The 122958-nt window shown below is 41.4% G+C and overlaps 2 protein-coding genes across 3 annotated transcripts; both read right to left on the bottom strand.

Annotated features, from left to right (window-relative positions):
- Positions 1-19145: 19145 nt before the first annotated feature.
- On the bottom strand, positions 19146-86976 carry CEP192 (centrosomal protein 192). The gene is made up of 43 exons (XM_054381601.1): positions 86810-86976; positions 85487-85609; positions 83785-83939; positions 82331-82377; positions 80763-80895; positions 77523-77674; positions 72964-73101; positions 72430-72538; positions 71910-72047; positions 70263-70327; positions 69996-70181; positions 69589-69712; positions 68076-68206; positions 66386-67295; positions 66158-66275; positions 63525-63696; positions 61795-62683; positions 60330-60478; positions 58511-58726; positions 56863-56988; positions 55328-55471; positions 55054-55117; positions 54257-54396; positions 53552-53644; positions 52616-52731; positions 50405-50584; positions 48900-48990; positions 47669-47845; positions 46501-46761; positions 46183-46295; positions 43361-43470; positions 41692-41833; positions 40714-40886; positions 39546-39669; positions 36191-36296; positions 33955-34165; positions 32621-32700; positions 31560-31655; positions 29552-29671; positions 24445-24566; positions 23252-23375; positions 22734-22792; positions 19146-19290 (listed from the first exon to the last, which is right to left on the bottom strand). Exons 1-43 carry the CDS (start codon positions 86974-86976, stop codon positions 19146-19148), a joined length of 7239 nt encoding a protein of 2412 aa, XP_054237576.1.
- A 4483-nt stretch (positions 86977-91459) lies between these two features.
- SEH1L (SEH1 like nucleoporin) lies at positions 91460-105121 on the bottom strand. Of its 2 annotated transcripts, none has more exons than XM_054381523.1 (9): positions 105011-105121; positions 103048-103098; positions 101767-101913; positions 100122-100333; positions 98733-98831; positions 97403-97543; positions 96583-96740; positions 95501-95651; positions 91460-91918 (listed from the first exon to the last, which is right to left on the bottom strand). In XM_054381523.1, exons 1-9 carry the CDS (start codon positions 105119-105121, stop codon positions 91729-91731), a joined length of 1260 nt encoding a protein of 419 aa, XP_054237498.1. In that variant the 3' UTR covers positions 91460-91728. The 2 variants fall into 2 exon arrangements, with proteins under 2 accessions (XP_054237498.1, XP_054237499.1); XM_054381524.1 differs by lacking the exon at positions 91460-91918 and adding an exon at positions 93612-93653.
- Between the last annotated feature and the right edge of the window lie 17837 nt (positions 105122-122958).

The raw sequence follows: 122958 nt of genomic DNA on the forward strand, positions 1-122958 counted from the left end.
ATGTGTGTCACTTAGCTATTCCCCTAAGTATGAGAAAGAAAGCAAAGGCAGCACAGGGCTATGCTGACATCGAGATGCCATTCAAAAAGTATCCAGACCCAACAATGTCTCAGCCTCATAATAAGCCTTTTACGATCAGTTGGCTGCCAGTTGCTTTGCAAAATTCTGTCTCAAAGGGATTAAAGATGTCTTTTAGGCAGGAACATTCAGCTGCACCTTCAGGAACACAGGTTTAGTTTAATGGTTGCCGTTGATGTTTTCTGCTTTGTGGTCTTCTTTATGTTTTGCAAAGCCTGCCTGGAGCTTTTTTTCCAGTGGCAAACTTTTGATTAGAATTGGTTAGATCTGTAAGTCACAGCAAGGCAAATTTCAGAAAGAAAACAGGATTATTATAGTTTATTTTCTTTTCTTTTAGAAGAAAACATTGTGGTCATAGAATATCACCAACCCTGCATGTGTTCAAACATTGTTTGGATGTGGTGCTTGGGGATATGGTTTAGGGGTGAACTTTGTAGAGCAGGGTTATCGGTTGGACTTGGTGATCCTGAGGGTCTTTTCCAACCTGCATGTTTCTGTGATTCTGTGATATAGAAGAAAACATTGCGGTCACACAACAGATTTCCTTCTTGTAATAGATGCTTAAAACATTTTTTTTAAGCTAGTGACTGTCTTCCATGTCACTCTTCCTTCCAGCATTCTGAACAAAGTGAATAAAAGATGATCAGGTACAATAGCTGCAGAAAACAAAACTCCTGTCCTTCAGATGCATCCCAGGCAGAAGATTGTTTCAGCAACTTCAGGTTTACTCATGAACTGACACAAGTACTTTAGTAGTTTCTGAAACAAACATCAGCAGGGTGAGCTCGAAGGCAAGCATGTGACCCTGCAGTGCTTTGAGAGTTTCAATTTATCAAGACTGACAATCCACAGCAGCTTGATGCTGAAGCATCAGCACTGATCTGGATACAACGATGATTCATTAAACAGGAGCATGTTCTGGAAGTCCCACTACGAAGCCTCCAGTCCTTGTGATGATAAACTGTTCTCAGGGATTAAAAGCAGAGCTTTGAGAATGGGGAGTTAGAAGGACAGACCTGTACCCTAATCACTACAGAAGGCAAGATCAAGTGAAACACTATCTGCATCACAGGTACTTCTACTTGTCTGAGTTGGATGTAGTGATACACATCAGTATTGCCTTTGTCCAGTTCAGTTGTATTTCATCTAAAAGATTGGGTTTGCCTTTGTTTCACAGTTTGTGTCAGACACACCCGACTCCACAGGCATGGCTGCTAATCTGCTTTTCCCAACATGACTCCTTGCACTTTGGAAGTGGGTAAAAACGTATCTCCATCTTCAGACAATAAGATCCATTTCAGGAATCATATACTAGTCTGACCAGTTAGATCTTAGGCCTATCATAGTAAACAGAAAATGGACCTCATCCTGCCTCTGGATAACCGAGTAGGGCAAATTCTTGCCAACAACCACCAAAATTTGCCTATGTTAGATATGGAGCACCTCTCTTATGAATACAGGCTGAGAGGGTTGGGGTTGTTCAGCCTGGAGAACAGAAGGCTCAAGGGAAACCTTGTGGCCTCTCAGTACTTAAAGGAACCTACAAGAAAGATGAGGACAGAATTTTTAGGCAGGGCCTGTTGTGACAGGTGAGGGCTGATGGATTTAAACTAAAAGAGGACAGAGTCAGAGTAGATACAAAGAGGGCATTTTTTTACAGCAAGGGTGTTGAAATGTTGACACAGATTGCCCAGAGAGGTGGTAGAACCCCACCCCTGATGACGTTTTAGGTCAGGTTGGATGGAGCACTGAGCAGCCTGATTTAGTTGAAGATGTCCCTGGCTCACTGAGGGAGTGGGTTGGACTGGATGACCACTAAAGTTTCCTTCCAGCCCAAACTATTCTATGATTCTATATGAGTTTTTCTGATTCTCCGTATCCTGAGATCTACATTACCTGCAGTAATGCCACTCTGCAGAGGCAGCTCATGCATCTAGAAAGACAAATGCTTTAGCACATGGACCTGTGCTGGCTTTGTTGGTTTAGGTGGGGCTTACTCTGCACTGCCTACAGAGCTGTTGGAAACTGCTGCTCATAAAAAGTGCATCTCGCCACAGGCTGCTTCCCCCTCTCTTTTAGAGGCAGCACACCTTTTTCACAGCCCTGGCCAAATGACAGGAGGCTTTTTTTTTCTTGGATATTTGTTCTAGTGTGTCAAAGTGACTAAAAGCCTATTTTGTCTAGGTCAAAAACGGACCAACCTCTGACCAGCAAATATTGGTGATACAGAGGTGCACCTCTTCATGCCTGAATATCAACATGAGGGTCTTCTGCATGAGAAGAATCTGACTAAGCAAGCAGTGTGGGCTCTATCAATTGAAAGTGCAACCTATGAAGCTCGCATTGGCATGCAATTCCCACATTACTAAATTAACAACAACAACAACAAAAATCTTAGGACAACCTTCATGTTGTCATTTCAGTAGGTACAAACTGGATTACCGAGGAAGCAGGTTCTCAAGAACTGCAGTGCACTCCAGGACATTAAGAGACCACAAAGTCTCTGCTGCAGCTGTTCCCCCTTTTGCTGCAATCAAGGGACAAGAGCATCTGGATTTCAAACCAGTCTCATGAAGTTCAGCAAAAATGGCACCTGTGGGTGGGATGGTCTGCAGTCAAGTTGACAAGGGAATCTGCATACTTAGCATCTCTCTTCCAATCTGACTGGCCTGCTTTACACTCTAGCACCTGACCCAGAGAAGAGAAGGCTCTGGGAAGACCTTACAGCTACATTTCAATATCTGAAGGACGACTGGGGAAGGGCTATTTAGAAGGGCTTGTAGCAATAGGACGAGGGGCAATGGTTTGAAACTGGAGCAGGGTAGATTTAGGTTGGGCATCAGGAGGAAGTTCTTTATAATGAGAGTGGTGAAATACCGGAACAGACTGCCTATGAATGGTTAAGGTCCCATCTCTGGAGACATTCAAGATCAGACTTGATGTGGCCCTGGGCAGCCTGACCTAGGTGGAGGTGTCCCTCCTGACTGCAGGGATGTTGGGCAAGATGACCTCTGAGGGTACCTTCCAACCCAATGCAATCTGTGAACCTGTGAATCTGTAAATACTGACACCTTGCTCCTAGTCACATGCCTACAGGAGAAGACAGATCAGCAGTATGAGTAGCTCCTGACTGTGGAAATGCTAGAAGCAGCTTTCCAGGGCAAGGGGTGTCTTGAAGACCCCCACCCCTGCAGCAGCTATGCTTGCTTCCACACAAGTTTTAGAATAACTAATGTGTCTTAACTCCTCCAGCTCAGAAGAGGTTACAACCTCCAGCTGCCTGTCATCACCCTTCTGCTAGAGATTATCTGCTGGAGGGGCTCTTATTACAAATGTTCCACAATCTGTTGCCTTCAAAGTCAACTAAGTTAACTTACAAAAAAAAAGTCTTTCTAACCTAACTCATTTTAACAGACAAGTCAGAAATTGACAAGGCACACAAGTGAAAAGATGGTGACAAGCAGCCTGAGGGATAGTTACCTCTTCCACAAGCATAGCAAGATGCCAGCAATAACTTCTGTCCATGATTTGCTAAATTACAAGTTTGTCTGTCATTTTCTATTTGTTGCTAGAATCAAGAAAACTATATTAGTATATTACTCACCTGTGCAGCTAAAGCTTGGAGGTGATAGAAAGCAGCCCTGTGGAAAAGGACTTGGGAGTTCTGGTGGACGAGAAGCTGGACATGAGCCAATGGTGTGTGCTTGCAGCCCGGAAGGCCAATGGTGTCCTGGGCTGCATCAAAAGCAGCATGGCCAGCAGATGCAGCGAGGTGATCCTGCCACTTTACTCTGCTCTAGTGAAACCTCACCTGGAGTATTTTATCCAGCTTTGGAGCCCTCAACACAAGGACATGGACCTGACAGAGCAGGTCCAGAGGAGGGCCATGAAAACGACCAGGGGGTCAGAGCAGCTTTGCTTTGAGGACAGGCTGAGGGAACTGTGGTTGTTCAGCCTGGAGAAGAGAAGGCTTCAGGGAGGCCTAATAACAGCCTTTTAGTACCTGAAGGGGGATACAAGGCAGCTGCAGAGGGACTGTTTCCAAAAGCCTGTGGTGATTGGTTGAGGGGCAATGGCTTCAAACTTCTGTCTTTTAATTGTTTTTAGTTCCTTAATTCTTGTGATATTTATCCAATTTTCAGCTGTTGTCAACAACTAAGTGCATTAAAAGTTTCCTTTCTTCTTTTTGACTCTCAAGAGAGAAAGCTGAGGGCCTGGTGTGAGGTTTAAAAATTTAAAACTAAACCCACTAGAAGTTAATGCTGTTAGTCCATTTCCTCCATGGTTTTTCAAATCAAATATGCCACATTAAGAAGACTTTTTTGACTTGTCATTACAATCAAGTAATAAAAACAAATAGGAGTTTAATTATATCATAGAATTATACTCAGCTAATCATAGAATGGTTTAGGTTGGGCTGGAAGAAACATCTAGTTCCAAACCCCTTGCCATAGGCAGGGACACCTCCAGACTGCTACAAACCCCATACAACCTGGCTTTGAACACTTTGAGGCTTGGAGCCTCCACAGCTTCTCCAGGCAAGTCCTCACCACCCTTGTGGGGAAGAATTTCTTCCTAATGCCTAATCTAAATCCAGCTTCTTCCAGTTTGAAGCCATTGCCCCTCATCCTGTCACTCTGTGCTTTGTAAAAAGTCCCTCTCCAGCTGTCCTGTAGCCCCCTTCAAATAGTGGAAGGCTGCTATAAGGTTTCCCCGGAGCCTTCATAACACCACCATATATATTTATATAATCTATACCTGTAAAATTTCTATACCTGAGATTGCACCATGCCATGGAAGAAGCCCTTCTGTTCCTAATGCGCAAATCCTGTTTACCCTATAGAAGAAACCATAAAATATGCAAGGGAAGCCTTCAAAAGGTGAGAGAGTCTGATAGGTTCCATCTGTTTAAATCATTAGAAAACAAAAACTAACACTTCACTACAATTTCATTTTGTCAGGTCATCTCCAGATTCCATTAAAATTACTTGTCTCTAATACTCAGCAAAACAATTGAGAAAGCAAAGTGTGTTTGTTCAAGAGAAGCTTAGACCAGGACAAGAAGATCCAAATATTCTCGAATTTTGGAAAGGCTACTCCACACTGTTGTCTTTATTTACAGCTGTGAGGAGCTACATTAATATCCAAGTGAGGAGGACATTTTAACACATCACCTTTGCACCCAGTGTTTCCCACTGAGAAAATAAACCAAGAAAATACTGCAGTACCAAACGCTGCAATGAAAATTGCAAAATAAGAAACAATGTATTAAAGCTTCTGAAACCTTCTAAAAGCTTCATATCTCCTCAGAGAATCAACAGGATGACACACCCTGATTTAGGGACTCACAGAATTGTTTGGGTTGGAAAAGGCCTCTAAGATTGAGTCAAACCATCAACCTAACACCACCATGGCTATTAAACTACATGAAAGGGAGAAAAATTTTCCTGCTTTTTGAATCTTACACAAGCCAGTGGGTTAAATTAGGAGCCTTCATTGCTTTGGCACTCCCTCCCTCTCAGTGGAGGCCCAGGTCTCCCAACACTGATAGCATCCACAGGAACAAACAGAAGGTCTGAGCCGATTTTCACACAATTGCTGAAAACCTGTAAAATGAAGGTGAAGAACATCTGAGCAGATTATTGAAAAAGAAAAAAAAAAAGTCTGCAATGAGGACACAAGCTCGCTTTTTCTGAAAGCATAAACCCCACTTGCCTGGCTATCATCCTTTGCTATGAACAAACTTTCAAAGCCAGTTTCTCTCTAGTACTTGTGAGTCATTTTCGATCATCGCGTCTTTGGCGGCTTGAAGCATTTTGAAAGTGGAAAGCAAACAAAATTGCTTTTAATGCACTCATAAGAGGGTACTTCAGGTTTTTTAAAAGCCATTTTTTCCTCTATCTTTTAGCTGCTAGGAGGCTTTAAATGGGACCCCTGTAGGGTTTTGTCTGTAAACCATACGGGAGAATAAAAGCTTGGAAAACTTGCAGAGATTCTGAAGCAGGTTCACACAGCTTCATTGAAACTGTGTGTGGTTTTGAAGCTCACCAGGGCTCTACTCACCAGGAACCATTTAAAAATTGCCAACTTACTGGGGAAAAAAAAAATATTTAAAACTCAAAGGATTATGATGAAAATGTGAAGTCTTGTAGGCTTCCAGACTGAAAGAAATAAAATACTCATCTCTAAATAGGGAGGAATGTGGTTCATCCTCTAAAGGTGTTTGGGTATTGTCTCTTTGAAAACACATAGATGGTTTTCACCACAAACAGCCTGAAAAAGGATCAGAGTAGCCTGAGTAAACACAGCCTGAATTAACTTGCAGCAAATTTGTTCACCTGTATCCAGAGAATTAGAACTGATCTATTTATTACACCACACAATGGCTCGATCATCCTAAAGGCACTCGCAGGGCTGTTGCAATGCAAGTGTGTCAACTCTTTCCCTGTCTTTGAAGGTGACTCTTCTCAACCCATTTCAGCAAGAAAAGAAGGCTTGGAAATTCACCACTGCCATCCATAAATACCATAAGAAATGGCAGAGTAGTTTATACAAAGAACCAGCCAAAACAGAGTTTCTGACTAATACATTATCTTGCCACTGACAATTTCGCATTCAAAGGTTTAGCAGAACTTGGTGCTATGGAAGAAAATGGGAAAATATTGATTTGGATGTTAAGGTAGACATGAAAACTTTATCATATAATTGTCAGGGTAGGAAGGGACCTCAAGGATCATCTAGTTCCAACCCCCCTGCCATAGGCAGGGACACCTCACACTAAATCAGGTTGCTCACAGCCACATCCAGCCTGGCCTTCCAGGGATAGGGCTTGTACCACCTCCCTGGGCGACCTGTTCCAGTGTCTCACCACCCTCACGGTGACAACCCACTTCTAATTTTGTTCCATTTCCCCTAGTCCTATCACCACCTGACATCCCAAGAAGTCCCTCATCAGCTTTCTTGTAGGCCCCCTTAAACTATTGGAAGGCCACAATAAGGTTTCCTCAGAGCATAATGGGATTTAGTATGGCATTTGTGGTACATCACAGTCACCATCAAAGCCTGTGAGAGTTCCGTGACGAAAGATTGCCAGAGTTTCACTTCAGTCAACACTGGAATTCTAGTAAGCTACTAAGAAGTTAATGGGCAGAAAGGAAACTGTTTTTTTCGTGTTTTCTGATGGCAAGGGTACAATGGATGGACTATGTTTGATCTTACTTAAATTTCTTGTGGGACTGATTTTGCCGGTAGTAGTTGCTTTTAGCTCCCATATTCAACACTTACAAATGTTATACGCATGGATAATGAAGAGTACTCAGCAGTACTCCTGGTTTCAGATTAACCATTTGCTATGTCAGCAGCTCTGCAGTAGCAAGGAATTGATGTAGCTGCTCACTGGGATTATAAAGAACAAGGGGTTGGTCACAGAAACTTCTTTTGCCATAATCCCAGCCAGCCATTGAATTACTTCCTAACTGAGCAAGGTCTCTGTAACATCTCTTCTGTTCATACACAAGACTTCAAAAGTTGATGTTTTTTTTTCCTAGTATCCTACTTGGCTAGGAATCCACTGGCCCCAATGAAGTGACCCAAATCTGCAATACCTGAGTAGCAAAGGTCAGTTTCTTAAGTCCTCACTGAGGTTTTAAAGAGCTCCTAGACATAAAGAAAAAGGTTCAGACTATGAGGAAGAGATGAAAACGTTTATCCCAGCTTATCTGGACTGGAGAGGTCAGGGAACTTGACCTCAAACCTACTGGCAGAAAGCAGGATACAATGACCAGGTGCTTCACAGAAGTTATTGACAAAGAAAACACTGTTGTGAGGCACGGGGAAGAGGCACGGGGAAGAGGCACGGGGAAGAGGCACGGGGAAGAGGCACGGGGAAGAGGCACGGGGAAGAGGCACGGGGAAGAGGCACGGGGAAGAGGCACGGGGAACAGGCACGGGGAAGAGGCACGGGGAAGAGGCACGGGGAACCCTTCCTGTATCCTATGAGGAAGGGGAAATTCTAAAGCATGGCTTTGCACAAGTGCAATGTAAACAGATACTCAAGTAGTCTAAGTGTTAAAGAAAAATAAAAAAAAGGAAAAAAAGAGGAGGGGGGGAGGTATCATTGAAAGTGTAACTCGAAGAAAGTAAAGTCTGGAAGAGCATGGCCCATGGCTGGCAGCTCGGTATTTCTTTTCCATCACTTGCACCAGTTTGAAGAAAATCCCTGCAAAGAAGCTTTCATAAGATGGCATTTTTGTGATTCAGTATAGCACCAATATTCCTTTTGAGTTTTATAACTGTTCCTAGAACATTCTTGGCAATGAATTTAAACTTTTTGAAAGAGGTTGCATTTCACTGTAAATGGTTATCTGGTATTCACAACACAAAATAAGCATTTGAATATTTATTGTGAGCACACTGCATTTTAGGGAGAACACACAAAGATTCTTACCACAATTATCTTGTTCCAGCTTTCATATATTAGCTGTCACCTCTTTAGTGGATCTTGTGAGAAAGGAAAGTTTCTTTCTTTAACTCTCTTTTCCTCTCTTTTCCCCCTGAACGCAATTACCACCTCATTCAGAGCCCTTTGTGTCCACCTAATCTCTCTGATTATGTCTCTGACACCACCACAATACGACATGACTGACATACCTGACAGCTGTGACTGGTGACAGAATACTCACAATGAAAACCAGCTCTATGCAGGATGAGTGTTACCTACCGCCAGCCTCACAGAACAAACATGGGAGGAAGGTAAAAAAGGGGTGGGGGCATTTCACCACTAGCCTAACCCCTACCGGTTTTTCCTCCTTTTAGAGCCAAACAGCACTGACAAGCAGAGCCTCTTTGTACATACCTACCTAATGAACCAATTGTTGGATGAACACAAAAGAACACCCATTAGTATTTTAATTTTGAATTTATGGGGGAGAAAACACATGTTTGGAGACCTGACTTACAAGTGGAACTTGATGGATCATTTTGTCTCTCTCCAGCCCTTTTATACTTCTCTGGGTCGTAACTCCCAGCTGGTGCTCAACTGTCAGATTTAGGCAGACGGCAAGAGATGAGAGCTTGTGAGGAAAGCTATACCTGGAAATGTCATTCCCAGACAGCAAACTGCCACTGGAATCGAGCACAAACTGTTGCAGAATTCCTTATTTTGAAGCCATAAAGACATGATGGAGTATTACAAATAATTGGCTGACACAAGAGCAGTAATGAATACATTAATTAAGAGGAATATTAAAGTAGAAGACTTTACAAAGTGTCCTTAAACATTTCAGCTTTAAGTGGCATTTCTACACTAAACCCTCCACCTTGTCAGCAGTGACTACTTTTCCCCTCCCACCATTCATAAAAGGTTGTGAATTTGGGGTAAAGGGATTAAGGAGATATTTCTAAATGTACTGTACATTTAGAACAAAAAGTTTGGTTGCTCCTGAGCAGCTTCAGAAATTGCACAATCCCAGAATCGGAGAGAATGGGGCAGAAATCAAACTCATACTTTCAAACTGTAAGGTCCAGAGCCAAAATATGCCTCTCAGCATTCAGGGATGATCAGATAATATTTACAGAAAATTAAACTAGGTGCTTTATATCTGATTTAACATCTAAAAACTGCTCTTTTAAGTTTCCTCAGACAATCATACAGTAAAAATAAAAATGGAAGCTTGACCTTGCCTAAGCACAGCCTTCAAGGGAGCTGGGTCTATTTAGCCTGGAGAAGAGGAGACTGAGGGGTGACCTCATTCATATTGATAAAGTTTGTGAAGGGTGAGTGTCAAGAGAATGGAACCAGGCTCTTCTCAGTAATGTCCAATGGTAGGACAAGGGTGCAAGCTGGAGCACAGGATCACAGGATGCTTAGGAAGAAGTTTTACACCATGAGGGTGGTGAGACACTGGAACAGGTTGCCCAGGGAGGTGGTAGAAGCCCCATCCCTGGAGGTTTTTAAGGCCAGGCTGGATGTGGCTCTGAGCAACCTGATCTAGTGTGAGGTGTCCCTGCCCATGGCAGGGGGGTTGGAACTGGATGATCCTTGAGGTCCCTTCCAACCCTGACAATTCTATGATTCTATGATAGAGGTTGGAAGAGACCTCCGAAGGTCATAGAGTCCAACCCCCCTGCCAGAGTAGGACCATAGAATCTAGCACAGGTCGCACAGGAACACATCCAGATGGGTCTTGAAAGTCTCCGGAGAAGGAGACTCCACAACCTCCCTGGGCAGCCTGTTCCAGTGCTCTGTGACCCTCACAGTGAAGAAGTTCCTCCTCTACCATGTCATGATCATTGTCACCAAGGATGTTCCCAACCTTAATGACCCCAACCAGTCCTTCTTTATTAGTTCACACAAGGTCCAGCAGTGTACCTCTCCTTGTTGGCTCCTCCACTACCTGCATCAAGAAGTTATCGACACACTGCAAGAGCCTCTTGGACTGGCTGTGTGGGTTTGCCAGCAAATGTCAGGGTGATTGAAGTCACCCATGAGTACCAAGGAGTGTGTACTAGAAGCTACCTCCAGTTGACAGTAGAAGGCCTCATCAGTATCTTCTGCTTGATTTGATGGTCTACAGTAGACCCCCTCAACAGTTTCATCTCCCTTTCCACATCTCTTAATTCTTACCCAACCTGTTCTACCTCCCCACCCCGGGTGGAACTCAACGCATTCCAGTTGCTCTCGCATGTAGAGACCAACACCACTGCCTCATCTTGTTGGTCTATCTTTCCTGAAAAGTACACAGCCCTCCATGACAACACCCCAATTGTGGAAGCTGTCCCACCATGTTTCAGTGATTCCAATTATCTCACAGTCATGCAGCCTAACACAGATCTCCAACACCTCCTGCTTATTCCCCATGCTCAATGCATAAGCATTTCAGAGAGGAAGTTAATCCATTAGTTTTCAGTCCTACTGTCCAACCACTCCTGGCCATCTCCATGGCCACCAACCTACCAGTGAGCCCTGCATGTCCTGATGTTTCCTTGTTGGCTCTTGCATCTTCCCCAACATATGGCTCATTATCCCCTACCTCCCCTGAAGTAGCAGTGGAGCTGGCACACCACCTCTCAAGTATCCCAGGCTTGTTTCCTGTGAGCCTGGTTTCTCCCCTTCCCCCCTTCAAATCTAGTTTAAATCTTGATTAACGAGCCCAGCTGACCCCTGTGATATAAACCTTCTCCCCCTTTGAGAGAGATGCACCCTATCTGCTGCCAGCAGATCTGACATCATGTGAGGTGACCCTTGGTGAAAAAATCCAAAGTCCTATTGGAGGCACCAGGCTCAAAACCAAGAATTGATCTGGTGAGGAGTCCTCAGTCTTTCTGTGTTGGTCCCTACAATTGGGAGGATAGAAGACAACACCACCTGTGCTCCCACTCCCTTGACCAGTTGACCCAAGGCCCTAAAGTCTCTTGACAGCCCTCAGCTTCCTTTTTTCAAGGTCAGGATTATCATTACCTATCTGGAAATTTAATAATGGGGAATAATTTATGGGCTGTACCAGGGTAGGAAGCATTCTTACCACATCCTTAACCTGGGGAGACAGCAGACTTCCTTTTGAAGTAAGTCAGGTCTGCACGCTGGGCCTTCTGTTCCCATCAGAAGGGAGTCACCTACAATGACTTTTTTTTTTTGATAGAAGATGTTTGTATGCTAGGCCTTGGCTTCCTTAGCCTTGGGAATACGAATACTTCCAAGACAGATGGTTCCACATAAACACAAAGAACAACATTTCACTGTGAGGGTGAGAGAACCCTGGAACAGGCTGCCCAGAGAGGTTGTGCAGTCTCCTTCTCCGGAGACTTTCAAAACCCATCTGGATGTGTTTCTGTGTAGGCTGCCCTAAGAGACCCTGTTTTGGCAAGGAAGGTTGGACTAGATGGATGTGAGGGCAATCTGGCTGCGACATCTGTCGCCCCATTGATCGCCAGGGTAGGTTCTGCTGATCTGGCTGGCTAAGCAGGTCTCCCCTTCCTCCCTCACTGCTCCATGTGTGTCCCTCCCAAAGCTGCGCACTCAAAGAGGACGACCTACCGCAATAGAGAAGGCACTGCTCATCAGTCAAGGATATATGGTAGCTGCACTCCCCTCCTTGAACCTCCAAACAAGATCAAGGTCTGCTTGTATGAGAACGCAGGGTAGCCAAGCTTCCAAGACTGCAGACATCCAAGTGAGGCACTGCATGGGGCAGTCTGCCACTGTTAAAACAAACAAACAAACCAACCCAAAACAAAACAAAAAAAAAAAAAACTTTCAGGGAGACTTGGACAGAGAAGAACCTAGTTCTGTTCAACAAGGATAAGTGCAGAGTCCTGCATCTGGGAAGGAATAATGAACTGCACCAGTACAGGTTAGGAGGTGATCTGCTGGAGAGCAGCCCTGTGGAGAAGGACCTGGGAGTCTTGGTTGACAAGTTATCCATGGGACAGCAATGTGCCCTCGTGGCCAAAAGGCGAATGAGATCCTGGGGGTACATTAAGAGGAGTGTGTCCAGCAGATCAAGAGAAGTTCTTCTCCCCCTCTACTCTGCCCTGGTGAGACCTCACCTGGAATATTGCATCCAATTTTGGGCTCCCCAGTTCAGGAGGAACACTGTGGCAGGTTGAACATTCCCCCCCAGCATTAAATTTACCAGACCAGCTCATTGGAAGCAAATGAAAGCTGTGTTTACAAGCAAAACTACCATCTACAATGAAATGCAATGACTATGTATGAATATACAATATTTACAATACTTACAGGTGTTTACAATTAATAAACAACACAAAGAAGCCCCTGGCCAAAGACCAGGGGAGCTGCAACAGCTTCTCCCTAACTGTTCAAAAGGGACAAGGAAAGGAGCAGAAAAAGTTGCTGCTAGACTTAACCAAAACAGTGCAGCCAAGGTCAAGCAGAAGCAAGTTAGTATCTCCCTGCCTGAGGAAGCAAGAAGAGAGAGAGATTGTTTTGGGATCCAAATCTTACGGTAGATCTCCTTCCAATGGGATTGCTTAGAATTATCATTATCTTCCTTATTATATCCAATAGTGATTTATTTACATTGTACTACTTTCTGTTCAAGATCTGTGAAAAATTTTAAAGGCATAGTCTAAAACAACCATAGATAGAGATCTGCTGGCAAAAGTCCAACAGAGAACTAGCAGGATGATTAAGGGACTGGAGCACTGCCTGATGAGGAGAGGCTGAGAGACCTGGGGCTGTTTAGTCTGGAGAAGAGAACACAGAGGATTTAATAAATGCTTATAAATATCTGAAGGCTGGGTGTCAAGAGGGAGGGGACAGGCTCTTCCTGGTTGCATCCTGTGACAGAACAAGGGGTAATGGATATAAACTATGGCACAGAGGTTCCACCTCAACATAAGGAGGAACTTCACTGTGAGGGTCACAGAGCACTGGAACAGGCTACCCAGGGAGGTTTGTGGAGTCTCCTTCTCTGGAGACTTTCAAGACCTATCTGGATGTGTTCCTGTGCAACCTGTGCTAAATTCTACGGTCCCACTCTGGCAGGGGGTTGGACTCAATGATCTCCAGAGGTCTCTTCCAACCCCTAGCATCCTGTGATCTCTAGAGGTCACTTCCAACCTCTACCAGTCTATGATTCTACGCTACACAATGAAAGCAGTAAGACTTGAACTTCTCTTTTTTTTTTTTTGGGGGGGGAAGGGGGGAATGCTGGGGAATGATAACCATGAATAAAAGTTGGGATATTCAATGACAAGTGATGTTATGTCAAATACCCAGGACTTTTGTCCCCATCATGCCTTTTCTCATTTCTAAAGATGCTATAATATAGAGAGCTAAGACACTCCACATATAGAAGAAACACTCCTTGCTAACTGCATAGTGCATCCTGCTACCTCTGTCACCCCCACAACTCTTAGGAGCAAAAATACATCAGCATTCCTCCTGACAGCCGTTCCTGCCACACAAATGCCCCACAGCCTTTAACACAACTTCAAAGAGCCACCACTGCCCTGAGCCACTTACTTCATACACCAAAAAAAAAAAAACAAACCCACCAAAACCAAACAACCCTCACAAAATTCTCTTTACCATTTTAACGTTTTACATGGTCAAAATAAAACTTTCTAGACAGTCAGGCATGGATATGCACCTTCACTAAGTTTTCTGAACACTAATTAGTTTCAGATGCCAGGGCAACAACCTGCAAACCACACTGAAGTGTGTGTACAGAATGTATTATAACTCCATTTGTAGGCAATGAGGTGAAAACTTCACAAAGCTGTTGAATAATTATGATTACTAATATTCCAATTAGGCTGAGCAGGTACAAAGACACCCTCAGCATTAGACACCTCAGGAATTCTAAAAAATAATCCATTTCTGAATCTCTTAATATAGTTAAAGAGTCACTGGGGGATTTTTTGTTGTTGTTTGTGAGGTTCTTGGTTTGTTTTTTGTTGATGTTGAGTATTTTGGTTGTTGGCTTGAGTTGTTTTGTGGTTTTTTGTTTGTTTGTTTGTTTTTTTGGGGTTTTGTGTGTGTGTGTGTGGTTTTTGTTTGGGTTTTGTTGTGTTTTAAGCTTGCCTGATTGGGATGTTTGAGATTGGATGTCAGGAACAAGTTGGTGTTAACATGGCCAAACAACCAAGGCTACAGGGTTCTCCCTTGATCTGGCCCCATCCCCACAGATAAGGAAAAGACCTGCAGGCAGATGGCAAGGGTGAATAAACCCCCTCACTGGTGTCCCTATAGCTTTTATATTCCTCCCTTAGCCGAGTGACATCCTAATATACATAGTTCTGTCTGACTGCAGTGGTTTGGCCCCGGCCTAGGGGCCAGATGCCCACCAAAGCCGCTCTATCACTCCCTTCTTAAATGAACAGGGGAGAGGGGGAAATACAACAAAATCCAGTAATAAGATAGAAGCAACTTCATAACAATAATAAACAAAGGCAATAGACTGCCCAGAAGCGAAAGAAGAGAAAGAGAGATGTTAGTCTCTGCTTCCCATCAGCAGGGCCATGGTCAGTCTCAGGAAGCAGGGCTCTCTAAGCTTGGTGGTTCCTCAGGAGGACAGACACCATGGACGAATCCCTCACTTCCTTCTTTCACTCCATTCTTTGATCTGAGCTGCTGTCATATGGCATGGAATATCCCTTTGGATAGTTTGGGTCAGCTGTTGCCTCCCAAGATCTGCTCACCCCTCAGCATAGTCTTGGGGCAGGGAAACACTGAAAAGACACAGCTTGGATATTTATTCAACAGCGGTCAAAACACTGCCTTTAACTACTGCTGCAAAACAGCACTAAAAAGATGCTGTGAGGAGAATTAACTCCAGCTCAGCCAAACCAAATACACTGATGTAAAAATTAAATATAACACAATAATCCATTTTTACTGATCCTAACATACTAATCTCTCAAGACTATTTCAGCTAAGGGAAGGTACTGAGTCCAATTGTTGCAACCCTTAGCCATATATTCTAATGTTGTTTGTTTTTTTTTCAAAATTCTCCCAACTAAAGCCACCAAAACTTTTCAGTCCTCCATAAATTTTGTTAAACCACATCAAAAAACACATATAAAACAAAAAAATTAAAAACATAACATACTTTAACAACTCTTTTTCGTGGCATCATACCTGCACTCCCCCTTCTTTTGTTTTCATAACAAAAAACTAAGTGTCTTTTGTGCTATAATCCATTTTAACCATCCCTTTAACCATCTGAAATTATTATTTAACTATAACATTCTGGTGAGTAACATATAAACCCATCTGAACATGCTCCCTAATCTCACAGCAATTAAGCAATCGTGATATTACTCAGTCCTAATTCAGATGTTTTCTAGTGTCGTCCTCATGCAATCAGCCTCAGATCAATGCCATCCATTTCAATTCAGCATGGCAGTCACTGTGATCAGTCTCAGTGGTCAGCTGAGTGCAGTTGGCCTTCATTTGGCTGTGGTGTTTTTAGTGGAGTGTTGCCCATGTGTTGATTCCTGTGTTGTCAGCTGAGATGCGTGCAGAGTTGTAGATCTCCCTAGCTCGTGACATGGATTGACATTTTCTTGATGGTATCGCTAAAAACCTGTAGGTGACAAAACATACACCCCTTTCCTACACTAACAAATCCATTTGCCTTTTCCTAGGCTAAACCTGTGTGTGATGTATCAAAAAAAAATTTTTGTGTGTTTTTTTAATAATCCTTACCTTAAAACACTACCACAAATACAAAAAAACACCAAAAAACATTTTAGAGTATCCCTATATCAAAGTCTAAACTTATGCTAATACCAAAAGTCCATAAAATACTTAACCTGCTAAAATTAAATCACTAAATTCATTTTTTTAAAAGAAACTAAAAAAGATGTTACATTAGAGCACACTTTTAAAATGCCAGCAAACAAAAATGGTTTGAGCCAGAGAAACTTAACCTATGAACTTGCAGAATAATTTATTCTATTTAAAATTACTAGTATTTATATCTTCTTCTTATGATTACTAATTATACTATGATAATTACCATATGCTTATCACATTTTATTATAATTGCTTATAATATTCTATTCTAATTATTGCATACTTATCAGTACTCATTATTTATTCTCCCTACTGTTAAAACTTAATTATTACAGACATGAAAAAAAGAACTGTCCAAAATCCATCATAATCAAAACCAATGCTAAACTCATTATCTATACCAGGTTTACTCCTACAAAATGTTAAAATATCTTCTTTGTTACCTAACTGATCTCTTAAAAGGGACTTGGATCCTGCTGGTTCCAATTCCCACAGGACCCCATCTCTGGAGGTACTCAAGGTGAGGCTCGACAGGGCTCTGGGCAGCCTGATCTAATTAGGGATGCCCCTGCTTACTGCAGAAGGGGTTGGACTAGATGACCTTTGGAGGTCCCTTCCAACCCACACCATTCTATGATTCCTAGTCTAAGACAAAGGATTGCATCCAACAACAGGAGAAAATGGAAGAAAGTGTCAAAACTGTCAACAACCAAAGGAGAGAAGAATTATACCCAAAGCTAATTATGATTCTTTTATCAAAAGTGATTTAAACTCTTCAAGCAAACATGCAGATTTTGAGAACTGGCCAGAATTGTTCTATTTTTCTGCATCCTTAAAAACGTAAATGCAGAGATCAGGGCTCCTTCACAGTAAGCACTGGACAACTCAAAGATCATCTTGACTACTACTACTAAATCATCTTGACTTACTACCTAGATAAAGCAACCACTTGTTTTATGGACTAGGAATGGAAGCAGTTTGAAGTGAATTCCTCAAACTATTGAAGCCCCACTGATGTTTTCACTTTGCAAGTAAAGATACATTGGCTATGCTCCAGCTTTTGCACCTTCATCACCAGGGAAAAACTTCATCCAGAACAGGTTGATCAGCTATCAGACTTGGGTTGACCTTGAGGCAGCAATGTGCCCTTGTGGCCAAGAAGGCCAGTGGCATCCTGGGGTGTAGCAGAAGGGGTGTGGTCAGCAGGTCGAGAGAGGTTCTCTTCCCCCTCTGCCCCGCTGAGGCCACATGTGGAATATTGTGTCCAGTTTGGGGCCCCTCAGTTCAGGAAGGGCCTCAAGAGACCTGCTTAGGAGAATCGAGCACAGAGCCACAAAGATGCTGAAGGGAGTCGAACATCTCCTTCATGAGGAAAGGCTGAGGGAGGTGGGTCTCTAGCTAGGAGAAGAGCAGACTGAGAGGTAATGTCATTCATGTTTAAATGTGTAGAGTGAGTGTCAGGAGGATGCGGCCAGGCTCTTCTCAGTAATGTCCAATGATAGGACAAGGGGCAATAAGCACAAGCTGGAGCAGAGGTTGTTCCACAGGAAAATAAGGAAAAACTTCTTCACTATGAACACTGGAATAGGCTGCCCAGAAACGCTGTGGAGTCTCCTTCTCTGGAGACACTCAAAACCCGCCTGGATGCATTCCTGTGTGGCCTACTCTAGGTGCCTTCCAACCCCTAATATTCCATGATCTGTGATGTCTAGTTTAATATCTTTTAGTAAATCTTCCTTCCTGTTTTTAGATGGCTGAGAAATGAGATGTTACCAAAAAAACAGCAGGTTTTGTTTACTTCAACATAATCCTGGTGGCAGATAGCAAAGGCACTGCACTAGGTACTTCAGTGTTCTCCTGCCAGTTTTTCCAAACTTCAGTTGTTTGAAACTGCTGTAAAACAATCTCCTATTGAAGGGAATTTCACTCACACTTCTTCAAACCTGAAGAAAATATACATAAGCTATGACAGAACTATGCTGTCAGAAAGCTACATTTCTAGCTTTCTGGAAACAGTGTCAAAAGGATTCCAGAAGGTGAATAGATAAAGAACAATCCATAAATGGATAGATGGGAATCTACCTCCCAACCCTAAATCCACTGACTGCAGATGCCAAGGATATGCAAGAGAAGTGAACCAAAAGCAGTAGTCGTCAGGCTTATGTCATTTCTCAAACCAACATCTTCTCACAGCTGTTAGAGACAGAAGAGGGGGTGAGATGAATCACTCTGGGAGCTGAAGGCAGTATTGCTCATTTACACTGTTCTCATGTTACTAGAGTTAAAAACGGTGTTTGTGCTGGACACTGAACTGTGTGAAAAGTTAGGGGTTGATGTGGTCCCAGCTTCAGCAGATGGAAACAAATCAGCTTCTGTGTACTCCAGTCCCCCCCATGCTCTCCGAAGTGCCCCTCTGAAAACAGATCTTGTCCAGGAGCAGACAGCTAATATCTTAGCTACATCTAATCAACTGTTAACACATGGATTTTATTTCTGGATTTACAACGCTTACAACAAAATATATCAGTATGTAGCTAGTCCCAATAAATGCAGAAGTAGAAAAACCTCCCATTTCACCAAAAGTGCAGAAACGTGAATTAAAACATGGTAACTTTAAAACATACAAAGTTATTTCTCAGTGTTTTTACTATGAAAACAGATCTGTAAAACAAATACCATCATTCATCTTACAGAAGACCTTCCATCAAAGCAGCAGCACAGGGCAAAACAATCAGGACATCAGGATAGAAACATAGTTCAAATCCTTGAATTTAAAGGAATAAACTGTGAAGAATTATAAAAACTATTTTAAAAAGTTTGCAATAGCTCTACCATACAGTCGAATAGTAATTGAGGCACCCTTGGTCAACAGCACAAGAAAGAGGCCTGTAAATTCTCCTTCTTCCTTGGGCTTGAACTGGACTGGCACGTGGATGTAATGATGGGATCTGTAAAAAGACAGTTAATGTGCATATTCATTGTTAATAAACAAGTAAAGCCTACAGAGTGAGAAATTCTCTCTAGTTTTGATTTTCACCAGAGTAGCATTTTGGCTGTGCAGTAGACCATCATGTTTATTTTTGCAGATTTGATTATAAAGTCATAGAACGGGTTGGTTTGGAAGTGACCTTAATGATCATCTAGTTCCAAAACCCCTGCCATGCACAGCAACACCTCCTACTAGACCAGGTTGTTCAACCTGGCTTTTAACACTTACAAAGAGGGAGCCTCCACAACTTCCTTGGGGCAACCAGTTCCAGTGCCTTACCACCCTCAAGGGGAAGAATTTCTTCCTAGTATCCAATCTAAAACTGAACTTGCAGTTTGAAGCCATTACCCCTCCATCCTATCACCCCATGGCTTCGTAAAAAGTTCCTCTCCAGCTGTCCTGTAGGCTCCCTTCAGCTACTGGAAGGTAGCTATAAAGTCTCCCCAAAGTCATCTCTCCCCCAGGGCTGAACAACCCCATCTCTCTCAGCCTGTTTTCATAGGAAAGAGGCTTCAGCCAGCCTTCTGATCATCACTGTGGCTCTCCTCTGGACTTGCTCTAACAGTTCCATGTCCTTCTTGTGTGGTGATTCTTCTGATGGACTCTGATGATAAAAATCACTCCTTCCTACTGATTACACAAAGTACTACAATACTGCTGCTAGTTTACGCAGGAAAGTTTGGTCTCTTGGCAGTGCACAAATCCTATTTAGAGCAAAGTTATAACTTTTTCCTTTCACGAATCACGTGACAAGTACCCTAAAATTTCCAACTCCCTGAAATTCCACCAATCTCAAGCTAGTAAAAAATAATTTTGATTACTTGTAACTGCCTGCACATCAAGAGAAATGATGCTGAATTACTAAGGATGGGTAATACCGACTTGCAAACAGTCTTGTAAAGGTTTTACATGACACCTTTTTAGGTGATATAATGCCTCTTCCATTCAACTGCATAGAAACATACCCAGTGTACTGGGTGGCTGCCTTAGCTGTCAAGAGCCTGGAATGAACATTCTAAAAAGCATAAGCTATACAAGCAACAAGCTGGAAAAACTGATTGGCAGCATATTGGATTTCCATAGCATCCGACAGAAATATCCAGCAGTAACAGACAAGTAACAGTAAAAGGCATATATTGGAATGAGGAAAAATGAACAGCACTGTTCCGCCTTACTAAGAAAGGCAGACAGATTTGTTTTCTTGCCTTGCAGCTTCAGTTTTCTCCCCTTAATAGTATTTAAGTCTTATCCAATGTCCTCTAGAATCTGCTTATTTTCATATTCCTTTCCTCTACACTAATCCTACCTCTTTGAATCCGTCTGTGCTCTTAACCTTCTCCTACATTTGGAAATCAAAACATTGCCCCTTGTAAGCTTGATCTCATCCTGGGTGCTAAAACAGTCACCCTAGCAAATATACTTTGTATTATTTTCTTCACAAACAGATCCTGATCAGTCAAGTAACTTAGGAGGACATACTTTCAGAATAAAGAGTAGCATCTTTTTAATTGGGGTAATAGAAACCCAAAGGACTAATTATGCTGTGCTGAACCACAAATCAGCAATACAGTAAAGGAGCACAGCCAGATCAGAGTTTCAATCTATCATATTTGTATCAGAAACCTGGCATGCTCTGTCTCTTTTCCCCATCTATAACATATGGAATGAAGATATTTACTCAGCTTTACTTTTTAAAATCCATTTTCTAAGCGAAGAACATGGGTATGACTATTTAATCTGTAACAGATGCATTATATAAAAAAAAATTCCAGTAAGAATAGTCTGAAGCAGCATACAACCAGGCCACCTGAGGATTTACAAAAAACAAAGGCTAAATTCAGTAGGAAGTGAAGAGAGATGCACAACTCTATCATCTCCAAAATAATATATCCAAGCTACTTTACACATCCTAGCACTTACACAAAAAGAACAATATAACCAAGCTCAAACTGAACAGGAAGCTATGGATCTCTCTTTTTAAGAGGTGGGCTCTCAAATACTGATTTCCAGAATAGGTACTGTATCACCTGTGATGCACTGGCAGAACAGAGCTTCTTAGCACATGTTTAAGTGTTTCTTAGCACATGGCAGCCAACCTGGACGTGTTCCTGTGTGGCCTTCCCTAGGTGATCCTGCTTTGGCAGAGGGGCTGGACCTAATGATCTCTGGAGGTCCCTTCCAACCCCTAACATTCTGTGATTGTGTGAATTCCATTTGACCTCCAAATGGAGGTGCTCACTTGGTTGGCACTACACACATTATCCTTCTTCCCTAAAAGAAGAATTAGTCAGCAGCTCTCCTGAAGACAGGCTGTCCTGCTCTGGCAGGGGTTTGGACTTGATGATCTTCGAAGGTTCCTTCCAACCCCTAACGTCCCATGATCCTATGAGAGAGTTGGGGTTGCTCAGCCTGAATAACAGAAGGCTCCAGCCTTATTGGAAGGGGGGCCTACAAGAAAGCTGGAGAGGGACTTTTTACAAAGGCAGGTAGTGATAGGACAATGGGTAATGGATTCAAACTGAAAGAGGGTAGATATTAGCAAGAAATTCTTCCCCATGAAAGTGGTAAGGCACTGAAACAGGGTGCCCAGATAGGTTGTCAATGCCTCCTCCTTGAACTGTGCAAGGCTGGACTGGATAAGGGCTTTCAGCAACCTGGTCTAGTGGAAGGTGTCCCTGCCCATGGTAGGGGATTTGGAATTTGATGATCTTTAAGGTCCCTTCCTACCCAAACCACTCTTAACATGTCAGGAAGACAGCCCCACTGTTGCAGATGAGCATGAGAGGTGCTACACTTCTTGAAGAGATGATTAATAGGACTACCAAATACTTGTAATGAACTCCAAAGATGACTAGGTTTATTTTCAGTGATTGTTATCACCAACTTAAATTCCTTTTAGGCAGGTAACATGCTGAAAAGCTTGGTGTGACCAGGCCATTCCACTGGCTGCTCAAATCTTGCATTTGCAGAGAATCTTTGATGCAGCTCTGCAGGTTTGTCAAATTAGAAACATGATGAAGGCAATTTGTTTGGTGTCTTTTGTAGAAGGTATAAATGGAAGGAATGACTTGATTGTGCACAGCATGCCAAATGGTTAAATGAAGCATTAGGCTTAGCATTAAAAGCAGCAGCACTGTTAGGAACAATTTGCAGGCAAGAAATTGGCAGATGCAGAAATAACTGTGTGGGCTTATTCTGCTTCTAACCAAGATTATAGAGTACAGCTTAGGAAAAAAAACACCCCAAAACTCCACAAAAGAAAAACCCCCAAACATATAACTAGACAGCCAGAAAGTTGGAAATTTGTCTCAATTTTAACACTGTACATAGAGAGAAAATACTTCTCTTGAATTATTGAATTTTTTTTTGTTAGGAGAGAATGTTAGCATAGGCATCACTCACCTTAGAGTGTATTTCAAGTGCTTGATGTAGAAAGGCTCTCTGGGACATATAAATTTCAGCTGCAATTGAATACAAAATGCTTAAAAGTGCACTATATCTAAGCTTAGCATATGCTATTTATGACATGCTTAAGATAAATCAGGTGACTTAAAATACAGCTTTGCAAAGAGCCAGTGTTCAAAAATAAAGCACACCCACACCTGTGCGTAGTAAGATAAAATTCACATCTCAATATTTGAATAAAGTTTAAGAAATCAAATAAATCAGGATAAGAAGAAATCTATGCAAACTATAATCTGTAATTTTTTTTTTCTTCAGTTGCAAATATATTATACATATACTCAGTGATTCAGTCAGACCATATAATACTGACTTTTGAATCTAACAAACAGACTAAACTAATCACTACTTCAGTCTTCTGTCAAGAGAAAATAAAACAAACAAAACAACAAACAGTATAGTTCATCTGCTGGAAGGACTTCTGAAGAATTGCTTAAAATAAAGCCTGTCAAACTTACCAGATGTGTTGCAAAGGAATGATTCCTCAGGTTCACTTTCAAGGTGCATGATTTCCCAACTCTTGTTTCAGGAAAAACGTAGACCTTTTTGGGGGCATAGACTCCTCGAAATAACTCATTCTGTCTGATTTGAAAAAGGGATTTAAGAGATCATGATTTCCTACTTATATGATCTCAACATACGGATTGCATACAACATTTTATTCCCCTACCATATTCACATCATCCCAGAGTGAAAGAACTGGAAATGAACTTAAGACTGAAGAACAGCAAGGTCAAGACATGCAAGCATAGTGGTCTGCTCAGAAGTGACTTGACAGGTCTATGGTCTATACTCCAAAAGGGGAGTATGCAAAAGGTTTTACTACTGATCGTAGTTGATTTACAATAAAAAAATCATGGTTAGGCAACTTGGAAACCCAGCTCACAAGAAAAAGGATGGGAACAGGTGACCAAACACTACAAAGGCACTAAAAGATACGGCAAGTCTGGACTTTGTAGCTGTTTACTTGTTAACAAGTAGAATCATAGGACAGTTCAGGTCAGAAGAAACTTTGGGAGGTCTCCAGCTCAATTTTATGTTCCAGTTTGGGTCAGCTGTGAGGTCTAACCAGGCTGCACAGGGCTCTGCCCAGTCAGATCCTGAAAACCTTCAAGGTCACAGACTGCACAACCTCTCTGCACAGCCTGTTCCACCACACAGCTGTCCTAGGGATAAAAAAAAAGTGTTTGATTGTGGAGTTGGGTCGTTCCCCACCATCACCCAATTGCAGACTCTCAGTTCAAGCTTTGTCCTAGTTTAAGACAGCCTACTCTCACAAGCAAGCCCCCCACAAAATTGGGAGGTAAAGTGACCCAATAAGTCTTACGGTCAAGATAAGGAGTTTAATGGAAATAACTAATGGACAATTACCTTCGCTATTGTGCAGGAAAGCAGAGCAAAAGCAGAAGCAGCAGCAGAAATCAGTGATAAAAGAGTCACCCCACACCAAAGCTCACAGCCAACAGAAGACCAAGACCCCAAACCGGAAGCAGCAACTAGAACAGGAAGCCTCCCACATTACAATCTGAACTACAAGTCCCATGACACTTGACTCCAGCCAGCACTTTCATTTTGAAGCTGGCATGGCAGCAGCATGATATGGAACACACCTGCAGACTCAACTGGCTAAACCCATGAGATCAGTACGTACCCAGCTTCGAAACTGTGTGCTTCGGAGTAAACCTTTGTTTCTGCTGCAGCTGGAAGCTCTGGCCGAAGGGTGACACTTGCAGAAGCTTCCAGAGTTGTAGCTTCAATTTCTTCTTCAAAGCCCTGTTGGCAAAAGAGAAACCTTTAAAGAAGTTTACATTCAAAAGCATTTAAGTATTCAAGCATGCAAGTCCCAATCCAAGACTTTTCATTTAAAGTGTAATGTTTGAGGAACAGCAGAGTCTGGATCACTGAGACAGAAGCAATGATTTTGGAGGAATGCTTTAGCAGGCTTTCGTGTCTTGTGAATGCTTTATTTGTTACAAGCCAGTTCACAACAAATTAGCAGCACAGGTGCGATCTCAAGAAGGATTGTAGCAACAAAGATTTTACTAAAAGCCAAAACAAACCCCAATTCCTCTGCAGATCTTCTGCCCATATGCCTGGAGAACAGCAAAGTTGGTTAAAAAAGCACTCAGGAAGAAGGCAGGTGTAGATCATCATTGGAGCTTCAGTTCTCACCACAGCAAAAAGCTTCGTAATAATTCTGAATAAGAGTTGGAATCTGATAATGCCTTATATCCTCATTGTCACATTCAGAAATTAGGACAAAATATTTATCATCCTCAGGACCCCCATTCTGTGTACTCCAACACAACGAGATCAGATCACCCTAAGGGACTACTTCAAAAACCAAAATCATTTAGGCTGGAAGAGACCTCCAAGATTGAGTCCAACCACTAAACTAATACTACCAAGCCTGCTGTTAAACCATGTCACTCACCACCACACCTACACATCTTTTAAATCCCTCTGAGAAAGGTGACTCCACTTCCCTAAGCAGCCTGTTCCAGGGCTTGCCAGCCCTTTCAGCAAAGAAATTTTGCCTAATATCCAACCTAAACCTCCCATGGAACAACCTGAGACTGTTTCCTCTTGTCCTATCACTTGTCACCTGGGAGAACAGACCAACACCCATCTCACTACAACCTCCTTTCAGGTAGTTGTAGAGAGCAAGGTCTTGCCTCAGCCTCCTTTTCTCCAGACTAAACAACCTCAGTTCCCTCAGCTGCTCCTTTTAAGACCTGTTCTTCAGACCCTTCCCCAGCTTCATTGCTCTTCTCTGGACATGTCTCCAGTACCTCAGTATCCCTCTTGCAGTAAGCCAAAAACTGAACACAGTACTCAAGGTGTGGCCTCCTCAATACTGAGTACAGGCAGACAACCACCTCTCCAGTCCTGCTGGTCACACTGTTTGTGATACAGGCCAGGACGCTGTTGGCCTTCCTGGCCGCACCACTGGCTCACGTTCAGCCAGCTGTTGATCAACACCCCCAGGCTGTTCTCTGTTGGGCAGCTTTCCAGCCAATTTTCCCCAAGCCCGGAACACTGCACTGCTGTTGTGACCCAAGTGCAGGACCCTAGCACTAGGCCTTTTTGAACCTCATACCACTGGCCTCGTCCCACTGTTGCAGCCTGTCCAGGTCCCTCTGTAGAGCCTTCCGACCCTCAAGCAGATGAGCACTCACGCTCAGGTTGGTGTTATCCGAAAACTCAGTGAAGGTGCCCTCAATCCCCTCATCCCAATACTGAGCCCCTGGGGAACACCTCTTGTGACAGGCCAACAACTGGATTTAACTTCATTTACTACAAATCTTTGAGCTTGGCCAGTCAGCCAGTTTTGGGGTGGCATGGGGTTTTTTGGGGGAATGGAAGGTTGGGGGGGGTTTGTTTAGGGGTTTTGGTTTTTTGGGGTTTGGTTGGTTGGTTTTCTTTTTCATTCCCTTTTTTTTTTTTCTCCCACACAGCAAAGTGTGCACCTGTTCAAGCCATGACCAGCCAGTTTCTCCAGGAAGATGCTATAGGAGAGTGCATCAAAGGCTTTACTGAAGTCCAAAAGGCCACATCCACAGCCTTCTCCTCATCCACTAAGCCTTATCTTCGCCAAGAGCCAATTTGAAATTCTGCATTGTTTAACGAATTTAGCCATATGCTGTCAATACCCTTGGGGTCACAACATCTTGAACATAGTTAAAGAACCTCCCACACTTAGGGTTGTACAACATTATCTCAGTCTTTGAAAGGGTGCTGACGTTTTAGACAAGCAGTTGATTCCCTTACACAAGGAAGATTAGAAAAATAGATTCATCTTCAATAGAGCTGCTATGACAAATTTGTCTTTTAGACATTCACTCCTTCTATTGAAAGAGCTGCTAATCAGTGTCAGAAACAGCAGCAGCCAAAAAAAATTAAATTTTAATTTTGAAGACTATTTTTTCAGCTGCAAATAAGCCACGAACCACAGCCACGAACCATACATCAAGACAAGAAAGGATTTGTACAAGTGTCTTGTTTCAAGAACTTTTCATTCTCCAAGTAGTGAAAAATGATGGGTGTCATGCCTCAGTGCTATCACTTATCAATTAGGCAGGTTTACTGCGTGAGGATAAGGAAAACAATGCCTTAGGTTGGAACCAATCTTCAAAAGCTGAAGTCCAACCCTGCTGCGGTCGGCAGGGACATCTGCAACTAGATCAGGATGCTCAGAGCCCCATCCAACCTGGTCTGGAATGTTTCCAGGGATGGAGCTTCTACCACCCCTCTGGGCAACCTGAGCCAGGGTTTCATCACCATCACTGTTAAAATAGGTCTTCCTTCTATCTAGCCTGAATTTCCCCTCTTTCAGTTTCAAAGCATCACCCCTTGTTCTGTCACAACAGGCCCTGCTAAAAAGTCTGTCCACATATTTTCTATAGACCCTTTCAAGTACAATAAGGTCTCCCTGGAGCCTTCTATTTTCCTGGCTGAATCCTCTCAGCCTCCTCTTAGGAGAGGCGCTCCAGCCTTCTGATAATCTGGCCTCCTTTGGACCTACTCCTACAGGTTCATGTCCTTATTGTGCTGAAGGCACAAGACTTCTATTTCAGGAGCAAGGAAGACTTCTGTTACAGTTACAGTTGAGTGCTGCTGTTCCAAAGCCACCTCAGGAGCACAGAAATTTTAGTTTTAAAACTACAATTATTTTGCTCTGAGTTAAAAAAAGAGATTTTTCTTCCTCTCATTTCTGGAATAGCCAAAGAAGATGGAAGCTTAGTACTGCTGATAATAATAATGAAATCGGGACTCTCAGCAGAAAGTTGTGTGTTATGTATTAAGAAATTCAGCTCAGTTTGCTGCAAAATGAAATATTAACAAGTTACCTAATTACATGGTTTATGTACTTTAGCTGGGTAAACTACAAAAATCGTATGCAATTAACATTTGTAACAGTTTCAGACAATAGTAGGGGTTTCTATATGAAGTCCTCAACTTTCTGCATGCTAAAAGAGCAATCAGACCTAAGGTGCTGCCCCATCCTTCTGGCAAACTCTTGCTAGTTCCCTGTTTCACCCCAAAGGACCAATAATCAGATGGAAATCCCAATTCAAGACTTCTGTGCACAACAGTGATACTCATTCGGAGCTCAGTGAGCTCAGAGCCACTTCTGGTAACAGCCTAATAAGTGATCCTCAGGAAAAGCAAACAACAACTTTAAATGGCCAGTATTGTGAACCTGGGGCTGCCAAATATATGGACAATCCTTCCTTTCCTGGTCTCTGGGACCAGTTTTGGAGACCTGATCTTCTGAGCTCCTGACTGTGATTTCCAGTGGTGGAGACTGCAAACACACACAGAGTATAATCAAAAAAAAAATCACAGTTAATCAGTTTTTCAGGGAAAAAAAAATAAAAGGAAGTGGTAACTACCACAGATTTCCCCAGCTTCACCCTGTTTAGTTCTTTCCTGAGCTCTTCCAAATTTTTCACTGATTCTGAAGTAGTGCTATAAATAAATATCAGGCAGTCACTCTGACAGACAGTCTTCCCACTTCTTTCAAAAGTCACATTAAACAGAGCTGTAGCCCTCTGCTTCTGCAAAACTTGCAGGATCAAGTCCTTTTCAAAAAGTTGAAGTAACATCATCTAACCTCTTGATCCCTGCAGCATAATGGATTAGAACTGACCTGGCTTGACTAAAAGCGGATTTGATTTGAAACTTGTCAATCTCAGTAAAGGTTCTGTGTTGACCTCTCTTTCAAACATGTACAGTTCCTTACTTAGCTGACAACTGACTTCCCTTTCAATTCTTTTTGAAGAAGATTTTTGACACATTTCATGTATTCTACACAATTTTCCCCATAAGCACAAAGAGGTGTTGGAAAGATCCAATTGTTAACAGCTTTAAAAAATATCAAGAACAACAAATCTACGGAAGTAGTTCAAAAACACTAATACCAAATTGTGCTGCTTAAAGGTTTACACAGCTGATCACCAGGCACTTTTTCAGAAAAGGATTCTCAAAAATTCTAGATTTCTGACAAAGAATTAATCTTATCTCAATCTCAGCTATCTTGAAACAGACAAATGACACAGCAGCTTTCCTCATTTTAAGGAAAATTATCTTCAAATTAGGTGAAAGCTAAATAAAAACCCAAACACCACATTATTTGTTAATGTTAGTTAGCTACTTGTTAACTAACAAATTAGTCCTCATTCTTCAAGCCAAAACTAGAAGTTATTTAACAAGATCCCTTTGCAACACAATTAACTAGTGGGAAGAACAAGAAGCCTACAAAATAAAAAGTAAGGTACCTGATAAGAAGGGTAAGGTTCCTAGTACTGGAACAAGCTCAGTAGTTTAAAGAAAAACCCCAAATTTTTATCTGGGCTTCTTAGCAAAAATCAAGTCAAACTCTCTGGAGATGACAGCAAAGCAAACAGAGCAATACTGAACGCACAAAGCTCTTCACATTCAGCTAAATATTAGAAATAATTCTTCCTAACTGCAATAGATTCTCTGTAGGTTTATATGGATGGTGAGGTTGGGATTTAAAGCAAGTGCACAGAAAACCAGTGGAGTCGTCTTCTTTGGAGAGATTCAAAGCAACCTCAACATGATTCTGTGCAACTTACTCTAGGCAATCCTGCTTTAGCAAGGGGCTGGACAAGATCTCCAGAGGTTCCTTCCAACCACCATCACGCTTTGATATTGTGAGTACTGTAGAGCAAAAGTAAGATATTGCCAAAAATGTGTGCTCAGGACAGCATTTATAAAATTTATATACTCACTATTCCAGAAAAAAGAAGTTTTATTGTGTGTCTGTAACAAGGTGTTTCAACTGGGTGGCACTCAAAGTTCCAGAACTCGACGCATTCCCCTTGATCTTTAGGTGAAAAGATTACAGCAACCTACAGGAGAAAAACATTGCAGAAGCTTATTAAATCTATAATAATAATCTAGTAATAATCTATACATCCTCACCTACACAAAGCTGCAGCTAAGCCAGCACAAAATTTAACACACTAGAGAACACATCCACACACAGGTGATCTTGTACAAAACAACACAGCTTGTCCTCTTTACCCCGTAAGAGAAAAAAATTCTGATGAGAAGAGTTGTGCAAGAAAACTCAAACAAAATTTCAGCTAATCTGTTTTAAGTGAAGCCAGCGAGTGCTTGCACAACTATTTCTATCAGTAAAATGAGGCAGAAGGGGACCAGGAAGGGGAAATATGCACAGCTGAAAGACAGTGATACCTTCCTTCATCTGTCAGCTAAGGTGTGAACAACTGCACTCCTCCGGCTCCAAGTCTGCAGCACACCAAGTACAACTACTAGAAGGCTTGAAATTTAAACCAACTTGCAGAATGTGCATTTGATCATCCTTAAAGGTCAGCAATGTAATGAAAGCTCTCTGTATAGCACCAGGCCAGGTTAACCCAAGAACAAATCTGCATTGTTTTCAGAGGTGAGGATGGAGGAAAGGAGAGCAGCAGAAAAATCACTACAATGACATCTAATTAGCCAAATGATATCAGACCCACTGCAAAAACCAGCAAATCATGACAGCACTGTACCTTATCAGCTCCAGCCAACAGCCTGACATGTCAATAATGCAAATGTTATTCAAATATGTCTGAAGTAGGGTTGCTAAAGCAAAGATAATTGTTTAAACTCAAATAAGGGTTTTCAAGATAAAACTGGAAAACTGGGCAAGAGTCAGGTTTTTATAAATAGATTACAAATTGCAGCATTATACAGTCATAATAATCCATAATGACTAAAAAAATAACTGATCATGAACAAATAGACCTGAAGTAGCATTGAGGGACAACAGTCCCACAGCAACTCATTCAGTATGTCCCTGGATGTGCTTTATAACTGTGGTTGTGAAACCCTCTAGTGGCCAGGAGATTCAATTGTAAATCAAATAAATCCAGCTTCAGGAACAGATAAATGGTTCTTCAACAAGTATGATAAGACTGCTAAGGAAACAAAAGCAGTTGTTCACACTGGTTTCGTAAGAACCAAATAGTATTTGCAATTTTTTTGTGGATTTTTACAAAACATTTATAACCAATTTTATGTTCTAGAATATATTATCTTTAATAAAAAAAAAAAAACCTACCCAAAGCCATCACATCAAAGTCATCTATACACTCCACAGAATCATAGAATAGCTTGGGTTGGAAAGGACCTCCAAAAGTCATCTAGTGCAATCCCCTCTGCAGTCAGCAGGGACATCCTACACTAGATCAGGTTGTTCAGAGCCTTGTTGAGCCTAACCTTCAGTAGCTCCAGGGATGGCACCTCAACTGCATTACTGAGCAACCTGTTCTAGGGTTCCACCACCCTCATGGTGAAGACTTGGTTACATCCAATCTAAATCTACTCTTCTCTAGTTTGAAACCATTGCTCTTCACCCTATCACTAAAGGCTTTTGTAAACAGTTCCTCTCCAGTCTTTTTGCAGGCCTCCTTCAGATACTGGAAGGCCAGAAGGCTCCCTGGAACCTTCTCTTCTCCAGACCAAACAAGCCTAGCTCCTTCAGCCTGTCCTCATAAAAGAAGTATTCTAGCTTACTCCACTGAATTACTAACAGCTGTTTTAAGTACACACTGATTACCTGATACAACCCAGAATCCAATTCTGGAAGGCAAATATTTTATCATTATCAGACAAAAACATGACTGGCTTCAAAAACTCAACTGTTCTTTCAGAGAATTTCTCACATAAGATTCTATTTACAACAGAAACACGCTAACACGCTCGAAACAGTCATAAACATCGCTTTACCGTCTCTTCTCTGTGAGCTTCAAGAATACCAGATACAGGGGAACATGTGAAAACGGAGGAAGTAGCCCTACGGAAACCACCACTTCTGTCCACATCCTGCAAATGAAGTTATAAGTCTGATTCAAAAGGGGGAAAAACAAAAAAAAACACAAACAAATAAACAAACAAATGAAAAACTCCACAAAAATAACCACCCCCCACCTTTGCAAAGGGCTGAAGAAAATACAACCAAATCAAGCTGCTTTCAAATAAGCAAATACTGACTTCCTAAAAGAACTACTGCAACATCTAGGCAGTCACTATGACTACTAACTTCCAGTTTAGAAGTGGTGTGCTGGCTGGAAGATGGTATGCTCAGTCTTCTGGGCTACAACTGAGAGTGCTACATGACCATTTTTATCATTTTACTACAACATACTTTGATAATTCTAGCAAAATCAAAGTGATCATCACAGCATTCCAGCCTATCAAAACAATAGGGAAGCACTTAGAAATATCAATGGTGGAGCTGCAATAATTGGTCTGGTAACTTAGATTACCTACAGAAGTACCATGCATAGCACAAATCCACTTGCATGAATCTCCAAACAAGGCAAGCGGAGCATTCTGGAGCCAAAAGGGACATCTATCCTTCATAAAGTTACCATCCCTGGAGATATATAAAAGGTACGTAGATGTGATACTCAGGGACATGGTTTAGTGGTGACCTGGCAGTGCTGGGTTACCAGTTGGACTTGATGATCTTGATGGTATCTTCCAACTATGATTCTAGAATCATTTTGTGTAATTTGGATGATGATATTGGGTGAGCACAAGCAAACTCTGTAAACCAATAAGTGAACAAGAATTCATCTCACAGTGCACTGACTGATTCACAGCCAGGGAGCACATGGAAGATTTGAAAAAGAATAACATGTCCCTGATGTGGAAAGATGCAAGAAAAGAAACTTCATAACCAAGCTGATGCTGAGATATATATCCTTTGAGAGAATGGAGGGAGAGAGACCAGAAAAAAAGCCCAGGAAATTTGCATGAAACTACCAAGGTAAGCATTCACTCACTCTGACATAGGGTGGTGTAAGCAATGACAAACTCCACTTCACATCTTTATCCCCTTTGTTCACCATTTCCAGTAAAGTCCCTAGAAGGGAAATATCAGACAAGTATATTAAGTATCTTTATTCAGATTCACAGACTGCATCAGGTTGGAAGGGGCCCTCAAAGGTCATCTTGTTCAACCCCCCTGCAGTCAGCAGGGAGACCTTCAACTAGATCAGGTACCCAGGGCCACATCAAATCTGACTTTGAATTTCTCCAGGGATGGGGCCTCAACCACATCCCTGGGCAACCTGTTCTAGTATTTTAACACACATTTTAAAGAGCTTCCTCCTAATGTCCAACCTAAATGTACCCTTCCCCTAGTCCTATTGCTACAAGCCCTTCTAAACAGTCCTTCCCCAGCCTTCGTGAAAGCCTCCTTCAGATATTAAAATGTAGCTATAAGGTCTCCCCAGAGCCTTCTCCCCTCCAGGCTGAACAGCCCCAACTCTTTCAGCCTGTCCTCATAAGAGAAGTGCTTCAGCCCTCTGATCAAAATCCTTACTACCTAGAAAAGAAAGCTTAGCACTACTATTAAAAAAATAAAATCTGGTATCTGGATAAGAGAATGACAGTTTCCTACAGTAATTCAAAGAACTTGAAGCATTACTGGAATTAAATGTAAAGGATTTGAGTCTCCACTATCAATAGTGTCCTCCTTGATCACTAAAGTACCAGACAAGGATAGCTCATAGCTGACATTCCTATCATCTTAAGGAAGAACATTTATTTCTTTGCTTCACACAGATTTATCTCACATCTTCGGGACACAAACAGATGAGGAGAATAGGTTTACTGCAGAAGTATACTGACCAAAAAGAGCTTTAGTAAAATGCAGTATGCTCATAACACCCTTTGCCCAGACACAATATTGTCACATTCATCATAGCTGCTTACAAGAAGGCAACTTACCTATCTGTATGCAGAGCTATCTATGGGAAAAAGTATAGAGATGCTGAAATGGGGCAGAAAAGAAGGGGGAAATAAAACAGGAAAAGGAGAGGGGGGGGAAGAGGAAGAGGAGGAAGGCAGGGGAAAAAGGAGGAGGAAGAGGAAAAGGAAAAGAAGGGGAAAGGGAATTAAATAGAAGTAGAAAAACTTATGAAAGGAGTTCCATCACAAGGAGTTACATTTCAATGCAAAGTCAGGAGAGGGAACCTGTTCAATCACACTTATCAGACTAAAAGAACAAAACCCAAGTCAAGGCATCAAACTCCCAAACAGGCAATATAGGACACAACACCTCTAAACACAAGGCACAACAGATGTTGCATTTATTAAGTTCAGCAAATGTTACCTGATCTGAGGCCAGGTTTTGTCCTAGGAAAAGAAACAGTTGTGTTCTTTATCTGTACTTCCATTTGTGGGTGCACGAGCACTGAGACAGGCTTTGCCACACAAGCAGCAGAGCTCGCAGACTGTAGACCAAATAACTCCCAGCTTCTAAATGGAGAGTCTGTTCCAGGCACACTCCCTGCAACTGCCTCACGAATCTGCACTTTGACAGACTTTGGCACAATTTGGAGAAAAGGAAAGATGTAAATAGCAAACATGGACATATTAACAAATCAAATGATTTATCTGTTTCCCTGAGCTGGAAGGGCTTACGATGTTCATAGTTACATTTTAACAGAGAAAGGGTCTCAAATTACTAGGTCTTCTCTAACTTCAGATCAAAATTCAAAGATTCTTGGGACAAATTTAATTTAGGAGAACAGGAAAATTTACTATTCAAATGGTTTAATTCAATAGGAAAAATAATTTAAACAAGTTAAATTTAATTGGCAACTCCTACAATATTCTCTGCTCAGAGAACAGGAACAGGACTGCCTTGCTCAGAAGATGTGTTCACTTCTGCTACATCATCACTACTTCCAAAAACTTCTGTTAATGCTAGGAAAAATCACAGAACCACTTCGGTTGGAAAAGACAGTTGGATTTGATCTCAACAATTATCTAACACTACCAAATCCAGTGCTAAACCATGTCCCTCAGCACCACATCCCTGCATCTTTTAAATACCTCCCTGCTAGGGAGGCTATTCCAGTGTTTGAGAATCCTTTCAGTGAAGAAGTTTCTTCTAATACCCAATCTAAATCTCCCCCAGTGCAACTTGAAGCCATTTCCTCTTTTTCTATCACTTGTTCAAGGAGTTGCAGAGAGCAAGGTGGTCTCCCCTCAGCCTCCTTTTCTTCAGACTAAACAACCTCAGTTTCCTCAGCTTCCTCATAAGACTTGTTCTTCAGACTCTTCACCATCTTTCTTACCCTTCTCAGTCTTAGCATGCTTTTTCCTTGATTGGATAGGTACCAAAGAAATGGTACCTATCATTATTGACTACCACATCCCTTACAGTTTGATTGGGTTTGCTACATTCTCCACTTCTGTCCTAGTAGGTTCCTTCTCAAATCCTTTTCTCATACTGTACAGCATGACACAGTTAATTACGTGGAGTTTCCATTTCCTTCTTAACTCTTTTCCGCAACTGCCCTGTTTGGTGTATTTTTTAAGACAGTTTCCAACTCTGTTCCATAACCTCCCCTTTCCCCATCAAAAAGGAAAACAGATATGTTGGTTTATCCTTTCAGTGTCTTCTATTTCTCTTTCCATGCATTGTTACAAGTAACTCAAAATATATACTGGCTGTAAAACCAAAAATCCAGGCATTTATTTCTTTGAGGAATCATAGAATGGTCTGGGTTGGAAGGAACCTCAAAGGTCATCTAGTCCAACCCCCTCTGCAGTCATCAGGGGCATCCTCAACTAGATCAGGTTGCCCAGAGCCCTGTCAAGCCTCACCTTGAATATCTCCAGGGATAGCAGGGAGCCCTTCTGCTTTTACACTGATAAAAGAAGAAACTGCGGGCTTCATACATTTTATTTCTATCCCTTCATTTAACCAGGGAAAAGGATTGGATTAAAATGAACAAAGAGCAAGAACCTGTTCTAGATGTTCTTCATCACAGATGTGTCAGCCAGAGCTTAATTTTACCCTAACAGACCTCAAAAGGAGTGCTGGTGACTTGTCCAATAACCTCCTTCAACTTCTAAAATGTTATATAGATTCCTTTTATATATGGATGTGTACATGTGTATATATTTAGCTTTTCTAGAAATGATGCATAAGGCAGTGGTGGATAAACAACATTCACTTTGATGGCAGTTCAGTCTAAATGTTCACACCACAGTATTTCTTTTCATTTTTTTTCTTAAAAGAGAACTTCAGAAATGGAAGAGAGTCATGGAAGTTGACAGAAATGTTATGTCACACCTAAAAGGTTTTAGCAACATTACTAGACCTTGAGCACTGGAACAGACTGCCCAGGGAAATGGTTGAATCATCATCCCTGGAGATATTTAAAAAGATGTGTAGATGTGGCACTTAAGGACATGATTCAGCAGCATGAGTGGTAGTGTTGGGTAAATGGTTTGACCTGAGAACGTTAAAGGTCTTATCCAACCTAAACTATTCTATAACTTTCTCCATCAAAGAAAATACAGTTGCAATCTCAGCTCTCAAGTAAGCTATGTACCTTTTGTCCATTACCACAACGGATGAAGATTAAGCCACTCCAAGGAATTAATGAAGACTTTGTGGCAAGTGATGGATTAGGACTGACCAAAATTTGTGTACTGCTCCTAAAAAAAAAAAAAAAAAAAAGAGAAAAAAATAGTATGATAATCATATTAGAATGAGAATCTAGAACAGATCTCACTAACTCCCCTCCCAAAAAGGATGTATTTTTAAGACAGCAAGTAAGTGATGATACTCTAGAGAGTTAAAGTTTTCGGCTATCCAATGCATTATGAAGAACACCCTTTATAAACTTGGCATTGATGGCTGTATAAGGGGTCATAGGAAAAGAGTAAATCTCATCTGTTAACATGTCAGGCCATGTAAAGCAGACAACTGTGTGCTGCTGAAAATAAGTCAGTGCGGGAATGGGCCTCTGTTCACACAAAGCATGATGCACAAGCTGCATTTCAAGAATCTTTTTAACTAGTTCTGCTTCAGGAAGAGGCAGCTTGCTTTCCTTCCTCCCATGCAGACTGATGTTGGAAAAAAAGAAAAGCCTTCCGATGTTATCAATGCTTCTATGATTCTTTAGAGCAGGGGACACTGAAGAGTCTAAACTCAAGTGAAACAGTTATGGCATCACACAGTAACTTGACCAGTGAGAAGACACATACTGATTTACAGCATTCCATATTCTATTCCAGAGACATTTCAGTGAAAGAAGGGAGAAAATAAACACTTCAGTGATTTTTATACTCATTTTAAAAAGACTGCAGTAAATAAAGGTCCTTGGTTGTATGCTAGCAAAAGCACTCAAGCTGATTCTTCAGCTGTAGCTTAAGATGTCATTAGCACAGTATCTGGCATTTGCAAAGTTCACTGTAGGAACCAGATCAGTCCCCAGAGGAAAGTCAGTTCCAAGATCATTGTCACAATATGGCCATATCTACCAACTTCAGCTATTGGATTCCATATTTCAAAGCCATTAATATCAGGATACTGATATTTCCTTAAAGAACCGTGGCGGGCTTTTTCAATGTTTTCACAATCTTCTCCCTCATGATTCTCTCTCTCAGGTACAAACTGTACATAAGAGCACAAAACCATTCTGCTCTTTGAGCCTCCAGCATGTCTTTGATGTCTACTGAAAACTTCTCATGCAAACCCATCTTGCATGGGTCACAAAACATGTGTCCCTCAGATTCCTATTCAGCCGAAAGACACTAACTCTCAGTACTTTCACTGCCACGGAAAGGAACAGAGCCCAGGGAAGAAACACCTTCCAAAGGTAGTTCTTGCAGCCTTTGGAGATTCCAGCAGCTCTTGTTACAACAGTATTATTCTTTCTACAGCACTCACAGAATGCTTTAGGTTGGAAGGAACCTGTAAAGGTCATTAGTCCAATGCCCCTGTTCTGAGCACAGACATCTACAACTCGATCAGGTTGCTCAGAGCTCCATCTAATCTGACCTGGAATGTTTCTAGGGATTGTGCCTCTACCACCTCGCTGGGCAACCTGGGCCAGTGTTTCACCACCCTCAGTGTAAAAAAATTCCTCCCTTGCCAATACTCATAATATTGAGGCACAGCAACATGACAGAGGCTAATTTCAGTTAATTTCCACAAGAAAAATCTCACTACAAAATTCTGTGGGGACACATGGATTCAACTACTAGACCTTCAGGCAAGTTAGAAGTTGCCCTTAGCTCATTCCATATAACCAAAGGGGTTTAGTCAAGGTGAATCAGGGGGTGGTCTGCTTGTTCTAGCATAGCAGAGTCAGTCCTTGATCTTAGAACCTTCTTTGACCATCACTGTGAGATTAAGCCTTCTCATTTTCTGGCTTAAATCAGTTCAAGAATTCAGTTGGCTCCAGCCATCACAGTGCATAGCACAAAAGATTCTGTCTGGCTCCTGTCCTGACAGGATGACCAATCCTGGCACTGCAGGGAGATGGTCATGAAAAGTAGGAAACTGGGCAGGCACACCTTGCTGGACTTAGTTGAGCTGTTCTCACAGGTCTGTTTCCTACTTGCAGGCCTCTGTTCTTGATCCAGCCTACTAAATTGGGCCCAACATGTGATGTTTCAGCTCATTCTTTCCAAGTGAAAAGGGAATGAATTTTAAAATCAGGCAGTGCAAGAATATTCCTTGCAGAAGGCCAACAGTTCCCTCTTTTTAATTAATCATTCCACAGTCTTGAGTCAGAAAGTAAGGTGTCCTTACTTTCACAGCCACTGCGAAGTCATTCATTGTTATCTTTTCTTGAAACCATGATTCTGGGCACTGACTGAATCTGCAAAGAATGGCAGATTTCCCAGTCCTTTCAGAGAACCCTCTTTATTTTGTTCTCACTGTGAGCAAAGTTCTCCAGCAGTACATCCAAGACTTTACATCTGGATGAGTATGAAAGAAAGTGTTACATGTCACATCTTGCACAATGATTCTGATCTGGAAAGGAAGTACCTGTTTGGGCAAACACCTACAAATTGAAAGTAACTACTTAAAACCGAATTTTTTTGTGGAACATGAGACTTCATTTTTTTTAGAAAATGAGAACAGTTTAATAACAAGGTCTTAAAAACCTTTCTGAACTGACCATAAAAATATCATAAATTTAGAAGTGAGAAGTGGTCAGAACTTTCAAGCATTGCATTGTGACAGGCTTTGCTGACACCCCTGAGAAGTCTCACACCCACATACAGTGACATTTTATTACTACTGTCCCAAAATACTGCTAATTAAGCCACAGGTGATCTGACACTGGCTTGTCATTCTTTTTGTACCTACAGACATTAAGAAGCCAAAGGTTGAATGGCTAAAACCAGTTTTGTCAGAATACAAACAAACCCCACAAACAAACTCTAATGTATATCACCACATTTGCAAAAGGAAAGACTAAGTCTCCAGAAGAGAAGCATTCTATAAAAACTGTAATTTGGGGGTTGGAGGAAATGTTTTTTGTCTTAAATTCACAGATAAATTTTCAACAAAAAAAAACACAGGGAAAAGAGATTTTCAAAGCTGCAGCTTCGTTGACTGTGCAGCTCCTGGAAAATTATGCAACAATAATAGTATTTCCAGGCACAGAAAACTCCTGGCCTCAAAGTGACTTCGTAGGTGACAGAACATTTCCAGCATACAGAACTATTAAAGGATAAGGTCCTAAAATATGAACGCTAGATTTGCATGTGAGCTGACAAAAAGACTGTACCTTAGAACTAACTATTTTAGTAATTTAAACCAAATTAAGTTTCTAAAAACTAACTACAACTCCTAAATTAACTAAAATCCTAAACTAGCTACAGACAAATTCACCCCAAACCTCAGCACACTTTCACATGTGAAGGAACCTGTGAGGAGAAACTTACTCTGGTTCAACAACTCCGTGCTGTGGGGTTACAGTAAGACAGTGAACTGGCCACGTAAGCTCAAACGCCAGCGTCCTGTTAGAGTTGTTGACAATTTGTACATGTCCAGTATCTGTTGTTCCACCTATAAGATTAAAAAAAAAGCTATAATAAGACAACATGTACAAAAATTCACAGGAGTGCCCAAGATTCATCAATTAAAATAAAGCCTTTACTGCTCTATTTTTACTTTTACAATGCTTTAAAATCTTCGTAGGTATGCAGTGCATATAATGTGTACACACAGAGCACACTAGCTCTGACAGTTTACCCAAACTCACTGCCCTGGTTTGAGCTAGAACAGAGCTAGTTCTGGTCACTACTCTACTTCTCAGCTCAGTCTCTGCTCAGTGAGGACACTTTCTGAAGTTCAGGGCACATTTGCACATCCAGTGGCTGCTTCCAGTAGTAAGAGCACTGATGGGAAGAGTTACTGCCAAAGGCTGGACTGCAGGCTAAAGTCACTGCTAAATCTTGTGCTTTGCATTGGAATGCAGTACATAATAGCTATCACCTGCAGGGAGGAGCAGACAGTTCAGGTGACTCTAAATTGACTAACAAGGGTTTCTATCCCTTGAATGTCATATTCAGTATAAAGCTGAGGGATCACCAGGGTCAGGCCTCCTCTTAAATGGCTGGAGTCCAAGGAGGACTCTGTCTGTTCTGTCTTCAGCCCTAACCAATGTTCCTGAATCCAGCTCCTGAGTCAGATTCTTGTCTGCCACTGAGTCCAGTCTGGGACTTCCCCAGTGCCTGCACACAGCACTAGTGGTAACAATGACATCATTGCCATCAGGGGGTTGTCTTCCACCTACTAGTATCTGGTTTACTTCACTGTTATTTTCATTACAGTTGATTTGTTTTTCTTTTCCCACACACCGGTGTCTCTCCTTTTTTCCCTTTCTCTTCCCTTTGGGAAGGAAGAAGAGTTCATAGAGAGCATCTATTAACTTAGTGACCAGCCCAGTCCTAGCCCTTGACAACCATGTTCAAACCAAGTTTATTGTTCAGATGTAAAGCTACTGTGGCAGCCAAGCCACACCTACAAACACAAAGTAAGTACATAGTACACAGTTCAGTTACTTTAATACCAGTGTGGGTGTATTAATTATCTTCAAAATACACTTACTAATAGAAGGAGATGTCAAAGTCAAGCACTCAGGTTCAACAGTCCAAGGCTGTTGAGCGTCTGACTTATTCTGAACCATTTCATCAGTTTTCATAGGTAGTGGAAGAATCTGAGGTCCTTTAACAGGAAGAATGCCCAGACTTGCACTGATACGTTTGACAGAGTTCTCAAAACTGAAAATAAGATTGCATTAAACATCAGTAATTTTTATTACTACTTTTGAGTAATTCTAATAGCCTACTCTGATTATTTCTTACAATTTAATACTGAAATATAAAATTCTTCACATAGGTGTTCAATTTAATTCAATTCTGCATTATTAAGAAAAAAAAATAGTTCAGAAGCTAAATCATGAGCTAGCATTTTTACAGGATCATTGAATCATTTTGGTTGGAACAGACTTTTAAAGGTCACTTCCAACATAAAACTCCCTATGATTCCACAATTTCAAAGACCAGGTCTCAACCAGTTCCCCAAAGAAATCCTCACAGTAACGGACCACTTCAATTGAGGGCATAGTGAGTTTGGGAGTAACCTCAGCACATACTGCCATAAGGTCTGGACAAGGGAAAAGCCACAAAACCTTTATTATATATCTCTATTTCCATCCCAGACATGAAAATTTCATTGCAAGGGATGAAATGGTTACAGTCCTATGAGGACTACAAAAACAGATGCTCTTTGGGAGTGCCTATGAAAAAAAAAAAAACAGTCTTTTCAGATGAATAGGAGGTTGCAGATAAAAGTTAATGGTGTCAGTTAAGGGAAGCGTTTAGAAGCTATCAAAAGAGTTGAAACTGCCTATATAGAGAAAAATAGTGACAAAACACACCTAGATATTAATTGGAGCCAGTCTTATTAGAGAGGCAGCTCTCACACTTGTGAAGAAAATCAATTTTCGCCACTGACACTGAAGTTTTCAATGAAAGGAGATGCACTTCAGTTAGACATGATTCCACAGCCCTCTAACTACATTACCTGTCCACCTCCACGGGACATCCAGCAGGCCGCCGAAGCAATTCCAGTTCAGGCAAGCAATATCCCCACACAAGAAGGGAGATGGTGCGCATGTTCGTGTAGAAAAGACGGGCGTGGTTTGCATTCCGGGGAATATCACACACTGAAAATTAGAGTAACAGAGCAATTCTAGTAAGAAAAAAAAAAAATCTGCAATACTGAGAAATTACACAGAGATTTAGGATAGAGACCTAGTCAATAAACTCTTGGCTAAGATATCCCAGACCTATCAAAACATTACCTAATGCAAGTTCAGTTATCAGGCATAAACCTGTGTTAATGAGGTGTAATGTACAGATTTAAATCAACATCAATGTCTACTTGCTAACTATAAAATAGCTATTTTTCACCTTTATACAAGTGTTATGCACTAAGCTGATTCTACACCAAATTAAAGTTAAGTTCTATCCTCCTTACCCTGACAAACAAGACTAAAATCTTCCCAAGGCTTGGCAGAAAGATTCGACTTCAGAGAAGTTTTTTGCATATAAATTTATTCAACATTTCATTCATTATACCTGCATACATCCAAAAAGTCAAGAATGTCACAGAACCATTTAAAAAGAATGAAAAAAGTCTCATAAAAATGATTAACAAGTCAAAGTCTTCTCCTTGGCTTTGTGCCATTTCATGTTGAATAGACAGAATGAAGGCTTTTACTTCCTAATTCTCTACCTCCTCCCCACCAGCAGTGCAGAGGGACAGGGAATGGGAGTTGTGGTCAGTTCATCACATGCTTCTGTCACTCCTTCCTCAGGGGAAGGACTCTTCACGCTCTTCCCCAGCTTCAGTGTGAAGTGCCTCCAACAGGAGATGGTCCTCCATGGACTTCTGTGTCATGAGTCTTTCCCGTGGGCTGCAGTTCTTCACAAACCACTCCAGTGTGGGTCCCTTCTGTGGTGTACAGTCCTTCAGGAACAGACTGCTCCAGCACAGGTCCTCAGCAGGGTCATGAGTCCTGTCAACAAACCTGCTCTAGCATGGGCTCCTCTCTCCACAGGAGTACAGAACTTTCTGGGAGTCTGCCACAGAGCAGGCTCTCCACAGGGCCACAGCCTCCTTTAGGCATCAGCCAGTTCCAGTGTGGAGTCTTCCACAGGCTGCAGTCAAATAGCTGCTCCACCATTAACTGCCAGGGGCTGCAGGGGACAGCCTGCCTCACCAGAGCCTTCACCACAGCCTTCAAGGGAATCTCTGCTCCAGTAGCTAGAGCACTTCCTCCTCCTTCACTTGGGTGTCTGCAGAGTTGTCTCACATTCGCACTCCTCTATCCCACCTACTGTTGTGCATAAACATTTTCCCCTTCTTCAGTATGTTATCCCAGAGGATCTACTGCCACTGCTGATGGGCTTGGCCTTGGCCAGCAGCAGTTCTCTCTTGGAGGCAGCTGACACTGGCTCTATCAGACATGGGGGAAGCTTCCAGCAGCTTCTCACAAAACCCACTGCTGTAGCTCCCCCTCAATCCTACCAAACCTTGCCACTGTATCTGCCCAAATTGAGAATTTTGGCTTCTACGGTGACCAAAACAGAAACAGTGGGAAAAAAAACTAGGGTTCAAGTCTAAAGATATATTTTGCAAAACAAAAAACAACTAGCGGGGTTTTCTTTTAATCAGTCATAAGGCTTACCTTCTGTCACAAGTTGCTCCCCTTGAAATTCTCCATCAAATGCAATGTTTCTCAATATGCTATCTTCTGAAATTATGTAGGTTTCTATCTCAGATTCACAATTTCTAGATCTGTTGGAGAGAAGAAACAGGAGTCATTACATTACCAGAAAGTATTGGAAACAACAATTCGAGAAGACTGATAAAGTTGCTAAGAATCCAGCAGAATTTTTACTTGATGTTTTCTCAGATACTCCAAGCTCAAAGCAGTGAGCATTCCTTTAAACCTCAAGTCTTGTCCTGATCCTGAAATTCTTAGAGCAATACTTGATCTCTTGCTGCACAGTGAAAGAAACCACTGAAACAACGGCTCCTGGACACTTGTTTTGCCAAGATACTGTTCTCTGCTGTCAGTCACACCTACCTAGGCTTCTGGAAAGTACCTCAAGCATGTGAGTGATGTCTCAGTCACCACAGGAAGCAGGAGAATGCTATTTTGGTCACAAGTGAAAACCTTTTGAGGAGAAAAAATTGACTAGTCAATGGCAGTGGCAGCAGGTACCAGCCAACAGCAGGAACATGAAGCCAAGGAGCGTGACTGCGAACAAGACAAAAAAAGACTGGGAGGCATCAAGATATAAATAGTCCTGGGAAAAATGGGAAGCTACAGGTCAGTCAGAAGAAACCTGGTATTCAGATAGGGTCAGAGCTGTGGAATTGGAAAGAACACCTCAGCACTACTGATTTTCAGGTCTAAGCTACTTACCAGGCTGCTGACTGATTATATTTTTTGAGACAAGAACTTGAGCCACAAGTAGGCAGACTAACTCAACAGATCAAAGATTGGCCTTAGGTATTTTTGCCCTTTGAGAAGGATTCAATAACAGTGAATATAGTCACAGACAAAAGAGTTCCTACAAAAATCAGTAACAAGGATTTTAAATATACAGAAAATAAGCCCTATTTCCTATCAACAAGGTCACAAATGCAGCTATTCCATAAGCTCTTTATTAAAAGTCAAACAGCTAAATTCAGCTATGTTTAATATCTTGATTTAGATTAAAATAAATTGAATCATTGAATAGTTAAGACTGGAAAAGACCTTTAATATCATCAAGGCCAACAAATACAAGGACTTTCACAAAGTTTCAGGCAATGAACTTGAAAAGCAATAGTGAAATACAGCCATTGTGAAATTTAGCACATCATCAACACATTAACGTTCTGCCTATTCTTAACATTTTGCATTATAACAGAACACATCCAGTTGGAAGAGACCTCCAAGATCAACCAGTCCAACCCTCAACCAAGCACTGAAGGGTCAACACTAAACCATGTCCCTAAGTACTGGGTCCACATGGCACTTAAATACTTCCAGGTATGGTGAATACACCACTGCCCTGGGCAAACCACTCCAGAGTTTGAGAACCCTCTCTGTGAAGAAATACTTCTTAATAACCTCCCCTGGCACAGCTTGTATCCATTTCCTCTAGTCCTGTCGCTTAACACCAAGTGGAAGAGGCTGCCCCCTCCTTGTTACAACCTCCCTGCAGGTAGTTGTAGAGAGCAATGAGGTCTCCCCTTAGCCTCCTCTTTTCCAGACTGAACAACCCCAGCACCTCCTAGGCTATGTGCTCCAGGACCTTCATGAGCCTCATTACCCTTCTATGGACACGCTTCAGCACCTCAATGTCCTTCCTGTAGTGAGGGGCCCAGAACTGAACACAACACTCAAGGTGTGGCCTCACCAGTGCTCAGTACAAGGAGACAATCACCTCCCTGTGCCTGCTAGCCACAGTGTTTCCAATACAAGCCAGGATGTCATTGGCTTTCTTGGCTGCCTGGGCACACTGCTGACTCATATTCAGTCAACTGTCAGCCAGTATCCCCAGGTTCCTCTCTGAGTCACAGCTTTTCAACCACACATCCCCAAGTCTGTAGCTTGCCATGGGGTTCTCAAGACCCATGTGGAAGGCCTAGTACTTGGCCTTACTGAGTTTCATACAATTAGCCTTGGCCCATCGATCTAACCTGTCCAGATCCCAGCAGGTCAACACAGCCACCCAGCTTGGTGTCATCTGCAAGTTTACTGAGGGTGCCCTCAATACCCTCATTCAGACTGTTAATAATCACTACAGACAGCGCAAGTCAAAAGTGACACCCATGTCATTAAAAGCAGAGTATGTCATTTTGGTGCCCTTGAGTTATGCAAATTGCAATGAAGGGTATCACAGCCTCATAAGCTCAGTGAGATTATGTTCTTCATCCTTCCCCAGAGAAGTTACTTCTCTCACATACACATTAAACAGCATCTTTGTCAATAGAATTCAGCAAACCAAAATCACAGAATCATGCAATGGTGGCAGTTGAAAGGCACCTCTGGAGATCAACTTGTCTAACCTCCCTACTAAAGATAGAAGTCTCGTTCAAAATTTGACATTACTGAATTTCAGTACTACACTTTTCATGAGCCTTTTCTTGACAAATTAAAGCTATGTATGTAAGGAAAAGAGAAATACCATAAAAGAATGCAAGTCTCATATGATACAAAAAAGCAAAACTCTTCCTCCGAACCCAACACGCTCAAATTCAAGGATGTAAAAAGAAAATAAAACCCTCCATCAGGATCGTTGCTTCAGCATGAAAACACAACAAAAAAGCAACCCAAAACCCCAAACAACCTACCATGTGTAAGACTTACTAGGTCTCACCATATCAATGCCTTTTGAACTCTTCCTGCTCTTTCTAAAAGCAGGTTAAAACCTTACTCGTGGTACCACCCACCTCTGGCTTTAACTCTTTATTTAACCTCTGTTTCTGTGACAACAGCAAAGGACTTCTTACCTACAATACTGCTGCCTAGAAACTTCATCTCCCCAAAAAAACCACACTGCTGCTAACAACATGGTTGATTTTTGGAAGTTCATTTCCATTGGATTCCATGTTATGGTAATCACCTGGCAAAATAAACAGGGAACACAGAAAAATATCTTGTTACAGCCAATGTTTAGAGCAAGACAACCAATTACTGCAATGCAAGTGAAAGAGGATTAAACACAAGTTAAATGAGAACAAAGAATAAAGAATTTGTCAGACATTCTCATTGACCACATTTTTTTTTAAGTTAAAAAGCATTTGCTCAGAATCAGGTATTATACTTACTTCATGTGTTCCTTCTTTTACCACGAACTTCTCTGGAGATACCATCAATACCTGAGGATCTATAACTCCTCCTGCCCCTAGGTTTTCAAGGCACACTGCTTTAACATAAGCAGCCCGAGAACCTGTGTTTCTTATGTGCAAAGTAGCTCTCTTTGATGTTGAAGGTGGTAATACCTTCAGTTCTATCAAGTAGTTACCAGGCAGTTTCTTAACATTTTCTAAAATTAAATTGCTTGTTCCTCCATATCCAGATAATGGTATCTGAAGGGGAAAAACATTGTTACCAAAAACATCCAGTACCTTGAAAAAAAAAAAAAACAAACCACAACTTTTTCCCAAAAAATTTCTATATAACTATGGTAAACTAAATAAAAGACTTACAGAAAGACAACTGAAAATTATTAAAATGTGAACTGAAAAGACTTCACAAGAAATAGAAAAGCTTAACTTTATTCAGCCTGTTTCAAGTTGTACTGAAAATGAAGTTAAGACAAATTCAGATTAACAACGCCTTAGGTTGGAAGGGACCTTTAAAGGTCATCTAATCCAACACCCCTACACTAAGGAGGGACATCTTCAACTAGATCAGGTTGCTCAGAGCCCCATTCAACCTGACCTGGAATATTTCCAGGGATGGGGCTTCTCCCACCTCTCTGGGCAACTTGTGGCAGCACTTTACCACCATCAGTGCAAAAAACTTCTTCCTCCTATGTAGTCTACATCTCCCCTCTTCTGAAGTCATCACCCCTTGTCTTGTCATAACAGGCCCTGCTGAGAAAATTGCCTCTGTCTTTATCATAGGCCCCCTTTAAGTACTGAAAAGCTACAATAAAGTTTCCCTGGACCCTTCTCTTCTCCAGGCTGAACAATCTCAACTCTCTCAGCCTCTCATTGTAGGAGAGGTGCTCTAGCCTTTAAATCTTGAGCTACTTCGAAAATAGTACATTAAAATCTTCCTTCACTAGGGGAGAAAAAGTGCATGCAAAACTGAGGCTAATGTTCAAACTGTAAAATCCAGTGCCCAAACAACCTTTAAACAAATATACAGATCTTCATAGTGTACATCTTGAAGGTTCAGCTTTTCTATAGAAACAGCTTTTCAGTGCTAGAAGTTAAACAATTATGAAAAAAAAAATATTCAAATTAGAAGTCAGGCTGGGCCTCTTACAGTAAACTTAATTCCTGGCTGTGACCGAATCCCCAACTGTTTGATTTCTAGCTTGGCAAAGCAGCAAGTTGCCCGAGTAGGTCTAAACATCAAATATATGTCAGCATCTTCTTTGGGACGAATTTTGAGTTCCCAATTAATAGTTGAGCGCTCTTCGGATCCAAATATACTCTGCAGCTATAAAAACAGACATCAGAAGTGATTGACTACAATAGGAGAACACAAAGCACTAAGATTTACTTCACCAGGAACCCCAAGTTAACTTCTTCAAAACCTGGATAAACTCAACAGTTAACAGTGATCATATATTTAAAGTTGCAATGCTTAATATGCAGCAAAACCTAGCAAGCTCAAGATAGTTCATATTCCCACAATGATCCCCTCAGTTTACAGAAAAACAGAATGGTAGGGGTTGGAAGGGACCTCTGAAGTTCATCTAATCCCCCCCCATGTCAAAGCAATTTCTCCTAGATGAGGTTGCAGAGGAATGTGTCCAGACATCCACAAAGACCCCCACAACCTCTCTAGGCAGTCTGTTCCAGTGATCCATCACCCTCAAAGAAGTTTCTCCTTGAATTCAAGTGAAGACTCCTGTGTTCTAGTTTGTACCTGATGCTTCTTGTCCCATCACTGAAGAAAGCACACATGATACTTGTCATGCCAGGGGCTATTGCTGCTGCTCCTATAATTTTTGCATGAATTTAGGTTCCATCCTAGACCAGTCTTTCGCCTTCAATCCATAATATGATAAGACTGAACCTAAATACTACAGCAATTTTCCCTCAGTTTAAAATTTTAGATATCAAATCAGAACATTTGACAGAGACAAAAAAGTGGACTAAGTAACAAAGAAACTCCCTAGCTATGGTAATTCCTAAAGGCTAATTCCAGTTTTCCATGTCTCCCTCCTTCACACTGCCAGAGTTCCTTGGAGTGAGGTGTGAAATCCCCCCTGCAGGTAGGGCTACTCCACCCAGTATTGACTGTCTGCTGCTACAGCAGCTTATGTACTTGTAAAGTAAGCCCAAATTTTCTGCAGCACTCCTTTGTTTCAGCCCTTCTTCAGGTTTCCAGGGTAACTTAAACTCTGCTGCCACGTCCATCTTGACAATCTGAGAGCAAATACTCACTGACATTTATGAAGGAACAACACTTCAGGGCAAAGACATTTTTATTATAAACATATCCTGATTACTGCCATAAACACTAAAGAAATTTTGATGACAATTACCTGAAAGCAGTCTTGATCCCGGCCTCTTATCAAGAGCCTTAAATGCTGGGTCACAGATGGAGAGTCATTTCTTAAAGTTAACTTCCGCTGGCTAGAAAATACGGAGTTTGGTTACATTTTACAGCAAAATGTAAGTTAACTGCATATACTTATTCATGGAAACCATAGAAATAGGACAGCCATGATTTAATGTCACCTCTTGGAAGAACAGAATGTTAATTAGAAAGTAATTTTTGTATTCTCAAACTTCCACAAATTACAATACCATTACATACAGAGCAAAATTGCAAAAATAGCTTTTCTGAAGTTCAAATACTGTACTTAACAGCTTGAATTTTTAAAGCAAGCAGTAGCTGAGTCCCTTAAAACTACAAGTCTGAGACACAGTTTTAATTAGATTATTCAGTGCCACTTAATGATGCAGAAAGTTTTGAGTAGTATGATTCATTTGAACAATTGTAAGGAACTAAAATAAACTCTTCCTTTCCATGTACTTTTCAACATGGTAGTACCACACAGGACACTGGCCATTTGGCAAAATCAGGTTGACCAAAAAGCCATTTTTTTCCTCTCTAATACATCCTTGATCAGCCTTACGGTATTTCAGGTCCTTCATCCATAGAGGAAGGAAACCTTCTCAACAAGAAGTGTGAGTGCCTTTGTCATTTTAACAGGTCAAAAAACAATCAAAGAAGGATAGAGTCATAGAATCACTCAGGTTGGAAGAGACCTTTAAGATTAACTCCAATCACTGACCTAGCGCCTTGCATATGACAAGCCCTAAAATTGGTAAAAACAAAGAAAGAGGAAGGATCATAGTGTTAGAAAGCCTCTCTCCCTTTTTCAGTGGCAGACACTGTTTTGTACTTTGTCAGAACAGCAACTCTAAAACTAATTTCAGCTTCCCAAAACCAATGGTGCATAAAAAAATATTTTTCAGGAGGAACAGAAAGCAGAAGGGTAGCAGTAGGGAAGAGGAAATTCCCAAACACAAACCAGCCCAAATGACTATGTTAGAAATACGCTGCCTTAGCAAAATGGAGAAACAGGAATATAGCTATCAGAAACCATTCTTGGATACGAACACAGATCACTTTAAACAGAGAATGCTATCAGATTCCTCGAAAGTTCACTATCAAAACAAGTCTGGATTAGTCCCTGCAGCAATACTTACTAAAAGTCCAGAGATCTGCAAAACCTGCTGCCTTAACACACAAAAGTACATCTAGACAATTATACACAATTTCACTAAATCATAGAATTGTTTCAGTTGGAAAAGACCTTTAAGATCATCAGGTCCAACCGTTACTTACCTCTACCAAATCTGGTGCCAAACCATGTCCCTCACCACTCCCCTCTTTGCTACTTTTAAACACTTCTGGGGATAGGGATTCATTTATCATGCGTGGATTATTAATCTGAAGTTCTACTTCAAGTAAGTGCAATACATAGCACTTAAGGTGATATTCCAGATCAACAGCTGCCCAGCCTATGCTTATACTTACACTGATGCTCCAAGGGGTACTCCTCCCCAGGCAACGAACTGCTTGTTGGAGAGAATGGGTGGGATGTTCAAGGAGTCACCAACAGCTTCAGGAGCACGTCTGTTTCCCTCAGACACCACCTCACCTTTCAACACCACTTCATACTGAGGTCCAGAGGGCAGCACAAGAACTTCCAAAGAACTTGCAAAATAAAGAAAAAATCCCACCACAGAACAAGATTAGCTGCTGGAAAGAAAACGTAAGTGAAAAAAAATATAAATAACCCTTCTTAAACTAACTCAAGGGGAAAATACAAATACTGTATGATGAAGGCAAGTGTTAAGCATAGCAAAATTTCAATCCTTTGGGCTGCGAAGACATATGCCACATGTACCCCAAGCAGTCCTCTGAAGTATTTCATCTGGAAATGGTTCAGACAACTATTTCAGAGACTAAATCTAAACAAACTGTCTCTTAGCCATGGTAATTTGTGGTTATTCTGACAGACTAATCCTGGAGAGAAACAAAAAGTTTGGTTGTCTCTGTACACATTAACTGGTGTGAGATACTCAGAAGCATCAAAATTAAACTCTGTCCTGTTAACAACAGCAGAGTTCTAAGCCATGAATTCAAGGCTTTTTTCACAGGTTCACAGATTGCATTGGGTTGAAAGGGGCCCTTAAAGGTCATCTTGTCCAACCCCCCTGCTGTCAGCAGGGACAGCTCCAACTGGATCAGGCTGCCCAGGGCCCCACCAAATATGACTTTGAATGTCTCCAGGAATGAGGCCTCAGCCATGTCCCCGGGCAACCTGTTCCAGTGTTTCATCACTCTCATTGTAAAAAACTTTGTCCTAATGTCCAACTTAAATCTACCCTGCTCCAGTTTCAAACTATTGCCCCTCCTCCTATCCTACAAGCCCTTCTAAGCAGTCCTTCCCCAACCTTCCTGTAGGCAGGAATATTAATATTGAAATGTAGCTATTAGGTCTCCCCAGAGCCTTCTCTTCTCCAGGCTGAACAGCCCAAATTCTTTCAGCCTGTCTTTATGGAAGAGGTGTTCCAGCTCTCCCATCATCTTTGTGGCCCTCCTCTGGACCTGCATCAGCAGGTCTCTGTCCCTCTTATGCTCAAAGCCCCCAGAGCTGGACACAGTATTCCAGGTGAGGTCTCAACAGAGCAGAGTAGAATGGCAGAATCATCTCTCTTCTTCTGCTGGCCACAGTTCTTTTGATGCAGCCCAGGATGCAATCTGCCTTCTGGGATGCAAGTACTCATAGTTGGCTCCACTTCTGCAGCCTCCCTTCACCTTATTTCCCAAGACTGCTGTGAGAAAGGACTCATGAACCCAGACAAGCAATCAGCCACCTGCATCTTCTTCAGGCACATAAATGAAAGCATTTGGAACACAGATTCAAATAATGAATCAAAGAAATGTGCTAACACTGCATAGGAACACTGGACCTAACTAGAAAAGAAAGTAAAAGAAACTAGAAACCAACACCAAAAAACCCACCAAAACCAACAAAAGAGAAAACAGCAAAAAGAAAGTGCTGCCTCACTAAGGGAGACGGAAGCCAACACAGAAATAAAAGGCTAAAGTATATAGGAAAGGAACTGGACACTGGAAATATCTAACCAACAACACAGGAAATGAGAGGAAAAAAACACAAAAAATAGAAAAAAAGGCAGAAGGCAATTAGGCTGAAGCATTTTTTTAATAGCACAGACCCACTTGGAACCAGGACTGAAACTCAAGAATCTCCAGAGGAATTCAAGGACAGCTAGAGTGCCTACTGACAGAGCCCTGCATCCCATCAGCAGGGCACACAAATGCTTTTGATCCTGATCTGTGCTTGAGTGTTTTTATATGGAAAAACAGCAATAACTTTTCCCTTTTCTTAACAGGATGAAGAAGAGGGAAGCAACTGAAGTGGCTGCTGAAAATCAGAGTTTTAAAGCCTTGATGTACTTTAGAAAAATTATTTATTTACAATAAACAAGCCTCAGGACATCTGTTGTCTGTGAAGGGAAATACTAGCTACTCCCTAAAGCTATATACAGCAAGAGGTAGATAATGTACAGAACAGGCTACCTCCAGCAAAAAAGTCTACTTTGTAATGAATGAGGACTCCCATGAAAGCAAGCAAAAGTTCCCCTTGGGGGTCAAATTTTGATTTTTTCATGAGCTTAAGGTCAAAAGTAGCTCTCAGCATAAAATCAGTTCTGTTACCTTTCTGTAGTCCTGACATTATTTGGAACAAACAGGACAATCAATTCTTGCTCTTCTCCAGGAATAAGGAAAAGAATCTCAGGTAGAACACTAAAACAAGTGTCCTTATCTGATATCTGGAAGAAGGCAAGGGCAAAAGGGAAGGTTGGTTACATATTTTAAGGGAGTATTACAAGATGCAATACAATTTGTGTATCTGCTGTACACAGAGTTCAGACAATTCAAATACACCTGGCACCTTCACAACTTTCCCATAATCCTGCACTAATTAAACTCCTCTAGAGTTGGACAGTCTATTGCAAATACCTCTAACAGAAGCTTCTTAAGACATCAACTGCACCTAGGATGGTAAATGGGCCACAAAAGTTTAAGAACTGAAAGCAAGTACAACATGGCAAAGGTAAAATACTAGTGAAGCAGTATCCCTAGTCTCAATGGTGGTACAAACTGGTATCAGTTACTATCCAGTATCATCACATTGAAGTGGCATTTGTGATTGTAGGCATACATCTTATTTCCATGGCCTCTGCTTCAAGAGATTTAGGGGTGATAACCCTCCATTATTGCTTTTTAAAAACGCAAAAGGTTCCACTGCTTCTTCTGCAGACTTTGAAATGCTAGATTCAAGTGTGTCTAGTTCCCTTTCAGTCTGGAACACACTTTCCATGCATTCTCAAGAAAGTTCAAGAGACGATAGATCTGAAAAGAGCTCAGCTCATACTTAGGGTGGCAAAATGTTCACTGAAAATGTAGCTTTGTCACAAAATAAAGATGTTTCCCAGCAATAATATTCCACTTGGCTTTGTACTCCACTGCTCCACTCTACTTCTATGTATTTGTTACACTCTCATAAAAACCTGTTTATTAAAATCTCGTTTCAATATAACAGTAACAGCACAAACCTCAGGATTTCAAGAGAGAGAGAAGCCAACCTACCTTAGTTTTCAAATGTACACCAATGTTTCCAGCATTTTTCAAGGGCAGCCGCTGTTTGGCTGTAGAACCCACCCTAGCAGACAAATGCATTGTCTGGAACAAGAGGAGAAGAGTCTATGTATGCATGCATGAATAAAAATATACTGAATAAAGACAAGCGTTACAAAACTACCAGCCTAAGAGACACAAACCATTATAAGGAATCTTATCATAGAATGATTTAGGATGCAATAGACCTTTAAAGGTCATCTCATCCAACACCTCACTGCAGCCAGCAGGACATCTTCAACTAGATCAGGTTGCACAGAGCCCCATCCACCTCATCTGAAATGATTCCAGGGATGGGGCTTCTACCAATTCTCTGGGCAACATAAGCCAGTGTTTCACCACCCTCACTGTAAAAACAGTCTTCTTTCTATCTAGTCTAAATTTCCCTTTACTAGTTCAAAACCATCATCCCTTGTCCTGTTCCAACAGATTCTGCCAAAAAAGATTGTCCCCATCTTTCTTATCAGCCCCTAAGTACTGAAAGGCCACAATAAATTCCCCCCTGACCCTTGTCTTCTCCAGGCTGAACAACCCCATCTAATTGAAGATGTCCCTGCTTACTGAAGAGGGGTGAGAGTAGACAACTGGGTACCTTCCAATCCAAAACACCCTATAATTCCACAATTACTGAAACACATATTGTAAACACAGGCAAACCTTTAAGGTACTTGGAACTTGTATCTTGGCTGTTCCAGCTCTTGCTTGGAGAGGGATACTTTTAATCACACTGCTGGGTCCTGGACTATCCAGTTCCACATCAACACTTGCTGAGAACACATCTGCTGGACCCAAGGAATCTAGGAACAGTTTCATGAGTAACAAAAGCAAGCTAGCAGCAAGGGCCACTCCTATGAATGCATGCTTCTCTTCAGCTACTGTCTGATCTTAACATATTCATGTTGTGGGGATATTACAGAAGCTCTCCTATTACCCTGGCAACATTTTTTTTTCCTTTCTTTTAAATAGTCTCACAAGACCTTATCTGAGAGTCTTACCGCTCTATCTTAAACGTTGCTGAAGTTGTCCCTAAAGCAAACCAACCAATCCACTGTAACACACTCGCCAGGCTAGGAGAGAGGTGCATTATTCACTATTTAGGAAGACAGAAAAACTTGAGAGATTTCTTCATATTTCTTATCCATTTTGCAATCAAGGGAATACTTCAAGTGATGATTTAATTCCCTCAGTAAAAAAAAAGGAGATTCCACACATCTTGCAGCAGATAACCACATTGGACTGTTTGATACTGAAGCATAAATGCCCCCGTTAACATCTAAAAGGTTAAGACATGGAAGTACTCTGCCTCCTTCAGTTTCTAAAAACTGAATGTGATACCCAAAACATTAAGATACGCAAACCAAAGATGGAACGCTTCATTTCAGATTTGCAAACTGACTTGGTCGGAATTGCAGGAACACTTTTTTTCAGTTGAAATGAAAACCAAATTGCTATACCTGAACAAAAACTTTGTTTCTCAGGTGCATGGAATAGAACCCAAACTCTTAAAGCTTCAGGATCCTGAAAAAGAAATTGGTTGACTCATCTTATGGAAGGGTATTACTGAAGAGAAAACAAGAACAAAAATAAACCACAAACCCAACTAACAACAGAATTGTACTGCTCGAGTAGGTAGATAACCAAGAAATTATTACTGTGAGCTCAGATATTTGGAGCCACCAGTTCAGAAAGCAAATAAGAGGAAGAATCATACAATTACAAACTACTCACCTGCCCATCGTAGCTTGCATGTATCACATGATTTACAACTGGTGGAGCTGCTGTCTGAGAAAGGGCATCTGCCTGGAGTGATTGCTCATTGGAAGGACTAACTGGTTCCCTGGAAAATGTGAAGCAACTCAAAGCTTCTGCATCCTGAAAAAGAAATCAAGTATGGAAAGCATTAAATCGTATTGACACTAACAACAATGCTGAGAAACAGAAGGCAAGTTTTGACCCATCCAACTAATGTGGAATAAAGCAATCCAAGATGAGCCTGTAGGTATGTGATAGTCCAGCCAACCTTCCAAGAATAGTCTGAAACCCTTTTTACAGTAAAAGGAGCTGGGACTGGCTAGTTTAAGGATTCAAGAAGTTGGGCTGTTAAAGATCAAACCTCAATGGTCAACAACATGACCTGATCCAACAAGACCAGCCTGGAAGAGCAGCCAACCTATCCAAATCCCCAAATTCCGCGCTGCCAGAGAGATACAAAGAGGAACACTCTGCAGCCTGTAATAGAGGCTATTGCTGTCTAGCTGGGAAACAAGGCAGATAGAAGAGCCCTGCTCTTGCTCCTGCAGAGGATGAGAGAATATGCTCAACTTGGCTGCTTGTTTTAATAGTCAGCTCTTCCATTTGAACAGGAGAATATATCTCCAGCTTCTCAGAGGGAAGGTTTAGGCAAGACAACCCTTTTGCTATGTGCTGTCCTGTGCTATCAAAACAGGCAACGGAGCCAGTGGCTGTAAAAAGAACCAAACCAAACCAAAATACCAACCAAAACAGCCAAGAAAAGCAACCAACAACAAAACCCTGAAGACCGCATCTATTCCAGAAGCATTTTTTGTTAGTACCACGTCCTGATTTCAGTGTGGTACCAGTTAATTTTCTTCCTAGCAGCTGGTACAATGCTGGGGTTTGGATTTACTGTGAGAGTAATGTTAAACTGCTACTTTCCAGTTGTTGCTAAGCAGTGTTTGTACTAAGGCAAAGACCTTCCAGCTTTTCTCAGCAGAAGCTCAGTGTGCACAAGGAGACAGGACACAGTAAGAACAGGTGATCCCAATTGACCAGAAAGATATTCCATATCACATGACATCATGCTAAGTATAAAAACTAGAAAGAGTTGGCCAGGGGGCACCATGATACAGAGGCTTGGGCATCAGTAAGCAATCATATTGTGCATCACTTGTTTTATATATTCTATTATTCCTCCATTTTCTGTTGTGTTAAACTGTCTTTATCTCAACTCACAAGCTTTACTTTTTGTTTCTCACTCCCCAGTTCTCTCCCCTATCCCACTGGGTAGGAATAAGCAAGTAGTTCCCTGGTGCTGACTTGCCAGTTGGGGTTAAACCATTAGAGCAGACCTAGCTCATCATTCTGCAATAAATTTATTTCCTGGCTAACCAAAGACTTTTTCAGACTCTGGCATCTAATGTCCAGCCAAGATTCTTAATGGCATAGAACATAAAATATTCTGGTATTAAAACTTAGTATCACAAGAAGTTAACTCTCACATAGAGGAAGTTCACTGTACTTACTGCATTAATGACAAGTCGAAGAGGCACAAAAGCATGGGTTTTGTTGACCACTTCTAGTGGCAGAGCCTTCCAGGTGCCAAAAGTCAAATCACCAAAATCCAGAATACCTCCTTGACCTGCTTGCACCTGGTTTTAAGGGAAAGCAGAACTTCTGAGGAATGAAAACCTCCAAAACACACTACCATACAAAAACACCAGCAAGATAAGGACGTCCTTCACCTACGCCATCCTCTTAATGCTACACCCACATCACTACAGACCTCCTAGAAGGGCTAACAGGAGTCTAAGAAACATATTCCCATAGGTATCAAAAGGCTTTACATCCAAAAGTTCTCTTCCATATATTTTACCTTAATTAAGCCAATCATTGGTGCAGTATTTATCCATCAAGTATAAAAAAAATCAAATTAAGCCAATCTTTAGTGCAATATTTTTCCATTAAATTAAAAAAATCAAATTGTTTTTTGCTAGTTTAAATTAAAAACACATTTAAGCTGTTACTATAGCTACCAAGTAAGAAATGTCAGATTTAGGTAGTTAAAATGTCATTTAAGCAATTAAAAAAAAAATATCACTAAGGAGTTCTTTTCTGTGAGCATAAACACACTGGAGCATCATGATCTGCAGCAAAATGAATCTCAATTCTATGATCTGTAAAATGCTGCTTGTTTTAGTACTTTTTCCAGTCTCAGGGATATAACAAGACATGCAGAGAGAGCATAGGGTTTCATTTTCACTTCAATATGATGCAAGTTTCAATGACCTACATACCATGGAGAATGATGGATTTTGCCAAACTATGTATTCAAAGTGCAAGAGAACTTGAAATTCATGGAAGAAGCACTGAAAATTATTTCAGTCATCTGTAATCACCTAGAATTTCATTACTTCAAAACATATTAGCCCAAAGCAAGCTAACAGGCCACCCTAAAATGGAAAAAAATTACTAGCTGTGCTTACTGACTGAATATTTCACCTTTATCAGCAATGCCACAGATGATCATGTTCAGGCACTTCCAAAAGTACCATCAAGCCCACTTCTGCCTGTCCATACGCTTAAATTTAGGATTACATGAAGTAAGATTTAATGCTTCATGTCACACTGTCTCCCATCTGGTTGTTCTTCATGGTGAGACAAGACAAAGCATTTCATACATCTGTTAACTTTTACTTCTTAATTAGTCCAAAAGAAGAAAATATTCTCTACAACCATAAGTACGCAGAAAGTAATAAGAAATCAAGAAAAAGCCTATTGTTGTAAAAAATAAAGCAATCCTTACAACTGGATATAAATGGGGTTTATTACATTTTAATGCCCAATGGTATCCAATATAGCAGATCCTTGTAAAGAATTAGATGATTAAGATGTCATCCATGCTTTCAATAATGAACAAGTAGTTCCTTTTAATTTGTTCTTCTCAGACAGAAATCTTCATTTCCAGTTTATAAGCTTCTTAAACATTCTCCTATATTCCCTTCCCACTCAAAACATCAGAAATTCTAGGTTCCCTTGAAGAACAAACTTACATTCTTATTCTTATCCAGTGTTATTACAAGAATTATAAAATTCCAACACCAAAAAACACCCAAACAAAGAAACACAGACACACACAACACCAACCACAAACCATAAGCAGAAGGTACTTACTTCTAAATCAGGATTTTCAGCAACTGCTGTCAGAACTACCCTACTAGCCCGAACAATTGTCTTATCTGAAGAAACGGGCCAGGAGGAAACATTGAGAACACATTGAAAGACCCCTGGATGACAAGGCAAAAAAAGTATTTTCACATCATGGGTAGAACAGGGTCCTATGATGGCTTTGTTCTTGAAAACCAGGCATTGATACTTCACAGGATTCATCTGAAAAAAAAAAAAAAACAAAATCTCTGTCACTCTCAATATCCTCTTGCCAAAGGAAAGTTTATTTCAAAATATTATCTGGCACCACTGCTCAACATGGACATCTTGCATATGTTTTTGTTCAAAGTTCATTATAGCACCTTCAAATAGATGTCCCTCCCCCTCAGCTGTAAAAATAAACATTAAAAAGATGAAAAAACCCCTAAACACCAGCAAAAATTTGTTTTCTTTAAAAGAGTTAGGTAAGTCAGCCTGAAAGTTGCTGAGATTTCTTTCTAACATCTAATGTAAGATTAGCACTGGGATTAGAGCAGGGTATATTTAGGCTGGACATTAGAAATGTTCTTTACTGTGAGGGTGGTGGAACATTGGAGTGGGCTGCTCAAGGAGGTAGTAGGAGCCCCCACCTCTGGAGACATTCAAGGCCAGGTTTGATGTGGCTCTGAGCAACGTGATCTAGTTGGGGATGTTCCTGCAAACTGGAGGGGTGCTGAACTAGATGACCTTTAGAGGTCCCTCCAACCTGGTGCATCCTATGATTCTATGGTTGAAAACAAATTTGTGAGTAAAACCTTGATTTCTGAGAAAGAACAATTTTAAATGAGGTTCTCAACTGTAAAGTATTTCATAAAAAAAAACAAAACAAAACGTCACCTCTTGGTACAGCAGAATCTGAGGTGTGAAAAGCTGCACAAGAGCTTCGTGCTAATGAGCGAGTACAAGAATGTGTAAGAAATGGTGTCATAAACTCCTGTACATACAAAGACACAGAAACTCTGTGCTCTGATGGCTTTTAAAGAAGACATTGCTACAGGTGCTGGAAAAATGATGTCTAAGGAGGGGTACGATAAGGATCCTCTTGACAAAGGTCATCCTGGCCTGTATCAGAAACAATGTGGCAAACAAGACTAGAGCAGTGATTGTTCCCCTCTACTCAGCACTGGTGAGGCCACAGCTCAGCTGCTGTGTTCAGTTCTGGGCTCCTTGTCACAACAACAACATTGAAGTGACCTACCCCAGGTGACATGGCTCTGGCAAGGGGGTTGGAATCGATCTTCAGAGGTCCCTTCCAACCCCTAGCATTCTGTGGTTTTGTGTGTGGACATGGCAAAGCGTGTCCAGAGAAGGGCAATGAAGCTGGTGAAGAGTCTGGGGATCAAGTCTCATGACTTGTAGGCCACTCACTAAGGCCTGCAAGCTATCTATGTCACACAGAACAACCCATCTAGCTTGCAGCCTGCGCCAAATATTTCTCATTTTTTGTCACACCAGACCTCCTGATTTCAAGCAAAAATGAGAGCAAACCGTGCAGAACATTTTAGCAGTAGCAGCCCTTGGTGTGGATACTTTCTTTGTTAGGGCTGACTTTCTACCTCACTTCATGCTCACTGATTCTGTAAGTCAAACTCATCACATGGGATTTATCTCTCTGCCTACTCATTGGAGTAAGTCAGGTGGCCCAGCAGCAGAGTTGCACAAACTGTAAAATGGAGAAAAAATTACAAATCTATACAGAAGGCTTTAATTTTATATATATCTTGTAACATTACAGCATTACTGATATAATTTTGTTTAAAAAAAAAAAAAACAAACTAACTCTTACCTTTTGCCCATTAACCGAAACACTGAGTACTCCAATGCTGACCTGCGACCACTGCTTAGTTGGATTAGAAATGCTAAGAACCGTCTCTGATGCAATTCCCACACAACAGGCATCAGGGAACTTCAATTCTTCTGGTACTTTTATGTGACCTTTGGAAGGAAATATGCTCCTGTTGGTTTCCAAGTGCTCAGAAGCAAATCAGTACTCAGGGCTGCCACCATGTCAAGATAAACTCATGTGACAAATGCTTCATTATGGCAAGGACATGTTTGACTCAAAGTCTACATAAGAATGTTTTCCACAAGCCTGATACTTAGAATTTCAAGCAAATGTTTCTAATTTGCATCTCACATGGAGGTCTAGTGTCACATATAAAAGTAGTTAGGGAAATAGCACGTCTCATGTTGACACATGCTTGGGAAAAAGCGACTGCAAAGCTGTGCAGTAGAAAAGGACCTGAGGGTGCTGGTCAACAGTTGGCTAAACATGAGGCAGCAGTGTGCTCAGTTGGCCAAAAAGGCTGGTCTCACAAACAGTGTGGCCAGCAGGACTGGTGATGTGATTGTCCCCGCTATCTTTGGCACTGCTGAGGCCACATCTCAAATACTGGGTTCAGTTTTGGTCCCCTCACTCCAAGAACAACATTGAGGTGCTGGAGCACGTCCAGAGAAGGGAACAAAGCTGGTGAAAAAGGGTCTGCAGCACAAGTACTACAAGGAGTGTCTGAAGGAACTGGGGTTGTTTATTCTGGAGAAAAGGAGGCTAAGGGGAGAGACCCTATCTCTCTACAACTGCCTGAAAGGAGGTTGTACAGCAAAGTGAGGGTCAGTCTCTTCTCCCTAGGAACAAGTGATAGGATGAAGCAGCCTCAAGTTGCACAAGAGGAGGTTCAGGCTGGACATTAGGAAAAACTGGTGAAAAGCAGCCTTTTAAATGACACACTAATTTGCATTGCTTAGGTCAAGTCAAGATACAGAGAAATAGCAAAGTACAGAGGACACTTGGCAGCTTGTCTTTTCCTTTCATAACCAGAAAAATGGCTTAAGCCTGACACTCTCCTTCTCAGATTCTTTAGTCTGACTGCCTGCTAATATCAATTTAGGCTGAGACAGAAATACCATCTATGTTCCAAATAAAATACAACTAAATTGCCACAGCCTTCTCTTGCCTAGCCTAAACTGCAGCTAGGATTTCTCTTCCTCCTTTTAACGACAGTTCTAGATCCTTTAAACACAAAACCACTGAATGCTGAAATTCTTCTAAGGTTCTGAAAAATTTCTTTTAAGAACATTAGAGGAACCAATAGAACAAACATAAAATTCAGAGAACATCATTAAATAAGGAGAATCAGTAATATGTAATTGTGGTTCCACTTCATAGTCATCTTAATTTTATTTACTATAACATTAGCATCATCACTATGGCCATTCTTGACCACAGCTGTGTTTTAAACACTAACACTTACCAATACCAGGTGAGTTTGACAACTCCCACTCGCTTCTGCTAGCTGGAAGAGGTTGTACAGGATATGAATTTATGTTTAAGATATTCCTGTTTCTGGAAGTAGAGTATGGATTGCAAAGTGAAGGTGCACCCAAAGAGCCAGGACCAATATGGGAACATAAAGGACTTCCTACCATCAGTGGATTCTCAACATGTCCTGGTGGGATACTGGAACAAAGAAGTCCTGCTGGAACACCAAAACCTATAGAGCCATGAAACTGAGACAAAACTGTACTTCTAGAAGCTGGTCTATTTCCCAGGTGCTGCTGTGCAATTGGAGTCATAGCAAGAGAACATCCTGTAACCAATGTGGGAACAGAAGAACGAATTGCTTGACTCTCTGAGGTGGTGACATGGGATTTCAAGCTTGAAATAAGAACATACTGGTCACCAGCTGAGTTCTGATTGAATGGCATATAGGTGCTTAACCCAGGATATATGGGCAATATATTCAAGGATGGCAATCCTTGTCTCTGTGCTTTGCTTGCTTGATCCTGCCATGCCTCTTGGCCATCAATATTAACAGAATATGGCTGAGAGATGCAGTGTTGACCTGGTACAGCTGATTTGGGATGGTCTGGCTCTTTATGGTTTGCTGCTACACTTGCACAAGTAGATGCAAAACGCTCGTCATTCTTGAGAAAACCTTCTTTGGATGGCTCCTGATCCGTTAGATCAAGTTTTCGTTGAAGACCTACAAGCTGATATTCCGCTGGTTTCTGGTCAACAGTAGGCAGTGCTTCTTTTCTACTCCTTTGACAGGAGTGTTCCAGATTTTCAGCTACGTGTTCCTGTGAAGGAGTTGGGCTGGCTCGAATGATTGTCGTGCTCAGTTCAGAAGCACTTTCATTCTAGTAAACAAATAGAACAATATGCAGTATTAGCAGATAAAGTAACATAAAAAGACAGACCTTAGTAGTAGTACCACCATCCAAGAAAAAAAATCATAGAATGGCTTAGACTGGAAGAGACCTTAGAGATCACCTGCTCCAATTTCTCTGATATGGGCAGGGATGCCCATAGTTGCTTGGTTGCTCACAGCTTCATCCAACATAGCCTTAAACACCTCCAGGGAGGGGGCATCCACAACCTCCCTGGGCAACCTATTCCAGAGTCTCACCACTCTCATACTGTAAAACTTCCTCCTAAGATCTAAATCTACCTCTCTCCCCTCAGCTTAAAACCATTTCCTCATCTTGTTGCTAGACACCCTCATGAAAAGTCCTTCTCCAGACATCCTGTAAGCTTCCCTTCATTTACTGGAAGGCAGCTGTGAGATCCTGCTGGAATCTTCTCACCTACAGCCTGAACAACCCTCCGCCTATTCTCATAGCAGAGGTGGTCCAGCTCTTGGATCATCCTTGCAGCGCTCCTCTGGACTCACTCCAACACTTCTATGTCCTTCTTGTGATGGGAACACCAGAACTGGATGCATTATTTGAGGTGAGGTCTCAAAAGAGCAGAGAGGCATCCCTGTCCATGGCAGCGAGGTTGGAGTACATGATCTCTAAGGCCCCATCCAACCTAAGCCATTCTATGATTCTATAAACTGTTCTGAAACCCTTGCAGCTTTCCTGATTTGGAATTATTTTCACAACTTCAGGGCATGGTTTGGGAGTAAGGGGCAGATGTTGTTTTGTTTGCTTTAAAGAACGGGAATTAATATACATTTACTGGTCAAGATTTTCTTACCCAGTATGTCTCTGAATTATCTATTGCAGCTGAGTCCTTGAGGGTACTGTCAGATTCAGAAACATAGGTCAACCTGCTCATGGTAGGACTCGAGTAAACTGACTGGGTTAGAATACTCTCTTTGCAAGAAGATTCCTGATAATATGGCACAGAAGTAAATTCAGCTTCAGACCTGAAAAGCAAAGTATGTCAGTATTAGAATATATTTGTAACACCCCAAACAAAATCAATGCTACATATTCACTATACTATGCTAAAAGTCAGCTTACTTCATCATTCTGTTCAGGACAGTCAGTAGAAAAGAGATATCAGCTCTCAATTAACCTTTACAAGTTCTGGTTTTCACATAATCACAGAATTGTAGGGTTTGGAAGGGACCTCTGGAGATCATCTAGTCTAAACCCCTGCTAAAGCAAGTTTCCATAGATCAGATTTTCCAGAACCACATCCAGACAAGTTTTGAAAGTCTCCAGAGATTCCACAACTTCTCTAGCCAGCCTGTCCCAGTGTTCTCCCACCCTCACAATCAAGAACATAAAATTCATGTTCAAATGCAAAGTATCAAAGTTCCAGAACTGAGCTTGGATGCCAAGGTCACAAAAACAACACAACAACTTACTAAAAGAACAAAGGTGAATCAATATACTTGTAGCTAACTAGATGAAAGAACATCAAGTGACATCATTCAACATGCCAAGCATCACACATTAGCAGTCCCTTGCACTGCTGCAGTTCTCTTCATTTCACACACCTGAAAACCCACCATCTCTTACCACTTTCTCAAACAAGAAAAGAAAGAAAGAATATTGCACCTAATTTTGGTGTCTGCAGCATAAGAAGGACATCAAACTGCTGGAGCAGGTCCAGAGGAGGCCACAAATATGATCAGAAGGCTGGAGCACCTCCCCTAAAGGGACATGCTGAGAGAGTTGGGGCTGTTCAGCCAGGAGAAGAGAAGGCTCTGGGGAGACCTTATAGCTGCCTTCCAGTGCCTGAAAGGGGCCTATGAGAAAGCTGGGAAGGGACTTTTTACAAGGGCTTGTAGTGATAGGACAAAAGGGAATGGATTCTTTACAGTGAGGATGGTGAGACACTGGAACAGGTTGCCTAGGGAGGTCCTGGATGCCCCCTCCCTGGGGGTGTTCAAGGACAGCTTGGGCGAGGCCTTGTGCAACCTGGTCCAGTGGAAGGTGTCCTTGCCCATAGCAGGGGGGTTGGAACTAGATGATCTTTAAGGTCCCTTTCAACCCAAACCATTCTCTGTATCTATGAATACAATTCAATTCACTATCAATTTTAACTGGAAATCCTTATGTCTACAGAACACACTCACAAAAAATACACATTACTGCACGTTTTAACTTCTGAGAAGTGCCAGGCAGCTGTAATCCTAATATCATGTACACCACACAAACTGTACTTAAATATCCAACAGTGAACTTAAAAGTTAGGGCAAAGAAATCAGTTGCCTCCTCTTTTTATGGGAACATGCAACAGCTTCTGGCTACTAGACATGTGTATGTGTTCAAGACTAGATAATCAGTTTAGTTGTAATCATAGAGCTTATATAAAGCTTACTGTTACAGAAGCTCACTTAAACATTGCCCTTTCAGTTGCTAAGAAAGCCTTAAGTCTTAGGCACAAGTTGCAGTTTCAAAATATGAAGTGGTCAAAAGCAAATCTTTCTCCCCATCCTCACTCACAACAAGCAGTGGTACAAATCAGAACCCAACCCAGTGAAATACTTCCACATGTAAAACACACAACTTCATTGTTCTATACCATGTCAAGTTTTCTTATCATAGAACTAGAATCATAGCATGCTTTAAAGGGACCTTTAAAGATCATCCAGTGCAATCCCCTCTGCAAGGAGCAGGGGCATCTCCAGCTGGATCAGGTTGCTCAGAGGCCTGTCCAACTTCACCTGGAATGTTTCCAGGGATGGGGCTTCCACCACCTTCTCTGGGCAACCTGGGCCAGTGTTTCACCCCTATCACTACAAAAAAACTCTTCCTTCTATCTAGTCTGAATTGTCCTGTTGCTACAGAGTCCAATAAAAAGTCTGTCCCCATCTTTCCTACAGGACCCTTTAACTTTTGAAACAAAGCTCTCCAGGCTAAATAACCTCAACTCTCAGCCTCAGAGAGGTGTTCCATCCCTCTGATGATTTTTATGGCCTTCATCCGGGACCTGCTCCAACAGGTCCACGCCATCAACAGCACAACCTCCAACCAAATGGCTGTGTGACAGATGAATTACATGACAACTATTAATACATAGGGGATTTTCTAGTTCTATTCCAACATAAAGTTTAGGTATGGGATGTATCTGACTGATGACAGGTTGAATATATCGTATTCTTGCATTACTGGGTAATCCTGAGCAGAAACAGCAATGTCTCTATTCCAGCATCTCTGTCTCATCAGGCCAGTGAAGAAAACAAAAGCAATTGCTTAAGACTGCTTCCCCATCCACATGAAAGCGAAGAGAAAGCTTAGTCTAAGCACAAGGCCTTATCCTAAAAAGCATTTTCCACAAACTCAGATCAAGAACAACATTCAAACTAAAGCCAGATCCCTCAAAAATCCTCACAAAGCATTAATCATTATCATAGCCTGCTCCAAGACATTTACCCTGAGAATGCTGTTGCAGAAGTGTCACTAGGGGAAGAGTGAGTGAGTGGTGAAGTTGAAGGTCTGAAGCTGTACTGCTCATCTTCCAGAGGCTGCAAGTCACATTCACCTTTATGCTCTGGTAAAGAAACAGAATTTAAAGTCACTGTTTATTTAAACACAGGGAATAAGGCACCTGTCAAAAAAAGCCTTTGTAACAACTGGTTGCATTTATAGAGGTTTACTTACCAGTACTGTTCTCAGAAGTTGGGGAGAGCTTCTCAAAAGTTACATGTTTTGCCTTCCCACCATATGCAGCACTGGCATCTTTTTTCCTGTCCTCTAACTTTGCATTTTGTTTTTTATCATTGCTCCCCAAATCATTACATGGTTCAGGAGCAGCATTTCTTGCTTGATCTGCTGTTCCTGCGTCTTCCCTGACACACTTGCTAGTGAGGTTGTTGGTCTGGGAAGCAAGTGGACTTCCCTGTGACGCACCCATTTTTGCTGCTGAAGGATTTCCACGTGTTGTCTGTGCTCCATTTCCAGGAGGTGAGGCTTGGGTATTGAGCCTACCTGATTTAAGATCAGCATTCATTGCCTGAGAATCTTTGCTATTTACCAAGTCTGATGCCCTTTCTGAATATTTAGCACTAGTTGTAGTTACACTGCCACTGCTGGGAGCACCAAATAGACGAGAGAAATTCTGAGTATCCTCACATTGCTTCTCTGTCTCTTGCTGCCTGCTATGATTATTTATCAAGCCTTCTGCAAGACTATCCTTACTTCTACCTTCACCCAGTAAAAAGGAATGAGGCACAAGGTTCTGGATAGATGCTTCATGCTTCACAATACTCTCACATTCACTTTCATGTCCAATCTCATCTGATTTTTGGAGGTATTTCTCCACATCAAACACACTATTTTCCACATTGCTGGACAACACCCGACGAGCAGAAAGTTCTGTCTCTTCAGCAATTCCAGGAGAAAGACACCTTCTTACATTCTTATTAGATAATGTCATCATCATAGCAGCTAGCTGGGATGGGTCAGCACTGCAGGAAGCATTGGCAATGGCAGATGCAATCGTGCTAATACTCAGGACAGAGTCAGAATTATTCAATGGCCCAGCGTCAAACTTGCCTTTATGGATTCCATCCTACAACAAACCAAAAAGAACTAAGCACCAAATTAAGCAAAAATGTTCTTGTTTGTTTGTTTTCTGTGTTTTGTTTAATTATCTTGCATTTTGGTATATGGTAATATATTAACATGGCCAATGGTATCCTGGGGCACATCAAGAAAAGTGTGTCCAGGACACTTAGGGAGGTTCTCCTCTCCCTCTGCTCTGCCCTGGTGAGACCACACCTGCAATACTGTGTCCAGTTTTGGGCTCCCCAATTCCAGAAAGACAGGGATCTACTGTAGAGAATCCAGATTGCTATGAGGATGATTAAGGGATTTGAACATATCTCCTATGAAGACAGGCTGAGAAAACTGGGGCTGTTCAGTCTGGAGAAGAGAAGGCTGAGAGGGAACTAATGTCTGTAAATATCTGAGGGGTGGGTGTCAAGATGAAGGTGCCAGGTTCTTTTTGGTGGTGCCCAGTAACAGGACAGGGAACAATGGGTACAAGGTAGAACAGGAGAGGCTCCACCTCAACATGAGGAGACACTTTTTTACTGGAGGGTGATGGAGCACTGGAACAGGCTGCCCAGAGAGGTTGTGGAGTCTCCTTCTCCAGAGGCTTTTAAAACCCAAGCTGGATGTGTTCCTCTGTGGCCCACCCTGGGTGACCCTGCTTTGGCAGGGAGGTTGGACTCAATCTCTAGAGGTCCCTTCCAACCTCTAACATTCTGTGATTCTTTACTTCTCCTGTCCCTCTCCTACTTTTTTTGTTCAGATCCATGGATGCATTTAAAACCCGTAAGATACATACATTAGCTTTACTTCTGGTAGCTGCTTCTGTATTCATACTTTTATGTAATCCAGCTGCAGTGTCCATCTTCTGCCATGCACCTTCACAGCTGGCAGAACTGGCATGTTCTTTTGTTCGTGCTTCTAAGTCCTCTGAGAACAAAGGAAAAGACAGGGAATTAATTTACAATAAGCAAATTGTGTAAATGTCTGCATTCACCATCAGCATAAAAGATGTGGACATGCTTGAGCAGGTTCAGAGAAGGCCACAACAATGATCAGAGGGTTGGCCCCCTTCTGCTATGAGGACAGGCTGAGAGTTGGGGTTGTTCAGCCTGAAGAAGACTCCACGAAGATCTCATTGCAGCCTTTCACTACTTAGAGGCCTATAGGAAAGACAGGGAGGAATTCTGTATCAGGGACTGTAGGAATAAGACGAGAGGTTACAGTTTCAAACTGAAAGAGGGGAGATTTAGATTAGATACACTAAAGAAATTCTTTACAGTAAGGGTGGTGAGACACTGGTACAGGCTGCCCAAAGTGGTGGCAGAAGCCCCATCCTGGAAGTATTCAAGGACAGGCTGGATGGGTCTCTGAGCAACCTGATCTAGTGGAAGATATCTCTGCCCATGGCAGGGAATGTGGTCTAGAAGGACTTTTAAGGTCCCTTCCAACCTAAAACAGTCTGTGATTCCAGGAATACACGTGTTCCCTTAATGTTCAATAGGGAACAGCTGTCAGAAGCGCACAAATGCAAATGCCGCAAGCACCAGCTGCTTCCTGGACAATACTCAAAGTGTATATTGAAGTCACAAAATTAGCTGGCATTGTGAACATCATCATTATTTTCATGTAGCTTATTATACTAGCATAAGCTATACAAGCCTTTTCATGCAGTGCTGTATGCAAGATAATGTGAGCATAAACCAAGATCTATTTGGCTTGGAGAAGAGAAGACTGAGAGGCGACCCATTAATGTCTATAAACATGAAGAGCGAGTGTCAGGAGGACAGAGACAGGCTTTTCTCAGGGATGTCCAATGATAGAAGGTGCAATAGGTGCAAGCAAGAACACAAGAGGTTCCATATGAACATAAGGAAAACTTTTTCACTGTGAAGGTGAGAGAGCCCTGGAATAGGCTGCCAGAGAGGTTGTGGAGTCTCCTTCACTGGAGACATTCAAAACCTGCCTGGACACATTCCTGTGCATCTTATTCTAGGTGATCCTGCTATGGCAGGGGGGGTGGACTAGATGATCTTTTCAGGTCCCTCCCAATCCTTAATATTCTGCAATTCTGTGAAGTATCCAAGACAATTGAGGGCAGTCCTTAGTATGAGAATGTTCTCTTGTGAGACTTTAGGTTCTGTATTTTTCTGGAGGGAGAGGGGGTGAGAGGTGCTCACAGCAAAAAAAGACATTTGGTGAATGAAAACTCATTTCTCTATCATAGGTTGCTCTTTATAGTCTTTAACAGCTCTATGATAGTAATTCTTAACTGCTGTTACAACCACTGTCTACAATCATTCTATAGTTACCTGTAAACAGCTCAGACAGTTGTGAAGTCTCTTGGCCAGTGTCACCTCTTGATGAATTAGATGGTGTTAGCAAAGCAACAGGCTGCCTTTTCTCTGGAGATGTAATATAGTAACCAAATGACGGCTAGTAAAAAAAAAGAGAGGAAAAAGAAAACCAAACCAAATCACCCTAGAATACAGCATGAGTAAATTTTATCATTAATAAATAGGTTCATTGGCCTGGTAAAGTTTGTGCTCTGCATGCACCACAGCCAAACATGCAACAGGTCATCAGGACATAATCCTGTTAGACAAGCATAGCTGACTTCTTCCTCCCGTTGTGCACACTTGCCCCACTCGTCTGCAAAAACCAAAACCAATGCTAGCTACTGTTGCTGTTCATCTTGTCTTTGTATGAAGATACATACCCGTTTCACATCACTGCCTCCACCAAGACAACCAAGAGCTTCAGATCTCTGACCAAAGAACTCCCCCAGAGACAAACGTAAATAACTGGCATCCTTATCAAGATCAGATGCTCTCAGAACGCAGCTATTAGCAGATCTCCACGAAGTATCTGCTAATTCAGATGCATTCAGAACATCTACTTTTGCCTGCAGACAAAGAGATTTCAGAAGTTGCAACTTGCAAATAAATTCAGGAATTGTTCTGTTTCCACTCAGATCATGAATTACCTGGAAGAGTTTGTGAGCTTTCTCAAATTCTTCCTGGTCTTGTGCAATCATAGCTGCTGCTTCAGCTTAAAATCAAAGGCAACACTTATTAAAACAATGCATTGGAGCAAAAGAAAGACTGGATTGTAACAGTTGATTAAACGTCTCCACAAAAAAATTTAGGTCCACTAATCAACCCTGTTTGATCACCAATTCAAAAATAAACAATTCTAGACAGCAAAGTTTTACAGCATTCTCTCTTAAAGAAAGAAGAGCCTTGAGTGGCTGTGTCGGTGTGAGCTGAAATTCCCCCCCCACCGACAATAACCAGGCTAGCTCAGTCTGGAAGCAAATGAAAAGCTGTATTTACAAGCAAAGTCTAAAATCTACAATGAAATGCAATGAATATGTACAAATACACAAAATTCACAACATTCACAAATATATACAATCAACAGAAAAAGCACAATCGATCTCCCTGTGCTTCCCCCCCAAGGGGACCCTCCCAAAGGGGCCTCCCTCTCCCAGGAGCTTCCCCCCAGACCCCCCTGGACAGAGAAGCAGAGTTAGTTAAGCAGAAAGTTGTTAACTTAGCTGCCAAGGTCAGTGTGTTATCTTCAGCCAGAAGAGAAGAAGAAACAGCAGCCAGACAGCCCAGCAACTGCCCCCACTGCCGAACGCAGAATGTGCAGAGTGCCTACTTTGTTTTGGGTAATAGTTCTTAAACATTTCTATCTATCCAATGGAAGTGTTTAGAACAATCATTATTTTGCTTTCTTACACCCAATAGTGACTTATTTACATTCTTTCACTTTCTCTGTTCTGAACTTTGCAAGGAAAAATTAAAAAGACAGTTTCAAACCATCACAGTGGCCCAGGGACATCTTTAGATTACATTATACCATCCCTCTGTAAAACTTCAGAAACTAGAAAGAGATTGGGAGAAATACTGTTGCACAAATGGCTTGTATCTGTCTAGTAAAAGAGATGAAATTTTGGCACTAAGGAATCAATTTGTCTGCAGCACTATGTGCACACTCTCAAAGACCAGTCTAGGAGAGCTTAAGGTAAATAAACAACTTTTAGTAAAAAGAGGTTCAAAAAGTATGAAGTTTGTTAGAAGATGAGAATCCAGTGAAGCCCTTCATTAAGCTTCAGTATTGTTCAAGACATTCCCAAGGAGGTCAGAAAAAAAAATCACCAGCTAGAGTTCAACTGCTCTTTTCACATTCTACTTGTAGTTATTTCTTGTTTACAGTCATTTTCTGTCTTGTCATGAAGCAACACAGAATGACTGCTGTTTCTTGAAAGAAAGTATGATAATAATAATTGAAGTCCAAAGGAAAAACTGGAAATGACAGCTAAAGGAGTTATTTTTGCTCATACAATAGGTACCAGTGACACATTTCAGAATGCTTTTTGAAACAAAGCTAAATGCTCTTCATGAGAATAAGAAACATGGCAAGAAGCTATCAACTACAGCTAAGGATATCATCATTATAGGCTGCTATCAACATCAACTTTCAAATCATTTGTAGTACTTAAAACCTGAAAGCTTTGCAATACCAAATACTGACTTCAAGCAAAAAAAAAAAAAAAACAAAAAACACCCAAACAAACAAAAAAAGGGAAACCCACAAAGAACTAAAAAGGAGAAAGTTAACATACATCCAGTGATGAACTCATCTATTTTATCATCTTCAGACAGCTTTAAATCTTGTGGTTCATTGAAAGAAGTATAATATGCAAGGTCCGTCACCCATTTGCCCTCTTCATTTTGATAGACAACACTGTGTGGTAAATCATCTGGAAGATATAGCAAATGCCACACTGCTGACTAAAATAAAACACAATATGGCAAGGTCTCCAAAATTAAGATCAAGGAGTTCACTTCCCAGAAGTTAGCAAGTTAACAAAAGAAAAAAAAAAAAAAACACCACAAACCAGTGTAGCTGAGCTGTTGCAACTGCAAGCTTAAACTAGTTCACCATCAAATAAATTAAGTACACTAGACAACAGTCAATACTTTTCAGAACAAAATCAAGTCAAAATTTATCCACGGTACATTGGAGTTCATTACCAGCTTATCCAGATAAAGAAAAATCCATAGCTTACAATATCATTTCTTTTTCCATGCAGTGGAGTCTGATCACAAATCTATACATAGGTTCTAGCTAAAGCAACCTACCTTTGTCTGTTGTAGCTAAAATTGTGTCCTCACAGCTGTCCAGAGTTGGAGACAGGTAGGCATCAGGAAGACCATCAGAGGGCTGGAACACCTCTTCCATAAAGGCAGGCTGAAAGAATTTGGGCTGTTCAGCCTGGAGAAGAGAAGGCTTTGGGGAGACCTAAGAGCTACATTTCAATATTAATATTCCTGCCTGCAGGAAGGCTGGGGAAGGACTGCTTAGAAGGGCATTATAGTGATAGGTAGAGGGGCAATGGTTTGAAACTGGAGCAGGGTAGATTTAGGTTGGACATTAGGACGAAGTTCTTTACAATGAGAGTGGTGAAGCACTGGAACAGGTTACTCAGGGACAAGGTTGAGGCCTCACCCCTGGAGACATTCAAAGTCATATTTGGCATGGCCCTGGGCAGCCTGATCCAGTTGGAGCTGTCCCTGCTGACAGCAGGGGGGTTGGACAAGATGACCTTTGAGGGTCCCTTCCAACCCAAAGCCATCTGTGAAGCTGTAGATAACTTCTGATAAACAACTTCATACCAGCTGCTGTACTGCTCCAGGCTGCATTTGTTGTGCAGGACATCCAGTTATCCCTTCATTTTGTGAATCTTCATCACTAGCATTTCCTGATTCCACTCCTGTCAGAGCCTGGTACATGTCAGGAACCTGAAAGCTCTCCTTCTGGAAAAAGAAAAAAAAAAATAAGTTACACTAGCATCATAGAATCATTGAGATTGGAAAAGACCTCCAAGATCAAGTTAAAGCAACATATTAACATGTTCTTCAACACTTCCAGGGACAATGATTCCACCACTTTCCTGGGCAACCTCCTCCAGGGTTTATCTTCAGTGAAAACATTTTTCCTAATATCCATCTGTAAGAGACTAAATCTGGTCTCTCTTGATATGAATCAAAGATAACATTACCTTTGCTCCCAAACAACATAAATATGTAATGGGCAGATGCCACTGCATAACGACTCTGGAACGTGCACAGACAAGATCATCTCTACCCTGGAAAGGGAGGATGGCAAAAAGGCTTCTGGACTATACAATGGATTCACCACCTGGCATGATAATCCCCTGATGTGTATTGTGTGTATGGGCAGGTAAAAGGCTAAGGAGGAGGCAGGGGCCCCGCCCTCTGCCGGACCCCTGTAAGCACACAAGAAATACACAGGAAGATTCCCTGGGGACAATACATGGACACAGCTAAAAAAATTCTGTAACTAAAAAACTGCATAAAAGACCTAAGCAATGCCTGCTCAGGAGGAGAAAAACAGAGAGAAAAAGGCAGACAGAAGACTACACCACGCAGCCCGGAAGCAGTCCAGGAATCCTCGCTTCACCACCACTGGCAAAGCCATGCCCTAAGTTCTGCTTGCTGGAGAAAAGACATCTTTACTGAAGGCACCACATGCTGGAAGCTGCTCAGAGAAGGACTTGGACTTTGGGATCTCTCACTCCCCTCCTCCGGGGTGGACAGCACAAGCCAACAAGGATACAGCAGCACCCTTCCACAGACCCAAATTGCCTTGGGGCTGGGGGGAAGAAGGTGGTAATATGATGCCTTTCCTGCTCGCTCACTCTCTATTTTCCTGCCCTTTCTCTCTCTCCTCCTGTTCCATCCACTTTATTCTGTTAATAAACAGCCCCACTGTTGAAATCAGAGGCACAAACAAGGCCAAAATATCATAACATGGGAATGTTAAAAAAAAAAAAAAACGAAAACACATGAGTCTCTTCCACCCTCTGGACTGAGACACTATCATAAACCTCCTATGGAACAACTTGAAGTCACTTCCTCTTATCCAGTGGCTGGTTACTAGAGAGAAGAGACTGACCCCCACCTCACTACAACTTCCATTTAGGGAGCTGTAGAGAGCAAGGAGGTCTCCCCTCAGCCTCCTTTTCTCCAGTCTAAAGAATCCCAGTTCCCTCAGCCACTCCTCACAAGACCTGTTCTCTAGACCCTTCATCAGCTTCACTGCCTTTCTTTGGACACACACCAGCACCTCAATGTCTTTCTTGTAGCAAGGGGCCCAGAACGGATATATCAAGGAAAAAGTTTAACCTTATAGTTGTTTTACCAATATTAAAAAGTTCTCTAGTAAAGAGATGATCACACTGTTTGTTGATGCATCACCACCAGAAACATTTCTAGCTGCCAGCACCACCACTATAACAACCCATGCATCTGCCTCCAAATACACGCACACTAGATTTTTTTGTTCTTTTAATGAAGGCACCATGCTATTCCTTTTCCCCTTCTGGCTGACCCAACTCCTTGATGAGGACTCCAAATCTACCTTGGAACCTGCTATACCTACCCCACTGCCTATGTGCAATGGCAGTGAAGGAACGTCTCACACCAGTAAAGACAACCTGAAGTCAGAGACAGAACTGTGTTATTCTCACTCTTCAAACAGGCACCTATTCATTTATTCACACAGAGTTGTAGATTAGCAGCTGGCAGCCTACACAGACTACTTTACAGGGTTAATGCATCACTTTGTAAAGCTTGGAAACTCTGATGTCAGTTGGAAAAAGCCACAGCTTATTTAACCATTTACATCAGACTTTCCCATTCTGGTCAAGGATGCAACTGCCAGGATCACATCCACTGATGCAGAGGCAAGAAAATGGCAAAGCACTTAAACCCCAGCAATATCTGTGATGGAACCAAATGCTGCTCAAAGGCAGACCAAAAGCCAGGCAGTTGTAGTGCCAAGCTCACCTTTCATACACTAACCAATTATTTAAGAGATTTAATTAATCTCCTGGAAAAACAAGTCTCTGATGCTATATCCTTAATAAAACCTTGGATATTGCTATCTAAGATAACAAATTTGCAATTAAGTCCTCAACCCTTTCCTCCTTTAATTTCAGGCACCTATGCTATACGCTGAACAATACCTCAAGACATTTCCCTTCCCTCCTTCCTTCTCATCCTCAATCATAGAATCATTAAGGTTGGAAAAGACCAAAACCCATTATAGACAAGATATTACCAGCAGATTACAATCCTTAGTACAAAAAACACAAAACGCACACAACTATCACAAGACAAATACCATCAATACTTACTCACACGACAAACAGCACTAAATAACTAATAAAACAGTAACCATTAGGACTTGAACCCCAGGTTTCCAGTTTGGGATTCACACGCCAAATCCTGAGCAAAACCCCAGATCCAGATCAACCCAAGTGTGCACAAAATTGATAGTGCCCACAGAGCTGGCTATGACGTCTCCATCTTATGAGAAGGCACCCAAACAGAAAGAATGCCTTATTACCTTATCCGAGGACTTGTTCAGAGTCATCCCGTCTGGGGAATCAGTCACCCTCAAGAATCCCTCTGTGCACATCGGAGTTTGTTCAATCCCGCATATCAGGCACATCCTGATAGGATGGACTTGATGATCTTGGAAGTCTCTTCCAAACTGGTTGATCTGTGATTCTAAAAACCGTGGCCCTGCACATTCTCTTTGCATCCATTGGCTGACTGCCAAAGTATAAACTGCTCGTAACTTGCTCAAGGCTGCAATCCTTTCACTTTGGACACTATATATGGATCATCCATCCCCAAAACAATGCTGCAATCAACCTGTCATCGCTTGCTGAGAATTGCTGAGCTCTGTGCTTCTGGCAACTATGTTCCTAAAAAGATGCATGCAGGCACAAGCACCTAAAGCTTCAAACAAAGGCTCTATTTAAGTATCAGTGGGTCTGCTCAGTATACCAGAAGCATGTTTTACTTTCAGAGTAAGGATTAAGAAATGCGGTGTTAAATAGTCCAGCAGAAAAAGTCCATTCTTAGGAAACACCACTGATGCCATATTAGTTATAGGATTTCTCTAAGGATAAGTCTCCATCATCCCAGAGAAGGGACGGAAACCCAGTCTTAGGAGTTGGGGGTTCTTTTTCCCTCTGCAAGATCAAGTAACAGAAATGACTGCACAAGGTTCTCAGCCTGAGCTGCTTGTCAGGAGAAAGGCAGCAAGGAACAGGACAAATAGGAGTGTGAGGTGCAGGGTTAGAGAGGGGTGGGATACCTAAATGGAGGCTTGAATAGACACCATAAGAGGAAACTATTCAGTTTTGCCGCAAGCCTTCCCAACACGTATTGGGACAGTCAGCTACCTATACAATCACAGAATTGTTTGTTTGAAAAGACCTTTAAGATCAAGCTTCAATCTAAGACCACCATCACCATTAAAATATGTTCCAAAGTGCCATGTCCACATGTTTCTTAAACACCTCCAGGGATGGTGACTCCACCACCTCTCCTTGGGCAACCTATTCCAATGAAATCCAGAGGACTCAGGTTTGGTTAGCAGAGGAGCTCCCAAAGCAACTTGTTTTTGGAAACAGGCCTCTACCGCACCACCATGCCTCCGCAGCCAGGCTGTTGGCACTGTGCAGAGCTGCAAGGCTGACCCAATTTAAGGCTGTATCCACACAGCACCTTCCCCCACTTCTCACCAGGCATTTAACTTCCCAACAGCATCTTCAAATATTCCAGAAGGCTTGAAAAACCAACTACACAGGACAAACTAGGATGGCAAGATGGACAGACAAGCCTTAACATCAATCAACTGAAGGAACCACCCCATGGCACCAGATAAGAGGTAAAGAGGGAAGCAGAAGGCAATGGCCAATGGAAGGCACACCAGCCGACCACATGCTGAAGGGCAGGTACCAAAAGCCATGGCACGGTGCTTGCAGTTGGCATCTACCTTATCTCAAAAAGAGCAAGACCCTCTGTAACAAGCAGATGAATCAGCTGCTAAATGAACAACAAGGAATACAAAAATAAATACAAAAATAGCCATCTAGCTTCTTTCTTTGTTTTTTTCCTCCCAGGGAAAACCTTGCAGAAGAAGCAGAAAACATCAGAAGCTCACTCAGTTTTGTTTGCAGTTTTGAGCTGCATTTGCTGTCTTTAAATTTAAGAAGAAACCTTTGGATTTGGAGAGTACTTGTATTTGGCAGGAAATAAGTAAAACCTAGCTCACCCTGGCATAAAACCCTCACTGATGGTAACTTTTAAGGCCCTTTAGGCATGCTGAACATTGAACTTCACTTTTAACCCACCTGAAGCAAGCCATTCTCAGAAAGCTTCAGCGCTGTGCAGCGCTCTGAGAGTCTCTGTATGTCGGCGTCACTTCTCAGTTCTGGTTGCATCAGCTGCTCAAAATAGGCTTCTAGCTGGTTATCAAAGAAGTCTTCATCATCAATATCATCATCTACTGGAAAAGAAAAAAATGTCCATGGAAGGTGAACAGAATATTTTATACTACCAAAGCCACTCCATTATTTTTGATCCATGGAGTCTCAACACCCACGCAGCAGAACTATCCTGTTTTTTCCCTTAAAATAACTGGGTCACAGGAACATATAAGTGTCTTACTCCACGACTAGTGATATACAGCAAAACAAGATGACTACAAGCTAGCATTTCAACTCCCAGGCTATGAAGTGACTCATCTTCCTTCACATGATCTATACACTACCACATTCCAACTAGCAAATCATAAAGAACCTCATAAATTTAAAGAAAAAATATATGTAACGTTTTTCAGACTTAACAGCAGATGACTGAAGCACATTCTATTTCAATGGAAAAAAAAATTAAGTACTATTACTAATAACAGTACACTATATTCCTGTTTTCCAAGTGAAAAGTTGTCCAAGACACAGTTTTTCTTGTTTTGGGGTTATCTTTTAATCTGTGGGAGCTGTGCAGAATCAAGGGTTTCCAAGGATTTGTTTTTAAAAGATATCAATCACCTTTTAAGGGCATGGTTAGATACACTCCTAAAACCACTGTAAAACGTATTCCAAGGAGAAGTTTGATATCTTGATGACTTCTTTCATTTCCAGGAAATAGCACCTTATTTGTGCTTTACCTTGTTAAATAATAATTTAATATAATTTTAATAATTTAATTTTTAAATGTATAGTCAAGTAGACCTCGCATTTATAAACTCCCAATTAGTTTTCAGCATAATTAAAGATACTTTCATTTGCATGTTGATGGTGATAGTTTAAGAATTCTCCACCAATTTCTCTTTGAAAAAGATTAATTCTTTACTCCAAAAAGGCAGTTCTGAAGAAGCTTCTCAGCATTTCCTTCTATTAAAGAGGTCTCCACAATGCCAAAAGTAGTACAGGAAAAGAGTACAGACACACACAGTCAAATCTTCATTATTTTAGATTTCCCAGTTTTGCCAGTGTCCTGCACAAACAGTATAATTTACAGAAACACTCAATGCAGTGAGTTTTAACTGAACTGGAAGCTCTGAATGCTCAGCAGCCTTTGTATTACACAGCAAAGCAAGCAGGATCTGTTGGATTTGAGAGTCAATAAATTAAAAATCTGAATCATGGCTCCGATTCCACGCATGATCAAAGGGAGAGGGATCTGCACCTAGGTCCAGGCAATCCTAGATATCAACACAAGCTGAGAGATGATGATGTTGAGAGTACCCTGTAGAAAAGGACTTGGGGCTGCTGGTGGATGAGGAGCTGGACATCAGCCAGCAATGAGAACTTGCAGCCCTGAAGGCAAATCTGGGCTGCATCAGAAGCAGCATGTCCAGCAGATCGAGAGAGGTGATTCTGCCACTCTGCTCTGGTGAGATCTCACCTGGAGTACTGTATCCAGCCCTGGAGCCCTCAACACAGAAAGGACATGCTCCATCAGGTCCAGTGGTGGGCCACAAAAACAATCAGGGGGCTGGAGTCTCTCTCCTACAAGGACAGGCTGAGGGAGCTGGAGAAGGCTCCAGGGACACCTAATAGCAGCCATGCAGCACCTGAAAGAGGCCTACAAGAAGGCTGTAAGCATTCCCACTGCAAAGTCCTGTAGTAACAGGATGAGAAGCAATGGTGTGAAATGAGAGAAGAGTAGATTCAGACTGGATGTTAGGAACAAATTCTTCAACATGAGGGTGGTGGAACACGTTGCCTGAGCAGGTAATTGAGGCCCCATCCCTGGAGATATTCAATGTCAGGCTTTACAAGGCTCTGAGCAAATTGATCTAGTGGAGGATGTCCTTGCTAACCACAGAGGGCTTGGATTAGATAACCTTCCAACCCAAACCATCCTATGATTCTATGATTGTAGAAGGCTAAGTTTCTTCAGATTTTTTTTTCTTCAATACCCACCTCCACAGAATGCTTAAAAAAAATGCAGGATTAGTTACCTGAATGGTATACAAATACCTACAATTCCAACTCAAATTTAGAATAATTGCTGTGGTGTTTATATCTCATTTTTCTAGTCTTGATTTCTTCTTTGTGCAACTGAAATAAACTATCTTCCAAATAATGAGAAAGTAGATTAATGTATTTTGCCATAGGTATTAGAGACTTCCTGATTAGTTTTAGAAATGAGCTGCCAATTTTACACTGAACATGGAATGGCATGATAAAAATGAGTACACTAAGCAGGGGAAAAAACAAAACAAAACAAAACAAAAATACAGTTAGCTTCACCAGTACTGGAATCCTGACCAGGCAGCTATTTCCAGCTAATGACTCCCAACTCCATCAAAGGGCATTTAAAAGCAATTCCATCCCTGGAATGGCAAAACCCAGTACTTTTACGCAGTGCGCTATTAGCTTTATTTTTATACACTTCACAGGCAAGTGAAGTTGCTCAACAAGAAAGAACAAGAGGACTTCAAAAGACAGTCACAACATCCAGAAATGTCATGGGAGAAATCCAGTAACCTTACTTGAGTTCAGGGCTGCTTGATACCAAGATGGCACCAAACTTATTTATCAACTTGCCTTCCTCATTCTTGGTGCAGCTCAGGCCATACCTGCAACCCTTCACACAATGTGCAAAGTCAACTGCATTAATACTGAAGAAAGTTCATCCTTCAGCAGCAGCGTCTAGAAGGGCACAGAAATTTCAGCTTCACTAATAAAGAACTCAAGCTCTCACTTTTGTCCCTGTGGTAAGCTAGACTTCTGACTTAGGTGTCGCCCTGCATCCATGGCATCTAAAGAGAATTGAAATTGAAGTACAAGTTAATTTGAACAACATGTACCCATTCTGATTATTTTATTTGTTTCACAGTAACTGTTGTTCAATTTTTTAGATTAAACTTCCAGTTGTGATTTTCTCTGACCAGTTCCACAGCCACTTACTCCTACTGCAATTTTACAGCAGCCAGTTTCCCAGTGAGCAGTCTTCTCTAGCATTTTGATCAAGCATTATCCCACTTTAAGTACTTCAGTAAAACAAGACCTTTCTTCTCCATCACACAATAACATTTTGTCACAATTCTAGACTCAACTACCCAGACTTATAAACACACTTACCTGTGGAATCATCTTCTGAACTTGTAAGACATGAGAGCTTCTCATTCTCCAAAAAACTTGAAAGGCTCTTGCTAAGATGATCACTTGAGATTTCCCTTTCTGTCAATTTTTCAGAAGCTTCAGGTGGACCAATCTGTGAATAGCATCCACACAGGGTTAGTTCTTGCTACTAGCTACTGTATAAATTCGGTTGATAACCAGTTAATGAAGTTAATAATACTCTGAAACGTCACACTTTTTTTTCCTGCTTATCCCAGCAAGCATTCTAGTTCCAATGGACTTCACCTGTTAGATCCCACAATAGATACATCCAAGAAATACAGGGATCATAAGGAGAAAGAGGATGGGAAAAAAACACACACCACCATATCTGAATGACACCAGACTTAGAAAAAAAAATACTGAACCATTGCATTAAAGAGTTTACACCTGAAACAGTTGGCCACCTCATTCATTAAGCTGCAATCCCAACTTAAAAGTACAAAGACAGCTCTTAGTAGTTTCCTGTGCAGCTAAAACAGTTCTTCAGAAAGCCTACTAACCGTTCATCTCTGTTGATAATTTATGACACTCATTTAAAGAGACTATTTCAGATAATTCTAGCTAACTATAAATATTTTCTTTTATACACCAAAATTATTTTTGTGAACAACACAATGTAGTATCTGGTTGGGATTTACTCCTTGTGATATACAGATCAATTCTGACAGAAAAAAAAAAATAAAGAGCTCAGAAAGCAAAAAAATTGGAAGAGACTTGAATACAGTTTTCAGATGACAGCTTGTGAGCACTCAGCTGCAACTCACTGACCCCTGTGGCCTGTAGAAAAATCGAATTAAAGAAAACTAAATCAATTCAGTAAACAGCAGCTGCCACATTAAGGAGCACACACTGGACAGCATCAGGCTGCAGCCTGAGGCATATTTTCTTTATGTGCCATGAGATCTCCCATTCCTGTCTGCCTGTTCCCATTATCAGCTTCTCTAACAAAGCAGACCAAAACAGCTGAAGCACAGCCCTACCTGTCAATACCTGTGGGTATTTGCTAGCTCTGGGATAGAAACCCACACCTGAAATAAATAGAGGCAGCAGGAAGATTGTGTTCTTACAAATGGTGCAGTTTTCAGTGTTGAGGACACTGAAGAAGTCATCTGAACTCATGTTCTTCAAAGTAATTAGCAAGTACAAATCAGGTTGACATTGTTGACTTAAATTTCAAAAGCATTCCAAAAAGTTCAACAGGCTTTTCACTAAGCTAAACTACAACTGGGATAAAATCTAAGGTCCTTACTTTGACAAAGAACTACAAGGCCACAGAGGCTACGAGCAAACGACACACAATTGAGCAGGAGCAGGTGAACTCATGCTCCCTTATCATGTGAAGTGATCAGCAAAAAAAGAGGCAGAGTGAGACATGACACTCAGCATAGTAGCTCTTCTCCAAACTTAAGGGATACACAGCATATGACAAGAGTTCAATTCCCTCCCTCTTCATCTCACAGAATTAAGTCTATTGCAATATTAGTATTAGAAACCTTGAATTTCAGTGTATTTAGAAAAGCTTTCACCTTGTAATTCTCAATGTCTGGAAGAAAACATATTCCTGTTGACAAATCTGAAACAGAAGAAAGCAGTGTCAGCAGTAGTTTATTATGTTCTTATGCAATGCTGCTAAGGGATAACTCTTCCCTAAAATGCCAGCCTAAGCCTCTTGAAGGTCTTGGCATACACTATAAAAAGAACCCTGAAACATACACATCATCACACCACCAATGTTTATATACTCTTACAGCAATGACAAAGTATCTGGGAGTGACTAAAAAGACAAAGCTTCAAACAATTACTACCCTAAGGACTTCTACAAGACAGTGCAGAAACAACTAAAGAGTCCCACTAGCAGAAATAGGCACAAGTGCTCTGTCCCACTGCTGCAGAACATGCTGCATTTCACCTTCTGGGCCGGACCCACAAAACAGAACATTTTAGACCTACACATATAGATTTCAGCACAAAAGGTTCCTAATTCTTCAGCAATAGATGGGAATAAAGAGGTAATTTCTGGACTAGAATGCTAAACCTTGAATAAAAAAAAAAAGTTGTTAAAACCAATTAACTCAATATAATCAAGCACTATCAAGTCCAAACACTAGGCAGTCCCAGTTTTTCAAAGCATCATGGTTTTTGTTGCCACAGTTGTTACCACTTCCTCAAGACTACAATGCGTCCTCACTGTTAAAAGGGTGTTTTACAAGAATCTTTTATATCACAAACCATAGCACTTTCCAACACATTCTCTACTCAATTATTAATACCTCATGAAAACCTGCTCAAGTACTCAGGTTAAGCTTAGAAAAGGGAATATTTCTTGACTAAGTATATTTATGGAATTTTAGGGAATGAGAAAAATTCAGTCACAGGACTTTCACTAGAAAGAAGCCCAAACCAGTGTAATATGCCTTTAAAATAGCTTACAGAACATGATTTTGCTTCTGCTACTCTATTCACACATCAAAACCGCCGTAGTTTCCACTGCAAGTATTCCAAACTATTTTTTCATGCATCACCTCACTAGGAAAATATGTTTCCAGCTGCTACAGCTGCAGCTGAAGATCGTCTATTACAGGTTGGAATAGGGCAAGGAGAGAGGCATGAGTAAAAATATAATCCCATAGACTTACCTTCTGAAAGCAAAGGGGTAAAAAGCAACTTAAACACTTTTTCCAGAAGTAATGTTCCTGAAATTAAGTCAGATTCCCAGCAGCATTCTAGTTAAGGTATTTTATAGCAAGCCTTATTTTCACCAGCTTCCTATCTAGCTTTGTATTTTGGGGAGAAACCTAAGAGCACTGTGTAAACCACAAGCTTTCCCTGGTGTCACTTGGTTCAAATCAAAGAGATTTATTTTTTCACAGCCCATTTACATTATGCCATAAAAGAGAGAGAAGCTCAGGAGAAGACATCTTAGAGCACAAAAAGCTAATTATTTTGAGGATAAATCATGATTTTTCTCAAATTTTAATACCTTCCAATCGTTCCAGTGGCAATACCTCAAGTAAGGTATCTTGACTGCGATTTGCCTGCTCAGTGACACTCTGATCTGGCTTTACACATATTGAGTGGGAGTCTTCCAAACCAACAGAAGCTGGCTGAGGTTGTTTATCTTCTGTACCAGCTTCCCTACAAAAAAAAATTTCAATGAAAACAAAGAATCACTCAGTGAGATATGTAGATCAGCATTAGTATACAACACCTCCACATAAAAAGGTTTAATAACTTCAATTTTTACACCTCCAGTTGTTCCCATTTAATATAGATCCTACAGACATTTATCCCTACAATAAATGAATAAAGAAAGAATACAAGGACCTGAATTTCACAATCTAAAGTGTGAAATAAGTGAAATTTAATGTAACATAAGCCTCTCACATTTTTCCTGTTTGTAACTTCTTTCATTCCTGCTAAAAGAGGCAAAAGGTTAAGGGGAAAAGTGTCTATTTCAGGGAAGTTCCATGATCCATTAGAGAGCAAGTGGTACCATAGACAAGGTTTTCCTGAGTCCATAATATCAGAATTAGGGACTGAATCATAAAGAACATGACCAATTGAAATTCCATATAGCTCTGTTGAATAACAGCTTTTATAATTGGGCAGGAAAGTTTTTTCACTTCTGACTTCATAGGACTTCCACACAGGCAGAGAAGGTAATCATGCAAGATGTTACTTCCACATTAAAATCTGAGAATGAGTGAATTGAATTAATGTTTTAGATACATAAATAAAACTTTTTTTCACTTGAATACTATTAAGATACTGACTCCCTCTCTTAAATCTTATTTTGTTTTCTATAGGGACATAAAGGCCTACAGTGCAATGTTACCAGTAAGAAAGATGCACATTGTGGTTTCTATCACAGCAAGAGGAATAAATTTGACCTTAGTTAAAACACTTGCCCAGAGAAGCTGTGGAGACTCCAAGCCTGGAAGTGTTCAGAGCCAGGTGGGATGGGGCCTTGAGCAACCAGTTCTAGTAGGAGGTGTCCCTGCCCAAGTCCCTTCCGACCCAAACCACTATGATTCTATAAAATAGCAATCACTGAGGCTACAAGGAACCTAAAGAGAATAGAAATTGATGTTCCATTCTGTATGCAAGCAGCAGGATACTGACTTGAAACAGGTTTAAAACAGTGCAACCTATTATTCACACACAACATGGACCAGAAATATAAGCTTAATCATAGATAACGTGATATAAACTAAGTAAATACAGACCAGATTCAAGTCAGTCAATTAATCATGTTTAGGAAAATTTTAATTAGTGTAACAAGAAAACAAAACATCATAGTTTAAAAAAAATAAAAATAACACCCAAAGATTCATCCCTGACACACATATGAAAGCAAATCAGTCAATTCAACAGCAGAATGCTGCCTGTGTAGAGCTGTAGAGGCAAAGTGGTCACATCGCAAGGGATGTTTCCACAATGCCTGCCACTAACCCTCTTCCAAAAACAAGGAGAAGCTGTCCAGGCTGACAAACACATTAGCTAACAGGCTAATGTACAGCTGAGCTCTCCAGTTACTGCCATCAGAAGGCCTGTAGTAGAAGCTGCTACGGAGGTGGGCAATTCAATCCTGAAGTCTCCCATAATCAGCTCATAGTACACATAATATCTTCAGCACAACATACTGGTATTGGGATAGAATTAGATTTAACTACCTCACTTACATGTCATCAGGAAAGCTGAGGGCAAATCTCCCCATTGGCTCAGGCAGTGACTGATTACTGTGAGAAGATCCTAATGGAGGTGACTGCATCCCTTCTAAATAGGATGCACAGATGTCAGAAAGCCTGTAAGTGTGGAGAGGAAAAACATGCAACAGAATCATTCTAACATGCACCAGTTCTACGAAGAATTGGGGAAAAAAATATTTGCTCTACCTCCTACAAGCACAATTATTTTAACGTTTTAGCATTTCTAGCCAATCTGTATTTACAAGTAGACATATGTGCCCAGAACGATCCTCTCAGCTTTTTAGAGAAGTCCTTAGCTACCCTCTGTAGCTCTTCAGGGAAACACCACATTCTCATTTTCAGGGGATAGTGCTCATCAATTTGCAACACACGCTTCTAAAAAGACAGAGTGTGAATCTGATCTTATTGCTTGTTAAGTTACAGGACAGCAGTTAAATGAACAACAGCTTTTGATTGTCACTCTTTGCTCTACTCCCTGCTGAACAAATCATTATAAATGGTGTTAAATTTTAATTCACATCCATAACATTAGTTCTTACACAACCCTTTCTAAAATGAGATGGATTGAGGTAAATTAATTTTAACAGTTAATAAGACTTAAGGGAAGGGACATTGTACCAGGGCTTGTAGTGATAGAACAAGAGGGAGTGGATTAAAGCTGGAGGAGGGCAGGTTTTGACTGGGTATCAGAAATTCTTTAAAGTGAGGGTGGTGAGACACTGGAACAGGTTACACAGGGAGGTCATGGATGCCCCTTCTACGGAGGTGTTCAAGGCCAGGTTGGACAAGGCCTTGAGCAACCCGGTCTAATGGAAGGTGTCCCTGCCCACGGCACAGGGCTTGGAACTAGATGATCTTTCAGGTCCCTTCCAACCAAAACTGTTTTATGAATCCATGAATACACACATTAACAAAATATTTTTCCATGTATGACTTCAAACTTCAGTATACTAAGCTGAAGAGTCAAGAGAAACTTGTTCCAAGTCTAAAAACTAAACTACTCTTTTAAAGAGTAATTTTTAAAGAGTAATTTTTACCACACTATTCTATATTATGATTTTAAGGCAAAATTCTCACTGTGAATGCAATAAAGTCTTTTTGCTGATGAGTATGCTTAGTAATAGTAAAATTAGTATCTTAATAATAAACATTGTACTATTTTTATTGTTTAGTGAAACAATTAAACAATTTTATCATCCATCAAATAACCTGTCAAAAGAATTTTTCCTCTCCAAAGTTAAATGTTTCAAGCCAGTCAACTGTTTTTGATTTTCTTCAGTGTATTGATTGCCTCACCTGTTGTCACAGTTTGTTTTACTCCTAGCAACAGTTGAAGCTGCAACAGGTAAGCCAGGGTTTGAGGAAACAGTAACGTTTCCAAAGACGGCACTTGCACTGCTATTTAATGAATGGCCCAAGAAGCTTGGACATGTCTCATCAGCAATATTTCTGAAGTCTTCCATCTGCTTAAAATAGCACTCTTCTTGGCAACACGATCAGCCCTGGTCCAGCAGCATCTGAGAGCGGGAACAAAACGACTACACAGTTATACAAATCAGGGTTAGGCTATCAAAAACGGTACTCTTATATATTTATAAATACATGTGATGTATTTACTCGGCAACTGCACCACTTTATCCACAAACATGCTTAAAAATTATTTCCAGTCCTGTCCCATCAAGCCTTTTAGAAGCCACAGAGTTTTACAGCTTTCTTGGAGTACCTAAACAGAGCAGCACTCCTGAAAGTTACCGCACCGACGCTGCAAGAGGCGCCAACCCTATATTTAGCTCTTAAAGCCGCTTGGAGCGAGCCAGCCTTCCTCCATCTCGCCGGCAGTGAGCACCTGGGGAGCTACAAACTCCGTGACGCGATCATCGGGGGCCGCTACTTGGCAGGCGACAGCCTGAGGTTACGGGTATCAAGGCTACGGGAGGCCCGGACTCTACAGCGTTCGGCAGCCTGCGCAGGCACCACCTTCACCACCCCGCACACGCAAGCTCGCGTCACGGCCCAGACCACCATGACGGCTCCACCGGGGGAAACCACGACGGGGAACGACTTGAAGTCAAAGACCCCCCCTTTCGCCAAATGGGATGAGAGATGAGATCAGCCCAGCCCTCCCGCGACGCTGTCCTGACCAAGGGGCCCAGCCCCGTCCCACCGCCACGCGCCTGAGAGGAGCAGAAAGATCCACAGCCCAACCGCCACAACTTCAAACCCTGACCCCGCCCCCGCCGCTCCTCGCAGCGCCCCCCACAGGACGGGCGAGCTCCACCCCCTCACCCGGCTCACCGCAGGATCACCGCCCCTCTCCCACTAGCCGCGGTGCGCATGCGCAGTGCCGCCGCTCACCTCCCAAACTTTCCTGAGCCCGCGCTTTGCTCCGCAACCCCGCCTCCCGGCCCGCCGTCAGCCAACAGGCGAGCCTCACACAGAGCGCGCAGAAGGAGAAAAAGTTTGAGGGGGAGAGAGAGAAGGGCTCGCTGATTGGGAGCGCTGCACCGCCCCGCCCCGCCCCGCGGCCTCTTGATAGGCGGTGGTTGTGAGGGCTTCCGCAGGACAACAGGTTCGCACACAGGTAGATTCCACTGCTGTGGACGCTGATGGAAGAGACTTGCTTCGGGCATTTGCTTGCGACCGAGCAATGTTTAAACTACCAACCGAGATATTTCGGGGGGAGTGCACTGGGGATTCAAATACTTGTAGGGTATTAGACTTAATTGTGTGGTGGTTCACATACTTGCAAAGCTTCATAATGTTTTATTGCATCTGTACCTGGTGCTCATCCACATTTTCTGACTGCAAATAGAATGATCTGTTTCTTCACTATCTGTACCTACAACTCATCTGTTGTCTGCTGATTCTACTCTGCCCTAGTGGGGCCACATCTGGAGTACGGGGTCCAGTTCTGGGCTCCGCTGTTCAAGAGAGTCAAGAGGAGGATACAAAAATAATGAGGGAACTGCAGCAAAAGTTTTTGAGAAAAGGCTGAGAGACTTGGGGCTGTTTAGTCTTAAGAAGAGCATCCTCAGAGGGGATCTTCTCAATAGTGATCAGTATCTAAAGAGCAGGTGTAAAGAGGCTGGGGCCATAGTTTCTGACCTTCTGCTCATACTTTGGGTGCAGTGAGATGGTTGATGTGATTGTTTGAAATTGTCTGTTTAATTTTTTCCTTGCAAAGTTCAGAACAGAGAAAGTGAAAGAGTGTAAATAAGTCACTATTGGGTGTAAGAAAGCAAAATAACGATTGTTCTAAACACTTCCATTGGATAGATAGAAATGTTTAAAAACTATTACCCAAAACAAAGTAGGCACTCTGCACATTCTGCGTTCGGCAGTGGGGGCAGTTGCTGGGCTGCCTGGCTGCTGTTTCTTCTTCTTCTCTTCTGGCTGAAGATAACACACTGACCTTGGCAGCTAAGTTAACAACTTTCTGCTTAACTAACTCTGCTTCTCTGTCCAGGGGGATCTGGGGGGAAGCTCCTGGGAGAGAGAGAGGCCCCTTTGGGAGGGTCCCCTTGGGGGTAAGCAAAGGGATCTTGGTTGTGCTTTTCTGTTGATTGTATATATTTGTAAATGTTGTGAATTTTGTATATTTGTACATATTCATTGCATTTCATCATCGATTGTAGACTCTGCTTGTAAATACAGCCTTCATTTGCTTCCAGACTGGGCTAGCCTGGTTACTTGTTGGTGGGGGGGGGAATTTCAGCTCACACCAACACAGTTGGCTTCCTGGGCTGAGTGCACATTGCCAGATCATGTCCAGCTTTTTACCCACCAGCACCCCCAAGTCCTTCTCCCCTGAGACTACTCTCAATCTCATCATAATCCAGCCTGTATTGATACCAGTTTGTTTTGACCCAGGTGCAGGAGCTTGCACTGGGCCTTGTCAAAATGCAAACATCAGCCACCAACCGGCATAAATTCAGTCGCCGAAGTCAAAGTACACAGCCAGTCCATTGGAAATGTGACTTGTTTGCACTGAAGTGGTGACAGCCTGTTTCCATTAGCAAGATGTGTGACTGGAATTGGTCAGGATATCCAATAATACACATTCAGCACAGTGGAAAATAATGTGACCATGAATTAGCTATAAACAAATGCCTTAAAAGCTGCAAAAAGTTATCATTTATTATTACCATAAACGGCCATTCTGGGTTTCAAAAGAATAACAGAAGGAAATTTAAAGAAGAAGTGCAATTGGGAATCTTTCCCTTAGATGTGGTTTATCAAGGACATCTCTAAAGAATTATCTTTGAATGTATTTTACGCTGGTTTTTGTAACACTGCATACCTGACATATTGTAGGGCCTCACAGCACAAATATTTAGCACTGGGAACCAGCTGCACACCTAGGCACTGACACCTTGATTTTCTTTGTGGCTGCTAAGGAGGGAACCCTCTGTTTTCCTCCGGGTACAAGCAGAAGTGCAGTAAGAAAACATCAGTAGTGGTATTGAAGGGAGGGACCTTTTAAAGGATTAAGGCAGAAATCCTCAAGTAGTTTAAACCTTCAAACATATATTCTGCTGCTTGCACACCCAAAAATGCTTGGCTGTGATTTAGAAGAGAATCCCAGTATAATAGTTCTGTTCTCTTTTTATTCTTTTTTTAATCGCTTATTCTGCCACAGAAGAATATTATTACTTCCCACCTCCATTTAAACATTATTTTTTACTATTTGTTTGCCATACAAGTATGGTATGGTTTTATAAAAGTTAATTTTTTGATTGCAAGCTCAATGGATCTGCTTTAACTAGCCTTTTTCTTTTTCCCTCTCTCCCCCACAATTCTGTTCCTACTGGCTCAAAAAAAGCATCAGCTTTCCCTCCACGCAGGGTCCACAAATACCCTGTAACACCACTGTTAACTCTCATGGGTTTTAGGAAACTAGAACTAGGCTCCTGAGAAATAAAGCAAGAACCAAATGTGGTGTATCTGAGCAAAAAATACACCATCTGAGCAAAGTTTTCAGAATACAAATGAAGCTCTCAGGAACTTGCTATTTTGGCAGAATGAAGGTTGACTTCACCATTATCTTACACTAGTGGTCTAGTCCAGGAAGTAGCCTAAACCCATTTTGAAGTGAAATACACTGAAATACGCTTATAGGTCAGCTTTCTGCTGCAGAGAGGCCTCTTTTATCCTCCCTCTCTCCAAGATCTGAACACACTCAGCAATCCGATCCCACGCAGTAAGGTGACTCCTGAGCAATTCCATGTAGTCACTGTCCAGTTTTATCCTCCTGCCCATCTCACATCAGCCAATGCTTGAGCCAGTGCCAGCATGATCCATAGCAATGAAGTTCCTGTGCTCACACATCCAAAAAGGAGGCTTCTAACTACATACTATTTCTTCACAATGTCCTAATTACCACTGGGAAAGAATTATCAAATAGTTTGAAATTCACCACCAAGGACAACCCACAACTATCCTACAACTGTAGCAGTTCCTGCAGACCTTCAATAGGCCCGTGAGAAGTCAGGGCATACCCTGTTACAGAAATATCTCCTACCCAACAACACAACTTCACAAAAGCAAAGCTGCAAACAGACAACTGAGCCAAAAAGGAACCAGTTAAAAAAAGAAAAAAAAAAAAGCCTATTGCAAGCAAAAGCCCACTGAAAAGAGATCTCTTAGAACGAGTTTATTTGTCAACCACAACTATAAAATTTAAATATTTATACAGCAAGATGGAAAATTCATAAGTAACCAAACACTCCAAACTATTTTGCTGCAGTATACACAGGAATGGTTTTGTTTCTGTTAGGAGTTGATTCAGTATCATCCTTTAGTTACTCAGCAGCTTCTTGAAGGCCTGTTTAACTTGAAGAACGTATTTCACATGTATCAGTGCAATATGCGAGAAAGAAAAAAAAATTCAAGATGGTACTGAGTCCAAAAATAAAAATTAAACAAAAAAAAAAAAAAAAAGAGAGAGAGAGAGGCAGGTTGAAGTCAGCTACTCTGTAAATAGCTCCTGGTTAATACTGTTTGTATGTGCTGCCATAGTTCAGATGCTACAGGTAAAAATGTTCCTTTGATACACAAACATAAATAACATGTTCCAAATGGTGTTTTGCAAAACATGCATAAAGTTCCCCAATTATTTAAAATCTTCTGTAGGAGAGAAATACAAAGGCAGCCAGAGCTGGAAGCATTCGCAACACCCAAATAAGGCCCTTCAGAGTGTATTTTAAAGCAACACATTAAACCCCTTCGTTCTCAGGTAATAGATTAAGAGGCCGAGACACACATCGTCTGCGAGGGTGAGGATACTGGAGGCTGGCAGTGTCAGCATCGCAAGAGTGCTCTATCAGAGGAGGAGGAGGAAGGAGCTGGGCATGGCTGGACCATCTCGATCCAGCCCGTGGGGAATCCAGAGGGGGAAAGAAATACCTGAAACAATTAAGAAAGGAACAAAACACCAAAAAAAAACCAAAACCAACAACAAAACGAACAAAAAAAAAAAAAAAGAGAAAAAAAAAAAGGAACAAAAACAAGAAAAAGAGAAAGGTAGTAAATACAAGGAGAACCAAAGGGGAGAAAAGACATGCTGGAAAAAAAAAAAAAGGCTTTAGTATATCCATGCCAAAACCAACAGAACGTAACAGCAGAAAATCAAGGCTTGGAATTCAAAACAAGACAAATCCTAAAACTGTTCTTCAAAGGAAAATAACAGTCTTTTCCATTGAAATCCATGGGAAGGAGTATGGTCATCAGAACCCAAGCACACATTTGTACAGAGAACAGACCGCTTTGGGAATAAGAAGGATGTTGCAGAACTGCTATGAACAAGCTTCCACTCTCCCTGTGATCCTGTGAGCTCCTGTGATCCGTTAACAGAGCTTTTAATGCTTCATGTGCAGCACAAGAGACACATTGGATATGATCCAGGTACATGTTCTGCCCATGCATCCAATTCACAGCACTTCTATCAGGTAAAAACATCCTTGTTTTTACAATGCTTTCCATTTAATAACACACATTTACAGAGCATAGCTACTTGCAGTGGCATACAGTCTGTGTGTATATTTATATATTTCTGCTGAATGAATCCTCAGAGTCAGTGTAAGATTCCTAGTAAATGAAAGACTGAGAATTCAGCCATTTCACTTCATTTTCTGCTGACTTTATTGGAACTTACCCGTAATACTTGTGCATTTTAGTCTGTTAGATACCTACAGATGATTTCTGCCTTCTTTATATAGTTCTGTGGACTTACACAAAGGAACAGCTACATGAGGAACAGCTACATGCGTCAGGCAAATACTGGACAATTCACAAGCTGCATTTTGGCTTCAATCTCTGTGTGGCTCAAGGGTTTGTGAATTTTAGAAAACTACTACTCTTAGAGAATTTTTGTTACTCCATGAAATTATTTACCACAGGGATGTAGATGTACAAGCACGTATCAGAAAAAGTACTTCTCTCAGGGTGACAAAAGTATGACAGCACTTAGAAAACATTTATTTGAAGTCATACTAAGGAATAAATGAAGCAAGACCCAACTATTAAAAGCTACCATCTGTACAATTGTCAGAACACACTTTTCTTATCCCTCCCAAACTGACAGTTGCATGTATTACAAACCAGTTACAAACTCATGATGTTGAGGCCTCTTAACCAAATGCTGAACACTATCAAATCCCAAACAAACTCACTATCAAAACAACTACCATTATATTTTCATGGTCGCTTCCCTCCTCCCATCCCAATCAAGGACAAAAAATTCTCAGTTTTAGTTATGAACTAGTCTTTTAATTCAACAAGCTTTCAAAAAAAAAAAAAAAAGTGTTTTAATAGAAGTAACTGAAGTTTTGGGGGTTGGGTTGGTTGTTTTGTTTGGGTTTGGTTGTTTTGTTTTTTTTTCAAACAAGAAGCCTCTCCAAATATTTTTCTATCAGGAGTTCCAACAGTATCAAACTGTGCAGGCTAGTACAAAAAACGTACACAAGGTATTTTAAAAAGGCTTTTTGAACAGCATTTAGTAGTTAGCAGGCTGCTGGTGTCTTGGGAGAGATCAAACGGCGTTGGGGAGGGGAAAAAGGAGTTCGTTTTCCATTCCTGTGTGCATGCAACAAGCAGCAAAACACCAAAGTTACTCCAGTTAGCTTGGTATCAGCTCTGCTTTCTGTTAAAAAGGACATAATACAAATGGAAAATGGGAATCGTATCATAAATCTAGACACATAAGTACATCAACATAACAATACAGCCTGACTGACTTATTTTCCAATCATCTACAGCATCTGCTCTCAAGCTATTCTGATTACGAAGCCAGTTTGGTGATGGTGTTTTAACAAAGTTCTCCAGATCTGCCTGTGCTTTAGCTGGCTGAATTATAGGCACCAAAACACAGCATCTGGTCACAGGCAATAAATTCTTTTGTGGCATATGAGTTTAGTTAAATGACAGCACATAAATCTGTATTTTAAGTGTTAATACACTAAAAAGTTAGCAACTGTGCTTAGGCAATTCAAGCCAATGTGATTACAGAAGAAAACAGGTAGGTAGGTGCAGCTTTTTTGTACTAAGGCTCAATCCTAGGACATGAAACTACAGATAAGCGAAATTCCCCAGCTACAGACTCAATTTGGCAACAAAACGTCAATTCCACATTGCAGCTAAGAATAATGTATTTAAAAAACAAATACACAAAAAAGACCAATTTCAAAATACAGAGCTATGGAATGGGTCTAAAATAATACAAGGAGTTTGTTTCACAATGGCTTACTACCAACTGCAGGAAGAAGAGAACAGCCTGTGGGGTGGGGCAGGATAGTTTTGCTGGCAGCAGCACAGCCTGAGATAAGGAGACTGTGAAACCACATGCTACACAACAGAGGTCAGAAACAGTCTGTACCTCTGCAGGAGCCCAAGCAAACACAGTTTCTGCAGCTCTGGAGATCACATCTCCAAGCCAGGGCCTCCTTTCTTGCTGGAGACTTGGTCTGCTGCCACATTTTGCTCTCCCATTTATCTTATGAGGAAAATGTGAGAGCCCTTCTCTGAATAACACATCTAGAGACCTGGAAACCAGAACTTCAGGAGTGACTACTGAAGTGGGGGCTACTTTCCAAAAGTAGACTGTCACAGTATCTTACAGACAAGCATTTTAGCAGGTGCAGATGGATGGAAATGGAGGCTACCTTGAGGTATTTGAAAAAAATAAAAAAATAAAGGTGGCCACAGAACTTGGAAGCTGCTGTTACGGAATTTGGCCACGTTTGGTCCTTATGAAGGACACATCCTATAAGGCTGATTGTCCACACTCCATCGTGTTTCTAGATTTCAGTGTGCACAAATTCAAATGCTCTTCAGAATAAGTAGTTCAATTTACCTACTAAACAGCAATTATTAGGGAATAAAAACATAACAGAAAGCAAATCATCTGCAGTAAAAGAGTTGTATGAAGAAGATTAAAAAAACCCCAAACTTTTATTCACTTGATGTTACACCTGCAAAAATGAAAGTAAACTACCACTAGTACGTGACTGTTGAAACTCTGTATTATGAACTATCTTCTCTTCTTTCCTTTTTGCTACATTACCCAAACCAAAACCAGAATTTGCTGGTACTTCTGCTTCACTTTAAATATGCACCTAAACCAAAGGAACAGTTACACAGCAGTATGGTGAAGTTTCTCCTTGTTTGAAACCATTGCAAAGAAGTTATTTTTGATAACATGGAAGGACATTTCCCAAGTGAAAGTAAATGTTTACAGAAGGATTCAGTATGGGTTTGTTCATTTTGTCTTATCCCTGGCACAACAGACACCATCACAAAGCAAAATTCAAAGAGCCTGACCAGGTATTCATGCAACAAGTTAAAAAACTTTTTTAAAAAATTATATATATATATATAGATATATATATATACACACATACACACACATACATATATATAAAGCAAACAGGAAACCAAAGTGACATGAAGAAACTATTTACTGAACTTCAGCCTCTCCACTAATGAACCTACCTGCTGGTAGATGATCCATTTAGTGAATTCTGTAGACTTGTATTGGCTGAACCTAGAGAGGCATTAAAAATTCCCTGCTGAGCACTACCATTCACTGGGCTCCCATTACCTTTCAGTATACCCGTGCACTTCCAGTTGTCCATGTAATTAGCTGCAAACAGATTTGTAAAACCTGTTAGTTTCTCTTTTGAAGCTCATCTTTTGACACAACTATGATCTTTCACTTGGTGTGAATTAGAACTGAACGTCAATACCAATATGTAAATTCCAAAAGTTGAGGATCTGGCCCTTCAGCTGTCTTAAACCCTCTGCCTCAATTTACAATTTGGGTTTCTGCAGTAGCAAGAATGAATTTCCTTTATCAAAATGCAGAGAAACAAACGAGAATGCGTAAGGAAACTGCCACTGCTTCTTTTGTTGCTGCTTTTGGAAATTTAAAAAGAAAAAACACAACTGTTTGCCTGAACATTGTGACTGAATGCAGATTTTCTGGGTTTGGGAACAGGCAAAGACATGCAGTGGAATCAAAGAATGGTTTGGGATGGAAGGGACCTTTAGAGGTCACCTAGTCCAAGTCCCCTGCAGAGAGCAGGGACATCTGCAGCTAGATCAGGTTGCTCAGAGCCCTGTCCAACCTGGCCTGGAATGTTTCCAGAGATGGGGCTTCTACCACCTTTCTGAACAACCTGGGCCAGTGTTTGACCAGACTCAGCGTATAAAATTTCTTCCTTCTCTCTAGTCCAAATCTCCCTCTTTTCGTTTAAAACTATCACCCCATGTCCTGTCACAACAGGCCCTGCTAAAAAGTCTTTCCCATATTTCTAACAGGCTCCTCTAAGTATGTATGTTAACTTTAAAAGTGACAACTTGACATAGCTCCAGTCTGGTGAAACGATTTGCCAATACAGAAACAACTATTCACAGCAGCCTCCATCACAGAAAATTACTGTCCTTCTTATTCCAAAATGGAAGTACAAATATATAGATCTATCATACAGAAATCTAAGATGAACTTTGACTCCAAAAATTACTCTTTTGAGTAAAATTTGCCCAGTGAATACATTTCAGCTGGGTGACCTTACCCTTCCAGAGTCTAACGCAACCATCATCACCAGAGGAAGCAAGCACAGTGCCTGTGATATTCCAGCTCACTCGCCACACCTGGGAGTTGTGGTTATCAAACTGTGCCACAATGTGAATTTCAAATTTTGTTAATCCTCCAGATGAAGTCAGTTCTTTCCTGTTGAAGACAGAAGTGACAGTTCTGCACACAACTGTTCAAAAGATGACAGGACAGAGTCTGGAGAGATTCTGCAGAAAGTGGGGACTACAAAAATGCTGAGGGGACTGAAGCATCTCTTTTGAGAAGCAGCAGCTGAGAGAGGATCTTCTTAATGCTTATCAAGATCTAAAGGGTGGGGATCAAGAGGATGGGGCCAGACTCTTTTCAGTGCTGCACACCAACAGGATAACGTGCAATAGTCACAAAATGGAACATAGGAGGCTTCATCTGGACACGAGGAAAATCATTTCCTGTGAGAGTGGCAGAGCACTGGACCAGGCTGCCCAGAGAGGTTGTGGAATCTCCTTCTCTGGAGAGATTTCAAACCCTCCTGAACACTGCGATCCTGGGAAACCTGCTCTAGCAGGGACTAGAGGACCTCCAGAGCTCTCTTCCAGTGCCCACTACTCTGTGACAAAAAAGAGGACTTGCATATTGTTACTAGATTAGCAGCATTAAGAGGTATTAGACAAAAATTATAGACTTGCTCACAACATTGTCATCCTAAAAATCAGGCTGCTAAACAACATTAAGTTAGTGGGTTTTGCTCCACAGGCACTATTAAAATAAGAGTACACGGTATGTAGCACATCATCTCAAACTACTCCTTTTAAGCTCACCTTAGTGGTTTTAGTGTGAAAATTCGTACATCTTTGGTTGCTACAGCTAAGATGTGGAAGGATCGTCCCAGATTTGGAGCAAATGCAATATCGTGTACAGGATCTGTGACTGTCATCAGTGCTTCTGCTTTTGCATATTTCCTGTATAGCAGAAGAAATCAATCTTTAATGCCATCAAAATTGCCAGTGATGATAATTATATAAACCAGACATAGTGGAAAAAGGGGTTAATATATACCAAGAGATGTGCAATTTTAATTATAAGTCATAATTACAATCTGATTTCTGCAGAAATTGAATACATCAGATACAGTAACTGCTGTTGTCAAGCCCTGGAGCAGCCTGCCCAGGGTGGAAGTGAAGTCACCATGCCTGAAGAGATTTAAAAGATGTGTAGATGTGGTACTAAGGGACATGGTTTAGTGGCAACCTGACAGCAATGGATGATCTTAAACCTCTCTTCCAGCCAAAATGACTCTGTGATTGTACTAGCAACAGTATGATAAATCATATCACAAAGGATTCCAGTGCAGAGAACACTTTTGCCTACAGCTGGAAAATGGAAATAAAAACTTTCTTCAAATTCACAAATCTAAAGGGCAATTGAATCTCAGTAACTTCCTGTATTTTAGATGCTTGCAAGTATTGTGCATTATCTCCTCCAATGCACGATAAATCTGTATTCCATTATCTTAATTCTCACCAGGATAATTAAAACAACTGCTCTTTATTGTTAGAGCACAGAGAACACCATTGTTAATGCACAGAGAACATTGTCTGAAGCCAGGCATAAATCCACAGAACACCCTGGCTCCCTTCCCACAGCAATCACCCTGACTGGAACTCAAGTTCCCTGTCATCATTTAAGGGAAAGGGGTTGTGCACACACTTCCTGGCCTTTTCTGGCTCAGCTGAACTTTCACAGAACACTAGTAATTTACAGAACTTCCTGTCATTACAACCATGTTTTTAACACAAAAAGTACCTAGTAAAAAACAATTCAAGTGAAACAATTCACATTTCCAATTTGTCCTATTAATTCCTTTTGCAAAATTGAGTGCATAAATTAGTACAAGCAGAAACAACAATTCCCTCTTTAAAATGCTGGTAAGAACACTGGTATTTCTTCACTGAGACAGAGCAAACCTATTAGTATGTGTGTCAGCATCAGTTATCATTCTGATGGCTCCCTCTCCCACACAATGGCTCAGAGACAGAATTAAGGTATTATTTACTACCCAACATCTAAACACAGGACCAAAATAAAAGGCCAATATATTAGGAACTACTTTAAGATCCCATAAACATTCTTTATTGTCATTTACCTTACCTGGTGTTTTCATTATATTCATAAATTTGAACCTTAGCCAATATATTTGGACTGTTGTCATCACTTCCTACAGCTATCATTGGAGAATGTGCTCGAGAGCTAAAAGGTGAAAATAAAGAGTTATATTTACAAGTGATATATACACAAAAAGTATGTCACAGAAAGTACACCAAGCTCATTTTTACACTTCAGACATTATCCACAAAGAAAACAAAACCATAATCAAAACAAAACATCACAAGGTGAAAAAAATATCACAAAGCATTGTGCCATTCAGATACCCATACAATCTCCATTCTGTTGTTTTGTCTAAACACTCAGTCCAGTGACATCATAAGGGAGTATTATTTGGCAACTCAAGATGGGGGTCCCAGAGATCTGGATACATTTTATACATGCAGTTGCAGTCAGGCATTTGCCACAAGTTTCACAAGAGTCTGCCTTCTTTGCAGTACCTTTAATGATTGGCTTAGTGGGATTTCATTCGGGTTTTGGAAGACAAGATTACAAAAGCTAAGAGTAGAGGAGTTCTAGTTCTCAAATCAACTTTTAAACCTATCCCATGCATTAAGATGGAAGCCTGAACTCTGAACCTTCAGCACACGCTGCTGCTAATGAATAGAACAACTGGGTCAGCAGGACACAGACCACTACGTCTACAGGAGTTATACATTCCTGTACAACCACTAATAGGGAAAGCCATTAAGTGCTTCTGGGCAAAGAGAATCCAAGGCAGTTTAGCCCAGAATGGTTTTTCTCTCCCTGCTATTGCTGGGCATATTGCTGCTATGTGAGATGGGAAGGAGAACCTCTGCTTCTGTGTTCTGGGTAGGAAGTCCCCAACCATCATACTGATTCCTCCCTGTTCAAGGAGGTTAAATGTATCACTGAGCCCCCCAAGGACATGACTGAAAAAACTCTTGGGCTCTGTATTTGTGCTAGCAAGACTCTTGTGGCTCCTAGTTCTTTGTTGCAGTGGCAATGGTGCATGTCTTTGTTCGAGCTGTCAAAATATCTCTTACAACACCTCTCTTAAAGAAAGAGGAGACAAGAATTGTCCTTTTTTTCTCATCTGAAAATCCCAGTTGAGTTTTGTGGGATAAATAAAGAGCACTCTGCAGTGTGCTCATTAAAGAGCGTGTTACTTGCTAAAAATAATTAACCTGGAGATACTGCCTCACAGACCTCAGGAGTTTTTGTAATTTCTCTGGCTTTGCCACTCTTGTTTCACTGAAAGAAAAACCAGCAACTTTACTTCAGATCTGAGTAATGTATATTCCATCTTCGCCATTCATGTTTCAGGATTTATTCTACAAAGTATCAGAACTAGCTCTTTGAATCTTCTGCTTCAACAATAACAAAGCAAAACCTGCAGTTTTAATAACATACCTTGAAGGATTCCAAGAAATACAACTGCAGCTGAGCTTACATGAGATTTCATGCTGCAGTGACCACTGACTCAGGTTCATCACATCTGGAGCTTCATAAATCCTTACAACTCCATCTGCTGAACACGTTGCTAACATAAGACCCATATGCTTGGGAGCAAACTTCACATCTGTAACAGATGTCCTACTGTCTACTAGAGTAGTCCTCTTCACCTGCAAAGAAAGGCAGAAACTCTTGAAGGAAATTTCCTAAGGAAGGCCATCAAAAAGTCTGACAACACCACTTCATAGCATCACTTAAGTCTTCCCTCAAGAGATAAAACAATCTTTACACACCAACAAACAGGAGAAATAACAGATCAGTGTACTGATGCAATTTGAAGCACCAAGAAATACACTCACAGAGGTATCAAAGTTCTGACACCAAGAACTGTTGCTTAGATGATGCTCTTCAAGGAAAAAAAAAGCAAACCTATAAACCACAAAACAAACATAACATAAGCATAAAATGTGGCCACAGGAAGTTTAAAACTGTCCTCGTCAATCATAGAACTCATGCTAGAGACGATGTTACCTGCAGTGCCTAGCAATGCTGCTTTCTCATTCCAGTGCTGCTGAAGTTTGCCATGAAGCATTTTCCAACAAAAGTATCAACACAAGTATTTCTGACAAGGGAATGTGTGAATGCAGCAAACACTTGATAGGAACATTAACTAAGGTGAAAGAGGGAAAAAAAAAAAACACCACTAACATTTGTTTTTCAAGTCCATAGCTGCCTCCTGCCCAGGGAAGTCAGCATTCATACCCTACTAAGTGCCAAAGGTCCTGACAACCCAGATCCTTACAAATATGTATTTTAACATTGCAAAACTTTAGCAGAAAGTAGAAAACTGCAGATTATTTTAGCAAGTTAAACCAAAACATTAAAGACAGGAATATTACAGAGTTATGTAAGATTACACCTGATGAACAGCTGCAGAATAATCTGTTCAGATCTAAAATTCCCTTAATGAAATGCTACCCAGAAAATCCACGTCCAAGCAAACCCCCCCCCCAGAGCCTGAGCTGTTTGAAAGATGAAATAACAGCAGGAGACAGTTTCAAATCAGCTCGTCACAGAAAAAAAAAAAAACACAAACCAACTTTAATTCTACTGCAGATGGGTGTCCAAGTCTGCAAATTGTTTGCCAGCAAACATCTTATTAAGAAACACCAACAGTAGTGACAATTAATGGTTGCACTCCATGATTTGGAAGGTCTTTTCCAATCAAAAAATTCTGTGATACTGTTAACTGGCCTAAATCTTGCCATGTACCTCTTTTTCCCAAATGCTTTAAAAATACTTCCTCTACATGGGAATATTGCCACAAGTTAAAAAAACACAGGCAAAATCAGGAACCCCTTGTATTAACAGCACAAAACAGGATGCTTTCTCTGTTTCAGGGATGGAAAATATGTTGCCAATCCAGAAACGTCCAGTAACTTGGTATTCAGAAACAACTTTCATCTTAAACCTTCCAGCTAATTCTGGAATTGAAACAGTTTAAATCTTATGCCATTACAATAAGCAAACAAACCAAGGAGGCACAGTAAATCTGTTTGTGTAAGAACATACAGAGATTGCAATTAATACTTTCAAGTCTCACCCAGTGACTCTGGCCTCGGAGTTTATCATTTGACTCTCCCACTATTTCTTCCCACACAGCTGCTGTTCTATCAAAAGAGCAGGAAGCCAGGACCTGCCCAAATTCTGGATGGGCCCATGTCACTCGCCACACAGATCCACTATGTGTCTGAAAGATAACACCAAGACATCAGAGACACTTACTGTGTAAAGAACAGACATTTCCATGACTTTGTGCAGAAGAAATAACTCTAAAAGAAGTTAAGGCTAATTCTTTGAAATCTCTGTTCAGTTAAAAGGCTCAGTGCCACAGAGAGGTTGTTGCACTTGTTAATACCTAGAAGCACTGCAATGTTTTGTTGCTATTAATGGTTAAAAGTTAATTATAACAACTGTCAAGGCATTATTTATTTTTATTACTCCTTTAAATCCTAAGCTCCAAGCTAGGATTCTGCCTTGACACAGGAAATACAGCTCCATTTTCAGTTTTCAGCCGTTAGCACACAGGCTCACTGCTGGCTTGCCTGTGCTTTTCCAAAGCATATGCATTGCGTATGCTCTCCTTTTTCACATAAAACTTTTTTTTTATCCCTAGTCAACTTAATGCTTCTGGGTTTTTTTAGATAAGAAGAATTCAAAAGCATCACTTGCATTTCTATTGACAGGGACTATTGTACTGAATAATGTAAGAAATAATAATAATATAACACTACAACAAGACCAGCTTTAAGTGAGAAGCATTAGAGATGATCCATGAAGCACAGAAAAAGTATTTTACCATACAAAACACAGGTCCAAAGAAAGGCAACAAAGCTGGTAAAAGGTCTAGAGACCTGTGGGAAAGTCCTGTGGGAAGCAGCTGAGGGAACTGAGGTAGGTTAATCTGGAGAGAAGGAGGCTGAGGGGAGAGACCTTGTTGCTCTCTACAACTCCCTGAAAGGAGGATGAAGCTAGATGGGAACCGGTCTCTTCTTCCAAGCAGAAAGTGATAGCACAAGAGGAAATGGCCTCAAGTTGCAACAGGGAAGATTTAAGTTGAACATTAGGAAAAAGTTCTTCCCTGAAAGCGTTGTCAAGCCCTGGAACAGGCTGCCCAGGGAAACGGTGGAGCTTCTGGGGAGATTGAAATGATGTGTAGATGCAATATTGAGGGATGTGGTTTAGCAGCAGACTTGGTAGTGTTCGCTTAATGGTTTAATTCAAGGATCTTCAAGATCTTTTCCAGCCTAAACAATTCTATTTCTACTCTGCAATTCAGGAAAAACAAAGTGTTTCTGCAAAACTGATTTTTATGAATACAAACCTTCCAGCTGGCAGTGCAGTGCCAATCACCATTTTCACTTTTGTCCCAGACCTGTTGAGAAAACACAATGCAGTCAAGCAGTGGGCATACAAACCCGAAAGCAGTAGTAAAAAATACACCCACTAAAATAAACACATACATATTTGTACAACTGTCATGATCATGACAACAACGCCCAACGTTTTCATCTGGAAAACTCCACCTAGCTGAGGACACAACTGCACTTCACCCAACCTTGAGAATATCCCTACTACAGGTAGGAAGAAGAGGCACATACTTGCAAAATCCACAACTGTATGATGCTTATCTTTTTTTAATGTTACATTATTAATAAAAGACAAATTATTACACCTCTTCACACCTCATTCGCTCTGAGAACACTACTTGGTTTCACTCTAGAGCCCCCATGGTCTTTCCAGATCCAGCTACAAAACCCTGAGGTGGCTCCTATCAATTATCCTAAAGGGGAAGACAGCAAAAAGAAAATCAGGCTAGTGGGGGGAAAAGATCTTCTTTCTTCTTCTAGTATTTTTGCCTTGACTTATAACTACATGCAAGTCACTTAAACTTCCTTCCTCTTATGACTTTTTTTTTTCTGAAAAATGTAGAATGTACATTTTAGAATGTAACCTGATGAAAGACAGCTCCAGAAGTCTGGCGTGCACTCCATACTCACTCACTATGTAACTTCACCCAAAGTCACCTCGATTCTGCCATTCTGAATCTCTAACACAACTTCGGTTGTTATCCCGACAGTCCCAACTTCATAACCTCTCCCCAGCTGCCTGGCTCACCTAGTGAGAATGGGACCTACACCACTGTAAACCACTGCTAATTTACAGGTGTTGGAAAAGTCCAGTCAAACTTCTTAAAACAGTCTCATACAAGATACAATTAGAACTGGAAAGTAACATTATGCTACTAAAGAACACAGATTTTGAGTCCTCCCTGCCTCTTGCCACCTTTCTCAGCATTATTTTTAGGCTGCAAGCCTTACATAACCAATACAGACCAAAAACTGACATGGTTTTGGCTTAGTTTTTGTAGGACAGGGGGTTTTGTTGTTGTTCTGAGTTGGGGGTTTTGTGGTGGTTTTTTGTTTTGGTTTTGTTTTTTTTGCTTGCTTGCTTGCTTTTCAGTATGTGGTGACTTGTTTTTATACCCGATCTATATTTGACATAGCTTTCCGTGCTGAAAAGCAATATTCCCAACCATTTACCTGGTCTAACAAAAGTTATGACTACACTCTGCGAACCACACTCCTTGTATCTGTGCAACTCCTGAACTTTCGTCCATCTTCTCGCTGTGTGCAAAAATCGGGAAAATCCACTAACTTAAAGTAATAATAAAATAATAATTCCCTCTAGAGGAAGGTAACGCTAAGGTTTCTAGTATTTCACAGCTTCCCTAATGTGCCAGAGCACACGCAGAACATTTGAACCTCTTCCTTACCGGCACTTCATTACGAAACAGCAGCTCCTTCCCTACAAGCCCTTAAACAAATGCATCTTTTCAGTGGAATCACCAAAACAATCAGCACTACTGCAGCCGCAACAGCTTCAAGGTGTTTTTCCTGCTGTTGCAGCACAGGCTCGGAAAGAAGTTGTGCTGTTGCACGCATCTGCGTACACAAACACAGACACACTCCAACTACGTGTATTATCTGCGCCCTGGTTCCACACCCCGCCCCTACCGCCCGGTACCGCACGCGTTTCGCTACGGACCGCAGCCGGGACTTTCCGCGGGCACGGTGGGACGCGGGAGCCGCGCGCGGCCCTTCGCTCCCCATGCCCAGTGGGGCACGGCGGGAACGGAGAGCCCCAGGCCTGGTGCCGCCGTGAGAGTAAAGGCTACGCCCTGGTCCCAGCCCGGTAGGCCGCACCCTGCCGGTGCCGCTGCCAAACATACACCCCGGAACACACTACCGCCCTCCCCAGCACAAAGCCCGGCCGCTCCCGCTCACTTTGACGCTCTGGTCGCTGGAGCAGGTGGCCATGCGCCTGCCGTGGAAGTCGAAGGAAACATCGTGGATGAGGTCGCGGTGATCGGCCGCGATGCTGCGCGCCACGAACATCGCGACGCCGCGCGGCCGTCACGACGCCGCCCGCCGGGCCCAGCGCGCACCCGTCCTCACGCGGCGGGGCGGGGCGGGGCGGGGAAACAGCGGCGGCCGCCGAGCGAGCTCGCACTCTCGCGCGTGCTCGGGGTGGAGGCGAGGGCGAGGGGAGAGAAGGAGCAGCGCCTCGTGCCCGGCCGTTACTGCCCCCACCTGGCCGGGAGGCTGAGGTGGCTCCAGGGAGTTGTTCTCTCGACTCTTCCCCCCTGGTGCCAACTCTGACTTGCTTCCCCCCGACGTCGGGCACAGGATGTGGCAGTGCCCTTAGTCTGCACAGAAGCAAGTCTAAGCCAGAGCCTATCTGCAGCCCAGCCCTTAGCAGTAACTCTCCCGATCAGTGCTCTCACTGCTAGAAGCAGCCACTGGCTGTGCAAATCTGCCCTGAACTTCAGAAAGTGCCCTCACTGAGTAGAGAATGAGCTGAGAAGTCACAGCACCGGCCAGAATTAGCTCTGTCCTAGCTCAAATCGGGACACAATACAGGCAATCAAAGCTGATTGCTCCTGATAGTTCCAGTGCTGTAATTGGTGAGGTATTCTGATTTTCACGCTAGAAACATACATAGGAATAAACAAAAAAACCTCAAAGGCATCCAGCAAATATTACTCCTGTACTTACTTGGACTGCAAAGGAGAAAGTTTTTTTTTTTAATCTTCTTTCAGCATGACTTTTTATATTTTGAAAATAATTTACTGTTTCATTCAAATAGGTGGAGATACACAGCACCTAATAAAAACATGAAAGCTGGTTTAGAAGTTCTGTAGTTTGTGGCAATGCCTCTGAATGCTTGCTTTTTTTAGCTATTTTTGGGGAAAAACTTTTACTGTAAACTGTTGATTATGTTTATAAAAAATGTTTCTTCTTCTTTTTTTTTTTTAGAAGAATTGTTTCCAGTCAGTGATTCAGCTGTCAAAAACCCATTCTTATGCAATTTTTAGTAATGTAATGATTTTGTCAAAACACAGAGCATGTTACAACCAGAGAACTCATGTTTTTCACCTGCTTAAATTTAGTTAATTTCTTCAGCAAGTTATATAAATCAGTATAGTTGGAGCAGGGCAGAACAGATTCACAAATAACTGGCATCAATCTGTTCCATTTGAAAAATACAGAAATATTTGAATGAGGCACAAATTCATATTTTAGTTTGACCTTAAAAAGTTTATCTTCCTTGACAATAAAAATCGTACACTTTATATCAAACTAGACCTTTTTCATTGAACTTTCATCAGTAAGCCAAAAACCCCTCATCTTTTTAAATCCATATACACTTACACAATTATTTATTCAGTTAAATACCATCTACCCCTATCCTCAGTCTCTATATTCAGTGCAGGTAGGTCAGTTATTTAGAAACTGGGTCCAAAATCTTTACTTGTTTAATAAAAAAATCCAGAAAATATGTGGGAGATTATGATCCCAGATAGTTAATTTGCCATCATGTCTGATTGCATTCAATATCCAGAAGTGAGATAAATAGGTTTGTCCCAAGCAGACATTTATGTCTAAGGCTCCCTGGCAGGACTAGGGAAATGATTATTGCCGTGTACTTGGCACCTTGAATACTGGATTCAGTTTTAGGCCCCTCACTACAAGAAGCACATTGAGATGCTGGAGAGTGCCCAGAGAAGGGCAATGAAGCTGGTGAAGGGTCTGGAGAGCAAGTCTGATGAGGAGCAGATGAGGGAACTGGGATTCTTTAGCCTGGAGAAAAGGGATTGAGGGGAGACTTTCTCACTCTACAACTCCTTGAAACCAGGTTGCAGTAAGGTGAGTGTTGGTCTCTTCTCCCAAGTAACAAATGATAGGACAAGAGGAAACTGCCTCAAATTGTGCCAGGAGAAGTTTAGGTCAGATGTTAGGAAAACCTTCTTCACTGAAAATCTGTTAAGCCCTAGAACAGGCTGGGCAGGGAAGTGGTGGAGTCACCGTCCCTGGAAGTGTCAAAAAATTGCGTAGATTAAGTGCTCAGGGCAGCTTAGTTGTGACCTGGAAGTGTTAAAATAATAGCTGGACCTGATGATCTTGAAGATCTTTTCCAGTCTTAATGATTCTATGATTCTAACAGAGGAAACACTTCATAGTGAATCACCAAATTACCAAAGGGATGAGGGGACAAGATAGATCCTTTCTTAAGGCAAGCAGTCATTGGACAATCACATAGAGGAAAAGGCATCCACTAACAGAGGCATTTGTATTTTCTGGGAAATAAAATGATGCTTATTCAAATTCTTTTAAATGGCAAGACTATCTCCTGGATTAAAAGTAAAATACAATTTGTTGGATAAGATTAAATCTCTCTGGACCTCTTCAGGAAGATTTCAAATGCTATAAAAGAAACGGTCTATAAAAGCTAACATGCTACAGCCAACACCCCAAAAGAGGGATTTTCCAGTGGTGTAACATGAGCATAAGATAAAAGTATCACAGAAGTTTTGACATCCAGAGTACGATGGCAAATTGGATGGAAATAATGTGAATAATGTGTGTAATTCAAATGTTTTACTTCCTCACTTAGGTCTAATATAAACCTTTGTTATTCTGTTGCCTATTTTTTCATCTCATGGCAGATGCTTCTTTTTATCTTAGTCTAGGCAATACAAAGAATGAATTCAAGATTGCTGTCTAGCAAGGCATTTCTCTTTCAATGGTGTAACAAAGCTAAAAAGCAAGACAGTGAGTGCTGAAAAGTGCTGTGGCTCCTGATGCTTCTCTAGAGATGATCCGAGCTGCACAGCGATGGTGGGCAGCCACCCTAACCATGGTCAGGAGGGCAGAAGCAGCTGTTATTACAGCTGGTCACCAGAGCACTGTGTGCCACACAGTGTGGTGATGGGAAGCGTGCTTGAACTTATGGGAGCCCCGGGAAATTTACAGCTATTTGCAGCTTCCAGTTATTGAGCCATGAATTAGGATTCAGCTGACCTCAATGACTTCCTCTTACAGCTGGAGTTGAGCAGTAAGGAGAAACATTCAATTCATGGCAATGGTGTGCATGAGGTGGCAAAGATAGTTGTATTTTAACCTTGCTCATTGCTTGATCACATGCAGAGGAAGACCACACTGAATTTTTACAACCTTGATACATATTTTTTAACATTTGGGTGCAGTATTATCTCTAGATTAAATTAGATTGGATCACAGGATAGGAGGGAAAAAAAGTATCTATAATAAAGTTATTTTTTCACCTTTGACTGATTTGGTCAATTCTGTTCTCAAATTGACTGTCTAAACCTCTGTAACTCAGTTTACTTCTGCTGGAAGTTCAGTGCAACTGTGTTAGCATTCATAGAGGTATTCTCAAAATGTCTAGAACTGACACTGCCTTGGATTTAAGGAAAACACGCTTAGTGCTTTCCCCTTTTCCCTTTTGACCACTTTCAAGTGTGATGGTTTGAAACTGTCTTTTTAATTTTTTCCTTGCAAAGTTCAGAACAGAGAAAGTGAAAGAGTGTAAATAAGTCACTATTGGGTGTAAGAAAGCAAAATAACGATTGTTCTAAACACTTCCATTGGATAGATAGAAATGTTTAAGAACTATTACCCAAAACAAAGAGGGCCCTCTGCACATTCTACGTTCTGCAGTGGGGGCAGTTGCTGGGCTGTCTGGCTGCTGTTTCTTCTTCTCTTCTGGCTGAAGATAACACGTACTGACCTTGGCAGCTAAGTTAACAACTTTCTGCTTAACTAACTCTGCTTCTCTGTCCAGGGGGCCTGGGGGGAAGCTCCTGGGAGAGAGAGAGGCCCCTTTGGGAGGGTCCCCTTGGGGGGAAGCAAAGGGATCTTGGTTGTGCTTTTCTGTTGATTGTATATATTTGTAAATGTTATGAATTTTGTATATTTGTACATATTCATTTCATTTCATCGTAGATTTTAGACTCTGCTTTTAAATAGAGCCTTCATTTTCTTCCAGACTGAGCTAGCCTGGTTATTGTCAGTGGGGGGGGGGAATTTCAGCTCACACCGACACACTTTTTATTCTAAATTAAGATTAGCACAAAATGTCTAAGGTACCACAACAGAATTCACCAACATTCAGTAACTTGTTCTTAACCCAAAGAAACGACTTATATGCCACATATCTCACAATCTTGTCTATCATGCAGGAAACAGCCCATCTGTAGACAATCACACTGATAACAGATGAAATAGAATGACTCAGAATCCAAAACAGCTTCATTTTGCTTCCTAATCTAAGCAGAAATAAATCATACAAGAAATCAAGCCCCACGTTGGGCGCCAAGAATAAAAAGATGTGTCAGTGTGAGCTGAAATCCCCCCCCCCCACTGACAATAACCAGGCTAGCTCAGTCTGGAAGAAAATGAAGGCTCTATTTAAAAGCAGAGTCTAAAATCTACGATGAAATGCAATGAATATGTACAAATATACAAAATTCATAACATTTACAAATATATACAATCAACAGAAAAGCACAACCAAGATCCCTTTGCTTCCCCCCAAGGGGACCCTCCCAAAGGGGCCTCTCTCTCTCCCAGGAGCTTCCCCCCAGACCCCCTGGACAGAGAAGCAGAGTTAGTTAAGCAGAAAGTTGTTAACTTAGCTGCCAAGGTCAGTACGTGTTATTTTCAGCCAGAAGAGAAGAAGAAACAGCAGCCAGACAGCCCAGCAACTGCCCCCACTGCCGAACGCAGAATGTGCAGAGTGCCTACTTTGTTTTGGGTAATAGTTCTTAAACATTTCTATCTATCCAATGGAAGTGTTTAGAACAATCGTTATTTTGCTTTCTTACACCCAATAGTGACTTATTTACACCCTTTCACTTTCTCTGTTCTGAACTTTGCAAGGAAAAAATTAAAAAGACAGTTTCAAACCATCACATCGAGTAAAAAGATGCTCTTGCCTGTAGAGGGAGTTTTTAAAAGAAACTAAGTGCTGCCCAAAATAAAATAAATCGTCCATCATAGGATAGAGGCTGGGGAACCCTGTCCTGCATGGCTACCTCTGTCATAAGCTTTGGTCTTATCTGCACTAGAAGCTGCTCTTTTATGGACAATCGAGGATTATCATGCTCACGGCTCACAGTATAGTTAAAGGTACCATTTCTGACAACCATTTAAAAAAAATTACTATTGACAGGGAAGACCTGTGAAATTCATACACTTTTCTGTACCACATTCTCCTTAATTTAAAAGCTGGATTCCCAACAATTTGTAATATCCCATAAGGAGCAAAATAATATCTATTATTCTGAGATTTCTGGATAAATGTGTGGAAATACAAAGTAGTATTATAGAGCAATGAGATTCAGGAAAAAAATCTAGGAAACCCAGTCATTAAGTAGGTTGCCTAGCTTTGAGAATATGAAGCTTAATGATTAGAAGGAGTCTGAACATGTTAGGCATGCTGCCAGCAGGTGGGCTTTTATGTGCAGCACATTGTGTCATTGTCCTGGTCTAACTTAGACCAGAACCAATTCCGGTCAGTGCCGTGACTTCTCAGCTCAGTCTCTGCTCAGTGAGGGCACTTTCTGAAGTTCAGGGCAGGTTTGCACAGCCAGGGGCTGCTTCTAGCAGTGAGAACACTGATGGGGAGAGTATTGCCAAGGGCTGGGCTACAGAAAGGCTCTGGCTTAGACTTGCTCCTGAGCAGACCAAGGGCACTGCTACGTCTTGTGGCCCTATCTCGGGATTCAGGAAGTCAGAGGTGGCACCAGTGGGGACAAGTGGACAGAAGAGGTGACCCTACAGTAACCAACAAGGAATTCCATTCCATGGACATCACCTTCAGTATAAAGCTAAGGGATCACAAGGGTTAAGTTCTCTTCTTCAGTGACTGGTGTCCAAGGAGGACTCTGCCTATTCTTCTGCCTTTGATCCTACCTGTGTGTTCCTGAATCCAGTTCCAGAATCCAGCTCCTGAATCTGCGTCCTGTCTGCCACTGAGCGCAGTCTGAATCTTCCCCAGTGCCTCTCCCCATCATTAGTGATGATGATGACAGTGACATAACTGCTGTCATGGTTTGTATCTGTATCCATTTCATTTTATTGTTACTATTTTCATTAAAGCTGGTTTAGTTTTCTTTTCCCACCCACAAGTCTCTCTCCCATTTTCCTTTTCTCTTCCATTTGGGAAGGGAGAGGTGTTCATAGAGAGCCTCTGTCATTTGTTTAGTGGCCAGCCCAGCCCTAACCTTCAACATTCATACAAACCAGAGATATAAAGATGGATGTTTCAGAGGGAAGCACTCATAATCACAGCAGTCTGTGAAAAATATAGGATGAATCCTTGTTAAGGAAAAAGAATACCTGCAGTTCTTGTTATGAAGAGCAAGTCAAATTAAGATCACTTACTGGCAGATTACAAAAAGAAATTACTAGCTAGATTGGATTTCATGGGCAAATATGAGGGTACATAAAGTTCCCAAGTCTTTATGTGAGTAAACCTCTCACAGGCCTTCAAGAAAGCAGAGGAGTGAACCTTTCTTTCTACCTCACCTTGTTTTGCTGGTGCTGCAATCAGAATTCCACTTACAACCTGTTATTATTTGTTTTGCTAGGAAATCAATAGAATGTTCCAACTGGAATAAAAACTTACTGTTTACCCCAGAAAGGTCTATTAGAAAGCAGCAGGAAAAAGATAAGCTCTAAATTAATAAAATTACATTTAACCACCTACTGTAAAAATAGAGTACAGGAAACAAGCAAAATAATAATTGATTAGCCCAATAAATGCCATTTGAGCAGAACAGTTGCCCACTCATGATCAAGTATAGCTTTGGCAGCTGTTAAAAGATGAGTTGAGGAGAAACAGAAGTGATGTTATACAGTAAAGCAGCTTATGAATGGAAAACTATTCTCAAGTTACATCAGTGTTCAAAGAAATGGAAGGGAAAATGGGAATGACAGACTGACAAGCAACATACCTGAGAGCTAGGGAGGAATACATATGGCTTTGTACAGATTGAATATGAAGGTTGGTCTCAGATTGTGCAACTATATCAGAGCTATCTGATAACTAGTGATCTCAGGTTGGGAAATAGAAACAGAGCTTGTAGGAGTAAAAATGGAAAATAGCTGGCCCTGAGAATTTTCACAGTAAGATCAGACAGAAAAGTTTAAACTTAGCAGTGGTGGTTTTTCTCTGTCTATTTTGGTATGTGTGGAAAGAAACAGCAGAAGGAGAAGAAGACGTATAATTTGATGACGAAGTTGACAGTTAAACCACTTTTGCAGACCACAATTATGATCAAATATCACATGCACTATTAAAGCTGTTGCTTGCAGAATGGGTGTTTATGCTTGTGTATGAGTTAAGGATGCCATTAGTGTTTTTACTGGTGGGTGGTAACATCAGTCTTTCACTGTCTTAAAAAGGATTTCACAACACCACCAGATGCCGTAGTAATATTTTGTCATTAGGGGACCCTACCCCACTATTTTTTTGCTGTCATGTTCAGATGAAACCTCCTGTGTTCCAGTTTGTGCCCATTTCCCCTTGTCCTGTTGCTGGACAGCACTGAAAAGAGTCTGGCTCCATCCTCTTGACACTTGCCCTTGAGATATTGATCAGTATTGAAAAGTTTTCCTCTCAGTTTTCTCTTCTTTGCAAATTACACTAAAATGGCTGGGAGTGTTGATCTGCTTGAAGGTAGAAAAAAATCTGCAAAGAGATCTGGACAGGCTGGATCAATGGGCCAAGGTCAGTTGTATGAGATTTAGTAAGGCCAAGTACTGGGTCCTGCAATTGGGTCAAAACAACCCCATGCAATGCTCCAGGCTTGGGGAAGAGTGTCTGGAAAGTTGCCTGGCAGAAAAGGACCTGGGGGTGCTGGTTGACAGTTGGCTGAACATGAGCCAACAGTGTGCTCAGGTGGCAAAGAAGGCCAACAGCATCCTGGCCTGTATCAGTAATAGTGTGGCTAGCAGGAGCAGGGAAGTCATTGTGCTCCTATACTTGGCACTGGTGAGGCCACACCTAGAATACTGGGTTCAGGTTTGGGTCCTTCAGTACAAGAAGGACTTTGAGGCACTGGAGTGTGTCCAGACAAGGGCAACAAAGCTGGTGAAAGGTCTGGTCCTGTGAAGAGTGGCTGAGGGAACTGGGGTTATTTAGTCTAGAGGACACTGAAGGGAGACCTCAATTCTCTCTACAGCTCCCAGAAATGAGGTTGTAGTGAACTGGGGATCAGTCTCTTCTCCCTAGTATCAGGTGATAGAATGAGAGGACACAGTCTGAAATTGTGCCAGGGGAGATTTAGGTTGGATATTAGGAACAAATTATTTACAGAATGAGTGGTCAGGCATTGGAACAGGCTGCCCAGGGAGATGGTGGTGTCACCATTCCTGGAGGTGTTCAAGAAATGTGTGGACATAGCACTCTGGGACATGATTTAATGACCATGGTGGTGTTAGGTTGATGGTTGGGCTTGATGATCTTAGAGGTCTTTTCCAGATGAAACAATTCGATGATTCTCCAGGCTAAACAGCCCCTGGTGTCTCAGCCTTTCCTCATAAGAGAAATGCTCCAGACCCCTCATCAGCTTTGTAGCCCCCTGTTGGATTCTCTCCAGTAGTTCCTTGTCTCTCTTGCATAGGAGAGCCTAGAACTGGACTCTGTATGTGGCCTCATTAGGACAAAGTAGAGGGGAAGTCAGAAGTGTCAGGTCTGATGCTACTGCCTGTTGCATATTAGGAACTAGAACACGTATAAATATAATATCAAAGTTAAATTGCTTAGGCTGAGAGAGTTTGCTGACAGGAGGTAGAAATCAATTGTTCGCATAACTTGAACAGATCCAATGTGTGGTCTTCTTCTCCAGAGGAGAAAGGCCATGGCAGAGGAGGGAGCAGAGCTTTGGCTGCTCCTTACTGGAGCCTTTTTGCCACCCTGAACATCTGCATCCACAAAAAACCTGCATGTGTTGTGTACAGAATCATAGAATGGTTTGGGTTGGAAAGGTCCTTAATGATCATCTAGTTCCAACCCCCCTGCCACGGACAGAGACACCTTCCACTAGATCAGGTTGCTCAAGCCCTCATCCAACCTGTCTTTGAACACCCCCAGGGAGGGGGCATCCACAACATCCCTGCGCAACCTGTTTCAGTGCCTCACTACACTCATTGCAAAGAATTTCTTCCTAATCTCCAGTCTAAACCTGCCCTCCTCAAGCTTTGATCCATTCCCTCTTGTCCTATCACTACAAGCCCTTGTAAAAAGTCTCTTCCCTGCTTTCATGTAGGCCACTTTCAGGCCCTGGAAGGCTGCTATAAGGTCTCCCTGGAGCCTGCTTTTCTTCATGCTGAACAACCCCAACTATCTGCTAGGCAACTAAAAGACAGACTCTAAAGTTAAAATGGAAAATTCAGCATTGCCTATCAGCAGAAATAAATGTATACAAGAATTTTAATTTAATTCGGAAAGAGAAGACTAAATACTGAACATTTGTCTGGTAAAGATCTGAACTTCTAGTGCAGCAGAAGTAGAAGAATGCAATTTGAAAGGTGACAACACAGTGTCTTTGCAGTTTCAGCTATGGAAGTAACTTGCTTAATCCTGTTACTCTGTTACAGTATCCATGCTTTTGTTATTGGTGTGACAAACCCATTTGATTAAAATGCTGTTTAGCTATAATAACCTAAATTGCTTTTGAAAGTGATGTTTTCAGGAAAACCACATATTCCTCAAAGCCAACAGGATTACTAATTAAAAAAAAAAAACCAACCAAACTTATTTAAACATCTTTACAAATACATTAATATATCTCTGCATTTACAAGGGCAGCAGCTCAACAAATGCAGGGCAAACAGCCCTGACTTCCAGCAAAAGAATAATCCCTGGGGCCATTTTCATCTATCTGAAAGGAAGTGCTTAAGGAGTCACAGCCTATGACATGCTTCAGGGCTAACAGGAATCCCAGCTAGGAGAATTGGCTGTACTTAATTTCAAGCTTCAAGGAATATTTTTGAAAGGGAACAGTGAACGGGCTTAGCCAAGGTTTTCAAACTGTTAGAAGACACTTTCATCTCTTCTTATGTAGAACAGACTCTTTCTCTGATTTCAAATTTCCACATGGTAGATTATGTAATAGATTTGGAATCACCTGTTTATGAATGCCGTCCTTTATCTATAGCTTTTAGATCACTGTGAGACATAACAACATGAAGTTCATTTAACTAAGGAACAGTCTGGGAACATAGTCCAGATATTACATGTCAGTAAGTGGTAAATGGACAATGCTGGTGTAATTGTCTAGGGTGACCACCACGAGGAGAAGCTAAGCATATGTATCTAGGAAGGTTTCACACTCCAGTAGACAGAACACCCAAAGGCTCCCTAGATATCTGATACACATTCCTCCTCTCTCTGACATTTTAAAAGGCAGAGACAATGAATTTATTCTGACAAATAATAATAGTTTATTGTTTCCAAAGCATTTGAGACATCTGAATTAAGAACATGTAATAAAATCCCAGACAAGATTCCAGGAGAACTCGAATTGCTAGAAGGCATGTGACTACAAAAGCTCATTTCCCATTCACTGGTAATTCTGAAATTGTTTTGTTGTGCTCAAGGCTTCTCCCCCACCAGTGAAATTCTCACTAACAAAAATACTGCCTTACAGTCAGCTCTAGGGGTAACTCCCTTCAAGGAGAAGCCGTTGATTTTATACCAGTCAGCAACCACTTTATTCATTATGTATCTCAACCTAGAGGTTCTATTAGATCAGAATTATAACAAGAAGAAATTTCTAACAGGAATTGCTACGGAATAGATTACCCAAGGGACATATCATTAGATGCAGCAAAGAATTTTCATAATTTTAAATTGTTATTGCGTAAACTGTGTGGTCAGAGTTTATGTTAACATATTTTCAATTCAATTGTTTCTAAACTTCACTGTTGCAAGACAGGAATCAGGTCTGTGTATTGTTGAATCTGTTTTCCACAGACTTGTACGAATTAGTGTGGTCAGCTGGCCTTACAGGAATGAGGGATGTTTGTGCTGTGACAGAGATCTGAGCTGAAAACTCAAGACATGTGTCTGAACAAACACAGCCCAAAGCTAAGACAGCATCCATCCACCATACAAGCCCCCTGAAAAGAGCACTCTGGTATTTAGAGGCATGTTCACGTCATGCCTGAGGATTAGCGGCACTCTGAACGTTCCCACACAGCTCTGCTGTGGAGGCTGATTAGCAGCTGCTGAACACTGAATGTTCCTTTCAGCAAAGGTCAGATACCTGACGTTAATTACCAGCAACTGCTTCCTGCCCAAGGTAACTCACACACCACATTGTGGAGAAAACAGTGCATACCTGACAGGCATCACTGATATGGACACTACCTCTTTGCTTCACAGAAATTATTTGCCTTTGTACAAACTGAATTCTAATGATTTCAGATTTGTAGCCTGGAGAAGAGCAGTCTGAGAGGGGATCCTATCAATGCTGACCAATATCAAAAGGGTGGCAGTCAAGAGCATGGGCACAGATTCATTAGTGCCCAGCAACACGACGAGGGGCCAATGGCTCAGACTGCAACAAAAGAAGTTCCATCTGAACATAGGGGAAAACTTCTTTCCTGTAAGGGTGACGGAGCACTGGACCAGGCTGTCCAGAGACAGTGTGGAGTCTCCTTCTTGGGAGAGTTTCAAAACTTGCCTGGACATGATCCTGTACTAGATGATCTCCAAATGTCCCTTTCAACCCCCACCATGTTTGGATTCTGTGATTTTGGGTGTGGCTGACGTATTGTCCCCAAGTACTGAGTGTAACTTTGGAGCCTATGTCCTTGAGCTATCTAAAACAGAAAAAGAATATGCAACACATTGCAGTGCTCTGTGGGAGGATAGCAGGAACAGATATTTATATACAGAGGTGTTATGCACAGTATATAAACACATGCATGAAATGCTGAACAGAAATGTTCTGTGCATGGAATTTACTTATCCACCATCTCTTGAGTTTCACAGATTGATCAAAGGAAAATATTATTTAGTTTATTCCCCAATAACGCTATATTCTAATGTTGAAAGAAGTAAACTTCAATGACTTAATCATGCAGTTATCTACTTGAGTGTTAACAGTATCTGCCCAAATTTAAAAAAAATGTTTTTAAATTGCTGAGAAAAATATAATTCAGCAATTGATAGATCTAATTAGCTAAATTTCCATCACATCTGGTCACATTTGGTAGATTTAAAGGTAGTGCAAGTCACACTGAAAAAAAATAAGTGTATAAAATGCTGCATGTGTGAGTTTCCAGTTTGAGTAACCAGGGGGTTCTAATTTGCAGCATAGATTTCATTAATCCAATTCATTATTGAATTTTTAAATTATTAGTGAGTCACTCCTCTCTGTGAACAAGGCACTCCCAATTACTTCCTCTCTCGGGAAAGTGAGAGGTAAAAAAAAGAGAAAGGAAAGTTTTAATGTCACCCTTATAAGCATAAATACATATATTTATGTCTTAAAAATATAATCATTGCATTATTTCACTGGAACCTTCTTCTCAAAGGCATTCAGGATTTATTCCACTTGCTATGACAGAACTGTGTAAATTCTAGATCAATACTGCACAGGGTTGCTGCACATTTGACAGTAGGTTTAGCTGTAATAGCTCCTAGCAGTTACCTCCTTCACCTGTCAGCTTCATCCTACTTTTTAAGGTTGCTCAAACTCTGGATATTAAGTCAGAATTATCCTTACCAGTTTTTATGGGACCAAGAAATATTGGCATCACAGAATTTGTGAAGTTCCACAGAGAAAACCAAGAGTGTATGTGTGGCAGCATTCCACAAGTAACACCACTTCTCCTTTCACCACTGCTGCTGTCATATTTATTCCCTGTATGGTATTCATCAGCCACAGTATATTCTGAATCTAGAAATTAGATTGTGCTTTCTGAAATTATGTATAAGGTATCACCAGTCTCAGGAGGAACAGCTGAGGAAACTGGGATTGTTTAGCCTGAAGAAAAGGACTCAGGGGAGACCTTCTTGCTCTCTACAACTGCATGAAAAGAGGTTGTAGTAAGGTGAGGGTTGGTCTTTTCTTCCAAGAAGCAAGTGACAGGATGAGAGGAAATGGTCTGAAGTTGCACCAGGGTTGGACTCTGGGGAAAAAATTCTTCCCCAAAAGGGTTGTCAAGTCCTGGAATAGGCTGCCCAGGGAAGTGCTGGAGTTACCATCCTTGGAGGTATTTGAAAGGCATGGAGATGTGGTGCTGAGGGACATGGTTTAATGGTGACCTGGCAATGCTGGGTTAAGAGTTGGACTTGATGATCTTAAAAGTACCTTCCAAGCAAAATTATTGCATAATTCTATGAAATCAGGAGCATACTGACTATGGTACAAATGTTGATGAAACAACTTCTCAGGATACACAGATGTGGGTTTATGGCAGTCATATGCCATAATACCCTCCTCACAGAATCACTTTCACAAATATAATCACCAGATTCAACTACATATTCCAACTCAACAAAGAAAAAAAAATAAAGGGCAGAACTAAAGTGGTCTTGCTTCAACACAGAAAAAAATGTTGTACTTGCTGTGCATCCTATCTTTCCTGTTTGGTGCTTAAGCGGGGGCTGGTAAGAAGAAAATCTTGGAAGTAGAAGAAATCTTACAGAAAATCAATTTCAAGTGAATAGAGATTCCAAAATTAGTGTAAGAGAACGGCAGCAAGAAGCTAGCTGAGATGCTAAAGTGACTCTGGAGGATATTTCTTGACAAATAGAATCTTAATAACATACTTGATTTCTATCACTACAAATCTAGTTTAGGACATGCATTATTTTATACTTAAACATTGAGAAGAATCTGGCTCTGAGTGATCTAACATACAGTCAAGACATTTCTGATATAAAAACGTTGCAAAGAAAATAGCATACTAGGACACCTTGAGTGTTTTCTTTGTGACAATTGCCTCAATTGCTTCCAGTGTATTTAAGAGGTGCTACTGTGCCACTAAAGAAGCTGTGGTGGTCTGCTTGAGAAGTGGTACCATGCAGTTTTTGAAAATAAGGGTATCTCTTGATGACTGGTGATGTCTCTTTGCATTCAGTGAGATAGTAGGAAATAAGATCGAAAATTCAAAAGATCCAGAGGATTTCATACACCCATTTGGACACTGGACACGTTCTGTATGAGGACACTTTTCTCCCTGGGTTGTTAATTCCAGTAAGAGGTAGTGTCATGACTTGAGCTGCTGGAACCATTCCACTGGCTAAAATAGGATGTTAAAGACCTTGACAGCATTCCAATTGGAAAAGTGGTCTTATGAATCCTTCTTTCAGCACATTACACTCAGGGTTTTTTGTTTGTTTGTTTGTTTTTGTTTTTGAGAAAACAAACAAATTGGTTTAGCAGTTACAGCAATTCACATGCTATAAGGGTATGAATTAGAGGTTTTAAATGCTGAGACCAAAGAAAACAGAGCATACATTCAGCTGGAACATGCTTCTTATGCAAAATGGATTTTTTGAAGACTCTTCACTTTTGTAGATTAGATTCAAAGCCATTGTTATAAGGAAGATTTTCAAAGAAAAAGAAAGATACATTTTACATGTACTACTAATTTGCTTGTATTAGAAAATCATCACACTGTCTAAAAAATTAACATTTTTTTCATGGCTCTTTGCTACCTACAAGCAAAATCTGTTTCACTCCTTTCTGATTTACTTTGAGGGCAGAAAGAGAGGTGCATTGATTACTGCAGTCCTGCTTTGCTGACTAAAAGTAGCCATGCAAACTGTTACCTCGTATTCCATGGTCCTTACCAGAATCAATGCTTTTACGCAGTGACACAAGTGTCAACACCTCACACTATAAAACATACCAAAGGACATCTCAGCAGACAGAACTAGCCACATACTCATGGAACCCTGCCATCTAAACAGTGACTCAGAGAATGTGGCTCCTGCAAGGCTGCTGATTATCTCAATAGGACAAGCTTCTACGGGAAACTGTATGAAATCAGATGTATTAATGTCAGTTTGAAAACAGGCAAAGATATCACAAATCTTGCACAGCTCTACCTCTGCTAGCACAGGACAGAAGTCATTATTGTAATAGATGCTGAAGGCTCACCACTACATAGTATGTATAAGTTTCCATGAAGTTGATAACAGTAGGATTTTAAAACCCATTATTACAGCTAATAGTAAAATAAAACCCTTTCCTGTCACTGGCATTTCAGGTTGCCTAATGCAGAAACACAAATAGCCAAATGGATTACAATCCTAAATCACATGGCCAAAAAAGAATTATTATTATTTTCTTACTCTTCTTCAAACTACTGGGAAAAAAAAAAAAAGGCAAACACAATTTGGAGATTTTTACACCCATGAAAATAGGCATAGTTGCTTTGTTCATATGCTAAGAATTCCAAAGGAAAACTGGAACATAAAACTGAGAACACAAATTTGTAACAGAAACATTTACTGATACTCCAAGAAAGTGGTTTTAGTTTTATTTTCCAAACTCTAAGTCTCCCTTATTCCCTTTCTCTTCCCTTTGGGAAGGGAGAGAAGTTCACAGAGAGCATCTCTCACTCATTTAGTGGCCAGGCCAGCCCTAACCCTTGACAGTGCTCTACACAAGATACGAGACTATGACAAAACAATGTCAAAATGATGAGAGAATTATGAGTGAATTAAAGACTCACTGGGCAATATAAAAGTATTTCCAGAACTCCAGTATTTCAACATCTCCTTAACCATTATAAAGTAAAGTGATGTTTTGAAATAATAACTGTGAGATTAGAAATGGTGTAAGCATGGAATGGCCCTAATTGGTCTGGGAGAAAAACAATTTTAAAATCTGTGATCTTCAAACAAATGCAAGTCACAGTAAATTTTCAGTGTGAAAACTTTGTGTCAGCTATAGACAGTTTCTATAGATGAAACTTGTAGTAAAAAAATTACCTTCTAACCAGGAACATGGAATAACATCAAGCCACTCTGGACACTCACTGACTTAGACTTTCTCACTTGCAAACTATGATTTTAATAAATGTCACTGTAGCTAGAGGTGAAAAGGAAGGAGGGATGGAAAATCAAGTAACGTACAGAAACTATTCCCAGCAAGCAAGATCCTCTCTACAAGGAATAAAAACACTAACTTGGAGTCATCTTTCTCTTGGAAACGTTTTTTTTCCTCTTCCTGTAGCTGTACCCCACACCCCCTGCATTGACTCACAGGCATTAGGTTTTGCGGCTGAGGTTGCTGGAAGGGCTGCTCCACAAAGCCACAGCAGAGCCTGAAGTCGTGCTACCCATCAGACATCCTGGCTGCCTCTTCTGCTAGCGAGTCTCCATCCACTCGTGACAGCACTTCTGCCAATTTTCTTTTCACATTGAACAATTACTTCAGTTTGCCCTAGGAGTCCGGTGCCATACACACTGGCACAGATTGCCAGACTGCACAGCAGACTTCATTAACAGACCATAATCCTTTCTTTTTTCCTTGGCCATGAATTCCTTCTACCCTGAGCTCCAACCTGCAGTTTGGGAAATCATTTAGTCTGGTCACAGCTGTGTTGTCCTTCTTGTCAAAGCTTAATTACAGCTTCCATAATTCCATCACTTTTGGTACATAGCCAGACATTGGACACTGGAATCCCACTGCCCTGGACCTGGAGCTGATGTGACAGACTTCCTGGGCTGGATGCAAACATGTCAGGGCCCCTCACACTGCTACTGTTGCTGCCACAGGGATCTGCATTTTGCAAAAGTGTTTTTCACTTTTGTTGTGTGCCAAAACACAGTTCTGGGCAGAAGGAGGAAACTGATAATGTAGCTGAGAACAGGTATTTGCACTGGCACTCACTTTCAGTAATAGGAGTTTTAATCACAGAATCAGGCATAGTGGGGATTGGAAGGGACCTCTGGGGATCATCTAGTCCAACCTCCCTGCTAAAGCAGGGGCACCAGATCAGGTTGCCTGGGATAACAATGTCTAGGTGGGTTTGGAATCTCTACAGAGAAGGAGACTCCACAAACTCTCTGAGCAGCCTGCTCCAGTGCTCTGGTATCCTCAAAGGAAAGAAGTTTTTCCTTATATTTACATGGAACTTCCTGTGTTCCAGTTTGTGCCCATTGTCCACTGTCCTGTTACTGGGCACCACTGGGAAGAGTCCAGCCCTATCCTTTGACACCCTTTAATGTTCACTTGAACAAGGAAGACAGTCCCCTCTCAGTCTGAAATATGAAGACTCCACTGTAAATGCACAGAAAAAATGCATGGAATAAATTAAACCTCTTTCATCCTGACCATTGGACCTTTTCATTTAGCTTCTCTCACTCCCTAGCAGATGCTAGAAGAGTGAGCAGCCCTTCGGGTATGCAGTCGTATCCAGTTTGGAGGGGAGAGCAGGATCCTTTTCATCTTTGGGCCCTGGGCTTTGAGACCTAAATCAGGAGAGATGTGTTCTCATCCTCTCACACCGTGGTAAGCTGAAGCACATTACAGCTTTCTTCCTTGACAACTAAGGCAGATATGGAGTGTATTTGTGAACAAAACCACCTCAGGGAAGAATTTGTTCTTCATCTAACAATATCCAAAATGGTTCTCAGAAAGGCAGCACAAAACAGAGCATTTCCAATAAATGATACTAAGTAATTCCAGTGAATGATCCATGAAGGAAGGAGCACTTAGTCCATTCCGGACTGGTCCTAAAATTAGTAGCTCAGCCAAGGTTGCTGGACAAACACGATTTAAAGTTAAGTTCATTGGTCTTCTTAATTTGGATGAGAAAGGACACAAATCTGTTTCTGAGATCAGCACTGTTGTGCATACCAGCTACCCTGAGGTGAGTGTTTTGTCAGCACA

This window comes from Indicator indicator, chromosome 6, assembly GCF_027791375.1.
Source record: "Indicator indicator isolate 239-I01 chromosome 6, UM_Iind_1.1, whole genome shotgun sequence".
NCBI lineage: Eukaryota > Metazoa > Chordata > Aves > Piciformes > Indicatoridae > Indicator > Indicator indicator.

Excerpts from the sequence above, each read along its gene's own strand:
- CEP192 (XM_054381601.1), bottom strand. The coding sequence starts at position 86,976 with ATGGAAGACTTCAGAAATATTGCTGATGAGACATGTCCAAGCTTCTTG. Across the intron at positions 66,276-66,385 it reads AACTTCTGAGAACAGTACTG|AGCATAAAGGTGAATGTGAC; the intron begins GTAAGTAAACCT and ends TTTCTTTACCAG. Across the intron at positions 55,472-56,862 it reads TTCGACTTGTCATTAATGCA|GATGCAGAAGCTTTGAGTTG; the intron begins GTAAGTACAGTG and ends TTTCTTTTTCAG.
- SEH1L (XM_054381523.1), bottom strand. The coding sequence starts at position 105,121 with ATGTTCGTGGCGCGCAGCATCGCGGCCGATCACCGCGACCTCATCCAC. Across the intron at positions 98,832-100,121 it reads ATTTCTTGGAATCCTTCAAG|CTCTCGAGCACATTCTCCAA; the intron begins GTATGTTATTAA and ends TTCACCTTTTAG. Across the intron at positions 91,919-95,500 it reads AATGGATCATCTACCAGCAG|GTATTTCTTTCCCCCTCTGG; the intron begins GTAGGTTCATTA and ends TAATTGTTTCAG.